This window comes from Amphiprion ocellaris, chromosome 2 (genome assembly GCF_022539595.1).
Source record: "Amphiprion ocellaris isolate individual 3 ecotype Okinawa chromosome 2, ASM2253959v1, whole genome shotgun sequence".
In the NCBI taxonomy this organism is placed as follows: Eukaryota; Metazoa; Chordata; class Actinopteri; family Pomacentridae; genus Amphiprion; species Amphiprion ocellaris.
In genome coordinates, this window is record NC_072767.1 from 9,835,377 (window position 1) to 9,943,130 (window position 107,754).

General features: G+C 40.1%; 4 protein-coding genes and 1 long non-coding RNA gene across 8 annotated transcripts; 4 read left to right on the forward strand and 1 right to left on the reverse strand.

Moving 5' to 3' along the window:
• Window positions 1–1,225: 1,225 nt before the first annotated feature.
• Window positions 1,226–18,560, reverse strand: lmnb2 (lamin B2). Its single transcript, XM_023282714.3, has 13 exons — window positions 18,165–18,560; window positions 16,613–16,749; window positions 16,050–16,206; window positions 10,717–10,842; window positions 10,311–10,409; window positions 9,432–9,503; window positions 8,756–8,881; window positions 8,373–8,593; window positions 7,348–7,582; window positions 6,962–7,069; window positions 6,460–6,579; window positions 6,289–6,366; window positions 1,226–3,542 (listed from the first exon to the last, which is right to left on the reverse strand). The coding sequence occupies exons 1-13, from the start codon at window positions 18,381–18,383 to the stop codon at window positions 3,507–3,509; spliced, it is 1,734 nt and encodes a 577-aa protein (XP_023138482.1). The 5' UTR covers window positions 18,384–18,560; the 3' UTR covers window positions 1,226–3,506.
• Window positions 18,561–18,649: 89 nt separating this feature from the next.
• Window positions 18,650–20,251, forward strand: LOC111576812 (uncharacterized). 2 transcript variants are annotated; one of them, XR_002746858.3, is made up of 3 exons: window positions 18,650–18,792; window positions 19,739–19,798; window positions 20,082–20,251. It is a non-coding gene; the product is annotated as an uncharacterized LOC111576812 (long non-coding RNA). The 2 variants fall into 2 exon arrangements; XR_008603807.1 differs by lacking the exon at window positions 18,650–18,792 and adding an exon at window positions 18,803–19,279.
• Window positions 20,252–27,620: 7,369 nt separating this feature from the next.
• Window positions 27,621–31,262, forward strand: rpl36 (ribosomal protein L36). Its single transcript, XM_023282731.3, has 4 exons — window positions 27,621–27,680; window positions 29,544–29,638; window positions 30,652–30,786; window positions 31,139–31,262. The coding sequence occupies exons 2-4, from the start codon at window positions 29,546–29,548 to the stop codon at window positions 31,226–31,228; spliced, it is 318 nt and encodes a 105-aa protein (XP_023138499.1). The 5' UTR covers window positions 27,621–27,680; window positions 29,544–29,545; the 3' UTR covers window positions 31,229–31,262.
• A 17,798-nt stretch (window positions 31,263–49,060) lies between these two features.
• On the forward strand, window positions 49,061–73,644 carry pde6d (phosphodiesterase 6D, cGMP-specific, rod, delta). Of its 2 annotated transcripts, XM_023282721.3 has the most exons (6): window positions 49,061–49,327; window positions 61,602–61,690; window positions 63,365–63,490; window positions 71,220–71,325; window positions 71,911–72,039; window positions 72,206–73,644. In XM_023282721.3, the coding sequence occupies exons 1-5, from the start codon at window positions 49,278–49,280 to the stop codon at window positions 71,990–71,992; spliced, it is 453 nt and encodes a 150-aa protein (XP_023138489.1). In that variant the 5' UTR covers window positions 49,061–49,277; the 3' UTR covers window positions 71,993–72,039; window positions 72,206–73,644. The 2 variants fall into 2 exon arrangements, with proteins under 2 accessions (XP_023138489.1, XP_023138488.1); XM_023282720.3 differs by having other exon boundaries at window positions 49,062–49,327; window positions 71,911–73,644.
• Window positions 73,645–77,691: 4,047 nt separating this feature from the next.
• Window positions 77,692–102,381, forward strand: phb2b (prohibitin 2b). 2 transcript variants are annotated; one of them, XM_023282716.3, is made up of 10 exons: window positions 77,692–77,829; window positions 90,074–90,203; window positions 90,556–90,640; window positions 94,214–94,293; window positions 98,246–98,430; window positions 98,689–98,818; window positions 99,547–99,650; window positions 99,909–99,986; window positions 100,179–100,258; window positions 101,278–102,381. In XM_023282716.3, the coding sequence occupies exons 1-10, from the start codon at window positions 77,809–77,811 to the stop codon at window positions 101,300–101,302; spliced, it is 918 nt and encodes a 305-aa protein (XP_023138484.1). In that variant the 5' UTR covers window positions 77,692–77,808; the 3' UTR covers window positions 101,303–102,381. The 2 variants fall into 2 exon arrangements, with proteins under 2 accessions (XP_023138484.1, XP_054873393.1); XM_055017418.1 differs by lacking the exon at window positions 77,692–77,829 and adding an exon at window positions 83,271–83,289.
• Window positions 102,382–107,754: the final 5,373 nt, after the last annotated feature.

The window sequence follows — 107,754 nt, forward strand, 5'->3', positions numbered from 1 at the left end:
CAAAACATTTCTGCACTCACATTTTAATGTATTCATACAAAACATTTCAAATGTTCAGATTTGGTGATACACAGCTACAACAGTTATGCTAATCTGTTAAACCTTTTTTTAATACGTTTTAGTCACTGGCACCACAATTGTTGGAGAAACTTGATGAGGTCTTGCTGCATGTCTAGGATTAATTTCAAAACGTAAATCCTAGACAAACCTAACCTTCTAACTCCAACTTCCTTTGTGACAACAATAGCTGAAGGAGACGAGAAAAGGTGAAATGAGGTCTAAAAAGATAACGTATTCTCTATCAATTTTTTGTTGCTATGCCATATAAGGATATCAGTAAAGAAAAATACATCTGTCAATAATACATGGAAATGATTTTTAAAGACATCATTTATTGACAGATTTCGACCCTAGGATAAGCAGATGTGTATAAAATAGAGCGACTTCTGTAAACAGTTACTGGAGCCTTGCAGTCCATACTGGGCTCTGCAGAGATTTTAGAAGTTCTGGTAGATCACTGGTGCCTCCCTGTGGTCAGACTCTCTAGTTTTGGGATATGTTTACAAATGCTAATAATCATACTAGGGAGTTTGGAGTGATCCTGTTGCACCTTATCTGCTTTATTTCCTGCCGACGGGGAGTTTGTGACTTCTTTCTACAAAAATAATGTTTAGTAAGTAAAGTGAATGGGAAGAGCTTACTAAAATGCATGAATTATGAATGCTCGAAATTTGAAACAGTTGAACTTCAGTGACTTATTTTCTGGTGTGACCACAGTGCACACGTCTGATGTTGCTCACAGTGGTCCAAGGGACGCTCAGGGAGTTTGTGTGTTTGCTCAGATTCATGAAAAATTACAGGGAACACTGATCATAACACAAGTCCCATCAGTGCACTTAACATAGTAAGGTCAAGACTTTACCATGTATAAAAGAGAGAAGCTTTGAAACACTGAAGGATATACATTGCAGGGCATAAAGTTTTAATATGTATCTGGTCATTATCTTGGTAACAATTATTTTAAAAAACTCCACTGAAATCTGTCCAGTAATTTTCAAGATAAATAGTACTATTAACGGTCAAATCTCACAAAAAATTAAAGGTAACACCACTTAATGTAACATATAGATTTCTGTATTTATGTATAATCATGCCTTTGAAATGAAGAGGCATTTGTCAGTTCAACTTGACTTGTGTGTACATAAAACACCAGTAATACCAAATATGCGTATGTAAAACATTTATTGTATACAAAAAGTAGTAACAGTTAATCATGAGAGAAAACTGAAATTTGGCATGCCCCCGCCCCCACATGAACAACACCACGCCTCTGCTTATTCAAACTCTGCTGTAAAAGGTTCTATTAACTATTTGTAACAGAACAGTTGATCCAAGATTGGAGTGTTTAATTATACAAGGTTGGTTGCTTAATAGTAATTACACTTTCAGTTATCAATTTCTGCCTGCATTAACTCAGAAGGTGGTTTTCGTATCTTTTACTCACTACGTAAAAACTTTAAACTCCAAGTAGGACGCTTAAGAATAGTGTTCAGTTACTGTCTTATATGAACCCTGAAATATATTTAAACCCACGAATCTGTTTTCTCCTTCTATTTAGGTCAAAAACACCCTATCTTAACCACCCAAGAAATCCTAGATACAAAATAATAAAAGAAATATCATGTTAACAAAGTGATTACATAGACAAGCATTATATAGAAAAACTAGCAATGTAACACACGCTATACAAACACACAAGAATGCACACTAGATGTAAGAGAAACACTCAAACAGCATAATAGGAAATAGAGATGGAGACAATACAGTCCATCAGAATATTCCCTCACACACTGTATCAGAAGTGGTGTTTTTATCATTTCCTTGTGCGTACTTAAAATTGAAAGCAATGTCATGTCAGTTTAATATTTCAGATTGACGAGTCACAAATTTTTTTAGGATATTATTTCAGCACCATAGCTGAACACCCTCTTCCACCAGTTATAACTCCATTATTTTGGCCACTCGTGATTTGAGAGCAGCAATGTTATATTGTTCAAGGACAAACAATCCCAGGATATGAAACTTGCCTACTGTTATTATAGCAGAGCTGACAACCACATAACCAGCTACCAATTCTATGCTTATAAACATACCTATTTATCACAACAGCCGTTTTCTTTGTATTGGATGTATATTTCATTCAATTCAATTCAATATGTGTGTTCATTCCTAAGAGACAGTTGTCATTAGGTTTTCTGCAGGTGGTCATTGTTCAGAAACCCAGTCCACATTGTGGTTTCAGACATTACATGATTGCTAAATAAAGCAAAGTTTCACTTTCATTTCCTTTCTTGAGAATGCATACACCGTTTCTGGTCTGTGTGACCTTAGGTCCTTTGGCTCAGAGACTCAACGCTTAGCAAATCTAAAACCATTCATCTTTGTTGATTGGGAGACTGAATCGGAATAGAAACATCTGTGAACATTGCACTCAGTGATGTGAGTTAAGACAGAAGACTGAAATTCAACCTTTAAAAAAAAACAAGATAGAGAGAGAGCAAGACAGAAGCTTTGTGAACAGCTTACTTCCCCTTTCAGTGACGAGACTTTGACCAAAAGACTTTTTCTACAAACTTAAGATCTTAGTGTGCACTAAAGGTTTTCATTCTGTTATGCTTTTAAGAAAAATGTGATACGAACAGACCACTATTACTGACACACCCACTCTGTTCTCCGTAAAGCTACCCAATTCCAACCAAGCTTTCAGGCTGCACAGCTGACTTAGTAGCTTGCAGTATCTGCAAAAACTGTTAATATCCCTGTTCTGAAGGTTTTTTTTGTTTTTTTTTTGATTTCTTGGATAAGACAGAGTCAACGGTTTCATTGTCTTGACAGAGCAAATTTTACTTCCACTACAGACCACACAATGGCAGCAAACAGGCCTTCCATGTCATTTGCAATGTATGCAGATCAAAGGAAGATGTAAAATAAAAAATATAAAGAAAATTATGTAACAGGCAAAATCTGGGTAACCACATCTTTTAAGTGTTATAGATGAGAAGCACATTCTGAAAGGCTTTGAATGTGCCAAAAACAAATGTCTGTGAAATACACTCAGGAAATATTGTGCTCTGCTGTGCTTAAAGTATGAAATTAAATACTTACTTCAAAGTATAAGACAGCCAATAGAATGAAGCTTTGACATGTACAGTACTATTAGTATGGGTGGGAATATTCAGATGTAATACCACAGTCAAAATGTTTGGATCCGTCACCTTTGTATTATCCACTAGTGTTGTCATTGCCAGTGATATTTAGGAATATGACCCATATTAAAATGTGGAGTGCAATAAGCACAGTGTCCATTATTCTAAAAAATGATTATATTATTTTGAACAATAAAAACACCAATTGATAAGAGAATGGGCAAGATCAAATCTGAGCAGTCTAGAGGGAAAAAATATATATAATGTGGAAGTCAAAGCCATCGACATAACAGGAAGGCTTCACATGATGGCACACTCTCTGGATGACACTTTGCCCTGTTGGAAAAACAAAGGTTTGCAGTCAAAACAAAACATTCTATGAGGCATTTTATCGCTTATTGCATAAGCTGATTCATTCGGAAAACAGAACGAAAACAGATTTTTTGATGGACTCAAAAGGATTTGAAAGGAGCCCAGATTATACGCGTATGGATCACAAGCAGTGCTACAGCTTGATAGCAAGTGCTGCTTAGAGGCCAGCTCATTTCTTCTGCGTCCACAGACTGATGCCGACTTTGAAACTGAATATAGTTCCATTTATAATACAATAGGTTCCTGAAGGTCTGCTACACAGATGGTCAGATTGCTCCTAATATCAAGCACAGAAACATGCTAGGAGAACACACTTGGTTCCAACAGAGGTTTCTAAAAGACAGTGATTTTGCAGTTTTTACAGGTTATAGCAGCTGGATACACCGTGGACTGTGTCAATGTGAACATCTCTGAGGTGTGCCACACACAGTGGGCAGACAAAGTACAAGACTTTTAAAGAATTCAGAGCTTATCATTGTAGAGATGTATGTGTGTGTGTGTGTGTGTGTGTGTGTGTGTGTGTGTATATATATATACAGTGGCATGAAAAAGTATCTGAACCCTTTGGAATTTCTCACATTTCTGCATAAAATCACCATCAAATGTGATCTGATCTTTGTCAAAATCACACAAATGAAAAAAACTGTCTGCTTTAACTAAAACCACCCAAACATTTATAGGTTTTCATATTTTTAATGAGGATAACATGCAAACAATGACAGAAGGGGGAGGAATAAGCAACTGAACCTTCACATTTAATATCTGGTTGCCCCCCCTTTGGCAGCAATAACTTCAACCAGATGTTTCCTGTAGTTGCAGATCAGTCTGGAACATCGATCAGGATCAATCTTGGACCATTTCTCTTTACAAAACTGCTGCAGTTCAGTCAGATTCCTGGGATGTCTGGCATGAATCGCTCTCTTGAGGTCATGCCACAGCATCTCAATGGGGTTCAAGTCAGGACTTTGACTTGGCCACTCCAGAACGTGTATTTTGTTCTTCTGAAACCATTCTGAAGTTGATTTACTTCTGTGTTTTGGGTCATTGTCCTGTTGCAGCATCCATCCTCTTTTTAGCTTCAACTGTCTGACAGACGGCCTCAGCTTTTCCTGCAAAACATCCTGATAAACTTTTGAATTCATTTTTCTATTAATGATTTCAAGTTGTCCAGGCCCTGAGGCAGCAAAACAGCCCCAAACCATGATGCTCCCTCCACCATGCTTCACGGTGGGGATGAGGTGTTGATGTTGGTGAGCTGTTCCATTTTTCCTCCATACATGACGTTGTCTGTTCCTCCCAAACAATTCAACTTTCGTTTTATCAGTCCACAAAATATTTTGCCAGAAGTTCTGTGGAGTGTCCAAGTGCCTTTTTGCGAACATTAAACATGCAGCAATGTTTTTTTTAGAGAGCAGTGGCTTCCTCCGTGGAGTCCTCCCATGAACACCATTCTTGGCCAGTGTTTTACATATTGTCGATGTATGCACAGAGATATTGGACTGTACCAGTGATTTCTGTAAGTCTTTAGCAGACACTCTAGGGTTCTTTTTTACCTCTCTGAGCATTCTGCGCTGAACTCTTGTTGTCATTTTTGGTGGACGGCCACTCCTTGGGAGAGAAGCAACAGTGCCAAACTCTCTCCATTTGTAGAAAATTTCTCTAACTGTGGATTGACGAACATCCAGACTTTTAGAGATGGTTTTGTAACCTTTCCCAGCTTTATACAAATCAACAATTCTTGATCGCAGGTCTTCAGAGAGCTCTTTTGAGCGAGCCATGGTGCACATCAGACAATGCTTCTCATCAAGACACAATTCTTACCAGGTGTGTGTTTTATAGTGGGCAGGGCAGCTTTAAGCCACTCCTCAGTGACTGGACACACCCCTGACTTAAATTATTTGGTAAAAATTGGTATTAATTGCTCTCAAAGTCTCCTTAGGCAGAAGGTTCAGTTACTTATTCTTCCCCCTTTTGTCATTGTTTGCATATTATCCTCATTAAAATTATGAAAACCTATAAATGTTTGGGTGGTTTTAGTTAAAGCAGACTGTTTTTTCATTTGTGTGATTTTAACAAAGATCAGATCACATTTGATGGTGATTTTTTGCAGAAATGTGAGAAATTCCAAAGGGTTCAGATACTTTTTCATGCCACTGTATATACATACACACATATATATTATATTTTCTATATTATATATTTAAACAACTGAACTGTACTGAGACTACCTCTCTGCCTTTGTCTCTCACGTCTCTGAGTGTCAGCTTCAGCATTGCAAGCTTATCTGGCATAAAAGAACATGGTGCAAAAAGACAGTCTCATTGACACTAATTGGAAGGGTTAGGGTTAAGGTGTGGCAGAATGTGTTTATTATCCCTTTTTAATCTAAACAGTACTTCATCTACTTAGAGCATTTTTATTTAGAATTTCTCAGATTTAGATCCATGCATTTATTCTTTTACTGTCTGTTGTTGCTGAGTACTGCAACTCTATACACCATGTCAAATTCCTTGTGCGTGTGAATTGACTTGACATTAAAGGCTTTTCTGAATTCAAAATTTTCCTATACTTTTGTTACAGGTACACATTGCATTTCAAACCATTATGGATGAAGTTTTTTTATAATTTGCTACATTTGTATGAGAATTTGAATATATTTCCCTACATAGGATGACAGTCCTGTGCAAATATTTGTGCAAATGGTAGTCACCGTTTGTGCCACTTCCTCCTCTTCCTCTCCATTTTCTACCTCCACCTGGGTCTTGGTCACACTTCTCCTTGCCACCTCCTGCAGGACAATTCACAAGTCAAAACAGACAAACCATGTATGAAGCTAAAGCAGAGAAAAGAGGTATGGTAGATCATGCATGTGATTCTTTACCTCGCCATCAGCGTTGATCAAAGTGGTAACAATGTCACTTCCTGTGCCCCAGGAAGCCTGGCTTTTCCACAACAAGTCAGAAGGTGGACTGTGGGCCACACCAGCGTCAGCGGACCACACCTGTGCAAGTAAAAATATACATAAACAAAACAATAATGTTTAGAATTAGGTATATATAACTTAGTTAACTTCAACATATAAGTTTAAATATAAAAATCATACAAGCCAGGGCTCCAGACTGCAAACAAAATGGTCGCATTTGCTGCCTGTGCCTGTTGTAGTACTTTTTGAACTTCGATCAGCTACTGCAGCCCGCATTGTGGGGTGTTTCAGGAACACTGGTATATTGTAGTGATTATCGATAAGAAAATATTCAGCAAGTGATGTCTTTTGCCCGTGAACAGGTGGGAGGTTACCAAATGATAAAGTTGATCACCAATTCAATGTTTGTGACACATCACATGGTCCATTATAACACAATTTTCTGCTTTATATATTGTACCGTGACTGACTGTCCAGCCTTGAGGATAAATTTTGGGGAGAACTTGTAGATGATCTCCTCCCCATCATCAACTTCTCTCTTCAATCTCCAGTTGCCCAAAGGCTGGTCCTGCAAAATACAAGGAAACACTTGCTATAATGTGCTTTGTCCACCAAGGTTTTTTAAAAAAAAGCACCATAGAAATGCAATCCATTTACCATTAGATTGTTTTTGCAAAACTTGCTTCTGAATCCGACAGGTTGCTGTGTGTATTGTTTCTTTCAGGTTTTTCTACCTTAATTAATCCAACCTTAATAAAGACTTACATATTCAGCTTTTGTTGTAACAATCTGATGCAATAATTACCATGTGTTGCTCATTTATGCAGCTAGTTCAGTCTTACAGACCTGCTCAGTATCATTGGTGAGTGTGACTGCATTTCCATCCATATCAGTTGGTGATATGGTAATTGCTCCACTAGCTGTGGCCTCTTCTGACACCAGCAGCTGCCCCTCTCTTTCCATCTCTGTCACATCCTTAGCCTCCACCTCCACTCTCATCCTCTTAGAGGAGCGGGAAGAAGAAGATCCTGTTAGCCTGGAAACAGTGACTCGAGAAGATGGGGTGGGGGACAGCTTCAGTCTGAAAGAAGCACAACAGTCCTCGGTGAATTATTGGCTAGCCACTACTCCTTGGCACAGCAAGGTCCAAGCTGTCAGAAGTTAGCAAGAGAAGACAGTCACAGAAGTTAGCAAGACAAGAGTCAAAACCTGTCCTGTAAATGAGAAATAAGCCACTATTAATGTAAGAATACTAACAAAAACAAAGATTCCATCTGAACCCACTCCCACCTAGTTCATGTATTTCCTCCTCAGCTTCTAATCTACCTAAAAACCAAAAGCACAAGGCACAGAAACCCAATACTGCTGCCATTTTCTTCTAAAGAACCAGGTTCTATTTTAAAGATCTTTTCAGACAGATCTGTTAAAGTGATGTCTGTGTCATTCAGATATACATCACGACAAAAACAGCATTTACAGTTTTTTCAACATGAACTTCATTAATTAATGCCACTAAAGAGTGAATTATGCTGCCTGTTTTACAATATCTTACACAAGCACTAACTGGCTGAAGGTTCACATTTAATTTCAGTTTGTTCATATGCTCAAAGCATTTTGCAGGATACTAATTTCTTTTGTATCCACACAGTTGAACACTGAAATGACACAAGGCCTGAAAATAGAAGGAAAGACTGGTTACTGCAGCTGCATAAGGGAAACAGTTCTGTCCCGATTACTCTATAAGAGGAAAAAATGCTTTTATAGTGAAGTGAGAGGACAGATCCCAGCTGAAACTTATGTAATGTAAAACCATAATTTAGTTGTTTCACAGTTACTAATAGCATATAACCTAGACCTGCAAGAGTGCATACCTATGCTCTTCTCCTTCCAACAATTTCCTATATGCATTGATCTCCATATCTAGAGCAAGCTTCACATCCAGCAATTCCTGGTATTCACTGAGTTGAGAGTTCATCATTTCCCTCAATTCGGCCATCTCCTGCTCTTTTGCTTCCATGGCACGGCGATGCTTGTCTCGCTCTGCAGAGAGAATTTCTTCCAGTTCTCTGATACGATCTTCTGAAGCAGCCACCTACAGATACAAACACAGATGCAGCCGACCATCGTAACCTTGATTATGAATTGTATTACTAATTAGCAATACAATTCATGAAGCTAAAAGCAGAAGTACTTGAAATTGTGAGAGCACTGGAAGAGGTCTACAATTGTGTGACAGCTGACCATAAAGCAGTACCTGTTTCTGCAGGGCACTGAGTTGATATCCAAGACTCTCTATTCTCGTGCGGGACTCCTGTAGCTCCTCTTTAGCTGTGCTCATTACCTTGTCATTTATCTCTGAGGACACCTTTGCATTATCCAACTACAGGGAGACCAAGACAGGCTATGTGTGAGAATGATTAAAAGACAAATGTCATAAAATTAACAACTTGTGATCGTATTCCTCCACCAAACCAGTTAAATTGGAATGTACATCTACATCTGTCCTGATTTTTGGATACCAAATGCCATCACCAGGTTAATCTATGAAATAGTAAATTGTGTGAAATGTCATATTTAGCATATGAACTTTTAAGCTATGTTCGAAAACATGGTTTGTGCTGTCGCAGTGACCTTCAAGTTTGACCACCAAATTCTAATAAGTTCATTTTTGAGTCCAAATTTGTATCAGATATATTGACATTTTCTCATCTTCACAACAATGGGATCAATGTGATGTGACAGTGGTCTTTAAGCCCCAAAATAATCAGTACATTTTTGAGACCAAGCAAACATTTGTGCAAAATTTCACGAAATCCATTCAAGAGACATAATGCTCACAAGAATAGGCTAGAAAATTTTTTGGACAACCCGAAACATAAAGTCTGCAGTGACTGCTGGTACAGAGGTATAAAAATTGATTAGCGTCTCACCTTGGCCTGAAAAGTTTGCTCCAGTTCTTCCTTATAAAGAGAAACCTGCTCATCATGTTGCCTCCTTAGGTCCTGGTGGGATCACACAAACCTGATTGATGCTTATTCACAGAAGAAAACTCCCTTTTGGAGTGCCTTGAGTCACATAATAAAATTCTGCAAATGTCAACAGCACTTATTCCATCAATAAAATCAATTAATTCACAATCAAAACACAGCTGTCTGTTGTCTACTTGACAGTGTTTATATATAAAGCCAAATATAAACATCAAGTGTCTGTTTACATTCATATTTTTAGACCACAAGTTGTCAGGTGTTAGTCTTCAAGTGAAGAGGACATTTATGGTAAGTAATACTTAACCAGTAAGAGAGATCATATTTCTCCCCTATTAGCTTTTCTTCAATGGCTCCAAAAAAAATCCAGGATAAAATTTTAAATCCTGCTCGTCGCATAAAAAGCTCTTAATGTCAAAATTCCATCTCATCTTAAAGACCTTATTGTCTTGTATTATCCTAATAGAGCACTTTTCTCTCAGACTGCAGGTTTATTTGTGATTTCCAGAGGTGGAATGGGAGGCAGAGCCTTCAGTTATCAGGCTCCTCTGTTGTGGAATCAGGTCCCAGTGTAGTTTCAGGAGGTAGACCTCATCTCTACTTACTCTACTTATGGTCTCCCAAAAACCTGTCTTTGCTTTGTTACTGCGGCATAATACTTGCAGACTTATATGAAAAAAAGACTTGAATCCATGCTTTAGATGAGTCTAAAATATAGTGTAGAAAAAAAGTTAGATCTAAAATATACTCTTTACATCAGTCAGCCCTACCATCGACACGACAGCATTTAAAAATGGCAGTTGCCAATTTCTCCCCCCAACATACCTGTAAAGCTTGTGTCAGTTTGAACTCATAGTCCTGTCTTACTCCAGAGTCCACTTCCACTATTCTTTGCTCCTGTCGACGTCGGGACTCGCGCACCTCCTGAACGCAAGGAGAAATGGGGGAGCGTTGCCAAGAAAAATTCGAATCACAACATAAATTCTACAGATTTGGTCCATCTGTCAAAACAGTTTGTAATCTGAATATCTCTGGGCTGTGGATAAGGATGAGGAAGTCATTAAAATAGATGCACTTTTAAAAATCTTCAAAACACAACATTGAAATTTTGTTTGTGTTTTCATGAATTTCCAGTACCTATATGAATCCAGTAAATTCCATTAAAATAGAAAGAATTGAGTAGTGATAAGCCGTAAGCCAAAGCATTTTACCGGCCATATACACTCATTACCTCTTCAAACATGCTCTTCCTGAACTCCAGCTCCTCACTCAGTGATTGACAGCGGTTCTCCAAGTCTACACGCATCAGTGTCTCAGCTTCCAGTTGGCGCTTAGCAACAGCATGGCTGTCCTCTGCCTATACACCATGAGAAAAAATTAGCACATGGACAAAATTGGGTTTAACTGACTGAAACATCATGAGCAAGTTGTGGTAGCAAGAGCTAATAACATTATTTATGTCAGTTTGGCAATCCGAAAACAATCTGTAAATAAGACGGTATGTAGTGGGATGAACATGAATTTATTTTTTATATTATGATTTACTGATTTTGTATTTGTTTTGTTACACAGTCTCCAGTATGACTAGCATTTGTGTTCAGCTTGCAGTGGAGCAGTTAACAATTCTGTGCTTCAGTTTCCAATGAAATCAATATAATTCCATTTGACTGGAAGTCACCTCACGCAACATCAGACGATATCTGTATAAAATAATGCTGGTTTGGTGTGAAAACCACTGCCACAAACTAGTGCTGGGCGATATGGAAAAACTCATATATCACGATATGGATTATTTTATATCACGATAAGGATATATATCACGATATAACACAATAAAGTATGTTTTCAGTTATTCTCTGAAAAGTTTGACAAAAATGTCATTGCTTACTTTTGAAACTTCAACCTGTTGCTAGGGCTGGACCCGAACATCCGAACACCCCCCCCCCCCCAATTCTTCTTTATTTTCACTTTTATAAGCTTAGAGTATGCATAGTGACAAGAAAACACTAATACAATCGTCGCAGGCTATTTAATGATACATTTGCTGTAATAATTGATAAAAATTAGGTTAGAAACGATAGAAATGATAGAAGAGAAATGGCACAATAGACACTTTTCTATCGTTCTCACGATATGTACCGTCATATCGCCCAGCACTACCACAAACATATTTGTTGTTTGAAATAATTGTGGATTGATAAGATTTTGAGCATCTGAAGGCTACTAAAATACCACCTTTCAATAAATGTAAAATCAGTTTCTTCTTAGACTAATTAAAGAGCAACTTGCAGGCTGGGCACCCACATGACCAGGGGTCGGCAACCTGCAGCTCTTTCATCCCTCTGCTGCGGCTCTCTCTGGCTTTGGAAAATAAATAATGAATATTTAATTAAAATGTATTTTATCATTAGTTTTTATGATGTAATTCTAAATTTGAAGATTATGGTGCTCTTGTAAAATCTAAATAAAACGTGTGGAAGATTTTTGTCGCTCCTAATATGCGTCACAACCGCCAATGCGCTACACCCGCCGACACGCGATTTCTTGGAACTTTTCGACCCCAGGTAGGCAAACTATGGAGAATTCTAAGAAAAGTGTCTGACGAAAACAGAATGTTTAACCTCACGTAGGCAGATTCACTTGCTTTCGCTGCTGACGAAACTGGTTTACCAGTATGCTTAATTTTTAATGAGAAACTTGCAAACAACAAAAAGTCAAATGTCACAAGACATTTCCAGAATAAACACGCAGCCTTTGCTCAAAAATATCCACATGGAGATGAGAGAAAAAAGCCATTTCGGAACTGATGCGTAAGGTTGATCTGAGCAAAAATCATTTCAAGAAGTGGATAAAATCTTATAATTTACTTAGAGAATATCCAAACACCAACAATTCCCATTTGCGAGGACTATAGGAAAAAGAATTGGGAATAGAAATCAGCAATGAGGATTGGGACAATGCATGGAGTAATGCCAATTTCCTAAGTGTTTGTAACCAGGTAAAAGCTCTACAACTTAAAATTTTACATCGTGCGCATATTTCTCCATCTCAGCGCCATAAATTTAGTTCTGACCTTTGTCCTATGTCCCAAGTGTAAAATTGAGCTGGGCACCCTTACACATTGTTATTGGTCATGTGAAAAAATTAAATATTTCTGGTATGATGTACAATGCGAATTAGGTAAAATATTCTCACTTTCTGATGTTACAGTGTGTAATCCATTGACTATACTACTTGGAATAACTGATGTCACCATCACTGGTAAATATGAGAGACGACTTTATAGAATGCTTACATTTTGTGCGTGGAAATGTGTCCTTGTAAACTGGATTTCGGCTAAAGTACCATGTAAAAATCAGTGGCATCGGACAATAATAGAATATGTATCTTTGGACTATCTAACCTGCAAACTGCATGGAAAAGATGATCATTTTCGTAAAATCTGGGACCCTTTTATGTCATACATTGGTATGGACATCTCAGCACTTCTTTATAGAGGCTTTTCGTAAACCTCTACTGTATGGCTATTTGTATATTCACTATATTCTATTTGTCTAGATTTCCTGTCTGTCAAAACTGTGCCGGAATGTTGTGTTGTGTTTTGTTTTTCTTTGTAACGAAAACAAAAATCCAATAAATATATTGGGGGAAAAAAAAAAAGAAGTGGATAAAGTCTGCAAATTCAACTACATATGCTAGTTTTGTGGCCGCTCAGGAAATAGTCAGGCACGGGAAGCCGTTCACAGACGGAGAATATATAAAAGAATCTTTCATTACGATATCTGAACATCTATTCACGGACTTTAAAAACAAGAGTGAAACTGTGCAGAAAATCAGGGATATGCCCCTCTCTGCAAAGACTGTCAAAGACAGAACCATAAAAATGGCAGAAGACATCACCAGACAGCAAATTAAAGACATCAATTCAGCTGTAGTGTACTCAATTGCCTGTGATGAATCTAAAGTCAAAGGTGATATTGAACAAATAGCATTGTTTTGCCGGTATGTAAACTCTGCTGGACCACAAGAAGAAATGATTGAGTTGATAATAATAAACACCACCCACCTAGTGTCAGTGGCTACTGATGGAGCACCAAGTTTGACAGGAGCACAGAAGGGCTTTGTGGCTTTAATGCAGAAGTCGCTGGACAGAAAGCTGCTGACTTTTCACTGCATCCTGCACCAAGAGGCAGTGTGTGCTCAAACATTTCCTCCAGAATGCACAGAAGTAATGAATGTTGTCATTCAGATTGTCAATAAAATAATGGCAAAAGGTTTAAATCACCGTCAGTTCCGTTTGTTCCTGGACGAGGCGGAAAGCATGTATTCTGATCTCCTGCTACGCAACAAAGTCCGGTGGCTGTCCAGAGGGGAGGTGTTGAAAAGCTTTGCTGCTTGTCTGGAAGAAGTGAAAACTTTCCTGGGCAGCAAAGGTCTCACCTTTCCTGAACTGGAACAGCCAGAGTGGCTGGAAAAGCTACACTTCATGGCAGACATGACAGCGCACCTGAACAGGCTGAGCACAGCTCTTCAGAGGAAAGGACGCACAGCCCTGCACATGCTGGAGGAGGTTTTGGCTTTTGAGCGCAAGTTGACAATGCTTGCCAAAGATTTACAGAGAGGTACTGTCTCACTTCCCCAATTTGAGGGAGTTCAAACAAGCTCACATGATAAATTCCGAGGATTTACACTCTGCAATCATCGCAATGCAAACATCGTTTGGGAAATGGTTCTTTGAGTTCAGAGTAGGAAAAAAAATACATTATCCTTCTCTGTCACTCCCCTAAACATCGATCCCAACTGAATACGACTGCATTGGTAGGTGTGAGTCAACCTGATCTTGTGGTGGAACTGGCCGGCATAGCCGACAAAGACATATAGGTGTCCAAGTTTAAACGCTTGACAGCTGATCTTGAAGATGTTGCTCATCAGAAGGCCGTTCTTGCTCAGAATCACAAATGGAGCGATATTGAAAACCTCCCCAAACCAGATAAACTTGTGTTCGAAACATGGAATGATATCCCCGACATTTATGTGAACATGAAAAAGTATGCGCTTGGAGTCCTGTCGATCTTTGGATCCAATGTATGTGAGCAGGTGTTCTCCAACATGAACTTTATTAAAAACAAACACCACGCACGCCTAACAGATGACAACTTGTGATCTTGTCTAAGGATGAAGGTGACGTCATACAGCCCTGATGTCCAGACGCAGTGCGCTGAGGCCCAGGAGCAGAAATCACATTAACCAAGTATGATAAATATCTTAATTGCCTATTATTTTGCATATAATCATATTTTTTTCATTGTTCAATGAAATAGTTCTTTTATTATTCATGTTGACAGCTGACTGTACGTGCCAGTAAAAGGATGACGGCACACAGAAGAGGACGGCATTTTTGGTTTGCTGCCAGTGGACAGTTTAAGTTCGGCGTTTTTTTCATAAATACAAGAAGGACTCGATTAGACATTGAGTATTTTACTTGAAAGTAACCTTCAACCCAAACGTCTTTTTTTCGAAGTTCAAAATGTTTTTGTTGCATGCACATATAATTTCGTTTTCTCTGCAGGAGTTCAGTGATTTCATACATGCAACACATTATAGTTTGTTTATGCATAGCGTAAAGGCAAAAAAACAAAACAAAAAATGTTATATGCAGTGCTATTTCCTTTTAAATGTCAAAAGGGTTTTGTGGCTCCCAGTGCGTTCTTTTCTGTGGGAAACGGGTCCAAATAGCTCTAAAGGTTGCCGACCCCTGCAGATGACCAATCAATGATCAATGTGTAAGAGAATCAAGCAGAAACTGTAAAGGTTTGACACCTGCATCTAAAAGCACAACTTAGTCGACACATTAGAAAAGGGAGCACGCCCAAGTAGTCAAGCGTAACAATAATAAGAATTGACCCTGACCTTAGTTTTGACACTGAAGAGGTGTTTATTTGTAACTACATGCGTGATCACAGCCTCATAATTATGAGCAGGCTAAGTGTGAACAGTGGCAACAGACAAGGATTGAAGGAATTATATAATAAAACCAGTGGAGGCCAGTTACTGATGCTCACCCACAATGGAATCTAATGCACAAAGACTGCCTGGTATCAGTCAAATCACACATATTCAAAAAAAAAAAAAAATTAAGAGAGAGAGATCAGCAAGTTACCAATCATTAGAAAAGAAGACATACATTGCAGTTCGCTATTTTGTCAAGCTGAAACTCTGATGGATATGTGCCCCTGCCAGCAGTCAGTCACACATAGACATCCCATCCAGTGGTTCATTGCATCTTATAAACTTCCAGTCTTTAATTTAAAAAAAGCACACACTCGCGTGTTTTCCACTACAAATGCAGCACTGGCAACTATCCCCTCGCCAAAAAGTCTACTATTTAATCTGAATTTCTCACTTTATTTCTTGTGAAACAAAAAATTCTGCATTAACTTTTCCAACTATCAGTTCCAAGAAACTTAAAGCCTAGATTTACTGAAAAATTTTACCTCCAAGTTGCTCTTTAACCATCCCTACTTTCTTCTCCTTTATTCTGAATAGAAAACCTTTAGTACTTACCTTAGCCAGCAGACTCTTGACATCAGCTAGCTCACTAGTCAAAGCAGCATTCTGGCTTAAAGCTGTTGAAAGAGCTGCTTCACTCTTACTCAGCTGGCCTTCCAAACCACTGGTCCTGGACAGTGCTGCAGCAAGATCACTATCTTTCTTCTTGGTACTGGAACACAAAAGAGGAAAAGATGTTACTGCCTTCAAACAGCCAGTGACCGTGCCCTTCCAGGTGACCCGAATTTCAAATGCTTATCTGGTCTCCAGACTAACTTAGTCTCAAATCATCAGTTTGATTACAGGGTTGGACAATGTTTAAAATTTTCCAATCAGCCATCAAGGATTGCTGTTGGCTTTTCCCAGCAGAACACAATCAAGCCAGAGTTCACCAATCAAGAGTTAAAATTTATTATTAACCTCTCTAACACAATGTTTTCTTGTCTTCTATCATTTGTTTACACCATGTCGAGGCTGAACAAAACTTTGGTCTAATAAAAACGTATAAAAAAAAATCAAAAGCTTGCATGATTATAAGAAACTGTGGGCTGAACTGTAGACATAGTGCATTATCTTACCTGCGTGTGGCTTCTTCCAGGTCAGCATGAGCCTTGCCAAGGTCTATCTGGAGCCTGGCTCTCTCTTTAGCAGTTTCATCCAAAACCCGTCGCGCATCAGCTAACTCTGCCTCATAAAGAGACTTCAGACCTGTTACCTAAAGGACACAAAAACTAATTACTAGATGGTTTCCCTTGCTGACAAAAAAATAAAAAAAATCACTGATTGATGGCTGTGAGTAAACTTGTAAGCAGATATCCTGGAACAAATGCAGTTCCAAATTTACATCAAAAGCTAAAATTTTGTCATCTAATTCCTAGTCTGCACATTTTTAAAAAAAAAATTAGTATCAGCACTACTTTATGGAGTCCAGGGCAAATACATTCAATTAATCATATAACAAAGCACACATAATACAGTTAGTACAGACTGGTGATCAACTGTTACAATGTCCAGATTTCACTTTACATTTAAATGTCTATAGATTAATTTTTTCTTTTGTCCTGTTAATACCAGGTAGTGGCTCTATATTCAGGGCTCTGGTGACCTGTCCAGGGTCCTGTCTTCACCCTAAGTCAGCTGGGATAGACTTCAGCCTGTCCTACAGAAAATAAAGTGGTGTATAGATATTGGTTGGCTGTATTGACTAGTCTCACATAAATGACAAATATCATGTGTGTACCATGGCACTCTCCAGCACTGTAGTGGGAAAAGTGGCTTATGTCTGAAAGAGCTTCAATGACCAGCAATGATACATATCCCACATCAGAAAAGGACTTCTGAAAATGCATTGGAGAAACACTGTAAAAGAGTGCTGCAGTTGTCTTAAATCTTTTGGCTTACTTAGTTTTAACCTTTCAAACAATTTCAACCTTTCAAGGTTTTTTTTTTTTACAGTTTCAAAATATAATACGATACTGATCCTGTGCCTTTTGATGAGTAAAAGGCATCTATTTACAATGGAGAGAAGAACCTAAATTTATAGAAAATCAAAACCTGTACTGTGTCAAATTGTTTTCATTGCACATTTTGCAGTTTCGTGATGAAAACAGGCTTATGGGCAGGGAAAACACAAAGTGACGCGCTAGGACTTCAGTATTAGCTTAACCTACTACAAGTTATAATGTTTCAAGATAAAGTAGCTTATGCACGTCTGTAGTCTAAGATCACCTGAGGTAAACGGAGAAAAAAAATCATAGGTCATGTTATTAGCTTGGCGCGCGTATCCACCCGCTTAATCCTCCCAGTCCGGTTATGATTGAACCGAGATTAAGGAATGCAGTACGTATTACTACGGGTAACAAACATGTTAGGCGAATGCAGTAGTCTTTTCTATAAAGTTGTAAACACAGTAAATCGTTATTTAGATTTTCATAGTAATCCGAAAGTTATTAATAACGATATTTAACATCATTAGTTGTGATCTATTAGTATTGCTTTGACATCAATTCTTTGTAATCCATAACGAAACGTGACCATGTATTGTTTAGTGAACACTTAACACTACTCCAAATGACCTGCTGTTAGAAGACTACATGTGGATAAGTACAAACACTTTTGTATTTGACTTACCTCCCTAGTAGTAACCTCCTCTTTCTCAGACACTTTCACCATCAGCCGGTCGTTCTCCAATTCCAGTGCCCGGACACGGTCGATATACACGGCCAGCCTATCGTTCAGATGCTGCAAATCTTGTTTCTCTTGTAAGCGAGATATCCGGGTAGGGGAGAGAGGTGTAGAGGCCGCTGACCGGCCAGCTTCACGGCTCGGGGTAACGCTAGCAGTCGCCATAACGGTTCCTTCAACGATCCTGAGTTTGCTTCACCTCTCAGTGAGCACTAGAAAACAAACTGTTAGAGCTATCAACTGTCTTCGTTAAAGTGGGGATGTACACCAGCTTCTCTTCTTAATTAGTGATAAGATATCAATCAATGAGCTGCAGTGCCACACAACGTCTCCGAGCCTTGCCTGAAAGAGTGGTGTGATTCCAAGATGGCCGACACCGCTATCAAGACCGCGCCAAAAGTAGAGAGCGCTTCCTGCCTCGCAGGGGTTGATGGGAGAATGGCTGGAACAGAGCATAAACTGTATACAGGCTATGGGTCAGGCTGACTGAGAGCCGCCCACATTTACCGTCATCTGCTGTTTACCGATGCTGCGGCTAACAACGTTAGCATCGTAGTTTAGGTAAACTCTATAGGTAAGGGTTAAAGTCATCTTAGTAACTTATTGTATTCCTCTCTACATCTGGATGATATTACATATAAAGGCAGTTATCTACGTTACTGTCGCTGAAGTTACTGTAATTACATTGTATGTACTGTAATTAGAATGTACATTAGACTGCGTGTAACCTCTGATGTAAATATGTTCTAACATTGTGTTACCGACCCGATTCAGCCGGACGCCGAACCGTGGTTGGGCAGCCTTAGGTAGCGCTAGCCCGCTTAGCTTAGCACGGCTCGTTAATGGTAACAGCCAGATAATAGTCCGGACAAACTTTGCAGGGGGAGAACGAAGCATTTTATTGAACCGGCAGCAAACCGTCCACACTTACAGTTCATCCAGCGTACACTGGCTTCCCACACTTGTCCTCTATAACTGGCTGTATCATCATGGTGCATGTCGCTATGCCTCCGCTTCCACACTCATCCCTGCAACACACCACACCGCTGCAGCGCTCCTCCGTACGTCACACTCACACACAGCAACCTGCCTAGGTTACAGGAGAGCAGGCTTAACCTGCAACAATTGTGTTTTGAAGTTGTTCTGTAAATCTCTGGTTACGTTTCCTGACTTAGTAGAAACACTGATGCAAAGTCAGGTATGTCAGCATCATAATGTAATTAACTGTTAGCTGTACAGTAACTAAGTTTCCTGTAGGTCACGGCTGATCAGTCATGACGATCAATGTCCTCCTGTTATTACAGTCTTTTAGCTGCTGCTGTCTCGTTGTTCGTTTATGATTAGCAGACATAAATGAATGTTAGTTTCTGATGAATGTTAATCTCTCAGTTCAATGAATGAAGCTCAGTTCAGTTCTGTGAGTTAGTATTTCTGTTCTTTGATTCAGACTGTGGTTTGTTAACAGCTTGTGTTCATTTCACAGAGAAAAACTTATATTGAAATGATTCTTTCTCTTTCAGAAACAGTAACGTTACTGAGGTCTGATAACCATGACATGATCATCACACTGAACCACAGAGGTGAGTGGTACTTGCAGTTATGTAATGTAAAACATGCTACGTTATGATACATTAGAATGAAAAAGAATAAACTTTATTGTCTATCTAAGGCAGTAAAATGTTTTTTGGCCTTAACCAAGAAAACAAACATTTCCATACAATTGAAATATATGACAAAACGTCACACTTTCTATGTTGATACATTCATATCCTGCTGTGTACAGTCTTATATTTAATGTTACAGTAGTTGGAATGAAAGAACCTTGTTGATCTTTTTCTCACTGTTAGTGACTTTTCCTTCCAGCCTTGGTCTGGATCATTGGGAACATCTAGTCTGATATGGACTGAGAGCTATAGACAGCATGAACATCCAGCTGTGGTTGTCTGAAGAGTCTTCTCTCCTTCTTCATCCCTGTGAGGAAGAGCAACACTGATGTCCTCCTCATTTATTTCAGTAAAAACAATAATGCTGCACTACAGGTTCCGCTCCCTCTCTTCATACCTTGTCTTGTAACTGTAAAGTATTTACACTAGGGCCCGACCGATACAGATTTTTTGAGGCCGATTCCGATATTTGGCAGAAAAAAAAATACCAACAGCTGATTACTTGGCTCATTCATTTTTGGTAGATAAAAGGTTATTAGGAACACTCACCTCATGCACCTAAAACAGTATAATTGTGTTCGACCACACCGCCATGTCCATTAAACTGCAACTGCCAAACTACCCTCGGCCCAACCAAAACTGAAGGCTCAGTCCCCTTCTGGTGGCCGGTGAGGAATTCACCAGGTTCATCTCCACAGAAATTATTTTTTTTCTTGAGACTGACACATCTCCAGATATTACCCACCCTCAAAGTCTATGTACATCGGCAAATAATCGGCAAGGCTACAGGTGTTAACAGATTAAGAAATTCTAAGTTACACCACATCTCCTCCAACTTTACTCGCTGATGTAGACTCAAAACACTCAGTCTCACCATCACCGTCTCTCTTTAAAGAGAGGCTCTGACTTCAAACAGAATATGATGTTCTCTTGTCTGATAGAGCCTCATATATGATTTTGAAATCCCTACAATGTACAATTGCTATGAATTTGGTGAAAAGGCTGATGTACTACTAGTCCAGCAAACCCGCCAGGCCTCAGCCTCCTGCTTGATAACAAAGATATATAACCAATTGTGCCAATTGTTGACAGACAATAAAGGAATTAATGACACTTCTGAAGAATTCTACACCAAACTCTACAAATCTGAATATAATAACACCCCATCTGACATCAACTGCTTTTCGACGGCCTGGTGCTCCCGTCCGTCCCAATGAACAACAACTCTGTTTTCGATGTAAGCATCTCCATTGCGGAAATTCAAGGTGCAATTAAATCACTAAAGGCAAATAAGGGCCCTGGGCCAGATGGCTACAGCTCTGAATTCTACAGAGAATATCCCACCGAGCTATGCCCACTTCTTCAGGCAATGTATAACGAATCATTAGCAACAAGCTGCCTCCCCACCTCCTTATGTCAAGCAACTAGTGCTGAGCGATATGACGATACATATCGTAAGAACGATAGAAAAGTGTCTTATCGTGCCATTTCTCTTCTATCGTTTCTATCGTTTCTAACCTAATTTTATCAATTATTACAGCAAATATATCATTAAATAGCCTGCGACGATTGTATTAGTGTTTTCTTGTCACTGTGCATACTCTAAGTTTACATAAGTGAAAATAAAGAAGAATAAAAAAGAGATTTTTTGCAAAGAAACTCCGTCTTGTGGTTTTTGCGACATGACGCTGCTTTACGTTCTTTGATTCACATGTGGGTTTGCGACATGCTTTATGTTACTTAACTCATGAGTGCTGAACGATGGACGCGCAACAGGTAGGGCTGGCTTGAATAGCAGTTTCTGGGCTCCGGATATTCAGGCCCTATTAATGACGAATATTCAGTCCACTTTGTAACGTCTGGAGGGGTGGGGTTGATGGACGGACGGATGGATGAACGACCTCAAAATTAATATCTGCATACCACCATGGGGACCGAATATTCAGACATTTGGGTCCAGCCTTAGCAACAGGTTGAAGTTTCATGGAGAAAAGTAAGCAATGACATTTTTGTCAAATTTTTCAGAGAATAACTGAAAACATACTTTATTGTGGTATATCGTGATATATATCCTTATCGTGATATAAAATAATCCATATCATGATATATGAGTTTTTCCATATCGCCCAGCACTACAAGCAACAATAACTGTCTTGCCAAAACAAGGCAAAGATCCACTCCATTGCGGCTCATATCGACCAATATCCCTCCGAAATATAGACTGTAAAATTCTTGCCAACAATTTAGCCACTAGATTAGAAAGGTTTTGCCACAATTTTTTTTTGCCAGATCAAACTGGTTTCAGCAAATACAGACACTCTAGCTCGAATATAAGACACTAACTCAATATTATACACATTCCACCCTGTCCAGTAGTTGAAGTAATATGATTACTCGATGCTGAAAAGGCCTTCAGCCCAGTGGACGGGGGTATCTTTTTGCAACACTTAGAAAATTCGGCTTTAGCGATGGTTTTATCTCCTAAGTAAAGCTGCTTCATTCCAATCCAGTGGCAACAGTCATAACAAACTCACAGCAATCCTAATATTTTGACCTCAGTAGAGAAATGCGGCAGGGATGCCCATCATTGCCTCTTATTTTTAATAGCACCATTGAACCTCTGGCCATTGCCCTAAGGCGGTGCAAGGACCTTGGGGTATTGATCGCAGAGTGCTGTCCCACAATTCAATTCAATTAAATTTTATTTATATAGCGCCAATTACAGTTAAAATTGTCTCAAGACGCTTTACAGAACCCATATGCCTGAACCCCCAGAGCAAGCCCTGAGGCAACAGTGGCAAAAAACTTTTAACGGGAAGAAATCTTGAGCAGAACCTAGCTCTTTTATATGGAGGGAACCATCTGCCACTGGCCAGCGGGTTGAGAGGGACAGAAGAGGTGGAGGGGGAGAGAGAGGGAGACGGAGAAGAGGGGGATGGGGGAACAAGGAACATTTAACACACAATTGGATACATGTATGATAAGATAGATGATACATACAAAGTACAAGCTAACACTGAAATTGACTCATAAGTTTACTGTTATGATGTAAGGCTCTGGCATTAAATATACTACATGTAAAGCTGGTAGTAAAATTCAAACAGTGTGTAGATGAGCATATTAAAGATAGTAAGGGCAATGCAGAGTAGATCGGTGGAAATGGGCAGCTGGAAGCAGTGGGCTGGAGGAAGGTCAGCAGCAGCATCCCACAGTGGACATGATGGAGACTAGGCCAGTTGTTTCTGTGGTATGATGCACTTTGAAGCCTGACTGAAACTCTTCAAACAAGCTATTCCTTTGTAAATGTTCACATAATTGTTTACAACCATTCACTCCAGAATTTTAGAGAGAAATGAGAGGTTGGATATGGGTGTAAAGTTAGCTGAAACATTTGGATCAAGAGTAGGCTTTTTAAGTAAAGGTTTGATTACAACAACTTTAAAAGCCTGTGGTACATAGCCTGTTACTAGAGAAAGATCGAACTGATCTAAGATTGAATAATTAATTAAAGGTAAAGCCTTTTTGAACAGTCTAGCTGGGATAGGATCTAAAAGACATGTCGATGGTTTAGATGAATAAACTGTTGAAATTAGTTCAAAGAGATGTATAGGAGTGAAGAATTCTAAATATCCATCAGGTCTTACAGCCAAATCTAAAGCAACTGTACTCGATGATACATCTGTAACAGTTGTAGGAAGGGCAAGATTAATTTTTTCTCTGATCGTAACAATTTATGTGTAAAGAAGCTCATGAAGTCATTGCTGCTCAGAGTTAAAGGAATACAAGGCTCAACAGAGCTCTTACTCTTTGTCAGCCTAACTACAGTGCTGAAGAAAAACCTGGGGTTGTTCTTGTTATTAATGATGAATAATATGGTGTCCTGGCAATACAAAGAGCTTTTTTTTATATATATAAATCATTAGACTATTTTTCCAAGCTACATAAACTTCCTCTAAACTAGTGGAATGCCACTTCCTTTCCAGCTTTCACGATGCCTGCTTTAAAGTCCGCAGCTGGGAAGTATACCAAGGAGCATTGTCCTCTCTGAGATAGAACTTTCTTTTTCAAAGGTGCAACCATCGATCTTCCACCCTGGCTTCCTGGCTTCTCGGGAGGTACTCGGTGATGGCTTGCAGAAGCTACGCTGGCAGCGATGCTATTGCGGTACGCACCGGCTAAGGGGGCCTGGCTAGCTGGTAGCGGGTTGCTTTCCATGGTGTGGAGCCGTGCTTCCAATTCAGAGAGCCTCCCCACAAGGTGCCCCTTTATGCTAACAACCTCTTACTGTTCATTTCAGATTCCCACGGCTCGATCCCCCACATCCTGGACTGTTGCGGAGAGGTTTGGGAAATTGGCAGAATACAAAGTTAATACGGGCAAGAGTGTTATGTTATCTCTGAGATGAGACAGTGTACCTTTGCGTTTTACTGTATCCCCACTCAAACTGATGAGCAGCTCCTTTAAATATCTTGAAGTGGAAATTACTCTTTACCTCCAAACAATTTTGCAAACAGGACATGGCAAGATAGAAAGACCTTCCTCAATGGCGGCCGGCAGGGTGAGTGTTATTAAAATGACTATACTACCTAAATTTATCTACCTCTTTCAAAATATCCCCATCTTGTTCAAAAAATCCTTCGTCACACATTTAGATAGAGTGGTTTCCTCCTTTGTTTGGAAAGGGAAAAGACACGTCATTAAAAGAGTCACCCTCCATCAGCCTAAGATGCTGGCAGGCCTCGCCCTCCCTGTGTTTATATATTAATTCTGGGCATGTAATATATAGAAAATCCTACACTGGGCCAGGGCCGTGCAGAGGCCTTTGGAGGGGCAGGTGCTCAAAGTTAAAAGGGGGTACATGGAGCACAAATTTGAAACACCATACAGAAACATACTTGACAATATAACTGGCTGAATTGTAACAACCCATATTCATGAAGAATGTAACATGGAAGCAGTGGTGCAATACAATACAATACAATACAATGACTTTATTAATCCCCAAAGGGAATTTCAATTGTCTGGTCTCATCTGTTTACTTTTGAATTAAATAGTCTGATTGCTGATGACAAGAAAGATTTTCGGAATCTTTCTGTCCTGCAGCGCAGGGATAGGAGCCGTCCACCAATGTTTTGTTGTTCACTGAGGCAGATGTGAAGTGGATGATCCAACCACAGAGCCAGCTTTTTTAATCAATTTGTTCAAACGCCTTGCATCTTTGTTTTTTATACTGCCTCCCCAGCAGACTACAGCATAAAACAGGACACTTGCTACCACAGACTGATAAAACATCTGCAGCATCTTACTGCAGATGTCTAATGATTGACGTCTTCTGAGGCAAAAAAGTCGGCTCTGGCCCTTTTTGTAGATGAAGTCTACGCTTTTAGACCAGTCCAACTTGTTATCAAGGTGGACACCTAAATACTGTATTTATACGATGTCACCACCTCGATGTCCACGCCACAAGTGTTCACTGGCTGAAAAGGGGGTTTGGATTGGAAATCGATGATCATTTCAATGGTTAAGTCTCTGGACTACTGATCAGAAGGTCAATGGTTCAAACCCTGATGTGGCCACCATCGGGCCCTTGAAATTACTATGATTTTGAAGTTGAATTTAGATCAACATTAGACACTGGACTGTTTAACTGGGGCTACTCTCTCTGATGCACTTTGCCCATGACAAAAGAAACATAGAAACAAAAAGAAGCCTGGCTTACTTTATCCTCTCAGCCCTCTGTGTGTGGTTAACTAGCCACTATAACTTATGAGAGGTGTGTGCAGAGTCAGACACACACACACACACCGGATGCTCACTTCACTTCGTCAGTCATCTTGAAAAAATGCACAGTGCACAAATGAATACTGCTGAAAAACCTCCTCACCATCAGGACCATCAATTGTTGAAGTCCTCCCTCGGGTCTCCGGTTTCTAGACTAGCGGCGCTAGTGCTGAGCTCCAGAGCACGTCTGGACACCTCAGAGTAGTGAGGAATGTCTACGTAGATCATGTGACCGACCGAGGGTAGATCTGAATTATTATTATTTTCATTTTTGTTTTATTATTTTGGGCCTCAAATACTTTTACACACACACACACACACACACACACACACACACACACACACACACACACACACACACACACACACACACTTAAAAATAAAAAAACTAAATTAAATAAAATTACAAATAATTTAAAAAACAACTGTGACAAAAGGGCACTTTGGGCATTGGGCTCTAACAGATAAAACAAATCAAGAGGAGACTTGGGTTCAAATTGAACAGGCTACTAGCCAAGTTTGCCTGATCTCCTTTGTAACTGCTCAACCTTTAAATATCAGACAGTGGCCTAACCCCATTGTCCACCAACCAAACAAAATATGGTGGCAATTTAAACTACATTTTGAACTAAATATGCCCTCTGTGCACTCCCCCATTTGGGGAGACCACAACTTTCCCCCAGTTGCCTCTGATGCTTCCTTTTTAATCTGTCACAATAAGGGCATTAAATTTGTTCAAGTTCTCTTTGTAGAGGGCAAGTTCGCTTCGTTTTCACAATTATCATAATTGTTTGATTTACCAAAAAACAGCTTCTTTAGATACCTACAGTTTAGACACTACATCCAGAAAACCTTCAGTTCTTTCACAGACCTATCAAATGATGACATTTTAGACTGTATCCTCTCATTCTCTCCAGTCAACAGAAGTTTAATATCAACTTTTTGTAAACTGATTTACAACATCTCTTGATGGAAGTAGGAGACAATGGGAAACTGACCTGAGTGATGAATTAAGTGATGATATATAGAGTACATCTCTTAGAATAATTCAGAAATCCTCTTCATTTGCACGTCATAGTTTATTTCAGCTCAAGATAATGCTGCATGCCCATCTAACCAATGTGAGATTGGTGAACATATATCCCAACACAGACCTCTCGTCCTCGCTTTACAGGGCAACCTGCAGACCATATTCACATGTTCTGGTCTTGCCTGTGACTCCACACATTCTGGCTCAACATTTTTGATGTATATACAAAGATTTATGGAATAGTAATTTCACCCAGCCCTATCTGTGCCATGTGTCGAGCGCTGCCACAAAATTGCCGTATTACCAGCAAGGCCTGTGAAGTCATATCCTTTACAACTTTGATTGCAAGAAGGATTATTTTACTCTGCTGGAAAAAGCAAACTCCTCCCAGTTCTACAAGGTCAATAAGAGGCACTATGTACTTTCTGAAACTAGAGAAAATTAAATATACACTCAGGAAAACCAAACAACACACATTCACAAAGACCTGGGCACCTTTCTTGCAGTACTATCAAGACTTAAGTATACCCCTTATGAACCAGGATGAAGAGGAAAACAATGATTTGAGAGCAGCACCCTAACCCCCTACCCCCACCCCCACACAGAATTTACAATGTTTATGAAATCATAAATAAACAGTGCTGTTAGTTATGTAGACAGCTCTTGTTAGTTCAGATTTAGTGTTTAGTTTATTAGTGCATTTTAGTATATGTCACTTGGTGTCGTGTATGACAAATACACTCCATCACTGTGGTGGGTATTTCTGAATGAAGCAGTGAGTAAAAGTGACCGATGTCAGAACACCGTCACTTCACACTTGCCAGATAGCAATGTTCCGTGTTCTGTAGTTTTATTACACAACACTCCAGTCCGACAGGTGGCGCTGCCATGTCGACATCATAGATGCGTCTTCCGGGTCAAGTCTGTCATTACCCGGCTTCGCTCAACCGACTGTCCTTCCGGCTTGATCGCCATCACAGACACCAGGTAGGATTTTGACGATAATAGCTATCAGCCGAAACCCGCTTGTAATCTTCGCCATCCGTTGTTTTCTGTTCGATTTATTGACACCACTGCCGTCCCTTGCCTCTATTCTATATGTCTGTCAAGTATTGTGACATATCACCGAATAAAAGTCGTAAATTTGAGGACAATACAGTGATTCACCAGCACGTCTGAGTTTGTCCGCTCAACACACTTTACCAGCCAGTTACCTCCTAAAATGTGGATAAGCTGTTACTTGCAATATTTTTTGTTATTACAAAGGGAAAAAAGTCGATATAGTAATGTTTAATTCTTAACGTTGGAAATGGGGACAACAGGGAGAACCGAAGTCGCGACACTTGATACCGAAACGTTTTTGCACGAACGTCGTCCGGAGTAGTACACACACTTAGCCTCTACGTCTCTGGTTTTTAAGTCATTTTCAACAATCACTGTGCCACTATTATAAAGTATTATTTCTGTATTTTTTTATTCATTGGCAATAGCTTTATGCAACGGTGCTAATCTGTGCACGTCGTGCGGTATTACAGTATACCGTATCGGGCGTTCAGCTCTAACTGTCCTAATGTGAAGCTCGTAACCGTCAGTTTCATGTTGGAAAAAGAACAATGTTGTAGTTGGGAATATGTTCAACAGAGCCAGTCTTCTTAAGTAAAAGGAATGGTTTAGTAAAAATCACAGTTTTTACTGAGTACACCTTTTACACAACAGACTTTTGAATTAGCAGGAAATAAGGTGCAACAATATTATTCCTTCAGTTACAGGTACATGACCCAGTATGGAACCTTAGAGTGTTTCCAACATTGCAGTCTCATTTAGGTTCAGGCTAAGGAACTTATCATCGAAGCATTCCATTTCTACTGCCAAATGAGCAAGGAACAGGAGAGAAACCCTGAAAAGGAAGACTTAGTTGCAAATAAAAATGGCGCTTAAATGAAAATGTTTCAGGTACAGAAAGGATGAGGTTGACTAAAACTAGGTACTCTGTCAGCTGTGTTCTCCATTTGTTGCCACTACGTGAGGCAACCCAGCTGATTAGATTGAATACAAATCAGCATCACAAAGTTCTATGATGAGCCAAAGTCAGATCTGAATTAGGCCTGGGCATTACAACGATAATGATACATATCTATCGATAGACATCTACCTGATTGATAACCTGAAATGATCGATAGAATGTTTGCTAGTTTCGCTTGCATACAATTTCAGATGCAAGTTCGTGTGCATAAACGAACACCAGTGTGCATTCTCCCTGCCTCCTAAATAGCCAATCATATCCCTGATAACAGAGCGCAGTATGACTGACACACCATCCCAATAAATGTATTACCTTGACTAGTGTTACTGTTTGGAGTGACGCAACATGTCACCAGACATGACTGCCATTTGAAGAACTCACTCAAACATCCATGGAGAGCGACTCGGCAACAACACTATTTGATGAAACACCCAAACAATACAAGGACATACCCCAGACAATAGCGTACTGCATTAAGGATATGCTACTAGTAAAATGAAACTGCCCTGATATAATATAGGGTACACAGTCCTAACCAGTGTACCCTGCAAAATGGGCTAAAGAGGTTAAAAAAACAACTAGCATAACCAAAAGTTGGTCATTAAAAATTATGTATATTTATAAATCATATTGACCAATATTAAATATTTTTTATTATGATACTTATTATCTATATCGCCCAGCCCCAATCTGAATGCCATCCAAAACAAGAGACTATTTTACATGGTTTTGTCAGTGTTACACCATACAATCTTTTGATAAGCTAAAAATTCCTGTTTTTTCATGTAATTTAAAAATGAAATGTAATTTTGTGTGTTCTTCTCCAGACATGGCTATTCGCTATCCCATGGCCGTTGGCCTTAACAAAGGTCATCCAGTCACCAAAAATGTAACTGCTCCCAAACACAGCCGCCGGCGCGGGGTGAGTATCTGTTGAGTACTTTTGAAAAATTGGAATTCAGGTCTGATCATCTTGTGCCACAGATTTATTTTTTCTGTCCTGTACAATGACTTGGTTTGTAGAAGTTAATGTCATGTTTATTGCACCCATGGCACAAAGTACTTTCACCAGTAACTTGCATTATTTAATTGAGTGAGTGCATGAAAGATGAAAGCATAAATGTTATAATTTTTTCCTTTATGACCACTGACTTAATTTCTGATTGCCTGCAATGTTACACAGCTTACTTGAGGTCAGCACAGATTAGTGTTCTTACCTAATTTTACACCCATATTTAAGACTGCAGTTGGTGTTTTTAGACTGTAGTGATAGATTTTGCTTGAATTAACAATTTTTAAGTCTAAAACTTTGTGTATATTAAAAGCATTTTTCATTGTCAGCGTAAATCATTGGACATCTGTAGTAAGATGCTGCAGATGTTTTATCAGTTTGTGGTAGCAAGTGTCCTGTTTTATGCTGTAGTCTGCTCTGGGGAGGCAGTATAAAAAACAAGGATGCAAGGTGTTTGAACAAACTGATTAAAAAAGCTGGCTCTGTGGTTGGAATCAGATTGAACACATTGAAAGATGAGGTTGAGAGACAGGCACTTAGAAAGATGGAGGCCATTTTTGACAAACCTGGATCATCCACTTCACATCTGCCTCAGTGAACAACAAAACATTGGTGGTGGACGGCTCCTATCCCTGCGCTGCAGGACAGAAAGATTCTGAAAATCTTTCTTGTCATCAGCAATCAGACTGTTTAATTCAAAAGTAAACAGATGAGACCAGGCAATTGAATTTCCCTTCGGGGTTGAATAAAGTCATTGTATTGTATTGTAAATATGAAAGTATGTTTATCGCACTGTTAATAGGTCTGCTTTTTCTGCAGAGATGCTTCAGATGTTCTAGAATTTTTGCATTGAACAGTTTAAATATATAAGGTGACTTGTATTTCAACAGTTTGTCTTACTATGCCCTGTTTTTGTCATGCAGCGTCTGACCAAACATAGCAAATTTGTTCGGGACATGATTCGTGAAGTATGTGGTTTTGCTCCATATGAGAGGCGTGCAATGGAGCTGTTGAAGGTGTCCAAGGACAAGAGAGCCCTCAAGTTTATAAAGAAGAGGGTACGTTTGTATTTACAGTCAAAAGCACTTAAAGGTGCACACTACTGTAAACTTCACATATGCAATTACACAGTGTCTGTGATTGGGCTTGATATTGGGCCAATATGTGTACAACTTTTCAAATTTAATGCAGTGTGTGTGTGTATATTTCCATTTATTTTTTGAATGTACGAAGTTGTAGCTGTCAGAGATTTACGGATCAATTAAACCAAATTTTGAATTTGTCTTTTTGTTACCCCATGTTTAACATATCGCACTATGAAGACTCCACCCGAACAGAAAAGCTTAGCATTTACACACTGCTTAACTGAGTTAGTCTAATATTGCTGTTCATGTTTTTGTTTTCACCCAGATTGGCACTCACATTCGGGCCAAGAGAAAGAGAGAGGAGCTCAGCAACGTACTGGCTGCTATGAGAAAGGCTGCCGCCAAGAAGGACTAAACAGTCACGTAATAAACGTTTGTTAAACTACAAATTTCTGACTTGTCTGCTTATTTTCACCTTTGTAATTAAGATTCTGAACAGTTATCAGAGGGCTGAGCACTGTACTATGAAGCAAGATTAGTGGGTTAGCGAGGAATGTTGAGTTTAAAGTCAAGAGTCTTCAATATCACGAAGATGACTTTTAACCTGGTAATTTATGCTCTGGGGCTAACTTGAAGCCCGTACTACAAGATTTCAGGTTAGCAAGATAACTTAAGCTTGAATTCTGGGTTTTTTGTACTATAAGGAAGTTTGACTTCTTACTGCTTTGTACAGCTCCATGGTAACCTATGCTAAACAGCCAACCTGCTGTAGAGCAGGCGATGCTCCAGATATGAGATCAGCGTATAAAAATGCATCTGCTAATGGCCAATCAGTTATTTTGAACATCATTTGAGCATCAGAAGATCCAGAGGAGCACATTGCACAGATGAGGTGAAGATGAGTTTTTAGAGCTGCAAGTGATTTCAAAGCTATTTCATTGTTCTGTCTATAGAGTATTATGATCCTGAAACAAATTGACCAGACAACACAAAAAGCCTTTTAGACTGATTGTTGACCTCATAAGACTGGCAATGAGCCTATTTATCCATTTTGATTATGATTATACATTATTATTCTTTACTTGATCTCAGAACTGTTTCAGCAGCTGAAAGTGTAAGCCTGAAAAGGTCTTAAAGCCAAAAGAATGAGACTTAATGTGACATTACTGAATACATTGTCCACATCACCATGATTGTTATTTATTAATAATTTGTCTTTTTGTCAGCATGAAAGGACATCTGTAATTTTGTTATAACACACCACTGAGCAACTTGTAACCAGAGGGACACAAAGGTGATATTTATAAGTATATTAATTACGCTTTCACAGTCTGCACTTTTGCAGGTCCCCTTTGTGACTTTGTATGATATAGTTTGTTCTTCTTGTGAGAAATATACAAAACTGGCACTGATCTGTGGCCTTCTATATGATATGAGAGTCAGCCTACTTATCTCTGTAAATTATGCTCCTTTTTTACTCAGTCTCACTTGAATACAACTAAGCAACATGTTTTATATTTAATAAAATACACAGTGGTAATAGATCTCCTGCTCTAATAATTTGGTAGTGATATCAGTAAGCCTGTTGAAATTTACACAGTCTGCAGTTTTACGCAGATACAGCTGCTGCAGCAGCTGGGCCACTTTCAGTATTTGTTGAGGCTATATAATATTTTTTATTTCTCTAATATTATAGTTTGCCCTTCGTTTTTAAAATACGCAATTCTGGTGCCAGTAGACCTGTCCATGTCTATGATTAGTCATCTGTCGCCAACTCTGCCTGTTTCATGTGAAAACGCATAGAGGCTCACAGACTCAAGATGATAACCTGCTTCATGAAACCGCCAATCCCGATTGCAGTTGTTATATTAAGTAAGGCCAGATCAAGAATGTGGGAATCAGGTTAGTGTCCGAACCGTCGTCTCTTGCTGCAAGTCTTTCCCCACTCTTCCAACGTTTCCTGTCTCTCTCTACACTGTATTCTATAATAAAGGCTAAAAAGGCCTGAAACATAACTTTAAAAAAGTAAAAGAAAAGATACCTTGGTTATATTGAATTTGCCAAATGACACAGACCACTGAGGGCTGTATTATGAAGAAAGTTTGACATAGTTGGGCTTCCTTTGTATAAGTCAGCTCGACAAAAACTAAAGCCCCGGTCAGAGATCACAGATATCATGAAGATGGTTTTCATCTTAGTTAACTAAGACTTTCTGCTTCAAACTATGTGACTCTTCTTCTGCACAAAATTAAACAATCGTGTGCTGCTTCAATCAGCAGGTTGTTATAATGGAGAACAATGAGGAATCTAAAAATGTATGATGGTAAAAAGCCTGGCTACTGTAAATGATTTAGGATAGGAATGCTGATAGAAAACCGTTAAATGTGTTAATATATTTATTTCACCGATCAATGCAGCCGCTTATTTCTAACTGACAGCTGCACAGTTAAACTATTAAACATATATGTTAGAGTATTTGTGACAGGGTCGGTTTTTTAATGGACAATTGCATGTTTTATTCTTTTTCTTAACCTTTATTGTGATTTTAGTGAATTCTCTATTATGGTTTTAGTGAGTTTTATTGCATGCATTTTTATTACTGACCGACCTTGAACGCCTCACAGGCAGACCGCAATTAGCTGCATTAGCAGCAGCTGTGGAGACAGAACTTCCTCACGCTTTTAAGCAGCAGCAGACAGCCGTACCAGGACGACGCCAACCCCAGGAGGAAAACGGTGGAGGACGAGCCGCAACGAGAATGACGGTCGGAGAGGGAGAGCAGCCGGAGAACGAGCGGCGGACGGCGGCAGGAAGAGCTGCGACCGCGGAAGCGAGCCGTGGCGGCGGACGCAAGCCACGACGGAGAGCGTAAGTATATATGCTTATTAATGTCTGTCTGTGTGTCTCTATCAGGAGGAAGGGAGATCAGAGGTTTTGCAGCGGGAGTCATAGACTTCCCTTACTTTTGTGTGTGTGTGCGCGTGCGTGCGGGTGTACGTGCGACTTTTATTTTTATTTCATATTATTGTGTAAAATAAATATATATCTGTCTTCAGAGTTGTTCTTGTGTTTTGTCTCTTTCCAGCCTTTCAGACTGTCTTGATTTGACATCTAGACTCCACAAAGACCATTACAGATGATTCCATTAATATTTTATCTTATAATTACACAATTTGTCCAAATGCTAGAGTTGGCAACCAAGTTATGAGTCCTAACTTATGACATTTTAGTAAGTGCTATTTGGGTGAATTGAACATTTAAAATCTTAGGTTGGCCATGTAGTAGCACTTTGTGTAGAATACTTGGTGTGCTCCTGAAAGTGCAGCCTCTGGCTGTGTAGAAAAACTTACAGGGGTTAAAATGAACGGGTCATTCTTCTTGAATAAGCCTTTTGTATTGTAAGTATATTTTGAGTGAAATCATCAATTTAAAACGTAAATTGTGCACTTTAGTGATCATCTATTGCGGTAGGTGGCGCTGTCTATAAAAAATGCTCTAAAATTAAAGGAAGGGTGCAGCCCTTGTAGGTGCAGCCTCCGGCTCTGCAGAATACCCTTCTCACGGCGGGGACTAACGCATGGAAGAAGGAGGGACGCACACCATGGAGCCGGGAGCCGGCGACCTTCCTGGAGGAGATGGGTGTGTTCGCGAGGCACCCCTCTTTCAGATAAGTACCCTTTCTATTCATTGGAGCCCATGTTTTAACCATAAGCGTGTCTTTGGCGGGCCTCGTTATACAGTGGGGTGACTGTCTCCATTTTATGCTTTGTTTTAGACCAACCCTGTCCGTCGCTTTGGAGAGGCCGAGACGACTGAGACGGGTGGAGGATCGAGCCACCACGAAGGACTGGGGTGGCTGGGACTTTTAAATTTTGATTTTGTCTGGACTTTAAATTCTGATTTTATCTGAATAAAACCGGTATATCATTTAATAGAGTTGTGGCTTTTTAACCTGCTCCCGCTGATTCCAAAAGAACCTGCGATTGTCTTACTGAGTCCTAGGCTCTTTTAACCGAGGTGGCGTTGTCGGCCTTTTTATAGTTCGTTTTAAATTGTACTTTAGTTCTTAAATTGCGATACGGCCAGCAGTGGCTCAGCCACGTCACACCTAGCAAATATTCAAGTACATGTTTGTCTGACACAGTCCCATAATGAAATCCTTACGCTTACCCAGTTTTCCTGCTTTAACACATCAAATCTGAGGACAAAATGTTCACTTGCTGCCTAATATATCCAACCCACTAACAAGTGCCATGATGAAGACACAATCAGTGTTATTCAATTTACCTGTTAATGTCATATGTTTGATCAGTGTAAAATCTGTTTTCTGTCGGCTGCAGTACCAGCAGTATACATTGGCTTAACAGCAAATGAGGACCAAACTTAAAAATGTATTTATACGATTTCTGCATTAACCAGTTAATATACATTGGATTAAAAGAGGGCTACCTTCATGATACTGAAAACTCTAAATCAGCTGTAAGAAGCGTCTCTTAACTAAATTGTCTTCCGATGATTTCCGATGAGTGATACAGATTCTCAGAGGGAAAATGTTAGATCTGCAAACAAGTTCACCTCCATGTCACAAAGTCCACTGAATGAAACAGTGTAGTTACAGCATCACACACTGTATGCAGCGTATTGTCATGAGGACATGCATAAATGTTCTTAGTTTTGAAATTTTATCCTGATTTACTGTTAAGTCAGTTTACTCCACTGGTACTGCAGCTGGTAGAACACAGAAAACCAATAATTCTACTGGGGTTTATTGTCAATCAATCAGCTCAATCAATCAGCTCGATTGATGGATTGATTAATTGTTTTTTACAGAGAATATTCAGTCAGTAACATTAATTTCACTTTGATTTGGCCAAAAATGTAAGTGATAGCCTGCATTATGGAACTAAATGCAGTTCAATACAATATAGTGCTTAAATGTATGATATTTAATGTTTAACAGCTCCAATGTGCAGCTGTCTGTCAGAAATAAGCAGATGTATTTATCGATAAAATAAATATATTGACACAACATTCTTGTCTTGCATCATTTCCTGGATACAGTTTTTTTAAACGTCATAAATTTTCATATTCCTCATTGTTCCCCATTAAAACAGCTGACTGAACTAGGTGACATCGCTTTATTTTGTGCAGAAGAAGAGTCACGTGAAACGTTAAATATGAAACTTTTATGTGAATGTGCTCAGAGTTTGAAGCAGAAAATCTGAGTAAACAAAGAAATTTGATAACCATCTTTGTGATACCTGTTACCTCCGACTGGGGCTTTAGTTTTTGGCGGGCCAACTTAGACGGCAGGCAGGTAGGTAGTACCATCGCCTCCCTGCTTCTCTAACAGGTGTTGTGCCATAAAGTGATCGCCACCTGTGGGAGCGTGCACTGCTTCTTAAAGCTGGAGACGTCTATTGTTATAGCAGCTTTTATCAGGTCCAACAGCCATAAGGTACAAATATACAAAACTGTATGTGCACAGTAATAATAAAGGTGTATCTCTGGGAAACTACCATGTTTCCTGTATGCAAAAAATGACAGTTGTGACTGAGAAGAACTTTCAGTTTAGAGTATAGTCATGCATGATCTTTATGTGGCGATACTAGTATTGTTTACGTGGGTTACATGTAAAATAAATTTATTTTGCATTTATGCTTACATCTCTGCATTATTTAAGGTCTCTATGCCCTAGATTTTCACCAATATAGTATTTGCCAGCAGTTATTTATGTATCGGAATGACTTGATTTAATTATTTAGAGTCCTATTTTGAGGACATTAGCCCACTCAGGCATTTATGCCTGTTGAAAAAGCTTTTAACCGCAAATACAACTCATACAGTGCAGTTTTCCACCTGCCAAAAAGTGATTACACCTCCTACCTTCAGGTTGAAGCATTTTATTTACATTCAAATATTTGACTTCATTCAATAGGGTCTTATTGTAAAGATGTTAGGCCCCTTACGCCTCTTTACCTGGTAAAATAGCTATAAACAACCATTATAACTCATACAGGGCAGTTTTTCACCTCCCAAAAGGTGATTATGCCTCCTACCTTGTGTCTGAAAGATTTTTTTTTATATATCAAAATGACTGGACTTCATTCATAGGGACCTTAGTTGATAGATTTTAGGCCACAGGTGTTAATATCTGTTCAAACACAACACCTTGTAACTACCAATACAACTCTTATAACATGCCAAAAAGTGATTACATCCTAAAACCTGTTTCTGAGAGGTAATTTCTTCATCAATATAGCTTGATTTGTTATTTTAGACAAACCAGTTTCTTCAGCTTCACCCACTTTAACTTTACTTGCAGGCCTACTGCTAGAGTGACATAATGTGTCCCATTTTTGTGCATGTCTCTGATGAGGCGCTTTTAAACTGAGAGTCATAGGTGTTGTTGGATGATAGATTTTTTTTTTCACCATCTTTTTTCACCCCATTCTTTATCAGCAAATATTTGAATTTAAAAAGGATGGTACTATTCCACCTGGTTTTCCCACAGTCCAACTTTCGCCAAAAGACAAAATGCTTTGAAAAACAAGGTGAGTTGTTTTAATTTTTTATGCTCGTTAAATTATCTCTATTGTTGGGCAAACTTCAACACATTTAAATATTGTATTTTACGTAATTTGGACTTAAGGTAAAAGAAGCACACACGCACTAAGCAACCAGGTTTAAATTGGTGGATTAGGCTTTAAAATATGTGAATTCACATTTTTGTTGCCAGCAACTGCTGCAGAGGTGATGTGTGAAATAGTTAGGTGATCAGAACTTAATTTGTTCATTAGAAATACACTTTCCGGCTCAAAAAAAAGTCACACACTCTAATATTTCGTTGAACCACCTTCAGCTTCGAGAACAGCACACATTTGCCATGGCATCGTTTCGATAAGCTTCTGCAATGTCACAGCATTTGTTTCTGTCCAGGGATGCATTTATTTTTCACCAAGATCTTATATTATGATGGGAGAATCGGACCGCTGTGCAAAGTCTTCTCCAGCACATCTCAAAGATTTTTAGTGGGGCTGAGGTCTGGACTCTGTGGAGGCCAGTCCATGTGTGAAAATGATGTCTCAATGCTCCCTGATCCACTCATTCACAATGTGAGCCCCATGAATCCTGGCATTTTACCATCTTTGAACATGCCTGTGCCAACAGGGAAGAAAAATTCCACTGATGGAAAGACCTGGTCATTCAGTATATTCAGGTAGTCAGCTGACCTCAGTCTTTGGGAACATAATGTTGCTGAACCTGACTGTTATGTCTTAACTGCTGCGGTGACGTAGTATAAACATATAACTCAGATTACAACGTCACATTAACTCTTTATTCTACACCAACAGATTAGGCTCAGCGTACATAGTAATACTAACAGCAACCAAAATCCAGGAGTTTACCCATAACCCCTTTCGGGTTCCTCCTACGGAGACCATGTAGGATCAAAATACATAACAATGACCAACCCCAGATCATAACCCTAACCCCCATAGGCTTGTAGGCACTAGCCATGATGAGTGCATCACTTTGTGTGCCTCTCTTCTTACCCTGATGTGATCAATTTGGAACAGGGAAAATCTGGACTCATCAGACTAGATGACCAACCACATTTGTTCCTCGAAGATGATGGTTAACCGCAATGCTTCCAGATTTTAATAATGTGTTGGATGGTTCTTAACCTGATTTTGGTAGTTTCAGAAATCTCCTCAGTTGTTTTCTTCGCTTGATGCAGGCCAATAATTTGATCCTTCTGAGACAGATTATGACCAGAGGATTTGTCTTCCAACATGGTTGTTTAAGAAATGAGAAGCTCCTCACTACATCGGCTAGGGTTAAATAAGTTGTTGCACCGAAACATATTCATCACTGCAGTAATTATCCAGTGGAAGGCTCTTACCTATTTGTTTAGTTAAATCCAGGTGGCGACTTTTTTTTGGCCAGGCAGTGTATGTAGAAGGGGAATGTGTAAAGCCACCCAGACTAATCACACTTTGTGTAGCATCTAAGTTCTACAAAGCTGTCTGTAAAAAAAAAAAAAAAAAAAATTAAATTAAATTACATTTTTATTTTATTCTTTTTAAATTATTATTCAAAAATGCCTCTTCAAGTACAGTGCCATTTTTAAAGGCGCTGTTTATTAAATCAAGAGTTCCCAAAGTGGGGGGCTACATGGCTGTACATACCTGTGCAAAAAGACTTTCACAGCACTGTGACATATATTAAAAACAAATACAGATCGAGTCTAAATGTGGAGAATGATCTCCGAGTGGACATCTCCAAAATTAAACCCAGAATAAACTCACTGTGCTCCACACATACTGCCCACCGATCTCATTAATTGAGAATGAGCAGGATTGTAACATAGTTATTCTCAAAATGTAAATTTGCACCGCAACGATGTTCTCACGTTTACTCACAGGTTATGACTGTCACTTTGACTGAGATATTCTTCTGCTTACATGGAATTGAAAGTTTGCAAATACGTAAGTTTGCACATGACAGCAACAATGTTCTCTTATGAATTACATGGAGATTATTTTGACTGACGCATTCTGCTTTCATCCATCCATCCATTATCTATACACCGCTTAATCCTCACTAGGGTCACGGGGGGGCTGGAGCCTATCCCAGCTGACTCGGGCGAAGGCAGGGGACACCCTAGACAGGTCGCCAGTCTGTCGCAGGGCTACATATATAGACAAACAAGCACTCACACATTCACACCTACGGGCAATTTAGAATGATCAATTAACCTCAGCATATTTTTGGACTGTGGGAGGAAGCCGGAGTACCCGGAGAAAACCCACGCATGCACAGGGAGAACATGCAGACTCCATGCAGAAAGATCCCGGGAAAGCCGGGACGCGAACCAGGGATCTTCTTGCTGCAAGGCGAAAGTACTAACCACTACGCCACTGTGCAGCCCGCATTCTGCTTTCATCATATAGTAAATTGTTTTATGTAGAATAATATCATGGTTGCCACCTGTTCTGTTCCTTCTTGTAGTCCTGTGCGCACATGTATTAAGGTATACAAACAAACTTTTGCAGAGGAAGACAGTCCTATTTTTTACTTTGCTTTCTCAAAATTTAAGAGGATAACTTTTACTTGTTTCCTTTCAAGTACTGTAGTTGACCTAGTATCATGGAACAGTGAGAAATTATTGCCTGTTATTTGATTTTGTATGTGTTGATATTTGTGTAGTACCTATACATAACTGATTTAACAGCTTTATAGCCAGAGATACCTGCAGAGACAAGACTCAGTGTTAAGTCTGGGATATGCTTTCCGTATGAACATGACGTGCGGAAATGAGACGCTAAAAATCTGCACGAGAGAACGTGTGTGGCTTTTATACTCGGTGTGGCGCCTGCTCCCAAACTGCAAGTCGCAATGTATTGTAAACACGCGTCTACCATGGTACTAAACAAGAGCAGAAGTTTGCCATCATTTACATCACTTACAACATGGCATTTTACCGAATAGCTGCATTTCAATAGTTAGTTTTAATTTCACGCCATGAATTGCTCATAACCTGATTATCACGGTGATTTCTGTTGTTGAGTGTGCTCATTTTTTGAGATAGAAGACAAAATACTTCTCTTCAATTAAGCTGTTTATTTTCTAAATATCAGTTTCTCAGAATAATCTTATACAAGGACCTTTTCTGTCTGGAACAGCTTCCCAGAAAAGGATAAAGTTTGATATGAACAGAACATTTTATACAGTATGGTAAAATGTGATTAGTTTTAACACAAACAAAATATTCAAATACTGAAATGTGATTGGTTAAAGGTTTGGATAAACCGTGGTTTAGACTTAGCTCTCCCATTAGTTGGTGAATAGATATGTCCGTATCTCTTGGCACACGAGTCATCCAATCTCGAAGAGTCACACCCTGTAAAAAGAACCTCTTGCAACCTCTTCCTGGTCTCTACCTGTTAGTCTTATTCCTTTGTTAGCTGTGATGTGATGCAGCTACGGGGGGTTTCTCAAAGCGAGAATTATTATGGTTTCCACCCTTAAACAACCTTGAGTTTCAGTGTAATTAATTTTTACCTTTTTTAGGAAATAGGAATACTGTGAGGCAAAACCAAATCTCTATCTTTTTGGTGCTTGTATTTGTGAAAATATGCTTTGTACTGACTGTGTGTGTGTGCGTGCGTGCGTGCGTGCGTGCGTGCGTGCGTGTGTGTGTATGTGTATGTAGCTGTAACTTTCCAGCTTGTCTGTCTGTATTCATCATGTATTTAACCTTCCGGAACCTGGGGTTAATGCTCTCCCTCTATTCAGGTCAACACAACTCATACGTTAATTACACAATAAATGATTATTAATATCAATATTGTAATACCCATATTTGATATCAATTTCAGTGTTGAGCTAGCAGTGCCTTAAAAAAATCCTAACACTGTGTAATGAGTCATATAAATGCTTGTATTTCTGAACTTCTGCTGCTAGGAGCTCTTATTCTTCCGCCATGTTTTCCCATAGACTGTGTCTTTTCCACACATCTCCATCCGCGTTGTTAGAAAAATTTGGAGGTGCACGACACAGAAATTTTCCACTTGACAAGAGCCGCGTGAGGGGGCGTGGCTGCTAAAATGACATAATTCATCCACGCAGAGCCGTCAAGCCTAAAACAAGCTTTAGCAGGAGGGTAGAGTGGGGGAGGGGAGGCCACACATCCTGAGAAGTCTCCCATAGTTTAGGGAGTCTCTCTAGGCCTATAACAGCCAAACTAAGGGATGGTTCGAGTTTGCCTGAGCAGCTCTAACTTTAGCTTTATTAAAAAGGACATTTAAATGCCAAATTTTAAAAGTAGAGAGGATGTCTGCCTCCTGAACCCAAACTGGGAGCTGATTCCACAACCGAGGAGCTGATAACTGAAAGGTCTGCCTCCCGTTCTGCTTCTGGAAGCTCTGGGACCCACAAGGAAACCCGCAAGAAGAAAGTGCACTGTCAGGATGATATAAAAGAATAAGGTCTTTAGCATAAGATGGAGCTTGGTCATTAATAATTAGAGAAGGATTAGAGAAGAGAATTATTGGGACATCCTGATAAAATGGAATTATTGTCAGGACAATAGTAACAATAGTCCAGGCTTGAAATGACAAATGCATGAACTAGTTGACCATTATCATTTTGAGCAATGATGTTACTAATTTTGACAGTGTTGCAAATGCGTATATTGATGAAAATATTCTAGTGTAGTTGATTGCAATATGATGATTTTCATGAATACATTACAATGGCCAACAACTCCCCACAGCCAAAAACTCATTACAGATTTATTCAGTGTATTACAGATAGACAGGCATAAAATATTGCTTTTCTTAATTTTTGCTCATAATAATAATAATAATAATAATGTCAAATTGTTACTGTTATGCTCCTATATGATAATACAAAGATCAAAACTTTTGTTAATGGCAACTGTGGCAGCTGAGGCAAAGGCAGAGTGGGTCTATGTACACTACCAGTCAAAAGTTTGAACTCACCTTCTTATTTAAAGTTTTTTCTTCATTTTCATGACTATTTACATTGTAGATTGTCACTGAAGGCATCAAAACTATGAATGAACACATATGAAAAAAATAAATAAAATAAAAAATACAAAATTATGTAATAAACAAAAAAGTGTTAAATAAGTCAAAACATGTTTTATATTTTAGATTCTTCAAAATGGCCGCCCTTTGCTTTGATTACTACTTTGCACACTTTCTCTCTGTCCGCTGAACAGTTGATGTAGAGATGTGTCTCCTACTAGAACTGTGTGTGGCATTTATCTGGGCTCTAATCTGAGGTGCTGTTAACTTGCGATTTCTGAGGCTGGTGACTCAGATGAACTTATCCTCAGAGGGGACTTTCCTGGGGCAGTCTTCATGTGAGCCAGTTTCGTTGTAGCACTTGATGGTTTTTGCGACTGCACTTCGGGATACATTCAAAGTTTTTACAGTCACTTTTCTTACTTAGCTGATTGGTTCTTGCCATAATATGGATTCTAACAGTTGTCAAATAGGGCTGTCAACTGTGTACCAACCTGATTTCTGCACAACACAACTGATCCCAATCCCATTAAGAAGGCAAGAAATTCCGCAAATTAACCTTGACAAGGCACACCTGTGAAGTGAAAACCATTTCAGGTGACTACCTGAAGCTCATGAAGAGAATGCCAAGGGCTTGAAAAGTTGTCATCAAAGCAAAGGGTGGCTGTTGGGAAGAATCTAAAATATAAGACATGTTTTGACTTATTCCACACTTTTTGTTTACTACATAATTCCATATGTGTTCATTCATAGTTGCGATGCCTTCAGTAATAATCTACAAAGTAAATAGTCATGAAAATGAAGAAAAATTGTTAAATGAGAAGGTGTGTCCAAATTTTTGACTGGTAGTGTATGCCGTAGTGCACTTGATGAAGATACTGAACCAAAAGTTGATTCCCATGGCAGGCAATTTTTTTGGGAGGCACATTTACACTTCATTGTTGTCTAAATGTGTATGTAACTAGGTGAATGAGAAACACTCAAATCTTTTGAGTACTGCAAAGGCAGAAAAATAGGTGCACATCATTTACAATGTCTAATTCCTCATTTACATGGCAATATGCAAAGTATTTGCTTTGCCTTGTTGGGTTTACATGACAACGGAGTGAAAAAAATCAGCATTTACATTGGAATGCCAGAAGGACTGAAAACACTGTAGTATGCATGCCAGGCCGGTAGTCGGTGATGTAACTTTGCAGAGGCACACCCCGTGTGACCACTACCTCCACAGACCAGAAGATGTACAGCTGTCGATGTAGAGGTGGGCTGATTATCTGCCGTATACATTGAAACATACTCTAGATTTTTATGGGCAGTCCAGACAATGAAGGGTTGTTTTACACCCTCTAGCCAATGTCTCCATTCTTCTAGGGCCAGCTTCACTGCCAGCAGCTTGCAGTTTCCAACATCAGAATTTCTCTTGGCAGGAGAGAGACAACAAGAAAAGAAGGCATGTGGGTGCAGTTTCTGATAGACAGGGGAACGTTGAGACAAGACAGCTCCCACACCAGTGTCTGAAGCATCCACTTCCATGACAAACTACTGGCTGGGGTCAGATTGGGTCAGGATGGGGGCTGAAATAACGAACAGTCTGTTTTTCAGGAGGCGCTCCAGGACTGAGTGAACATGGAGAATGTGCTCTTCATAGTTTCTTGAGTAAATCAAGATATAGTCTAGATAGACGAAAACAAACTGGTTGATCCTGTCCCGTAAAATATTGTTGATAAGGTTCTGGAAAACTGCGGGGGCGTTAGACCAAAGGACACAACCAGATACTCAAAATGTCCCAAAGGTGTGTTGATGTCCATTTTCCACTCATCCCCCTCCCGAATTTGGATGAGATGATAAGCGATGCGGAGGTCCAATTTAGTGAAGATGGTGACTCTATACAGTGTGGTGAACACAGAGTTGATGAAGGGCAAGAGATATATATTCCTCACTGTGATGTCATTGAGTCCTCAAAAGTCGATGCAGAGGCACAGTGACACACCCTTCTTGTCCACGAAAAGAAGCCAGAGCCCCAGTGAGGAAGACTGACAGATAATGCTGGCAGCCAGGGAATCCCAGATGTAGGTCTCCATGGCCGTTTATTCTGGTTTGGAGAGATCGTACAGGCGGCTAGTGGGAAGAGTAGCTTCAGGGGTGAGATCAATTGCACAGTTGTACAGATGGCGAGGGGGCAATGAGAGGGCCTTTTCCTTGCTGAACACCAAGTTGAGGTCATGATAATCCTGAGGAACCGAATCCAACTTTACCAGACAGTTCTCATGACAACAAGAGCTCCATGTGACCACCTCTTCCCTTTGCTAGTCGATGTGTGGGTTATGTTTTCGTAACCTTGGTACCCCAGAATTAGAGACGGGCTGGAGTGGTTGATTAGGCAGAAGGTCATCTCCTCCTGGTGGTTACCGGCTATTATCAGGGATACAGGAACGGTCTTTTGGGATACTTGGGCCAGACGTAGTCCAGTCAAGGCTCACTGCATACTCAGCTACACCGCAAGATGCCTGCTGCATCGACAGGAGCCGATGGGTGTGTCTTTACCCTTGACTGGATGATCAAAAATGTGCTTCATTTCACAGATGAAAGCCACATATGAGTTGTAGATACCTTCTCGGTGTTCCCAGACAGCCTCCCCTGACTCTCTCGCCGAGCCAGACAATAAATTAATCAGATATACTATCTTAGATCTATCAGTAGCATAAGAGAGGGGCTGCAAATCAAAAACCAGAGAAACCTGAGTCAGAAAGGCCTGAAATGAAAGAAAATCTCCGCTATAATGTTCATTGTCGGGAACATGCGGTTCCCGAACTGGCAGAGATAAAACAGGACTAATGTCTGCAAAAATACTAGACCCAGAGGTTGGAGCTTGAGCTGAGCTAGTGGGTTGAGCCACATGTGTAGTTAACTAAGCCACCTTACCGGTGAGCTGAGACACCAGATTTAATAGAGCATGATTACTCTCAACTAGGTTACGTAGTAGCTCCTCGTGCTGGGTTAACAAAGTTCCTTGATTAGCTGTAGCCTGTTGTACAGAAACTCCGGCTGCCGTAGCCTCTGTGCTGGTCTCGTTGCCTACTGACTTCATCATGGCCAGACTTATACTGTTCCAAGATCGATTCAGAGACTCAAGCGCAAGACAACGGAGGTGCAGCAGACAGGCATTTGGAGTAAACAGCATTTATTTACAAACTTCCAGACAAATTACAACAGGAGGTATTACAAGATAACTGTGCAACTGAAAGCAGTTGCAGCAACCAAAACAAACAGAGACCCCTGTGGGACAGACGGGGAAAAACTGAACATCAGACTTCAGTCAGAAAATAAGCAAAAGAACTAACCCAGACTAGGTACTACTGAGCTAGGAAAGTTACAAAAAAAACACTAATGACTGGTATATAACTAAGCGCCAAAAGGACGCAACAGAATACTAGAAGAACACTTGAGAACAATACAATCACCAGTCTACACAAGTAGCTATGGCTGGACTCAAAGAGCGAGCGGTGAACTTAGCTGACTACAGACAAGAGGGAAAGCATGGATGGACGAGGCAGGCAGAGGTGGTGTGTGGTGTGGTGGATGGCAGCGACAAGGCAGGTGCTGAATCTGGTGGTGTTTTGCAGGTGGTGATTCGGGTTGGTCCAGGCAGACAAAGAAGAACTGTTGGAGAATCCAAGTGAGGGATTAACGAGCAGGTGGGGAATTCAGAAGTGGAATACAAGAAACAACGATTAGCACGGAGCGAGCACAAGGGAGCTAGACGGAACATGGATCAGTAAACTGACTGAGCTCCAGCGTCGAGTAGTGGTCTGCATATGGCTTTTATGGAGGAGGAAGGTACTCACTCCTCTCTCTCCCACCTGGAGAGAGAGGAGAAGGGATGGGGAAGGGAGACATTATGACATTGTTAGGTACCATTACCATATGCAGTTTGCATTGTGCTGCTAAAAAAAAAAAAAAAAAAAAAAACACAGAGCAACTGTTGCAGCATTTAACTGTAACTTTAAAATGCATGTGATTGTACCAGGAGAGCAGAAAAGCATTTTTGGACTCACTGGGAGAAAGGAAAGTAAGCATAGGACATTGCAGAAACATTTCAAGGTTATAAAGTATTTACTGGCATATTTATAAAATTTTTGTCTGTGTACAAAAAGAAATAAATATGGACAGGTCAATAACATCAGTGTTTTAAAGGAAGAGAAAATGTAATAACACAATATATCTGTAAATACTTATGTTCAGAAAATATGTTAATCATATTGACATATTGCAAAACTTGCCAAGTTAGAGTTTTTCACAGTTGCAAATCTTTTCCAAAATACAAAAGAGACATGCTAAAATATTTCGTCTGGGAAAAGTCTCAGATGTAGAAATTGGATGCTCAAAGAAAGAGATCATTTTTGAGAAATGGCTTGTTGGCAGCTTTATCTACATTTGATTTACCTAACTTTACATAACTTTAATCATGAAAATCTTACATAGAATACTACACCCTCAGAATTCATAAGGACCCCTGTCATCTTCCCCTGCTCCAGCAATTTAGCTAAAAAGTATTTTCCCCATTTCCCCATTACTGTCGCCAACATTTGTGTTCATGTTGCAGTAATAAACATCATTATAACTATTGCTGTAACAGTTTCACTTCTATTGTTTCACCACCACTGTAGCCTCAATGTGTTCAGTATTTATTGTGAAGTATAAGTTACATCCTCTTCCCACTAAAACATGGTTTTCACTCTCTTCTCATTTTTCACACTTTTTTCATCTATTCGGTGTTCCACTCTTGTATGTACCAGTAGGAGCTTTTGTCTATTTTTTTTAATTAACAAGTGAAAATATTTAAGTATGTTGTGTGTAATATATCTATGATACAAACTGGGGTATTCTCTCTCTATATATATATATATCTGTGAGGGAGCTGGGAAGCATCCCCCTCACTAAGATGAAAAAACAGCACATATGCATATTGACAGTTGGATAACAGACTGATACAGCAAGTTTATTTATTATTTTGTTTTGTGCTGACAAGACCCTTGGTAACCGCTGTCTCTTTGAGATCCATTTGAGGGGCGTGTTTTCATGGAGTGCACACGTGAGGATGCGGTCACAGGATGCCAGCAGTTGTCACTTACCTGATTAGGCTGAGTTGAGGGATCAGAGAAGAGAGAGGGGAGGGATTACATGAGGATTTTTGCTGAGTTTGATCTTTGTTTACTATTTATTTACTTTATTATGTGTTTTCTTTCATTTGTATCAGATTGAAGTTATTTGCATTGTGTATTTTAAGTATAGATGGTGTTAAATTTTTTAAAGTGTGTTTTAAATAGAAGTGTGGGCAGGTCACAGCAGTGTCACTGTAGTGGGAGGAGACTGTTCAAAGGCCAGGTGAGCGATCAGTGCAGTGTGTGAGAAAGAGGGGGGCAGGATGAAGCTCTCGCTATGCTTTGCTGCTGAAATCTGCCACCATCCACTGCACCTGGGTGACTCCTTTGTCTTGCTGTTTGATTGGTGAGCTGTGTATTCTTGTATGTGAAAACTAGTAAGATCTGGAGCTCTGAAATAAAACTCCTTCCTGGTTGGCTGCTCTTTATTGTTTCAACGTGCTTTGCCCTTTGATGTTGTTTGGTTCATCCAGTGTGTAGAGGTTTACCACCATCAAAACTGTACAATATCTTTCAGATTGAAGGTAGGAGACACATTCACTTTTTGGGAGGAGGAAACCTGACCTACATGAGTTGTAATGGTCCTTTATAGCTATTTTACCAGGTAAAGAATACCCCAATGAATGAAGTCAAGTCATTTGGAAGCTAATAAAATCTTTCAGACAGAAAGTAGGAGGCGTAATCATTTTTTGGCAGGTGAAAAACTGCACTGTATGAGTTGTATTTGCAGTTAAACATTTTTTTCAACAGGCATAAATGCCTGAGTGGGCTAATGTCTTCAAAATAGGACACTCAATAATTAAATCAAGTCATTCCAATACATAAATAACTGCTGACAAGTACTGTATTGATAAAGGTCTAGGGCAGAGAGACTTTTAATAATGCAAAGAGGTGAGCATAAATGAAAAATAATTTCTTTATTTTACTTGTAACCCATCCATAAATCATGTTAATTACAGAGTGGTTTTCAAATACAAACAAGGGAAATAGACATCCCAAACACATAAGCATTGTAAACAATACTAGTATTGCCACATAAAGGTCATGCGTGACTATGCTTTAAGCTGCAGATCCATCTGAGTCACAACTGTCATTTTTTGCATACACGAAACATAGTAGTGAGAGAGACACCTTTGCTATTACTGTGCACATATAGTTTTGTATATTTGTATGTTTTGGCTGTTAGACCTCATAAAAGCTGCTGGAACAGAACAGACATCTCCAGCTACTATGGGGCGGTATAGCTTTAAGAAGCAGTGCATGCTCCCACAGATGGCAATCACATTTTGACAGAAATTTCCCACCAGGTTTTTTTTTTTTTTCCAGATTTCGCAGATTACGGAGATCTCTGCTTTTGAGAAATTAAATAAGCGGTAGACCCACTGACCGCGGTCCCTAATCGTTAGTGGAATATCCATGGTGTGCCTGTTGCTACTGGTGACGCGTCTCTAACCACTGTAATCCCGCCCCTGACTCATATTATCCCCGTGATTGGCTGGTAGAAGTTCCCGTTGCCTTTACTGGCTACAGTAGCTGTCTGTTCGTTAGCTAGGTATATTTAGCTGATTGCATTATCGGATCAGAATTAACCTGCAGTCTTAAAGTACAGAGGGAAGTACACATAGTGAACGCTGTTCCGGACGATTACTAACTGGCAGTGTAGTTAGCTTACTAGTTGGGCTACCGTGAACAGCAGCTTTGTTATTTCTGCAAATTGTGCAGAACAAAACAAACGATTTTTGACATGTCTTCAGACGAAGACAGGGCCAAGGAAATTTTGAAGGGCTTCAAACTGTATCCTTTTTGCTGTGTGTTGGCGATGTTGTACAAAGATTAGACACATCATAGCAGGCTAGCTGTCGATCCTGTCAGTTGCTAGCTAGTTAGATAACGTCATCTGGCATTAGCAAGGATGGTTGTAGCATCTTGTCTGCTGCTACTAAAGGTTGGCTGCTGTGGCAAACCTGTTAGTCACCACCCTCAGCTGCAGACACAGCTACAGAGCTGTGTTTGCCATTACTGGACGAGACAACAGGGGAAAAAAATGCTGCTGTGTGTAGGAGCTGGGCACTTATATTTCTGTGAAGGCCTACTAGCTTAAATGACTGTCCTTACCTTGTGGCTTACTTGCTTGACTAAGTATTGAACGCGCTTGGTGGAAGCTACGGTTAAAAATGCAATAAAACACAACATACAGTAATAGTGCGGACGGAGTTAACGTCATTGACTCAGGAGGTTGACAGACGACAGTTGTTCTGTCACATTAACTTACCATTAGTAACTGAAACTTAAACGCATTTATGTGAGTAGCCATGAGCATAGTTTTATCGCTGTTCTATGATTTCGAATGTATTGGAAGTCGTCAAACCCAAGTGTGCTGTGATGAACTTCATTTCAAGAAGTGCGTTTTGCATGCGTTATCCCATCTACCAACACAACTTCCTATATTGTGATTTTGAAAGTGATGTGCACACGCATACATGCAGACGTTGTTTTTTCTTTGTATTTAGTTTTGGCATTTGTGATTTGAAATAGTTTAAACCGGATATAATCTAAAAATCCACGGGAACAGAGTGTCTTAGTCCCTGGCCGGGATCAGCCTTGCAGAGTTGCATTTCTGGTATGTGTTGTAAATCACCAGGTCAGCAGAATGCCATGGCACTAATATTAATTGTATGCTTGTTAATTGATGATATACTATTCCTTACTCTGTATTACGCTTGGTTCAAGGAAAACTCACTTGCATAAACCATTGTAGATTGGATAGGCAAAGGGCAAACCTAATGGTGGGGTTGATCTACATGACTCATTTTGGTCTTAAATGTTGTTTATATTTGTTTCATATTTGCAACACTTATGTACAGCCTGTATGTGCTGGAGTAAATGATAACAGTGCAGACATCTTGATCATACAGACTTCTCTTAGCCGTTTACTTTTCCCATCAAGCTGCCTGCTCAGTTTTTTGTTTTTTTCAGTTTGTGTTTGCTGAAGGCAGGTCTTGAGTATTAAATGTGGTTGATACCTGTGTGGGGGGCTGCACAGTGGCGTAGTGGTTAGCACTTTCGCCTTGCAGCAAGAAGGTCCCTGGTTCGCGTCCCGGCTTTCCCGGGATCTTTCTGCATGGAGTTTGCATGTTCTCCCTGTGCATGCGTGGGTTCTCTCCGGGTACTCCGGCTTCCTCCCACAGTCCAAAAATGTGCTGAGGTTAATTGATTATTCTAAATTGCCCGTAGGTGTGAATGTGAGAGTGCTTGTTTGTCTTTGTATGTGGCCCTGCGACAGACTGGCGACCTGTCCAGGGTGTCCCCTGCCTTCGCCCGAGTCAGCTGGGATAGGCTCCAGCCCCCCCCGCGACCCTAGTGAGGATTAAGCGGTGTATAGATAATGGATGGATGGATGGATGGATACCTGTGTGTGCAGTCAAATGCCACCTCTCTTGATTTTGAAATACTCATCTTCTAATAACTGATCTGCATTTATTAGGTTAAGTTTAAGCTAAGTTGCTTATAGGCCCATTGGAAGGCAATGCTTTAGAATCACCTTGGCTTTAATGCACTTTTGGAAAGCTGAAACCCTGCTTCAAAAGCCGAAACAGGCTTTCAGCTGCAAAAAGAATTCTGTTTTGACAGTAGCCTCTTCATGTCATGTAGACATCAAATAGTCAAGTGACAGCAGTGCAGAATGGCTCTATGCTCATGGTACACCAGTAACTGGCTGTGTTGTTCCAAGGCAAATCCAATCTAGCCATGCACCACAGACAATACGATTTTACTACTACTAAAAGTAGTTGTAGTTCCAAGAACTTAAAGTTGCCACAACAGCATTTTTTATTCACAGTGGTCTTTTAAGTTTGTGAGATCATATTTGGACTGAATTAACCCCAGTAATATCTTCTAAAATAGGATCTATAGCACTGCTGACTAAATTGAACCTATAGAGTCTCACCATTTCTACACAGAAGAAACAGAATGATAGCAAGCAGCAGCAGGAGCTCTGGTGCTCTCTTTCTACAAAGGAGCTAGTCAGGCACACTATTGAATTGTAGGTCATCCACATTTTGGTACGACTCAGAGCCCAACTCAGATGCGTGAGTTAAAGCTGTTTTTTTTAGCCTGTGTATACTGCTGGAATAATTACAATAGAAGCATATCTGTTATATCAGACCACATGAAATTGATACCTGAAAAGGTTAGGGTTAGGTCAGGGTTATTTAACTATGTATATATGTAACTTCTTCATCCCTGCCTATACTAACACTGAAGGGCTGAATGTTGATGTGTGTGGTGTGGTGTGTGTTCTTGGGGAGGTCAGACCTGTTGCTGAAGTGTGGTGATGCCTAAATCCATGATTTAGTGTAACCAGGATTTTCTATCTTGTGTCCATACAGCCTTATTAAAGCTAGCATAGAGGCTGTAATATTCTTATTTTATTTCTTTTCTTTCTCTTCCATCAGGCAACATAGCTACCAGCTGTTATGAAAATCTTTAAGAAGAACATGAACAATAATATCAAACTACCCCATTTCACTTTTTTACAGAGTACAGCAAAAATAAGCGATCATCTAGTGTTGTTTGTGAAGGTTTCACGCATTATTGATTAATATTTCTTAAGAAGATAGCACAGAGATCATCTCTAAGTTGCCCACACAAACAGTAGCACCTGCTGTAGTATAATTTCATATATTCAAATCCAAATTTGGCTCAGTTTATTGTCATTCTGTGTTAAATGAAAAAAACTACATATTTGTAAGAAATAATGACAAAAAATAACCTTTTTGTTATAATTTTTAAAATTCTAAATAACAATAGAGAGAAGAGCATAGTAGTAATAGTAACTGAACCATAGGATTTTTATATGACTGAGCCATAGCCATTTTGTCAGAGTAAGTCACTGGAAGCAGTAAAATCATCTGTTTTCATTCAGCCTGGCAGCTGAATTCACGTAATCTCTCGTGGTTTCTGCTCTAGGAATTTTAAATTTTTTTTAGATTTTTTTAAAATTTATTTTATCCATGCATTATCGGTACACTGCTTAATCCTCTGTAGGGTCGCAGGGGGCTGTCGGCAGTCTATTGCAGCTGCTCAGCACGTAGAGACAGACAACCAAGCACACACACACACACAGGCGCAGGGAGAACATGCAAACTCCAAGCAGAAAGATCCCAGCGATTGCGAATCAGATCTTCTAGCCATGAGGCGACAGCGCTAACCACCTATCCACCCATCTATTATCTATATCTATACACCTTATTAGGGTCACTAAATAATGTCAGTGCGTTTTTGGACTGTGCGAGGAAACCGGCGTACCGGAGTATCGAATGAAAACCTAAAAAGATTCCAGGCCCAGGCCTGGACGTGAGCCGGCTTCTAGCTGTGAGGTGACAGTGCTATTTTATATTTTTTGAAAATGTATCTCTGTGAACCATCAAAATAGACAAAAAGAAACGGAGGGTTATGGAGTGGCTTACTCAAGAAATAATAGCCCAAATTTGAATCCCATTGAAATGTTGCAGGTGGATTTCAAATAAGTAATGCATGCATGAAAACCCTTAAACTTCTTTGCACTGAAAGGAATTTGGCAGGAAAAATGGTTGAAAATTAGTTCTGAGAGACTGACTAATAATTATGTAAAAGGACTGCAAGATTTTTTTCTGCTAAATGAGGCCATACTAGCGTGTGGGGCCTCAAAGAATGTTACATTTGTTGATATTCGTCTTCAATTACTGATGGGGAAAAAAATAATTTTCCTGGTGGAGTTGGTCCAGTATACCAGCTGTATCTGCAGGGACTATCAAATGCTTGCTTGTCCAAGTATATCACATAAGCCAACAACTTCTTCAAATTATTGTACATACAGTATTTCATTTGATATTGCATTTAGAAAAAAGAGCACAAATATTCTTTTGTCATTGTCCTTCTAATGGTTTATTAGCTGTAGATTGAATGGAAAATATAAATTTCCAAATGTTCATTATTCTCTAATGTATTGTTTCTCTGTTTTCCATCTGCTATCCTGCTATCCCCACCCCTGTCACTCTCACCCCAACCTGTTGAGGCAGACGACCGCCTTCCCCGAGCCTAGTTTTGTCAGGCTTTGGTTTTGGTCTATCCCGGTAAACGTTTTTGATTTTGGTTCCTTTCCACTTTTGCCAAGTGCTTTTTCAGTGGCAATCCAAAAGGAACTAGAGATTTTGCGTTCTTTGTTTTGAATTTGTAAGATCTTTACTGTAGAATTTAAATTGCTATTACATGACAGTGTTGTGAATTGGCAGTATATAAATAAAACTTAAAGTTTAATTAATTGCAACTGATGTTAAAATAATTAAGGAATACAGAAATAGTCTGACTACTTTATAAAGCCTGTCTGATATGACTTGATGCTAATGCAGACACACGTCAATAAATTGGTTGATTAACAACAGACAGAAATAATAAATGGCAGTTATTTATGAATTATTTATAAAGTGAAAATGCTAAACATATCTAAGCATTGTGTAAACAATGAGTGCTGTCGAGCAGACAACATAATGATAATTTGCATTTGTTATAGTTTCTCATCTAAATGACTGCTTAATTGAAAAACGGTCAGCAAACTACTTGATCACTGATAATTTCTTTTTATTCAAGTGCGATTTCAGAAACAGTGTTTTTTTTATTGCCATTGCAGACCAACATGAAGTACAGTACAGTAATAAGCTATCAGACCCATCTAACGCTAGGTTCAGTTTTGTAAAAGTGATGCTGAGATGAGATGTGCCAACAGAAGTGGGGCATACTATATGTGTTGGTCCTTATAATGTTTTGTGTTCTTGTTCCCCTTCTGCCTGTGGTGTTGTAGTAGGATTTGGCTTAGTTCGCTCTGCAGATGACATGCCACATGCAAAATGTATTACAAAATTGTATATGATAGTAGATATAGCTATAGATTAGAAATTTGACTACATTATGATCATAGTTAAGCTTGAACACCACAAGCTCTGCCTTAAAATAAATCGATAGCCGGAATAAAAAAATCCCAATCTTTACATCTAAAGATTGGGATTTTTTAATCCTGCTGTCCATTTCTTTAATTAGTTATGAAGTCTTGCTTAGTTGAATTTAAAATTGTTCAGTAGTGAATGGGGCTGTTTGCATATTATCGTTAGCGTCAGTAAGTTGCTTATGCTTTAATCCATTAACATGTCTTTAAAAATGACTGCATACTAAATGATGACGGGACCTTTTCACTGGGGGCTCATTAGCTTATGTGTATGTTCTGACAAATGTGTGTGGACACCCTGGTGGTTTACACACACACACAACATGCAGTGCAGGGAGTTGCAGGGTACAACCTTGTATGATGTTACTGAAGCTTAAGCCAATTGCTGTAGAACATTTTCTTTTGTTTTGGTTATAAGAAAGTAGTTAATTTGGGGGATTAAAGAAGAGGGGCACACTTTTATATGTAGAAGAGCACAAGTAAGTGATGTTTTTTTTTCTTTCTTAAGCCAAAGTAGTGAAAGATCATCATTAATAAAGACAGTGCAATGTCACCTAACTTATTGTAGAAAGTGATTTTAGGAAACATTCAACTGAGCACAGTTCACGAGAAAGCCAGAGGAAGAAGTGGGAGATGACATGCTGTCAATGGGACCTGACTCATAAGGCTTTCTAATTTTTATATTTATTTATTTTTTCACATTTTTGCCTTTATTGAACAGTGACAGTGGGGAAATGTCCTACAGCGAAGGTGTGAGCCTGGTGGAAATGGAAGCAGGGATTCACTGCTTCAAGGCATTGGGCCCATGTGGCATTTGCCGTTACCTCTTGGCTATCAGGTCGTCCCATAAGGCTTGATGGAGGCCAGTGAAGCACTAGTAGATGTGGATTGGAGTTCACAATGGGTGATTCCAGATGAGTGTTTAATATTTATACAATATGATTATTGTAACTGTCCCTCTCTCTGGATGCTCTCTTGATATGTAGTAATTGTGGGATGAAATTAAAGCATGCATACAAGACATTTTTAGAGACCTGCTGAGATAACATTAGATTTTCCATTCATCTTGCAAATGTAAAAAATCTTGCAGAAAAGATAACAAGCAAATCTATAACCCAGTTATTGTACATTATATAACTTGCATTACAAGCTGGTCATTATTACAGTGGAACTTACAAAAAACATTTTTTAATTTTTTTTTGTCTTCTCTTGTTTTAAATATTTCCTTCAGAATCCTGACTTGCTCGATTATGAGTACTACGAGTTTAGGGAGAGATCCTGAATATGTGAAACACTGCAATGATGTAGTGTAAAAGAAGTTGTGTCAGTATATATGCTAAAGTGTCTAGTCAGAGACCTGGAGCATTAAAAGCTGTGTCTTTTGAGACTGTTGATGTTAGTGGTGAGGTGGGATGAAGGACTTCACAGATGGCGTGAAGTTGAGTGTGTGTGACACTAAGTAGTATCTGAGTGTGACAGGATGCTCAATGAACAGTCGTCTAGAACACAGAGCTGTGAGATAATAGATTTTTACTGGTGTCTATCAGTCTGATTTCCAGTGATATAATTTGCATCTCTCTCAGCTTGAGGTGGTGTCATTGTCCATTGCAATGTGCCACAGGGTCCTCAAATATACATGATTGCTGGGTTACCGACATTTTTTTGTAGAACTATACTTCTTTGCATGAAAGAAATCAGCAAAAAAAACTAATGAAAGATTTAAACTGAGCTGTCAGAAATACAGTACTACACAGGCCTGACATTCTATCCCTTGTCAGGCCTAAAGTCCATGCTTGAATGCCAAATTGGGTCCATCCTCGAAACAACAACATATAATACTGTGTTAACAGTATGGAAGCCATAATGATAACCAGTTTTATTTGATTTGGATTCACATAATATGACGTCACAATTCCACTCCTGCAGCTGCAGTTTCTCCTTTAGGGTAAATTCTGCAGTTCTACAATTTCGTTTAGCTGACATTTTTATCCACAGTGATGTACATCTGAGGGTAGATATAACACAATTAATTCAAATTCATTCTGCTCTGTTTTTTTGTATTAACAGAGTTACTTTCGGTCTTTTTTATTTTTTCAGAAATTTAGTTCCCCGAACTGTATGTTGAATTTTTTCACCGCTTTTTTTTTTACATGGTGATGCATTATTGCCCCTTCAGACTGTTGTATATCTCCTGGTGTATTCTTGAAGTATGAGAGACTGTAGTGTACAGTGGAAGTACAAACTAGGTCCTTACAGGCTCTGTGATTGACATTTTATTGTGTTAATAGTGATTGTGAAGGTCAAGAACAGCTGACCAACTGACAGATTGATGAGACAGCTTGCATTTGCCAGTATCATCTACACAAAGGCTTCTCCAACTTCCTCTTTCTCACTTTTACACTGGTATATTTAGGTTACCCATAAGTAGGGTTGTCAAGGTTAACCGGTTTTACAATAACCACGATTATAAATAGATATTCGTCACATTTTTCACAACCACGATTATCCGTAGAAAAGCCTCGCGAGAGGTGCAATGCAAGAAGCGTGAGCTGCGCTGAGTGGAGAGTAGAGAGAGAGTGGCTCCTTGGCCTGTGCGCGCGCTCCTGTCTAATCGGCATCACTGCGCGCACACACACACACACACACACACACACACACACACACACACACACACACACACACACACACACAGAGAGAGAGAGAGAGAGAGAGAATTATATGATCAGTTATGACAGATTCTTTACTCGAAGTGTCCCTAATATTGTGGCCGCTGTGCGCAATGAGGTTGCCAAGATGGGACTGTCCGCCGCACGCGCGGTAACTGTCGGTTTCGAAGTCAGCGGTCCGGCGGCCGGGCCGCCCCCCGCGCCCCGAGTTTCCTCCCGGAGCCAAAACAACCGGCGGGTCGGGAGCTCCGGTTACCTCCTGCGCCCCCGTTCCCCGCCCGTCGCAGCCGGGCTGCTTTCCTGCGTCCGCAGGCGAGGGGAAGGCGGCGGGCCGCGGCGGGTGGGGAATGGGAGCGCAGGAGGGAACCGGAGCTCCCGACCCGCCGGTTGTTTTGGCACCGGAAGCCCGTGCCCTCCTCCGAAGATGCTGTCGGCCCGGTCCCCTCAGCAGGGAGTGTGGTCCGGGAAGCCCCGCTGCCCGCTGACAGTGGTAGTGGAGGAGACAGTAACCTCCAGGACAGGGAGGCTGTCTGTCTGCCTGGACCTCCTGTCAGACTCTAGAGTTTTCCCTGGGAAATGATCCGGGTGTTTTGATTAATTGTTATAAAATTAGTGGTGAATTGTTTATATAAACGTTTTAGTAAAAATAAATAAGACTCCCATTTATCCTTTTTTCTGTAGTTATATTGTCTAAAATTGTGGAGGATTATTTAAAGCTTAAAATGAAGTGTTTTTAGAATCTTTAAATGTATTCTTTTTATGTCTTTTTGTTTTGTTTGATTTACAAAGTAAACACTACGTTATCAACCATACATTAAATTGCAACATTCCATAATACATAAAAGTCTCAAAGAGGCACTTCACTAGAACCGATAAATACATATTGAACATAAATAAGTAGTAATTATACATCATTTACAAGATTCCCAGACTGAATATTTGCTGTAATGTGCCTGCCAGTTTTTGTAAGCATATTTTTGTCTAAATTAAGGCAGTATTTGCTCATTTTTTTCCTACATCATATAAGCAGCAGCACTCATATATAAAAAGAGCATTTAAATCCAATCCATGTGATCAGTATCGGTAATCGGCATTCAAGGATGATCGGTATCGGTGATCAGCAGCAAAAAACCTGATCGGCACATCCCTAATTATTATTAATATTATAGAGAAAACAGCACAGTTTTTAATGCCAATCTTATAATTTTATTTTGTTTTAATGATGGCAGCTAAAGAAGCCTTTAAGTTCCTCAAGTTAATGACTGTTTTGTAATGCAATTTGCACTTTTATTTACTACAAAGACGTGTTGGAACAATTTATTTTATTTTATAAGAACAGTAAATGTTTAAAAGTTTAAGTATTATTAAAGAGTTTATTTAAATACAAACACTGGGTTTTTTTCTTTCATAATGTCGATAATCGTGAATAATCGTAAAATCGCAATATTTCCTTCCACAATAATCGTGGCTCAAAAAATTGAAATCGTGACAATCCTACCCATAAGCTGATGACCTCTGGCTGGATTTTGAGCAATATGACTTTATAAAGCATTAAAGCTTTCATTGAATTTTTGGGCCAATGGTATGCTTCCATTCATCAAAGTGAAATACTAGTGTATGACCTTCTTTGTTCAGAACAGGTCGTTAGTTCTTTTTAAAACAGTTGCTATTCAAATAAAACAGACACTTGATGCATATCTCCTCTGATAAAGTATATAATTACATATATTACCTTCTGCGTTCATCTGGCTCTTCTGCAAGTCTTAGGCACTAATACATTTTTTTTTCTTGGTGATTACTTTCAATAGTCTGATTCTCCTTGGAAGAGTTTTCTCATCCATTCACTCCCAGGAAGATTTTCTACCATGAGCTTTTAACTTGTGTACTTAAAATGTCTTGGAAATCATAGTTTAAACTATACCTACTGACTACATTCAGTAGTAGCCAAAATTCTGGAAAGAACAGTTGCAAATCAATTATGTGAACATTTACAAAGGAATAGCTTGTTTGAAGAGTTTCAGTCAGGCTTCAGAGTGCATCATAGCACAGAAACAGCTCTGGTGAAAGTTACTAATGACCTTCTCATAGCGTCAGATAATAGACTGGTCTCTATACTTATTTTATTGGACCTTAGTGCAGCATTCGATACAATCGACCACAAACTTTTATTACAGCGACTAGAACATTCTATTGGCATTAAAGGGACAGCACTGGACTGGTTTAAATCCTACTTATCAGACAGGTTCCAGTTTGTGCATGTCAACAATGACTGTTCTGAGCATACTAGGGCTAATCATGGAGTTCCTCAGGGTTCTGTCTTAGGACCAATACTGTTCACATTATACATGCTTCCCTTAGGCAACATTATTAGGAAGCACTGCATTAATTTCCATTGTTATGCTGACGACACTCAATTGTATTTATCTATGAAGCCAAATGAAACTAATCAGCTAGCTAGACTGCAAGATTGTCTTAAGGACATAAAGACCTGGATGACCTATAATTTTTTACTACTAAATTCAGACAAGACTGAAGTCATTGTATTTGGCCCCAAACATCTTAGAGAATTGCTTTCAAAGCATATAGTTACTCTGGATGGCATTACATTGGCCTCCAGTACTACTGTGAGGAACCTCGGTGTTATCTTTGACCAGGACATGTCCTTTAACTCGCACTTAAAACAAATCTGTAGGACTTCCTTTTTCCACCTGAGAAATATTGTGAAAATCAGGAACATCCTGTCTCAGAGTGATGCAGAAAAACTAGTCCATGCATTTGTTACTTCTAGGCTTGACTACTGTAATTCCTTATTATCAGGTTGTCCCAGTAGCTCTCTGAAATATCTACAGCTGATCCAAAACGCTGCAGCCAGAGTACTGACGGGAGTTAGCAAGAGAGATCATATTTCTCCTATATTGGTTTCTCTTCATTGGCTTCCTGTTAAATCTAGAATAGAATTCAAAATCCTTCTTCTGACATATAAAGCTCTTAACAACCAATCTCCATCATATCTTAAAGACCTGATAGTACCATACTATCCTAGCAGAACTCTTCGCTCTCAGACTGCGGGCTTACTTGTTGTTCCTAGAATCTCTAAAAGTAGAATGGGAGGCAGAGCCTTCAGTTATCAGGCACCTCTCCTGTGGAACCAGCTCCCAGTTTGGGTTCGGGAGGCGGACACCCTCTCTATTTTTAAGACCAGGCTTAAAACCTTCCTTTTCGACAAAGCTTATAGTTAGGGCTGACTGGGGGACCCTGACGGGGTGAGCTGGTGTTTTCATTTGCAAAACTGACTTCCCCTCTTGACGTCCCTTTAGTTTGCCCCTAGTTATGCTGCTATAGACCTAGACTGCTGGGGAACCTCTCTTGATGCACTGAGCCCTTCTCTAACTACCTATGTATTTACTATATATACCATTATTGCATTACATTCACTCTGTTTCTTTCTGTGTCCTTTCTCCGAGTGTCCCTGGTCCCAGAGCTGGATGCTGGATGCTTCAGATGTGTGGCTGTGTTTTATGGTCCTTGTGTCCCACCCCCCACCTCTCTATCTCTACCTCTCTATCTGTATCCCTCTATCTCTACCTCTACCCCTCTATCTCTACCTTTCTACCTCTTCTGTCCCTCTCAACCCGCCCGGCCAGCAGGCAGATGGGTCCCCCCACATTAGAGCCGGGTTCTGCTCGAGGTTTTTTTCCCTGTTAAAAGGGTGTTTTCCTTGCCACTGTCGCCTTTTGGCTTGCTCTGGGGGTCAGGCATATGGGTTCTGTAAAGCGTCTCAAGACAATTTGACTGTAATTGGCGCTATATAAATAACATTGAATTGAATTGAATTGAATACATCCAGTGAGTAAAACCAGACTCTGTTTTAGCCTTATTCCAGTCTTGCTCTATCATGTTACATTTAAAGGTAACCAGGTGCAGGACTTTATTCACATCGTTTTGAACAGTCACAAAAACTCTTAGGACACCTAGGCTGATATTCAACACAGTTGACTTACTGAATATAGTTTTAGACCACTAAATTATTACAACTGGTATTCTTATGTTGTTGCACTAAAAATGGAAGAGGAATAGTAAAACTGTGAGCTTTATTCAAACTCTGTTAGCCTAACTGAAGAACAGTTCATAATTCCCTTTTATGAAAACTGTCAACATAAAATATTCACGTCCAGTGCTGTAATTGGGTTTTTGATATGAGGTAAACAACAATTCATCCATTATAGACTTTCTGGTATTCATGCACATGAAGAGCACTTGTTCCTGCCTGAAACTCACCCCTCCATTGCACTTAGAAGCATCTGGTAACCTCCCAGTCTCAGGACTTTGTGACAAGCAGAGAACTATGATTGCCCATATAGGAACTTTCATCTATGTTTGTTTTTTTAAGTTTGGTTGTTGTGACTTAACCTTGTCCTGATAGAAACTGGATGAATCTTCGGGATGCAGAGACAGGCAAAGTGCTGTGGCAAGGAACGGAGGACCTCTCTGTACCAGGAGTAGAACATGAAGGTACATTTGCACACAAACCAAAAATAAGATAAGATAAACTTTATTGATCCCTCACCAGGGAAATTCACAATTTGGACAAACAAATCGGACACACATACTTCAATCAGCTACAACATTAAAAGCCCTGACAGGTGAAGTTGATAGCATTATTTATGTTTTTGACATTCAATGTTCTGCTGGGAAACCTTGGATCCTGGCATTCTTGTGGACAGCTTATACCACCCACCTAAAATGTGTTGCAGACCATGCACATAACCAGCAGCAGCCACCCCCAGCAGGATATGTGTCCTGCCACACTTCAAAAAACTGCTCAGGAATGACTTGAGGAACATGAAAAAGAGCCCAAGAGGTTGATTCAGCCTCCGAACGCCCCAGATCCCAATCCAAAGAAGCATCCATGTGATGCACCAGAAACTTACCAACCTCTTGGTGCCAGACACCACAGGACATATTCAGAGGTCATGTATTCATGTCACAATGCTATGGAGTTGTTTTTGTGGCATGAGGGCGAAGCAGGTGGTTGTGTTGTTGTAACGGATGAATGTATAGTATACAGTATAAAACAGAAGTGAGTACAATGTGTAATGTCACATACATGGAAAATTTTAAAAAATATATGACTACTCCATTATGACATTATTTGTTAGTTAATTAGAGTATTTCCACTTCTGAACAATTACAAATTCTTAGAAGAGTTTATTGAAAACACATCCAAACATAAAAATTGTGAAAGTAAATACACCTTGGATCACTGACAGACCAGTAAAAAGCATTTGATCAGTGAAGAAAAATTAAGTACACATGGTTGCTATTTAGTCTAATTGTAAACATCTCAGAAATAAATCGCACATGTGTGTACTTCAAACTATGCAGGGAGATTTTTGGCTGCATTATATTTTCTGTTTATTTTAACTAACATTACAGACTGTTGATAGTCTGTAAATCACTTTTTTTCTTGCCTCACACTAATGCAAAAATAATATGCAGTCGTATGCAGTAATTGTCGTCACTGCATATCACTGTTGTAATGAAATGAATTCATGTCACAGTTTCAAAAAAAAAACTAAATTTGTAATCCAGTAAGTTTCTGATCAGGCATCTGACAAATAGGCTTTATTATTGTTAATAACATCTCTGGGGTGAGTGTGTGGATGAGGGGGGTGGGGGTAGCAAAAGGGGTTGGGAATAGGAAGACAGCAGATGAACAATAAACAACACAAGAACAAACGATACAAACAAAACAATGAACATTTTGGACGTTGGTGAGGCCCATGGGTAATACAGTTATGAGTCATTAGGATGTAATGTTGAATATCTAGTGGCTTTTTAAATATCTGTGCGTGTCAGGAAGTTTGTAATAAAATGTCTCAAAGAAAAAAATATTAGAGTTTAAGCAGGCCTAACATAGATGTTAAGTATCTGTACTTGGCCTAGTCACAGGTCTCCATTAGCAGGTTGCAGTCAGTTGGAGCCACACACTTTGCCTATTTAAAAGAAAACCTAAAACACTGCGGTTAGCTGAAATAACTCTGGCCACCATTTGTCATATATTAAAACTGATCAAGTAACAAGTCTTAAACCCCAAGATCTGCCAATGTTCCCTTATTGTAAGGTGTGAAAACTAAATTGGTCTTGTTGTTAGAAGTTAAATATAGTTTCCTACTGTCGTTTCAGCTCGTGTCCCAAAGAAGATCCTGAAGTGCAAAGCTGTGTCCAGAGAACTGAATTTTTCTTCCTCTGAGAAACTGGAGAAGTTCAGGTTGGAACAGAAAGTTTTCTTCAAAGGACAGTGTCTAGAAGGTAATCAGCAAAAACACTGACAAATCTGGCAAAACTACTTACATGGACAAGAATAGAATAGAATAGAATATGCTTTATTGTCATTATACAGTGTATAATGAAATTGGAAAGCTTCTTCTTTTCAGTGCAAGAAATCTTAAAAAAATAGTGCAAAACAGTCTACTTACAAATATACATATAAATAACAGTGTGAATATAAATAGCAGAGTGAATGAGGTACTGGTGTATATTGCACATTTCACATTATATTGTTGGCTGGGTGTGAGACATGAGACATGTGAGAGTTCAGGGTGGTGATGGCTCTTGGAAAGAAGCTGTTTTTAAGTCTGTTTGTCCTTGCTTTAATGCATCTGTAGCGCCTTCCAGAGGGCAACAGATCAAAAAGCTGAGAACCAGGATGTGAACTGTCCTTGATGATGTTCTGAGCTCTGCTGAGGCACTGGGAGGAGTAGATGTCCATGAGGGAGGGGAGAGGACAGCCAACAATCCTCTGTGCTGCTTTGACTGTCCTCTGAAGCCTCACTCTGTCTGCCTCAGTGCAGCTCCCATACCAGGTGGAAACACAGTACGTCAGCAGGCTCTCTATGGATGAGCTGTAGAAGGCCAGTAGCAGCTTCCTGTCCAGGTTGTTCTTCCTGAGGACTCTCAGGAATTGTAGCTGCTGCTGAGCCTTCTTTATGACAGCTGTGATGTTGTCTGTCCAGGAGAGGTCATCAGAGATCTGGACCCCCAAGTGTCCTGAGCTTGAATGAGATATTTGTTCTCACATATGTGGCCAGTACTATTCCACTTAACTATTGGCAGCAGTATAACAATGCACCAACATCAGAATAGAGCAGATGCAAACAAATTAACACAGATGTTATGACCCAGCTGTCTAGGGTACCCGAACGGCAACAAAAGAAAGCAAAACCAACACTTTACAGAGTGACGGGCTAGAATTTATTTTGAAAGGAGTGTGTTCACACTCGTACTGTAAATGCTGTCTCTTTGTGTATCTCAGAACTACTTATAAATCATCTAAAAAGCTGACATCAAGGGAATAGACAGATAGACCTCAGTACCATTAAGGTACTTAGACAAGTCCTGTGGTCACTGCTGGAAGACACTGATAACCTGGTCTGCCTGTCTTGCATTGTTATTTGGAAGACACTTATTGCAAATAATGTGTACCTCCTTAGTTGACAATATGTATTCTTCAGCTTCTGCACTAGCGACAGCCATAGTTGGAAGCATTATGAATTCGTAGTCCATCTCATAATTCTCTTATTAAACATGTAATATTAACATGTAGTGTGATACCTACTCATATACTGTCACGGGGCCGGCGGGTAGAACCCAGAGTGCAGGCACACAGAAACAGGCAGGACTAGTTGAATTCACAAGCAGTTTATTCACTGACAAACCACAAATCCAAACGGAACTGAGAAACCCAAATCAACCAAACTCCATTCACTAAAGTAAAGGTTAAACAACAAACTAGAAGCCAAACTAACTAAACCAATGAATCAGGCTGAAACTGAAACTAAAGGTGGTTAGCAATTCGGCTAACAAAACGGCTGACGTAAAAATACCAAAATCCTAACGGTCAGGGTGAGCAGGCTCATAAACCGGCGGTCCAGGGGACGCGCGCTGGGACCGCAAATCGTGCGGCAAGGAGCAGCGGCGGGGAACCGGAGTCCAAACCATCCGGCAGATCGGCCGGGCGAAGCAGGGCCGACGAGCTGCAGGGTCCGAGGCCTCTTCCAGAGGCGGGTCAGGAGACCGCGTTCCAGTTAACAGCTGGAACGGCAACACTGAGGGAAAACAGACAGCGCGGCCAGCCGAAACTGCAAGAAGAACAAATACATATTAAATCCAACACAACCAGAGAATGCGCGATGTAGTGCACTAATGACCAGACCAACTTGTCACCGTAGCAGACACTAGAATCTGGCGGAGACTGGAGGGACGAGCAGGCTCTTATCAGGCGCTGATGACTGAACAGATGCAGCTGCGCTCCTTCCGCAGCTGGAGTCACTGAGCCCCGATCACCAGCGCAGCACAGAGAGGGAGGGTTGCGTTATTATTTTTAACGCATTATGTTCGCTGTAATTAATTAATCGAAATTAACGCGTTAAAGTCCCTGCCCTAATACACACACACACACACACACACACATATATATATATATATATATATATATATATATATATATATATATATATATATATATATATATATATAATGAATCACATTTGGACATATCTGGTAGGGGCTTAAAAAGTGAATTTCACATCCTGGCACACACGTATTCACACGCTCACAGCTTGTCACGTCAATTAACAAGAAAAGCACCCAGAGAGCACAGTACTGCACCAAGACTGTTCATTACCTGACCCTGCGCTGAACACAGGCGTGTGTTATGCAAGTGTACATACCGAATCGCGTGACCTAAATATGTTGCGGGCGGCGGGAATTGATGGGACTCAGAAACACCCCCACAATTTAATCAGTTGTTCCTTGTATCATTTCTGACCTTCCCTGAAAATTCCATCCAAATCCCTTAGTCCATTTTTGAGTAATGGTGCTAACAGATGAATGATTCACATATGCCAATTGTCACATAACTCTGCCGTGTTCCTTTGCAGATAAATGAATCTAACTTCCCTTCATTCTTCAGAGCTCCAACAGATCTGGATGCAACAGCTTTCATCACGGTGATTTGTCTGGTCTGTGGTCCGCTCCTTTCAGCCATTCTCCTATTATGTTTTGTGGTAGAAAAGTGTTATCAGTCGATGATTTTTTATTTTTTTTGTATTCCACCACAATATTGCACGGGTGTAAAACAGTTTACTTCCGCTTTGGTGAAGAACATCAGGGAATTAATTGTTTTTCACGGTCTGTAGCAGTAATTTTTGTTGGTAAATGAGAGACATCAGATTCGGACATGTCTGCATCTTCAAACCAAAAACAAGGAAGTGAATTCGGTGATGTATGTGTATTATGGTTGTGCTGGGGAGTGCTATGATTGGTGGAACTCACAGGAGGCGTGCCAAAATTGCGGAAAAGTTGTGGTGATTGGACATAATTGCTAGGCCGCGCAGAATTCACGGCGATTGGTTGAATTGGTGTGAATTCGCACGATCACATCGCGAATTTCTGGAGGGATTGCCTTACACTCCTGCTGCTTAATGGGAGAACTGAGCTGCCAGTATTCTGAATCGTGGTCTGAACGATCTCACTGGTGAGTCTGGAACCATATTTAGTTTGAATTATATTCATAGTTGAGAAGCTGGCTTACAGCTGTATGTTGAGCCAAATATAGTCAACATGTGCAGGGCGACTTTCCGCTCAGTGTCGAATTGTTTATTACTCCGCCAAGGAACGCAGCGGAGTTATGTGACGATCGGCGTACATTTGTCTGTGAATCTGTCTGTCCGCCTGCAACATTACTCAAAAGCAGATTATGGATTTGGATGAAATTTTCAGGGAAGGTCAGAAATGACACAAGGACCACCTTATTAGATTTTGGCAGTGATGCGGTTTATAGTCTGGATCCACGGATTTGTTCAGGATTTTCCATTGTGAGATATAGCGGCCGGCACGGCGTCGCTGTAACCATGACAACAAGTGAACACTGTTTTAGTTCCCTGCTTCAATTCACTCGACCCGTTACATATTTCGGTCACGCAATTCGGTATCTGTACTACATAATGTACGCATGTATAACACACGCCTGTGCTCACGCAAGGTCATTTTGTATTTGTTTAGTTAGTTTGTGTGTCGATCTATTAAATGGCCACAGTCTATCTTGCCGTGATTTCTGAATACACAAATTGAGGAATGAACAGTCTTGGTGGAGCACTGCACTTTCTGAGTGCTTTTCTTGTTTATCTTTTTTTCCTTTCTCCTCTTGTCTGTCCCTCACCTGTTTTCTGAACTCAGCTGAGATGTTTAGCAGCTGGAATGCAGAGACCAATTCATTGGCAGAGTAGTGTCATGTGGGATGGCTGAACTCATACCTAATTGGTCTGTGTGTTTCCTGAGCTGATAAACTAATGTTGTAAACACTGGAAAAGCTGTGCCAATAAAATAGAAGTGACCCATCAAATTTAAAATACCCGAAATGCATTGCCAGAGACGTTTCAGGGATTTTGAGTCATTCTGCGCCGCAGATGCTTTAATTGCGTTACAATTTTTAATCTGATTAATTGTGGTGCTGGATTAATCCGCATTAACGCGCTAATTTTGACAGCCCTAATATATACATTAGGGCTGGGATTTTAATGCGTTCATTTCAATTAATTAATTGCAACGAAAATAACACGTTAACGTAATTCACACATTTAATCACTCCTTTCTCAGTTCCCTAATTTCTGGCCCACCAGTAACTCTGATGAACACTCCAGCCCAGTAGGTGGTGCTAATAAACCTAAAGTCTGTTTTCAGCTGCGATGAAGAAGCACAGAAAGCACTGATTGATGTCAGCACACTGGTAAACAGTGAAGGAAGATGAGATGTATTAAGCTTGTTGGGAAGAAAGTTTTCTTGTAAAAATCTTCCTGATGGCAGCTTTGATAAAAGCCTGGTTGCGTGAAAATTGTGCAACAAAGAATTTTCTTATCACCGCATCACTTCAACCCGACGGTAAAACATGTTGCTGTTAGCACCAGAGCTAATGTTAGCTACGACAGTCCTGCTAACGGCTAACGGTGTAGCCATCCCATAACCGATCACTTTTCTAGACAGTGCTTGAGTTTACAAAAATCCTTAAAATGTTGAATATAATCACTATAATTGCACTTTGATAGTAGACAGATGAAAAATGCAGATAAATAGAAATGAAACAAACATTTTTGTTGTTTAAGTTTTTACCCTGTCGAGGCTCCACCTCCTTGGAGGAGGAATAAGTTAAACAACAAAAATATCTGTCTTTTAATAGCTTAATTAGAAACTTGTTGTTTACAAAAATTACATAAATAAAAATTTGAATTCCTAAAAAAAACAGCCATCAAAATGACACCATTTATCAGACCCAGAAACTATGAAAGCAGAATGAATCTAGGGATTTTCGACATTTGAAGGTCTCTGAACTACTTATGCTGATGTTATGTGCCATACAGTGGGAAAAACAACTAAATCCAGGCTTTACATAATCAAAATCACTTTTTTCTATGTGTCCCATTTTAAAATTTTTTATAAATTTTAAATTAGAAGCACGTATGTGTCTAGTCATTGATTCAACTGTCAACCACAATTTTATTTGAATGGAAAAACTTCACTTATTGTGTCAAATATTGCTTTTTGACAACATGCGATTAATTGCGATTAATAATGACAAAGGCTGTAATTAATTAGTTTAATTTTTTTTAACGCCCCAATTTTTTATTGCAATTCAAGTAGTTCAAGTGGAGTAGTGGTTAGTGCTTTCGCCTTGCAGCGAGAAGATCCCTGGTTCGCATCCCGGCCTTCCCGGGATCTTTCTGTATGGAGTTTGCATGTTCTCCCTGTGTATGCGTGGGTTTTCTCCGGGTACTCCGGCTTCCTCCCACAGTCCAAAAAATATGTTGAGGTTAACTGATTACTCTAAATTGCCCATTGGTGTGAATGCGAGTGTGATTGTCTGTATCCCTGCCTTCGCACCAAGCCAGCTGGGATAGGCTCCAGCCCCCCCGTGACCCTAATGAGGATCAAGTGGTGTATAGATAATGGATGGATGGAAGTAGTTCAAGTCCAATGAGTAGCTTGAAATGGTACAAAGGTAAGTGGTGAACTGCCAGATGTTTTAAAAAAAAGGGAACAAGAAATGGGTTAACAACTTAATGCTGTTCTGCAGCAATGGAGGCTGATCAAGCCTTGAAAGTTGGTGCTACCAACTTGTACAGAGTGAGAGGTACCCTGAACCAAAATGGCTACCAGTTCCTTCTGCAGCGCCATGCAGTACCCTCTGGTATGTCCCTAGTTGGTCAGGGGTTCATCCTACAGCAAGATAATGACCTAAAACATAAGTCCAAGCTATGCCAGAACTACCTTAGGAAAAAAGAACAAGATGGTAAGCTTGCCATCTTGTTTAGAATACATTTTGTTTTCTAAGATTTTTTTAACTTCATTTGTTTATTTGTTCTATGCTTTCATTTCAGAGTACAATGAGACAGTGACATGCATAATTTCCAATAAAAAATGGAAAAACTGGGGTGTTCTAATACTTTTGACTGCGTGCGTGTGTGCGTGGTATTAAACTACATGTTAGCATTAAATGTTCAATAAGGGAGAATTATGGAATGGACAACCCAAAAATATAATGCCTTCAACTATGGTTGTTGTAGTGCGAGGCTTAAACATGCAACCAGGGTGATTTCAGAGTCACAGTTAATGTTAATGTTATTATTGAACATTGACATGTCCTGAAATATACTGTCTTTTAATTTGTACTGTAGTACTGTAGCTGTTAAAATGAAGGAATGGCTATTGTCACCATTATACAAAATCTATTCCTATTCCTCATCCCTCAAAGGACAATAGATTGAGAATTTCCAGGTCATCAGTAAATTTTTATAATGTTCTAATTTCATCCAGACTTCAGCAGTCATTACTTTACAAAATATAAAGGAGTGGGAACAAACCACTCTCCTCTGGACAAGTGAAATACAATTATTTTCACATCAAATAATACAATGATAGCATCTTCCATGGTCAAATTCAGTTTTTTTCTGCTGCAATCCACGCTGTGTTTTTAGCCAGCTGAAATCAACAGGCACTTTGCAGAACTTGCCAGCTGAGTGCTTTGGAAGTGCAGAGTTTTCTTTAGCTGATGTACTTGATATGATAAGGAAGATGCTTGACAGTATTGTGTTTTAAGTACCAATGAACTATAAGAATCAGCTAGGTGTTCCAAGGATGGTAGAGAATTGATACAAAAAGAGCCACGTTATTTGCTTCTTCTTCAATGATGTTCAGCTAGTCTGTTCAGTACCCGTGTAATTAGAATGTGACAGATGTATCAGTGTAGTTTTTGTCAGTAATAAGTTTGTCTTCTGGGTTTGTCACACTGCACACAAATATGTTATTTACCACCCTGTCAAATCTGAATGTTTTAAAAAATAACCAAGTTTGTAAAATTAGATTTTAAATTTGTTAAAAAATAAATAAAAAGTATTTTCTATTTTGAAATGCTCAGGGTGTGTTTGCTGAGCACACAGCTTTTACATCAGTCTAAATGAACCATACCAGCCGTGAGACAGACAGATTGGCTTGTTGTGTTTTACCTCTTCACTGCTAAATTCAACACTGTGTCAGTCATGTTAAAGTGTCAGCTGCCTGATAATACAAGATATCTTCAACCTGCTGGCTTACATTACTGTTAGTCTTTGAAAGGACACCTGTGCTGTCAATAAATTAATGTTTGACAAGAAAAGGAGGTTCGTCTTCAACACAGTTCATTGAGCTGTGATCTGTTGTACACTGTTGTCTCTTCCCTGTTTCTGTGTGTTTGCAGCACTGTCTCTGGGGCTCTGCTGTACAGAGTTGAGGTTACAGGAAGCCCCAGAGGAGAACACGCAATCTACACAACTGTTTGTATGTTGGTGGTTTCCACCTAGAAGAGATGGGAGAATTTCTGAGAAAAATCTCAGAAATAGTACTTACATCATTAGGGTACTCTGATGCACTGAATAAACTTTGGACTCATTATTATGATGCTGTGAGTTATTAAAACAGTGCTTGGACCTTTGTCTGTGTCTCTATCCAGAATGGTTCTTCGAGTTTGGTTTTGTTATCCCCAATTCCACTAACACATGGCAGTCTCTGATAGAAGCAGCTCCAGAGTCCCAGATGATGCCAGCCAATGTTTTAACGTGAGTGTCCACTCAGATTAAATTTATCTCAGTTTTTTGTTTCTGTACTACTATCACATTAAGAATGTTATATTTGCCATCTCCACAATTTAGTATTGTACAACTGTGATTTACTTTTCATTAAACCTAATACACCAAAACAAAACAACTTTATGCAACAGGCAAATCAGATTTTTTTACACAACTTTGTCCATTTTTACTTGAAGTCCAAGTAGCATAGTTTTAGCAATTCAATAGCTGAGATCTGACAGCATGGTATCATTACCACAGTGAATTCAGACATGTTGGAAATTGACCAGTAGGTTAAATTAACTTCTTTGGAAGAGAAGTTAAGATCAGAGTTGTAAACGTCAGAGTTTATAGACCACCTCCTGCTCCAGCTTTGGGCTGCTCTATTTCCAAGAATCAAACACAAGTTGCAATCAGCTGAAGTTTCCGTTTAACTTTACTTTCATTCTTACAGTCACAGCTTTACGCATTCATGGACTTCTGTTTATGTTATGTAGTAAACATGTTTTTTTATAGATAAGTAAATTGTCAGAGAGATTTAATTTTTTCAAGCTAACATGTGTCTTTGTGTTCCAGTGGTAACGTGATCATAGAAACCAAGTTCTACGATGATGACCTCCATGTCAGTACTTCCAGGGTACGACTTTTCTACGTCTGACCTCTGCCTCCTCAGTCCACCTTCCTAAATGCTGACATCCTGCCAAGGTCTGTAAATTACCAAGGTTAGCTACAATTTTCAGCAGTACACAGCTTATTTCCGACTTGGGATCAACACCCTTGGGTAAAATCCAGCTGTGGTGCCACAGTCAGTGAAGCGAGCTTTGTTTTTTGTTATACTCTTGTTTTGTGTTGACTTGAATACATCTTCTAGACCTTGGGAGAAAGGGGAAGAGGAGGAGAAAGAACTCTGTCATTTCCACTTTTCCAGGATCATCTCTCTTCCACTTTTTCTCCTCCAGACTGTTTCACTGTATGGCCACTGATCTCAAGTCAACCAGGGAACCTCTCTGCAAAGACATGATTTTTGCTTTTTTGTTATCTGCCCTCTCTTACTCCAAGGTTGCATTTACTCAGGAACAGAACATCAGACTTATAACCTTCTGCAATTAGATCTTCTCCTTTCTGTCTGAAACACTGCTCTCCATGTGTCACCCGTTTACACACAGGCTTGTCAGTGTGGAGGGAAGACGATACAAGCAAGAGGTCTTCATCATAATATAAGATTAGATAAAATAAGAGCTTTTGTCATTGTAGATGGTACAACAAAATTTAGTTGGTAGACACAGTGCATATTTAAACAGAAAATAGAAAAAAAAAATTAGTCCACGATAATGTCCTTTCACTGTGTCCCATTCCAGAGGTTACCTTCTTTGAAGTTCCAGTTTCCTGACAGTATATTATCATTGGGAAATAAATCTGTCGCGTTTCAAAGGCCCATCAAAAATGCAACCTTTTTTTTCTTTACATTTGGGTAACAGAATCTGTACAACTTGTGTCATCTTTCTAGTCCACGATATCCCAAATTGTTTTGCACTGGCCAGTTTTTGTCTACTTGTAAAGTAAGGAAATAGTTCTGACTGCTGCAGTAATTGCAATTGTACAAATACATGTTGACATATTTACTTGTGCACACATCAGCTTACTCTTAAAGTCCCTGAATGCGTTGTTAGTGGACTCTCTGACGCTAAGTATTGGAACTGTTGATGTAACCTTAGTTCTCGGAAAACCACCACTTTGCAAGCAGCCTCTGAAGTAGGACACACTTTCTACCAACAAAACCTTTCTTGTTTTCTGATACATGAACTAGTGTGGAACATTGGTTTCAGTGCAGTACAGTAGAAGGCAAAGTGCCACTACAAGAGCCACTAATTTAACTGGATTGGTTCTTGAAATGAAAACCAGCACACTGTTATCATGATGACACATTTGAATTGCACTGTGTTTGAGAGACATTCATCAGTAATCAAAATAGGGTTTTATTGCATTGATTTATGTGCTTGTACTTGACCTTCAGAGCTAAACTTACTTCACATATTCAGCTTATCTGGTGTAGACCAAAACATGCATCCTTCATTATCAATGGTATACAATTTTATCCCAGCTAGACCCAAATGTCAACAGCTTTGTAAGGTCTTTACCGCAGCTTTCCTCTGTACATTCTGGACAGATTTCTAACTTTGACTTCCCATCCAGTTCGCTCTGTTTATGTCATTGTTTTTTTTAGCTGGAAACTGAGCTGTGTAAAATAGACTTGTGTTTTAATTTGACAAGAGTTGTGGATTAAAGTTATACAATGTTGTTATAACATGATGTGTGTGCAGTTTTTATTGTGCTACTTTTAAATAAGGCAATATGCATCTGTGTGTTGGATGTTATGATCCCACAAAATAATTTCAAGTGAAAAATATAAATCGTCATCTAGCAAAAACACAACTACAGTTGCAATCAGAACTATTCAACCCCCCAAATAGTTGAAGGATTTATCAAGTAAAGTTTTTTTTTTTTTTTCAAAGAGCAAGATTCTGCTTTGGATGACTTTGTTATGAGTTGAGTGATGCATAAAATCAACACAGAAAGTGCATGATGTAGTATTTGTGTGTAATAGTATAGTTTGTTAAGATAGTCATTTCACATTAATTCAACCCCTATATAGTATTGTTGTTTTTAAAGCTTTCTGACCATTTTTTCTGTCCTAAAGTTGAGTTGAAACATAATTAAGCCTTTGGTAACTCTATAATGATCATTCATTTGCTTCAGCTGTGATGCATATATAAATCCCATCCATGAAGGTATTCCAAGGTTAGTTGCAATCATGGGAAAGACAAAGGAGCTTCCACAAAAGCTGAGGAAGGAAATTATTTCATCACACCTGATGAAATAAAATAAGTATAAGAAGATTTTCAAAGAATTTAACATTCTAAGAGACACCATTGGGAGGATTATGAAGAAGTTTAAAACTTATGGAACAGCTGCAAACCTGCCTGGCTGTGTAAGCAACAAAATTTGCAACTTAATCAGGACAGCTAAGAAAAATCCCAGCGTGACTGCAGGACACCTACAGGATGATCTGATGAAATGATTCAGACTTAGACTGACTTTATTAATTTCTGGAAGGAAATTAAGTTGTTACAGCAGCATGGATATTCAATAAAGGGGTAAACAATAAGACAACACCGAATGTTAGGGTATAAAGTCAAGGTAAAATATAAAAATATACAAAATATCAATAGAATATACAAGAGTGACACAAATGTGCAAATGGACATACAAATACAATAAGTAATAATTATTAATAATCATTTTATTTGTAAGCACCTTTCTTGACACCCAATGTCATTTTACAAGAGTCACAATGCGCTTTGTTGTGTAGATGCTGATAAGTATAATGAAGATGCAGATATAATGATGTTTAGAATGTAAAATGTCCAGTATGTAAAGTGGTGTCATCAGCAGGTACAGTGATAAAGCCCTTTTGTGATCTGTCAGATGCAGAAGCACTGAAAAGTCTTATTGCAGTGGGGATGAATGACCTCCTGTACCGTTCCTTGGAGCAGCAGGGTCATGTCAGTCTGTTGCTGAAGCTGCTCCTCAGATTGTCCACAGTTTTATGGAGGGGGTGGGATGTCCATTTTAAACTAAACTTTTAGTTAGCCAAAAAATAAATAAAAATGTTAAGCCCATTTGTACTGATGTTGCTCATTGATAAAAGTGAGTATCTACCCCCAAGTTAGGACAACTTAGCTGAATTAAGTATAAGCACGGATACTTAATTAGTACCAATTAAGTTAGTACTGTTCACCAAAGTTGACTGCGAAGTTGTTTACTGTTTTCTTTGCATTTCTGAGGTTATGTACATTGTGGTTACATGGTGGAAACACAAATCACATTTTTGTACTCTAACAAGGTCAGTGTGTCAGACCCTCATCACCTTCCTAGTCACTGGTCAGGTTTCCCCACAAGTAGTACGTATCAAAGCTTAAACAATAAAAGTTAATTGAGAATTGCGGTAAATACACAGGTTTCACAGACTAATATGAAACACTTCATAATCCTACTGGTACGCACAGTATACATGACCAAACCCTGAAGCCTCCACCCAGACGACAATCACAGTGTGATGATCGGGGTCTTTTTTTTTTTTTTTTTTTTACAATTTAAGAGTTTTATTCAAACCAGAGATAAAAGCAGGTACAGACATGAGGCAAGTTTAACTCTTACATGGTTCCTCAAGTAATAAGTAGCTGAATTTATTAATAAATGTCCTATAAAGTGAACAGAAATAAAAATCACTAGTTCCTTTAATCTAGCACTGATTGACCTTTGTATCTCAGTTTTTTAAGGTACTAGGCAGGGAGGTTGTTCAGCATCTTCTTTCAGTTCAGTTCTTCTGTGGATTTAATGGTAAACTGGTAACAAAAAGTAGTCCAGGAATTTGCTTTCAAGCAGCCCCAATGTGAGAGATCAAATTCAGATGACACACTATATTTGTTTATCAATGATTTGTTTATCATATCATGAGTGATGTGTTGTGCTCAAATTTACATCACAGTTACACAGTACCTTTCAGTAGTGCCCTCTAATTGAATCTGTGCTGATTCCCGCATCCTGTTCTTTTCTTGGTCAGAGCCATGTACACCTGTTTGTTTAAAGTGTAGTATTAACAAATTATTTTATGGTGGAGGCTGTCATCATGTAGGAAGTAAACAGAAGAAAGGAAAGGAATGACATTTACACAAATACAGGGCAAGTACGAGAAAGGAAGTCAGGAGTCAGTGGAAGAAAAATAATAGTTGGACATTTGAGGACAGCTTAAAACCAGAAGGTGGCAGTAATTCAATACCAAGAATGCCAAAATGCTGCAATAGCATGTGTCTGCAGATCTGGAGGCTGCACTCACAGGGCTTGCACCGAGAGGGCTGCACACTTCTTCTACAGCCGCACATTTAGAGCATTTTTTAAAAGACAGCTACCACAATAGATGATCGCTTAAGTGCACAATTTACGATTTAAATGCACAACTTACAGTTTTAAAGGATAATTTCAATCAAAATATACTTATAATTTAAAAGGTTTATTCAAAAAGTATTCCACTTTCATTTTGGCCCAAATAAGTTTGTCTACACAGTCGGAGGCTGCACTTTCAGGACCACATCAAGTATTCCACAAAAAGTACTACTTCATATCCCACATAAGATTTTAAAGGTTTAATTCACCAAAATAGTACTTATTACAGTATCATAACCTGGTTGCTAAGACTTGCATTTGAATAAATTGTGTAATTATCAGGTAAAATAACAACGGAATTATCTGTAATGGCCTTGTGGTGTCTAGATCTTCAGAAGCACAGTCTGAAAGGTTAGAAAGAGGCAATGCACATGGACAATTCTGGAGGCAGTATTTGCCAAGTAAGCAAGTAGGGACTTGCACAACGGACAGCGCAGTTTGTGCGCCGCGAAAAACAGGCCGATGTTAAAACAATAGTTCTGCCGTTAATGCTCTGGAAACGTTTGCCTGATGACAGCAGTTCAAAGAGTTTATGGAGAGAGTGTGAGAAGTCCCTGACAATGTTCAATGCGCTGCTCCTGCAGCGGCTCTGGAAAAGAACTTGGACAGAGGGGAGGGAAACTCCGTTAACTCTCTCAGCTCTCCTGACGATCCTAAAATGTACTTTCACTGTTTAACTTTTTTCACAGCAGACATTTGGACTTGTCACAGGTAGAATAACTGACGAATGAGGTCCATAAAGGTTCTCTGTCATAGCTTACTAAGTACCTTTATGGACCTCATAAACAACAGCAGCAGCTCTGAGAGGAATCCAGCATTAATACACCTCTGATTTAAACTGGGACCAGTTCAGACACCTGCAATTTTATTGACATCGTTAAACCTGTAAAACTAAGTATTAAACATTCACACTGAAGATTGTTGTTGCTTAATGTAGTTGACAGAGATCATTTCCTGCTTCTATCATCTGATGAAAGATGAATATGCGGGCTGTAGTTAATTATAATTATCTGGAGCTGGACTGAGAAAATCTGGTTATGACTCATTTAAACAAATCAGCAAACAAGCTAAGAGTTGATTTTACAGTTGCTGTCACTATATGAGTGGTCGTTTTCACTGCTTAATGAGTTCATAGTTTGTTTCTCGGCTTAGCAGGTTAACAACAGCTTTGCTGCGCAAATGAAAACAGCAGAAATGTTTATAACGTAAAGCAAATAAAACGCTTTATAGCGTTACTAGCTAACTAGTATAACTAATAAAACGAGTACACACGTCGTGGCCGTCTTCCATCATCTTGACAACTGCTGCTACTTCGTTTGGCATCAACTCAGCAGGAAACACAAACACCGGAGCCCCTCTCCGTGAGGCCCATGTGAGAGGAAGAAATGACGTGAAACTACATGGCCCAGTAGGCTTTGCGGTCTACGAGGAAGTGTACTGCGTCGACCTTGGATTTTGACGCGCTGCAACATGGCGAGCAAGGAGCCGAATGTAAGTGTTGTAAACGTTAATCGTTTGTACTAAGGAGACAGTAAGATAACTGACTATGGCTGGTGTGTGATATATTTTTTCACTAATAACGTAAGGAGGCTTTGGTAGCGGGTTTTCTATTAACTAGTTAGCGTGCTGGCCAGGTTAGGTTTGGACAGCAGACATGTTACATTAGTAGACTCAGCCGCTTTACCAGCACATGTATCCATAAACCTCACCGGCAGCAAGGAGCCTATGGAGATTAACAGGCATTTGATCGTTATCAGCAAAGTTAAAGCATTCGTGGAACGGGCCTCGGCTTATTTATTCAGCCGGCTCAATTTGAGTTAAGGTAGTAAGGCAAGTCCAATTCAGCTTGACTTGCACAGCGCCACTTTACAACATCGGGCAGTGCATCATGGGGAAGTCAGCTTTAGCCTACAGCAGCCGTATTAAGGGATGGTGCAGGGGTCACTTGCAGAAACTTTATGAAGGAGGAATGTTTTTAGCCTAATTTTAATATTAGAGAGTGTGTCTGGCACCTGAACCCAAACTGAGAGCTGATTCCACAACAGAGAAGCTGATAACTATTGAGCGTGTTCGGTTTTTGAGATAGAAGACAAACTACTTCTCTCCAATTAGGCTGTTTATTTTCTAATATCAGTGTCTCAAAAGAATCTTGTACAAGGACCTTTTCTGTTTGGAACAGCCTCCCAGAAAAGGATAAAGTCTGATATGAACAGAACATTTTATACAGCATGGTGAAATGTGATTGGTTATAGAACACAAACATATAATTCAAATATTGAAATGCGATTGGGTAAAGGTGGGGATAAACCGTGGTTTAGCCTCAGCTCTCCCATTAGTTGGTGCACAGATATGTCCATATCTGTTGGCACACGATTTATCCAATCCCCAGGAGCCACACCCTGTAAGAAGAGCCCTCCTGCAAACTTTTTGCCGCTTTCTACCAGTTTGTGTTATTCCATTGTTAGTTGAGATGTGAAGTAGCCATTAGTGGTATCTCGTAGGGGGGGATGCAAGTGTTCCTCAGGGAAGATTATAAACAACCTTGAGCTAGCAGTTTCAGTAAAGTTAACTGTTATAAGAAAGCAGGAATGTGCTGTGTATGAAGCCCAAAGCTCTTTTTTTTTTTTTTTTTTTTAGTGTGTGTACGTGCAGAAGAAGAAGCTTTTTTTGTAAGCGGTTGTATCTTTCTAGCCTGACCTGTCTGTGTCCATCAGACCTTTGAGTTAGAGCTTAGTTCCATCTCTTCCCTTTTAAAGGTCAAGCACAACTCATGGATTTGTTGCACATTAAATGGTTATTATTATCAATATTATAACACTCATATGTAATATCAATTTTAGTGTTCAGCTAGTAGTACCTTAAAAAATAAATCCTAACATAACTGAAGGCTCTGTCTCCCATTCTACTTTAGAGCCACATGTCAGTCTGTAGTCTCAAAGAGCAACGGTCTATTTTAATAATATGGTATTATCTTTAGGATACAATGTAGCTCCTTTATTAAGAGGTTTGTATGTGAGGAGAGCTATTTATAAATAGGATTTTAAAATTTTATTTTTGATTTTACAGGGACCCAATGAGAGAAACTTTAATGGGAGAAATGTGATCTCTCACTAGTTCCTGTCAGAACTCTGACTGCAGCATTATGGATCAGTTGGGGGCTTTTCAAAGAATTATTATGTCTTACTTATAGTCAGAAAACAGTAAAGACAATAGACTGTATAATAGAGATGGACATAGCTACCGTGACGTCATCCGTTGGTTTCTGCCATAGGCTGTATAATAAAGATGGACATAGCGCCTGGCTCCAATACTGAAGCCACCCAGAAGTGTCAAAAGCTTGCAATATCACACCGTCCACCAGGGGCTGACTTCAAAACCTCTGGCTCCATAGACTCCAATTCTACACAGGAAAAATCAAAACACAAAATACTGCTTTTCTACAGCTCAGGATTATTTTTCGTTAGCTTTCATGGTCAAAACGAGAGATCAGGTGACCAATTTTAAAACAAAGCAATTGTGAATTTTATATAGAGCGTTAAAGTTTTGTGAAGTCAGGGGCCGGGGTTGCTTGATTGACAGTCTGGTCTGGAATGATTGATAGATCCTATGGAGGTGGTAGCTTAGGCACTCATTTATTTACCGTAAACTCTGTTCTCATTTGGAATAATTCTGATATAATAACTGTTGGTTTATTGGTGGAGCAGCAGAACGTTTTCCACAGACACGTTTTCTGCCCATTGGCTTGTTTTAACCAGTTTTCAACCTTCGACTGATCCTTCCAGCAGACACTGAAAGGACTCTGATTGTTCAGTATGTAAATGTTTAGTTTTGATGCACTTTATATGCAGCTTTAATGTCAGATATAATGTGTGCAATGCACTCTAGAAGTTGGTGGAGTTTATTTGTGTGTGTTGACCAGAGAAGAGAGTTAGCATCCAGTAAATATTATCTTCATTGGAGACGCTGGTTCACACTAATGTAACATTTAGAATATCTAAATGTGGGCGAAAAGTTAACTATTTTATGACGCTGACAAACCTGATTTAGCATCAGTGTATTATTTTTCCAATCTACACTAAGTAAGAAGTACTTCACCATGTGAAGCAGTCATTAAACATCTGGCTGTACAACAGCACGTTGACGATTAGATTTACTGTTTTCTCCAGTTTCACTTCAGAGACTCAGCACATATTCTGGACTACTGACAACACAGAGCCTCAACGTTATTGGTTTACCCACATTTAGGTTTTCTAAACATTATATTAATGTTCACCAGCGTCTCCACTGACAGTTTTATTAACTAGATGCACCATATTACAGTAACACAACACACTTCAGCTGTTCAGCATGAAATATAACACAAACATTATCAACTTAATCCTACTACATTAATTTTAATCTGGCTACGACTGAGCAGCTAGCTCGGTTAGCATTGCTAGTTCACATTAACACTAATATTTATGTTATGCCTCTGAAATAGGGGAAAAATAATCACAACAGTGATTCAGCATGAAGTTTCCTCAACACACACTTTACTGTAATGAAATTATATACACAAATTCAAACATTCTTATAGACACATTCTCAAAAGTCACATTTTACATTTACACCACAAAACTTTTGTAACTCAAGCAACAAAAAAAAAACTGTATTAAAATACAATTAACAAATGAACACATGTATATTCACCAGACACAAAAACACATGTGGCGGCTACATGCTGCACTTGCTAGTAACCAAGGCTCTGTTCGCACATGCGTTCAGTTTCACTTGACAAAACTCGCCTTTAAGTTATTCAGAACACAACAAAAACACATTTGTATACCCTGAACATATTAGCAATGTATCACGTAAACAACACTTTTGTCATTAACCTTACCAACTGGAAATCGCGGAGAAATAATCACAGCAGTGATTTAGTGTGAAATTTCCTCAACACTCACTGTCTTATCATGAAGAAACTCCACGATTCCTCGGGAAAGTGGGAGGAGACAAAAGCAATTGATCTCAGACTAACCGATAGAGGTGCTTGTGTAGAGCACAGATTTTAAGATCATGGTATAACTTAATAAAACACAATGTGAATTCAACAACACTTTTAAAACATTTTACCCTTTTAACACAATTGTTTGCCAATTTTAACTCTTTTTAACTTTCTTTTTATAGATTTTTCACAACAGGGAAAAACACAACACAAAGAAAAAAACAACAAAAAAAAAAAACGAGTTCACCATAGTATATATATTACAGTCATAGTGGGTCCAAGATAAAATTCACAGCAACAACAAAAATAAATAAATAGCTAGATACAGAAAAGAATAAAGCACAGCAACCACAAGGTTCTTTCGTACCTGGGCAGATCAATCCTGTAACCAAGTCTGTTCATTTCATTCTGCACTGAATACTCAAAAAATTAATCACTGTCACAGGGAATGGTGAACCCAAGCAGAGAACACACAGACCATGGCAAGATCAGGTTGAACAATCAATTAATTTATTAATACAAAAATTAAGAGATAACAAGAGGAACTGATGAGGATGGAGAGTCTAACTAAGGCAGAATTATTAATAACTAAAGCCAGGAATTAACCAAGGAGGATTAAACTGAGACCTGTGGGTCTCAGTTTAATCCTCCTTGGTTAATGATGGGGCTGGACGAGGGGTGGACAGGCTCCCGGAGATCGACAGGCCAGGAGCGCAGCACCGGTGGTGTGGATGGCAGTAGAGAGTGGCTGTGGCCGTCTGGCAGGCACGTACAGAGGGGGGGGCGGAGGGGGCTGAAGCACCTGCCCCTTTGTCCCTTGATGCCCAAAGTGCCGTTTTGTCAAAGTTGTTTTTTAAATTCTATTTAATTTAGTTTTTTATTTGTAAGTGTGTGTGTGTAAAAATCTTTGAGGCCCAAAATAATAAATAAAATAAAAATAATAATTCAGATCTACCCTCGGTCGGTCACATGATCCACGTAGACGTCCCTCACTGCCCTGAGGTGTCCAGACGTGCCCTGTAACTCAGCGCTAGCGCCGCTGGTCTAGAAACCACAGACCCGAGGGAGGACTCCAACAACTGATGGTCCGGTGGGAAGGTTCTGCAGTGGTATTCGTTTGTGCACAGTGTATTTTTGCAAGATGACGAAGTGAAGTGAGCATCCTGTGTGTGTGTCTGACTCTAACACACCTCTCATCAGTTATAGATGCTAGTTAACCACACAGCGTGCTGAGAGGATAAAGTCTGTCAGGCTTCTTTTTGTTTCTGTATGTTTCTTTTGTCATGGACAAAGTGCATCAGAGAGATGTATTATTTTACTGTCACTGAGTTGCAGTGTTTCCTGTTTCTAGAGGCAATGAGGCAGAGGTTATGTTATTTCACTGAAACTATGTACATGCATATTCACATAATTTTGGACTATTGCAGAATAAATACAATAATAATAATAATTAGAAGAATTTGAATTGTGATTTTCTCAACCTCTTATTTAAAGATATCCGTACTTGTTTATAACATTTGTATATATAGACAAATTAAATATAATATGCATAAATATAAAATATATAACTTTTATAACCTTGCTGTCTTGCGCAAAGTGGATAGTCAAACTGAATAAAAGTACAAATACACAAATACATTTAAATACATGATTTCTATATCATTTAATTATTTTTTTAAACTTTATTATTAGCACTACGAATAATAAAGGGCAGATTATGAATCAGCACCATGGAGCAAATCTGTGGCTATACAGTATATGTCTTGAAAAGGTATGAAATTTAAAAGCAAGGACTCCAGGAAGAGTAGCCACAGTTAAAGAGTCCAGTGTCTAGTGATGATCTAAATTCAACTTCAAAATAATAATTTATCATAAATACACTACATCACAGGTTGGAGTTTGAACCAATGGCCTTCTGATCAGTATTCCTTCTGAGACTTAACCACTGCTGCACCTTGTATTATGAGGTATGTTTCTGTATAGTGTTTCAAATTCTTGCTCCATGTGCCCCCTTTTAATTTTGAGCACTTTTTTTTTTTTTTTTTTGTCTGCATTTGTTTTCATTGTTTAACTCCACAAGAGGGGAGTCAACATTGTATGAGATCGATGCATATTTTAGTCTTGCAGCCAAATATTTTAATATTTAGTGCATGTGTGTGACCATCACCGGCCCTCCCTGAAAGCTAAGCAGACATTCTTTATTAGAATTCCCTATTATAAGCCAGGGAGGGCAGTGCTACACCTCAGTGATGTGTGGGGGAAACAAAGACTGGACAGGATGAACAGGACGAACAGGATGAACAGAGATAGAAATTAACAGGCGGTGCTATTGCAATTAAAGATAGTAAGGTGGTGTGTTATTCCCAACTACTAACTGTCAATCAATTTTAAAAAAAATAAAAAAAATTTTGAAAAAAGAAAATAAATCCAAACCAGCAGAAAAGAAAAAGAGATACAATAAATAAATAATTAAACAAACGGTACTGAGCACCATAATTGTGGATGTCTTGATAGTGTAGAATAGAATAGAACAGGCCAGAAGAGGATACTAGTGCAAGAGAGAATGAGTTTAGGTTAGAGACTCTGGAGAGATTCTCAGCACATTCTGGCGGGTCCCATCATTCACTGAAATGGGACTCGGCAGTAGCTGGCGAGACCTGATCAAACATGCAAGTGTGAAGGACCTGGAAGCCCAGAACAGCAATCACGGCAAGGCAGGGCCAAGCCAACAGGGCACCCCTCCCCCCGGGCCGTAGGAGCCACAGGGTGGCACCCCCAGAGAGCCTCCGGGGCCACCGTGAACGACGCGGACCCGGAGAACAAGAGGGAGCAGCTACCGACACCCCCAGCGCGCCCAGACCGACCCAGGCGGCCCGGGGCACGAGGACCCACCCGCCACCCAAACCCCAACCCCGCCCACCCCAGCCCCCACCAAACCCCCCACCCCACCACCCGACCCGCCCAACCCCACCCCCTCTCCCTCCCCCGAGGGGGCCAACGGCCCCACACAGCCAGGAAGCCAGACACAGGGGCCGAGCGGCCCACCGAAGGGGCGGCAACCAGCCCATCACAAGGCAGGCCGCCACCGGGAGCCGGTCAGAGGAAATCGGAGCCGGGACCCGATGTGATTCCAGAGGGTAAAAATGGATAGTGTGGTGGGGCCCGGCGACGCCAACAGGGAGGCACCCCGCATACCCCCCGCACCAGGCCCCAGGTGAGCGCAGTACACCCAGGGCCCCCACTCCCCGCAATGCGCCCTGACAACCCACCAGGACAGAGCCACCACATGCCGCCAGCCCGCAGTACAGCCACAGCGCCCACCAGGACGGCCAATCCAGCCCCCGCAGCCCACCAAGAGCCATCGCACCAGCCTGGACCCATCGGGCATGCAGGAGAACCCCCCCCGACCTCAGCCCCCAGGTCCCGGGGACCCCCCGGCCACAGCAACACAGATGATGGTCCACCCCCGCCACCCCATAGCCATAAGGGGGCCGGGTCCCACCAGCGAGGCCATATTGGTGAAATCCCCCCCATTACTCCCTATTAACATGTCTCCCGATCCCAGACTGGAGGCATTATCCCTGCACCGTGATAGTGTAACCCTGAGTGTCATGTGGTGCATTAAAAGTGGGGAGGCTGGGCGAGGCGTCCAGGGGGCGGGCCAGAGGACCACAGAGGATGGCTACTCTGCAGCCTACCCTGACCCAAGTTCCCCGAGCCGTCCCAGACCTACCCCCAAGCTGTGAGTGTGTGTGGTGCATTAAAAAGAAATTAGAGAGCAGGGGAGGGAAGCAAGAGGGTGATGGGGAAGAGACAAGGCCGTAGAGCCCTGCCATCCACCCCACCACAGAGCCCATCGTTCCTGCCCCCACCTGCTCTCAGGGCCCTAACTGTTGTGTCCCTATATGTGCTTAAGAGTAACTATATACAGTGATGTGTGAAGTGCACAGTAAGAGGCAGTCTGGTGTGGATCCGGCCCATGTGGACAGAGCAGTGGGGGAGACAGGTAGTAAGACCACTGGTACTGGTGCAGAGGGCCCCCAGAGTCCAGAGGCAAGAGGCCGAGGTGGGCCCACCTGAACCCGACCGGCCCAGTCAGCACCAAAACCCCCAGAAGTCGGAGCGCTAGACCAGCGCCCCGGCAGACACCGTGGCCCACCACGGGCCAGCCGCATGCAGCACCCCGCCCCGGAGGGAGGACCAGGCCACACCACCAGGGAGCGAGGGCCACGAGCCCCCACGCCCACCCCGGAGCCGGCACGTCCAGGATGCAGGGCGCCCACCCCGCAGCACCACCGAGACCCCACCCACCCCACTACTCCCCAGGACAGCACCAGGCCCGGACAGAAGCCCCCAGCCAGCAGAAACTAATCTCCAGTGGCGGCACACAGGCAAGTACCAAGGCCTGTGCCCGGATGAGCCAGAGCCACCCCCTCAGAGAGACCACCCGGCCCCCATGCCAGTCCCCCAGGCAGCGGAGGGCCCCCAGCCCCCCCAGGGGAGGGAGAGGGACGAGGATGAGCGGCCGGGTAGGAGAGGGGGGAGGAGGAGGGAAGCAAAGCAGGAAGGGACAGGGGAGCGACCAGAGGGCCGACCCACCCCAAACCCCAGGGCCAGCCAGGGCGCCCCAGAAGAGACCAGCCGCCGCCACCCCCAAGGCCCCGGGAGAGCGCACAGGCCCAGCAGACCCAGGGCTCGAAGGGAGAGACACCGGGGACACCCACCCCCAGGCAGAGGGGCCCGAGAGGGCCCCGCAGAGCCAGAGAGCGACCCCAAGAGCAATAGGAAAAGGACACCATTCGTGCATGCACACAGCCTTGAAGTCCATGGTGCCATCCTACTTAAAAAGGTAGAGGGTTAATAAACTGAAATAAAGCAGAGAGAAGTCAGACCATACACACAGACAGAATAATAATTACAATTTTATGAGGGAAATGGCATACGCCCACATACAAGCGGAGGCTATAGATTAATATTTATTGATTTAATAAATGGAGACCATTTTTCTTTGAAGGAGTCCAATTGGTTTTTTCTGATAGCAGATATTCTCTCTAGTGAAATGTGTTCTGTGAGGAGGTTCAGCCAATGGATGATGTTGAGGGCTTTCTTATCTTTCCAGGTAACTAAGATAGTTTTTTTGGCGATGGCGATAGCTGCAAGTGTGGGTTAGATATGAATGTCTGGAAGGGCTGTTTGCGTTAGATCACCAATTAGGCAAACGTTCGGGGAATGTGGAATCCCGCAGTCCAAAATATTGGAGAGTTTCTGTGTGATCGTTACCCAGAATTGATAGACGGGTGTACAAAGCCACAGAGCGTGAAAGTAAGTGTCAGTCATGTTTTGGGTGCATTGCGTACATGTGTCTGAGCGTGAGAAGCCCATTTTATACAGTTTATATTGCGTTATATGCGTTCTGTGAAGCACCTTAAATTGGATCAATTGTAAGTTGGTCTTTTTAGTCATTTTAAATGTGTTTTCACAGATCTGGGTCCAAAAATCAGAGTCAAAAGTTTTGGATACGTCTTTTTCCCATTTTTGAGTTGGTAGGTGTATAGAGTGTGTCTTTGAGAGTAAACTATAAATTTTTGAGAGATTCTTTTTATTTCTTGGAGACAGTTTCACAATGTATTCGACAAATTCGGGTGGCTGTAAATCCGTTGGCTGTAAAGTAGTCTGAAGCGATGGAATTCTACTTGTAATCGTCTTCTTTACCTGTAGGTACTGAAGAAAATTTCCATTTCTTATTTCAAATGTTTGGAATAAGTTTATATATGTCCTAAATGTGTTGTCATCCAGAAGGTGATGGAGGTGAGTGACTCCTCTCTCTGCCCATGTGCTGAAATAAAGAGCTCTTTTGTTGTTTGCAAAATCAGGGTTGTGCCAGATTGGGGAGAGTATACTGGGTTTTAATTGGGAGCCTGTGATTTCCAGTGCTTTCCACCAAGCAGACAAGGTGGAAGCGATCATAGGGTTCTTGAAGCAGGAATGATGTTTAAGGGCAGACGTGATACAGGGAAGGTCAGAGATTTTGATCTGGTTACAATCTAACTGTTCTAGTTCTAGCCAGGAGTTATATTCTTCATGTGGATGTATCCATTTGGTGAGATATTGTATTTGGTTGGATAAATAATAATATATGAAGTTGGGAGCCTCCAGTCCCCCTTCGGATTTATTCTTCTGGAGGGTAGTCAAACTGATTTTAGCCTTTTTATTCTTTGAGTAGAATTTACCAATAGCGGAGTCTAACGATTGGAACCACTTTGATGTGGGTTTAAATGGAATCATGGAGAAGAGATAGTTGATTTTAGGTAATATTTTCATTTTGACTATAGCTATTCGTCCCAAAAGGGAGATGGGGAGGTTGTTCCAACGCCTCAGTTCATCACAGACTTTGTCCAAAAGTGGAGTGAAGTTCAGGTGAACTAATTCTGAGAGTTTGGAGGAAATATTTATGCCCAGATATCTGATGTTGCCAGTAGGAAAAGAATAATGCGAGTTTTGAACTGCGGGATTCCACGAGTTTTCTGTTAAAGGTAATATAATTGATTTTGACCAGTTGACGGAGTAGTCTGAAAGACGCGAGAAGGTTGTGATGAAGTTAAATACTTCCTTTACTGAAGTTTTAGGTTCTTGTAGATAAAGTAAAATGTCATCTGCGTATAGGTTAATTTTATGTTCAGACTCCAGAACGCAGATACCTTTGATATTGGTGTTCTGACGTACCGCTGTTGCTAGTGGTTCGATAAAGATCGCAAACAATAAGGGAGAGAGTGGGCATCCCTGTCTCGTTCCCCTTTGCAGACTGAAGTTTTGTGAGGTGATCCCATCCCAAAAGAAAATAAAAAATTTTGAGCACTTGCCCCAGTTGTAGCCTCTAGCATTGTATCACCATGGTCAGCATGCTCGTTGCTTTGGCTAGCAAGCACAGTGCTAGCATTAGTCTTGCTGCTTGTCTTGCGACTTTCCCTTGTTTTAGTCGAACCAGACAAGGCAAAGAGGTTTTCCAGAGACATAACAGCATCTGCCAGTAAAACACTGAGTTACAGCACTTGGCAAAATCCGCTTAAAATGTTCTTTTTAGGTCAACCCAGTGGGGGAGCGAAAAAGTTAAATTCGATTGGCCGTGTGCATCGTGTGACACCCCCCCCCCCCCCATTTTAACTCTTTCAACACACTTCATTTAGCCACAGTCTGAAACTTTTAATTCCCTCTGCTTTTAATCTTTTTATCGCTCCATCTGTTTTTAACCCTAATGTCATGACTTATGTATTTACCACATTTCAACTTGTAACAGATCACAATAGTATTTCCATTTAATCTGTAATGTACACAGTGTTCTAAAAATATAACTGTTTGTTACAGATTCTCCTAATGCACATTCTATCCTATCACATTTACAAGATGCTAACTTTCGTCTCTGGTCAATACACAGAAATAAATGCCACCAACATCTGGAGTGCATTGCACACATTATATCTGACACTAAAATTGCATATAAAGTGCATCAAAACTGGCACCAATATGAAAATAAACATTTACTTACCGAACTGTCAGAGTCCTTTTCGTGTCTGCTGGTAGAATCAGCCAAAGGTAGAAAACTGGTTAAAACAAGACAACGGGAAGGAAAACTGTCTGTGGAAAATGTTCTGCTACTCCACCAATAAATAAACCAACAGAATTAATCCAAACAAGGGGAATAGAGTTTACGGTGAATGAGCGTCTAGGCTGCCTGACTTGTCAATCATTCCACACCAGAATATCAATCAAGTAAGCCCGCCCTCTGACTTTGCAAAAGTTTAACGCTCGATGTAAAATTCAATATTGATTTATTTTAAGATCGGCCACCTGACCTCTCATTTAGACCATGAAGACTAATGAAAAAAATTCTGAGCTGTCAAAAAGCAGCCTATCGAATGTTAATTTTTCCCATGTAGAATTGGAGTCTATGGAGCCAGAGCTTTTTGGAGCCAGCCCCTGGCGGACGGTGTGATATTGCAAGCTTTTGACACTTTCGGGTAGGCTTCATTTTTGGACCCAGGCGCTACATCCATCTTTGTTATACAATCTATGGTCCAGACAATATGTGATTACAGGAGGGTGTGAGGCTCAAAACTGAAACCATGTTACCTGGCTAGTAGGGCTGCTTGATACGAAAAAAAAAAAAAAAAAGCAAATTACAAATGAAGTTGGTGAAATAAAATGTGCATAATCAAAGAAAAATCTTTTTTGTTTTTAAATTGCTCCAGTACTGATAGCAGAGCCAAAAATTACCTCGCTTATCAATCCTCTGGTAATAATTAGTTTAGCCTGTTTAATACTAAATTTCAGTATGTATCTCTACTCAAGGCATCCCCCTTGCTTCTAATTGTTTATTATCAAGCTGAGGGGTAACTTTTTCCTGAAGCAATTAGTTAAGATTATAAAATGCAAATGATACCAGATTTGTAAAATTAAATAAATTTTTAAAAAATGCCCATTGTAACTTTCATTTTTATCTAATACAGTCCAACACCTAAACACATTCAGTTTCGGATGACGTAAATTGAAAGAACGAAAAGCAGCACCAGTGAAGAAACTGCAGGGAGAAAATATTTTGTCTGTATTTTGCTCTATAAATTACTTGGTGTCAATGGTGTTTATTAATTGACTAACATTTTAGCACTACTCTGAAGTCACCTGTTCTTCCATGGGTGTGATGATGGTCTTCTTTTCGTTGTCATACCTTCATGTCCACGCACACAAACCCTGCAGCGCTTCCTCCAGCACCTAAGAGATCTGGCTGGTCGGATGTCTTCTGGTGGAAAAGGGGCAGGATTAGGACTGAAACTGCTTATCGGAGCTGGTGCATTGGTTTATGGTGTTAAAGAAGCCACCTACACAGGTAAACACGGTCATTTTCAATACTTTGACACCATCTTTTCAAATTGTGATAGATGTAGGCAGATAGTTTATGTCCCCTAATGGGTAATCCACAAAAATTGTCAACAGATTAGGATTACTAGAAGTTGTCTTCTAAATAACTGCAAGAATTTATCTGGTAAAGAAAGTAATCCATAAATCACAACATTTGTGCTTCAGTCCTTGAGTGTGCCTTCAAATGTGTTAAAGTTCATTAGGGATAAATAAACATGTTTCTGTGTGTGTGTGTGTGTGTGTGTGTGTGTGTGTGTGTGTGTGTGTGTGTGTGTGTATGTGTGTGCGTGTGTGTGTGCGTACATGTGTGGGCGGAGCAGTGGAGGGTGGTCACAGAGCCATCATCTTCAGTAGGATTGGAGGGATGCAGATGGACACTGTCCTCGCTGAGGGACTACATTTCAGGTAGGGTCAGCAAATTAATTTACTGACTTGATGCACTATTTACATATGAAGAGGGCTGGTTCTGCTTAATATGAGCCAGTCCGAGTGCACATGTCAGGGGACAGGGAATCATTCCTGCATCTGCGAGGAAACTCCTTCAGGCCATGTTTTAACAATTCTTATGGTGGATTGAGTTGCAGTTCCTGAATATCTCACTGTACTCATAAGAAATCTATACAGTGACCAAGAGGCAAGTGTGAGAACAGAGTTTGGTGAGACAGACACAATAATTTCAATATAAGCAAAGGAGTTAGGCAGGGATGCATTTTGTCTCCATACCTGTTTAGTCTGCATGCCAAACATATTATGAAAATGGCAGTACTTGAACAAAGGAAAACTGGAATAAAAATAGGCAGTAGATATGTCAGCAACCTAATTGCCACCACCAGGCTTAGTAGGTTTGTTGTTGTAGGTACCACAGGTGCTCCAACAGAGGACTTCATTTGTGTGATTTAAACAGAGCTTTTACTCTGAAAGTAAGTAGTCACACTGCTCCTCCAGTCACCTGGACCACCCACCCGCAGAACAGAAACAAAACCACAGTGCAACTGTTGTTTTCTCTTACGTCACCGGTTTTTATCTCACTCGGCTCTCTCACTCATTGACTCCAGCCAGCAACGCTACACTGAACTCTTTTACTCTGGCAATGACACAAGAGCCTGCCTGGAGATTCATCGTTAGCAGGTACATGCAACTTCTGAATATTTAGTTAGCCTGACAGCCACAAAGTCTGCCCGTTAACTGCACGAGCAACAGGCTCAACAGAACACATTAGCACCAAACCAATTACTCTGTAGAGAACAAAGGAGCACCCTGCTTCTTCTGACCTGTGGCATCAGAAACCTCCACAGCAAAGACTGCCATTCATCTTAGAAACCTGCACACCAGTGATTGGATCGACAGAACACACAGCCAAGGATTCATGCCTGAGCACATGGTACACAGAGAGACACATACATTGTCTTTAGTGGGCCACTGACATGCACACGTACACACTTTTTTGTACATGTAGGTAAATTAGTTTTTAAATACTGTGTTTTGCTTTTATTTTCTTTAATAAGTTTGTTGCGTATATCTGTTGGTCTAATTAATGTTGCATTAGTGTAAATACTGCCAACCTTTACTATGTAATACTCCAAAATCCTTCAACCTAGCTTTTGATAACTCAAAGGATTCAGCAGCTGCAGTCAATTGTAGTAGCTCATGAAAAATTACGAGGCTGTGTGACTAGGAAAGTTTGATTAACACAGCTTTCTACATCACCAAAACTGATAATTCAAGTTGGTGTATTCATATTTTTGGCTCAGCAGATTATATCATATTTTTGAAAGATCTATGACAAATCTATGAAAGAACTAAAATGCACAATTGTTTGTTTTTTTTGTCACAAAGATGCCATCACAGAAAATTAATACTTAAGGAGTCACTGAAAACTCAAGACTGTCATAATATACACCAATCAGGCATAACATTATGACCATCTGCCTAAAATTGTGTCGGCCGCCCTTTTGCTGCCAAAACAGCCGTGACCCTTCGACTCATGGACTGCAATAGACCCCTTCAGGTGTGCTGTGGTATCTGGCACCAAGATGTTAGCAGCAGATCCTTTAAGTCCTGGAAGTTGCGAGGTGGGGCCTCCATGGATTGGACCTGTGTGTCCAGCACATCCCACAGATGTTGGATTGGATTGTGATCTGGGGAATTTGGAGGTCAAATCAACACCTCAAACTGGTTGTTGTGCTCCTCAGACCATTCCTGAATTTTTGAAAAAAGGGTTGTAAATGGTTTCAGGGGTCTAGTGGAGTCTATGCCTCGATGGGTTAGGGCTGTTTTGGCAGCAAAAGGGGGGCCAACACAATATTAGGCAATTGGTCATAATGTTATGCCTGACTGGTGTACATGGTCTTTACAAGTGTATGTAGACCTACATTTATGACTGTATGAGGTGCCCAAGTAGTTCCCTAAAGTTGGATTACAGACATGATCCAGCTAAGTTGGTTGGACTAGGGCTTATTTTTAAAGCAATTTTTTATATGTAACTTTTAGTGGTGGGACACGATTACATTTTTAAAAATCTAATTAATTACAGGCTTTGTAATTAATTAATCGCAATTAATTGCAGTTTTGTCAAATAGCAATATTTGACACAATAAGGGAAGTTTTTCAATTCAAATAAAATTGTGGTTGACAGTTGAATAAATAAATAGACGTATGTTTATAATTTAAAATTTATTTAAAAAAAGGAAAATGGGACATATAGAAAAAAGTGATTTTGATGACTTAAAGCCTGAATTTAGTTTTTTTTTTCCACTGTATGGCACATAAAATCAGTATAAGTAGTTCAAGGAGCTTCAGAAAGTTGAAGATCCAGAGATTCATTCTGTTTTCATCTTTTCTGGGTCTGATAAATGTTGTCATTTCGATGGCTCTTTTTTATAGGAATATCAATTTTTATTTATGTAATTTTTTTTATAAACAAAAAGTTTATAATTAAGTTATTAAAAGAGATATTTTTGTTGTTTAGGTTATTCGTCCTCCAAGGAGTCAGAGCCTCGATGGAGTAAAGACTTAAACCACAAAAATGTTTCATTTCTATTTATCTGCATTTTTCATCTGCCTGCTATAATCACAGATTACTGGAAATCTAAGTGCAATTATAGCAATTTTATTCAACATTTTAAGACTTTCTGTAAACTCAATCACTGTCTACAAAAGTGGTCTATTATGGGATGGCTACACCGTTAGCCGTTAGCATGACTCGTAGCTAACGTTAGCTCTGGTGCTAACAGCAACATGTTTTACATTGAGGTGATACCATCGGCATGAAGTGACGCAGTGATCAGAAAACTCTTTGTTGTACAATTTTCACACAACCAGGCTTTTATCCAAGCTGCCATCGGCAAGATTTTTAAAAGAAAACTTTCTGCCCAACAAGCTCAATCTCGTCTTCCTTCACTGTTCACCAGTGCCTGACTTCACTCAGTGCTTCCTGTGCTTCTTCTTCATGGCTACAAACAGACTTTAGGCTCATTACCGCAACCTACTGGGCTGGAGTGTTCATCAGCGTTACCGGTGCCAGAAATGAGGAAACTGAGGAGGGTGCAATTAATTGCGTTATCAATTTTAATGCGTTATTTTCGCTGCAATTAATTGATCGAAATTAACGCGTTAAAGTCCCAGCCCTAGTAACTTTGTATATATAAAGCTATGTATAAAAACTATAGTGCACAGTGGAGAGAGAGACAGGAAATGTGGGGGAAAGACATGCAGTAAATGGTCATGGGTCAGACTTGAAACCAGTGACCACTGCTTTGGGGACTATAGCCCCTGTTTGTGAGTCACCCGCTCAACCTGTTGAGCTACAGGGGACTCTGGACTGAGACTTTTAATGATTATCATGAGATAGCAGGCATATTGTTGAAAGATTACTGTTGAAAAATAAATTTCATCACTGCTGCAGGGGAAGCATTATGATCTTTCTTTTTGTAAATAAGTTTGACTACCTGTCCCCTGACATTAGAATCTGTGTTGCAGGATCCCATGGTTTCAGTACCCTATCATCTATGACATTAGAGCTAAACCCAGGAAAATCTCCTCTCTGACTGGTAGCAAAGGTAATGAACACTAGACACACACAGACTCATAATCTGACTCAGCTTTTGTGTTTGTTTCTTAGGACTAGCTAAACGTAACTATTTTTGTAGTATTAACATGCTGCTGCCATGTGTCAGTATAATATATTGTGAACCCTAGGAGCAGAAACTGCTTGCATTACACATTGGGATTCTTTTGATTGGCCCTTTTAATTAGCATTTATAATACATACTGTTAAAGTTAGAAATAATCTTGTTTTCTTTTACAGTACGCAGTGTTTCCTCTAGGATTTTTTTCAGCGACAGGTTCTCCGGGGAGCTGTGACGCGTAAACAAATGACACTTGACTGCAGATTTTACTTGTACAACCTATTTATTGAATAGTCAGTTAAAAATGGCTTTTTAAAGGCTGAATGTAAATAAATAAATAAATAAATAAATAAATAAATATATATATATATATATATATATATGCACGCACGCACGCACGCACACACATATATAGATATATAGACATATATATGTATATGTATATATGTGTATGTGTGTGTGTGTATGTATAGATGTATATATATATATGTATGTATATATATATATATTTACATATATTGAACAAGCTCATCTGAAAATGCAGTCAGTTGCATCATGGTGTGTAGACATTAGCTTAATGCTATCAATAGTTCACTCACGTTAGTGACACTGAGTTGGCACGGGCCCAATTAACTGAAGCTACCGATATGTTACGTAATGTTAGCTGGACATCAATATTTTGTGAATGTCTATTTAACTTGTAAAATATATTATGAGTTATCTTAAGCGTATGACTTTTCTAGGGTAAGTGGCTGCCCTATTTTCTAAGACGACACTCCTCTGACTCTGACCTGGTGACTGGATGCTTGACATGACGTCACTTTCCAAGGCCACCCTCTCGCGAGTAATTAATGTCATATTAACCCGACATATCGAAGAGTAGATACTAAGCAAGATAGTTATCTGAAGTTTACCTTGGTACTTGCGAGTACCCAACACAGTGCAGAAGTCTGCTGTGAAGGTGGAAACATGCGGCGGTGGTGTATTTGCGACAATAAAAAAAAAGGAGCGGCATCCAGGATTTAGGAATGGGCCGCTGCTGAATGAACGTAGAGGAAACACTGGTACAACAAGAGAATGAGGTATACAATACATTTTGGGGGAGAAGGTGAGTAGTGGTGTGATGGAAGCAAGGCTTAGTTCTCATTACAACTGGGAGGATTCACTTTCATAGCCCAGTCTACCCTAAGAGCAACAGAATGGGCTAATGCAAAAGTAATCATAGAAAAGGGAGACTGAGAAGTTTACTTATTGACATAAATGTTTCGGATTCAGTTCTATGATACAAGTGATCCAGCCAACACAAAGGAAGCTGTGTGCACTATTTGCCACAAGAAAGTTGTGGCAAAAACAGGTAACACATCAAACTTTTATTATCTTGGGTGACAAGCAAATCCTAGTGCAGCATAAGAATGAATATTCAGCACTGTAAAGGACACAGTACCCTTGTTCTTGATTTGAAAAAAATGGATTATTTGGTTCACTAGTAGATTGATTATGTTCATTTTGTAGTTTTCTTATATTTGTTTAGGAATTCTTTTTATCCGACAAAGTTGGTAAGGGTGATTGTTTTACCTTGCTGAAGTGTTTCGACTACGTCTGCAGTTTTCCTCAAAAGAGTCATCCAAAGTGTAATGTCCTTTTTATCAGGTGACCGCTCTGACAGATCTGTCAGAACCTGTCAGACTGGCCACGCCCCCCGCTGTCCAATGGTCTCTGGAGGATGGAGTCCAGCTGTGCAACAGGGTGTCACTCCCCAACAGGAAGAGCTTTTAGTACAATTAAAAAGGAACACCAGATAAAATGTGAAAAAGAGGCTGCAGGACGACTCACAAGAACACAAAAAGAAAAAGCCGATCAAGAAAACAAAAAATCAGCCATCATGGACCACTGCAAATGGAATAACCATAGTATGGACTGGGACAAGGGGAGGATTTTAACATCGGAGGCTAACAAGCACAAGAGGTAGATAAAAGAGGCCGTAGAGATCAGGAAGCACACCAACGATTACCTGAACCGGGACGAGGGGGCTCGCACCCTTTAATACCTGGACTCCATCCTCCAGAGACCATTGGACGATGGGTGGCGCGTCTGGTCTGACAGATCTGTCAGAATCTGTCAGACCAGTCAATTGATTAAAAAGGACACATCATCACCTGTTGGGTGATGCTCTGAGGAAGACTGCAGAAAAAAAGAATTGCTAATCAAATGTGGTCCACTAGATCTTAATGTCCTTAAACAAGAAATGAGCTACTTTTTGATTGATTTGTACTTGTAGACTAAGAATAAGTTGTTCAGCTTTTGTTTTTCTACCCTTTTCACCCAAAAGTCCTAAAAAAAAAAACTAATAACATATTATCACATGAACACAACACAGTGGACAGTGGTGACTACAGTGATTATAATGAAATGCCTTTTTTGAACTGCACAGGGTGATTTATAGGGTTCGTATGGAAATCAAAATTCTAATTTGAATATAGATTATGCAATTTTACAACAGAAGTTCACTAAGGTAGGGTGAGCAGAGAAGAGCACAGTAACAAGCTACATTGTCAGGTATGGAGAGACATCCATTCTACATTGTGGGCCATATTCTTTTGAGGATAACATTCTGTACACCAGTGCTTTGACATAATCATGCAAATGTGGATTGTGTGGAAAACCATAATGCAAATATAGGGAACTATATGAAGATTTATTGTGGATTTACCCTGTTCAGTGAACCAGTCTTGATCTAAATAGTGCTTTAGCAGATATGTAGCAAGCTATTCTGTACTGTGGTTCGGTGGTTAGCACCGTTGCTTTGCAGCTAGAAATCCCCTGTTTGTGTCCCAGCCTGGGCCTGGGATCTTTCTGCATGGAGTTTGCATGTTCTCCCTGTGCATGTGTGGGTTTTCTCTGGGTACTCCGGCTTCCTCCCACAGTGCAAAAACATGCCGAGGTTAGTTGGTAATTCATCATTATCCGTAGGTGTGAATGTGAGTATGCTTGTTTGTCTTTGTATCTAGCTCTGTGACCTGTCTAGGTGTCCCCTGCCTAACCCTAACCTAACCTAACCTTAATCCAGCTGGGATAGACTCCTATATGAGGATTAAGTGGTGTGTAGATAATGGATGATGGATAGTGAGCTATTTCATTATTTTGTTTTTGGGTTGCTGTTTTGCACTGTAAAACTTACCATTTCTGTAGCAAGCTTTCTTGTCTTGCTTACATCAGCTGGAAAGAGCTCCCCATAAAATATTTTACCAACAGCCAAGTAAGAATTTTGTCGACAGAACAAAGAATATGTCAATTTTACATTTCATTTCTGAATCAGAACAGCAACACACCTGTGTCTGTTATAAAGACCTCTAGATACTTGGTTTATTTCAATTTTTGATGCCAAAGTGTGTGTGTGTGTGTGTGTGTGCGTGCGTGCGTGCGTGCGTGCGTGCGTGCGTGCGTGCGTGCGTGCGTGCGTGCGTGCGTGCGTGCGTGCGCGCACCCGTGGCCACTCCCGTGTGTCCGTGCACATGTATGTTTGTTTTTCTGAAGATGTTTTGCTTGTGCTGTCCTGTTATTTGAACTATGCAAATTACACCATATGGGATAGGTGACATGGTTTAAAACAATATTGCAACATTTCATACACAATTTTTCCATTACCTATATGCAGTATGTCATAACATAATCTATTAATAGGTGTACATCAGTAGTTGGCAGCATGTGAAGCAATACAGTCACTTAAATCACAGATGACATGCGCATGAAGCAATAAAGAAAGGAAATAATCAGAAAATCAGAGAGTACTGTGTTTTAATCAGCTAACTAATGTGTAAAATATGTAATAAAATCAAAATAATTTGAAATCCGTATCTGTGTGGGTGCTTGTGTGTGCGTGCAGATCTGCAGATGGTGAATATAGCAGTGCGGGTGTTGTCCAGACCCATGGCGTCTAACTTGCCAGTCATGTACCAACAGCTGGGGAAGGACTACGATGAGAGAGTACTGCCTTCCATTGTCAATGAGGTCCTCAAGTCTGTGGTGGCAAAGTTTAATGCCTCACAGCTCATCACACAAAGAGCACAGGTACTGCTTTTACTGTAACATCTTTGCACACAGTGCTCATGATGTGCACTGCTTGTGGTGTGTTTTATCCCATTTACATAAAGTGCTTCTCTTGGTCAATTATTGTAACCAGTACTGATCGATTATTCCAGATAAATTATTGTTATTACTAATAGTTTAAGCACTGCACACCATAGCTTCAAGACTTGACATAGTGTAGTCCCTACCTTTATGATATTGCTAGCGTATTGTTGAAAATTGTTGGTCTTCATTGTCTAGGTGTCACTGCTGGTACGCAGGGAGCTGTTTGAGAGAGCCAAAGACTTTAACATCATTCTTGATGATGTGGCCATTACCGAGCTGAGCTTCAGCAGCCAGTACACTGCTGCTGTGGAGGCCAAGCAAGTTGGTAAGCATACCAAGGCACCAATGGCTCACCACATGTAGTCTCAGAGTATTTACTGCCAAGCTAATTTAAATTATATATAACTGAAAGCTGTTGATTTTCATGGTGAGTCAAATTTAAACCCGTTCAACATTCATTAACAGTTGGTGAACTGTTAGTTATACAAAGATACAAATTTTTCCCATTGATTAATAGACTAATAGAATGTTGTTTTTATTTACTGACATAGCCATAAAAATGAGAGAACATTAGGAATTTATAGAATGCAGTAAATCACCAAATATGACCATGCATTCTCATAAGTGGGGAATGTTGCTGAATTTTGTCTTGATTTATTGCAAGCATGTAGAGTTAGTCCTGCTTGTCTGAAAACTAATGAAAGCATTACTACAGCGATCTCTGACAGTGAGTTCCTAGCCTGTGTTAATCCAGCAGCTGTTACAGTTGTCATTAATAACATCTGCTAACTAAACATGGCTGCATTGATTTCTGTGAACGTTTGCCTTCTTTAAATGGAACTTTTCTCAGGAAAGAACTTCATCGGCCTCTCTCTCTCTCACTCTGTTGTGTGGTGTGTGTGTGTGTGTGTGTCTGTGTCTGTGTCTGTGTGTGTGTGTGTGTGTGTGTGTGTGTGTGTGTGTGTGTGTGTGTGTGTGTGTGTGTGTGTGTGTGTGTGTGTGTGTGTGTGTGTGTGTGTGTGTGTGTGTGTGTGTGTGTGTGTGCACTTTTAGCCCAACAGGAGGCTCAGAGAGCACAGTTCTACGTGGAGAAAGCTAAGCAGGACCAGCGACAGAAGATCATCCAGGCTGAAGGAGAGGCAGAAGCTGCTAGAATGGTAACTAACTGGGTCTTGCCGTTGTAGTGGAGCTTCACTCTAACCTTTAAACTACTGTGAAATAACAGCTCTTCCTATTACTGCTTTGATGTAAACTTGGGGCTGACTGCAAAACAAACCTGGAAAGTTTTATTGACTATAAGGAATTTAAATGTCTTATAAATGACAATTCGAATAACCCATTACCTACCTAGTATTACTATTTGGACACGTTCTTTAAAGGGTGAAATGTTGACTCAAAAAATCTGTTTGTATCAGCTGGGTCAAGCTGTGACTAAGAATCCTGGCTACCTGAAGCTGAGGAGAATCAGAGCAGCACAGAACATTGCAAAGACGGTCAGTACTATTGTTTATCTGTGACTGCTTTTATTGTTTCAATCTGATTTTCAATATTATACAGATTTCTGTGTGAGTAGAATCACACAGCAAGATCCCAGAAAGAGCAGCTAAAATCAGAATTTATTCCAACAATGTTATCCAAACCATAATGTTGATGACAAAGACAATGCTGTCTGTGTCTGCTTCCAGGTGGCGTCATCTCAAAATAAGGTGTACCTTAATGCTGACAGTTTGGTCCTGAACCTACAAGACCAGACATTTTTTAACAAGTAGGTTTGCATATACAGTCACTCTCACACACAAATATATATACACAAGCACACACACAGAAATATCTTCTTCACTTGACAGGACACTACATTAACTTCACTCTCTTGTAGATATGCATTCCTTTCCACTCCTCTGATGACAATTGAGTGTCGGCTTCATATCTGAATGAGACCCCTGCCTACTTTTTCTTACTAGGTCGGACCCAGTAATCACTTTTAACAAGGTGCAAGTCTGAACTGCCAGCAGTCACATTAACGGATAGGCACATAAAACCACATATTTTGAGTTGTGTCAACTGATTTGTGCAAGACTTTTTCAAAATTTCACCGCCAATATTGGTCCAACAGCATCATAAAGCATAAAAGACACAGTTCTGTGCTAAAATCACAAAGCACCTTTCTCGTTAATTTTGCTCTTTAATTCCACATGCATTATGAACTGAAATGTCCAAAGTAATATGATTTTGCTGCGATGACAACAAAGTGTAACAGGTCAGATCAGTGAGACTCACTAATAATGAATGTAGCTAAAGTTTAGGTTGTTGCTTCCAGCTGTTGGTGAAGGACCTTTCTCCAGTTTTATTAAGTGCCTGCCATAATCTTTATGCAAGAACATTTGGTTTTTTCTTTTTATCCTAAAATTGTCCTACTTTATTGAGACTTGTTTGTACAAGTCTTCCAAGTCAGAGTTACTAAAACCTTGTATGTTAGCTCATGTCAACCTGATGAATAGATGGTTAACAGTTATTCCCGAAAAGAGAAACTAATTTGGTTACCCTTGCAATTACAGTTTAATTAAATACGCCAAAATGGATGATCTTTAAAATGAAGTGTGGTCTGAGCTCTCCGTCTAGCTCCACATCTGTCTCTATTTTACCAGATCAGTTAAAGGAGCTTTTTTCCCTTTTTTCATAATTTATGCATTTATTTTCACTACGGTGATGGGATTTAATCACCACCTACCTGGTGTACCATTGCAAGGACTACTGGCTAATGAAATGTGCTGTTGTCTTTTTTAGCTTGTCACTGGGCCAAAAGAAGTGATGAAGAGGACATGAACTGAGGCAGTACAGCTGTCGGTGTCATCAACTTCATAAATAGTGTAGGTTTTTGCTTAAAATTGAAAATCAACTTACATGACTCTGAACAAGTGTGACTGTGGACAAAGAAGAGAAATGTATTTTTGTTTGAATTGTGTTTTCTACTTCTCGCACACACATTTGTCAGTTATCTGTATTATTTTTGTCAATCAGTTACTTCAAATCGAACAAAACTGCCGTTTCAACACCGTGTTGAATAAATAAGTAGCAGATTTGTCACAGATTGTAACAGACGTGTCACAGGTTTTTGCATGGGCCCGAGGTGGTGAAAGAATGAATGCAACAGTATTTTTGAATACATTTTGAAGACCATTGCCCCCGTCAGAAGGAGCTGAAAGGTCCAAAGTGTTAAAGCATGTGACATCACTACAGCACCACACAGTCATGCTCAATGGCAGATTTCACTCCTGTATCCAGCTCCCATAGTTATCTCAATTTGGCTGCCAGTCTTTTCTCTGGGTTCAACCAATTATCAGATCCGATAATCAGCATTTTTCCAATTCTCGATATAGTTGTTTTTTAACTTATGCTAAAATAAGTTAATAAGTTTAAAAATTCACCACACTGGCTCTGGTGCAACCACTTCTCTCTATCTGTGCTCACTCAAGCAGTTTCCCACCCACAACACTATCTGATTAAACATCACAAGTGACAGCCAATAAACAGTCAAGGTTAAATTGTGTAAAAATTCTTTTAGTTAAACATGTAAAGCATAAACATTAAAAGAAAGTTTTGTGTTAGAGTATGTGTTATTCTAAATTTTGACACCAAGATTTTCAATTTGATCAGAGTGTACATCTGTTCCAAATAGCAGTTATTGGTCTCTTAATCGGCACCTGAAAAAGCTGTATCAGTTGACCCCTACTCTGCATACATTTCATCAAAAAATGTTCTAGTCTCCCGCCAAATAGTCCTCACAGTTATAAAGGGATGTTTGTCAGGGCTTCATCTGTCCACCCAGGTGGAGCTGATGAAAGAGATGTTTGGTGACATATCTTTTAATAAACTTTTATTATACATACACTTTCTTGGGTCCTTCCTTTATCTTTGTAGGTGAGCGTATTGAATAAAACTCTGCAATACTATGTTAAATTGTGTTAAATTTTGCATTAAAAAAAATCACTTTCAGATTTTACACTAGTTCCATGTAAGGCGTCAACAGTCTAAAGTCAAAAACTGTATGCCAGTCTCTATTGTACTACTGTTCCCTTATCCATATCCATATTCAGTTTCAGTTCAGTTCAATTAAATTTTATTCATATAGCACCAGTTACAATTAAGACTGTCTCAAGACACTTTACGGAACCCATATACCTGAACCCCCAGAGCAAGCCCTGAGATAACACTTGCAAGAAAAAAAATCCTTTTTAACGGGAAGGAACCTTGAGCAGAACCTGGCTCATATGGGGGTACCCATGTCGGGTTGAGAGGGACATGAAGAGGTAGAGGGAGTGTGTGTGTGGTGGTGTTGGGTGGGTGGGAGGCTTATGATGAAGATTGGTCGTGAAGAGCTTTGTACGTCATGAGAGGGATTTTAAATTCGATTTTAAATTTCACAGGAAGACAATGATGAGAGGGCTGCACAGTGGCGTAGTGGTTAGCACTTTCGCCTTGCAGCAAGAAGGTCCCTGGTTCGCGTCCCGGCTTTCCCGGGATCTTTCTGCATGGAGTTTGCATGTTCTCCCTGTGCATGCGTGGGTTCTCTCCGGGTACTCCGGCTTCCTCCCACAGTCCAAAAATATGCTGAGGTTAATTGATTATTCTAAACTGCCCGTAGGTGTGAATGTGAGAGTGCTTGTTTGTCTTTGTATGTGGCCCTGCGACAGACTGGCGATCTGTCCAGGGTGTCCCCTGCCTTCGCCCGAGTCAGCTGGGATAGGCTCCAGCCCCCCCGTGACCCTAGTGAGGATTAAGCGGTGTATAGATAATGGATGGATGGATGGACAATGACGAGAATCCAGTACAGGAGAAATATGATCTCTCGTGCTAACTTCCATCAGTACTCTGGCTGCAGTGTTTTGGATCAACTGTAGGTTTTTCAGAGAGCTATTATGACATCCTGACAGTAAGGAATTGTAAAAGTAACAAATGCGTGGACTAGTTTTTAGATATCACTCTGAGACAGGATGTTCCTGATTTTTACAATTTTTCTCAGGTGAAAGAAGCAAGTCCTACAGACTTGTTTTACGTGCGAGTTAAAGGACATGTCCTGGTCAAAAATAACTCAAGGTTTCTCACGGTAGTACTGGAGGCCAAAGACATGCTACCCAGAGTAATTATATGCTTTGAAAGCAACTTTGAGATGTTTGGGGCCAAATACAATGACTTCAGTCTTGTCTGAATATAGTAGTAGGAAATTCCAAAGATGGAAAAATCTCCAAAAGGCATCAAATTATAGATGAGACATTCTTATATCAAAAAAAGCTAGATTTTATTTCCATCATTTACACTTTCAAAATAACAGAAAACAAAATAATGGCGTCTGCGAAAGTTTGGGCACCCTGCAGTGTTTATAGCATGCACCACCCCCTTTGGAAAGCTGAGACCTGACAGTGTCATGGATTGTTCACAATCGTCATCTGGAAAGACCAGGGGTCCGTTTCATGAAGCAGGTTTAGTGAAAACTCTGAGTTTGTTAACCCTGAAATGAGGGAAACTCAGAGTTTTCTGTTTCACAAAGGGAGGTAACTCAAACCCGAGACAGAGGGGTAACTCTAGCCTGTTTCACAAAGAGAGGTAACTTAAACTCTCGGTCAGTTACCGTAGTAACAGGCTTTTGTGGGGAAACATACGCTTCCTCTTTCCCTACGTAAACAAGTAGTCTCTGACATGAGATATATGTTTTTCTGTTTTGGTTCTGGGAATGTTTATGTTGAAGAGGCTTCTGTGAGTGGGAACTTTGCACAGTGAAGTGGGGCTTGTCATTGAAGGAAGCCATACATTATCTTGTGTTCCCATACACGAACCTATATAAGTGAGTGTATACTGTTTTTCTGTGGGATTTCGTATCGGCTCTGGAAGTCTCCTCAGGCATCAGGCATGGTGCCTGATCAGATGCTGTCTTTTTATAATAAAATCATATTTATATTAAGCAACAGTGTCAATGGACGTTTTCTTCAACATCTGCACATCCTCGATGTCTAAGAGAAACCACGACAATGGTCAAAAAGCTACTAAGAAACCACTACCAAGGAAAAGCAACAAGCAGAAGAGATTTGTTTGGACCAAGAAACACAAGGAATTGTCATGGACTGTGGTGCCACCCCCCCACCCCACTTCGGGCTGGCTCATCGGCTTCTGTCTCTCTCCCTCTGCACGGCTGGTGATCAGCGCAGAGGGAGAGCGGAGAGCACCTGCGAAGATCCCCACCTGAGACTCATCATCATCACCAGCTCGTTAAAAGCGAGCCCCACACAGCCTTGGGTGTGGGGTCGTACTATTGGTCCAGCAGTCCAAGAGAGTACCATCGGCGTGGAGCAAGAGACTGAGCGCTAGAGTGACTGTGAGCCTTTGTGAGCCGGCCTACGGGACTGAACGACAGAGCTGCCAGCCTCCTCCTGTGGAACCTCTCGATAGAGGTATTGGACCCGCACAGGCCTCCGTACAGAGGATGTGCCCCTCCACCCACGGACTGCACCGACCAGCCCTGCCCCAGCTGCCGGACTCCGGATCCGACTTATGCCGCCGCCAGCACCGACGTGTGCCTCTCCACTGCCGAGCCCCAGAGCCCGCTGCCCTCTCCCCCTCCCTCTCCCCACTCGTGAGTTTTGGCCTTTGTGGCAGATTATTGATTAGATTATCAAATAAAAAATCCTGATCGTACCTACCTGTGTACCTGTCTGTGAGTTCTCACTTTGAGTTCTAAAATTACACCAAACCGTAACAGGAATGGACATTAGACCAGTGGAAATTTGTGTTTTGGTCTGATGAGTCCAAATTTGAGATCTTTGGTTCCACCCGTCGTGTCTTTGTGTGACGTAGAAAAGGTGAACAGATGGGTCTCTACATGCAGGCTTCCACCGTGAAGCATGGAGGAGGAGGTGTGATGATGTGGGGGTGCTTTGCTTGTGACATTGTTTGGGATTTATTCAAAACTAAAGGCACACTGAACCAGCATGGCTACTACAGCATCCTGCAGCGACATGCCATCGCATCCCGTTTATGTTAAGTTGGACCATCGTTTATTTTTCAACAGGACAATGACCCCAAACACAACTCCAGGCTGTGTAAAGGCTATTTGACCAAGGAGGAGAGTGAGGGAACGCTGTGTCAGATGACCTGGCCTCCACAGTCTTCTTCTTCTTAGGGCTCCTGCGGAGGGCGGGGCATCCTGTCCATGTGCGTCGAGCCGACCAGATGAACCAGTTTCTTCCACTGCTGGCGGTCTTGTGCCAGCAGCTCTGCATCCTCCACAGCAACTCCATGTTGTTTGAGGACGCCCTCCACAGTCACCTGACCTAAATCCAGTACAGATGGTTTGGGATGAGATGGACTGCAGAGTGAAGGCGAATGAGCCAACAAGTGCTCAGTATCTCTGGGAACTCCATCAAGACTGTTGAAAATCATTTCAAATGACTACCTCATGAAGCTCATAGAGAGAATGCCAAGAGTATGCAAAGAAGTAATCAAAGCAAAGGGTGACTATTTTGAAGAATCTAAAATACAAGACGTTTTGACTTATTTCACATTTTTTTGTTTACTACATAATTTCATGTGTTCATTCATAGTTTTGCTCCCTTCAGTTAGAATCCACAGTGTAAATAGTCATGAAAATGAAGAAAAACCATTCAATGAGAAGCTGTGTCTAAATTTTTGACTGGTGGTGTATAACAATGTGGCCATGCACATAATTCCTAAAACACAATCACAACAGCTACACTATTAACACTTCACAGCAGTACATGCACCCAAAAGTCTACAAACACACAATTTACATTTAAGTAACTACAGTGTTGTTTGTTGCAGCCACCATCTGATGAACACCAGTGACAAAACTGCCACCTTCAATTTCATGAGCATAATTTGGAGTGATTTAAAAAATACCTATACACACTACACTGCACAACAAGCACTCAACCTGTTTAATATAGATTTGAGCTAAATTATTTTTAAAAATGGTTATTGAATTAAAACGCAAGGAGACTACATTAGTTTGGCATGAACATTCAATGGACACATATTCTTTTATTCTTTCTCCATGAATTTAACCCTTTGTGTTTAATAAGTAACTAAACTATCACACTATAATTAACAAGTCAAGTAAAATAGTATACAATGTAACTTCTGTAGGCTTGTTTCCTAATATTACTCAGGTAAAATCACACCATAAATAACACTGTGAGGTCTTGACCCCAATATTTACACTTTTTAGGTTACTTTGGTAACACCAATCATAATCCTTTTTAATCCTTTTCATTTCGTTATTAGCATAATTTAACTTTTTTGTAAAGCACTATGTACCTTTTGTTTTTTGTCTTTGAGATTATCAGTTATTATTATTATGAAGAATGTACTTTCCATAGAAAGTACAGATCAGTGTGTTCCAGATACTATCCACTGTTTGCATGATCCACTGCTGCCCCCTGCTGTCGAGGTCTCACAGCTACCCACAAAGAAAGAAAGAAAGAAAGAAAGAAAGCCTCATATGCAGCAAAAGTCAGCACACCTTTCATTTACTATATACAGTGGTGGACGCCCTTAAAATCTTACACAATCTTAAATATTAGCATGAAATACTTGTGGAAAAATCTTTCTTGTGTTTCAAAAGGTGTGGCTGCATTAGACAGACACAAACAAATACAAATGATATTTGTATTTGTTTATTGTTTACAAGAAAACAAAACTAAATTCTTGACAGTTTCAATATGTCAGTTCTCAACATTGTCAGTATCAAAGTCAACAAATCACAGAGAATGTGTTCAAAACTGAACAAAAAAATAAACCATCACATCATCAAATTAATATTTAGCAGTCCTGCCATTAGTACACAGTAGAACTCTAATCCTGGCTGGATGTTCCCCACAAGCTTTTCACATTGTTGAGGGGTGATCTTGTCCCATTCTTTTTGATTTACTGCTTTTAATTCATCTAAATTCTTTGGTTTACACTTTGAAACAGACCTTTTGATAATCCACCACAGATTTTCAATGGGGCTCCTGCCCAGGGATTGAGCTGGCCACTCTAAGACCTGGATACTGTGCTCCTGCAGTCAAGTTCTACTGTGCCATCATAGACAATGAGATGATCAACACCAGCAGCACTCATGCATCCCCAAACCATAATACTGCCTCCACCATGCTTGACAGTAGGTACTGTACATGCTGGAGATAATGCTTCATCTTGCCTTCTGCGTACCCTCACATTAGCAGGAGGAAGAAAAAGCTGGAAACTGGATTC

What these genes read in the sequence shown, in the direction of transcription:
- lmnb2 (XM_023282714.3), bottom strand. Translation starts at nt 18,383, where the DNA reads ATGGCGACTGCTAGCGTTACCCCGAGCCGTGAAGCTGGCCGGTCAGCG. An exon ending in GGAAGAGCATGTTTGAAGAG is followed by an intron (nt 10,410 to 10,716) that starts GTAATGAGTGTA and finishes CCTTGCGTTCAG; the next exon opens with GAGGTGCGCGAGTCCCGACG. An exon ending in AGCAAACTTTTCAGGCCAAG is followed by an intron (nt 8,882 to 9,431) that starts GTGAGACGCTAA and finishes GTCTCCCTGTAG; the next exon opens with TTGGATAATGCAAAGGTGTC.
- rpl36 (XM_023282731.3), top strand. Translation starts at nt 29,546, where the DNA reads ATGGCTATTCGCTATCCCATGGCCGTTGGCCTTAACAAAGGTCATCCA. An exon ending in AACACAGCCGCCGGCGCGGG is followed by an intron (nt 29,639 to 30,651) that starts GTGAGTATCTGT and finishes TTTGTCATGCAG; the next exon opens with CGTCTGACCAAACATAGCAA. An exon ending in TCAAGTTTATAAAGAAGAGG is followed by an intron (nt 30,787 to 31,138) that starts GTACGTTTGTAT and finishes GTTTTCACCCAG; the next exon opens with ATTGGCACTCACATTCGGGC.
- pde6d (XM_023282721.3), top strand. Translation starts at nt 49,278, where the DNA reads ATGTCTTCAGACGAAGACAGGGCCAAGGAAATTTTGAAGGGCTTCAAA. An exon ending in ACCAGGAGTAGAACATGAAG is followed by an intron (nt 61,691 to 63,364) that starts GTACATTTGCAC and finishes CTGTCGTTTCAG; the next exon opens with CTCGTGTCCCAAAGAAGATC. An exon ending in ATGCCAGCCAATGTTTTAAC is followed by an intron (nt 71,326 to 71,910) that starts GTGAGTGTCCAC and finishes TTTGTGTTCCAG; the next exon opens with TGGTAACGTGATCATAGAAA.
- phb2b (XM_023282716.3), top strand. Translation starts at nt 77,809, where the DNA reads ATGGCGAGCAAGGAGCCGAAT. An exon ending in CTCTCTGACTGGTAGCAAAG is followed by an intron (nt 94,294 to 98,245) that starts GTAATGAACACT and finishes GTGTGCGTGCAG; the next exon opens with ATCTGCAGATGGTGAATATA. An exon ending in TCATCACACAAAGAGCACAG is followed by an intron (nt 98,431 to 98,688) that starts GTACTGCTTTTA and finishes TTCATTGTCTAG; the next exon opens with GTGTCACTGCTGGTACGCAG.